At 38.3% G+C, this 144,179-nt stretch overlaps 1 protein-coding gene across 1 annotated transcript; it reads right to left on the minus strand.

Moving 5' to 3' along the window:
- Positions 1-5,185: 5,185 nt before the first annotated feature.
- On the minus strand, positions 5,186-108,631 carry LOC117394296 (F-box/LRR-repeat protein 7-like). Its single transcript, XM_033992423.3, has 4 exons — positions 108,244-108,631; positions 96,744-96,833; positions 12,831-13,442; positions 5,186-10,062 (listed from the first exon to the last, which is right to left on the minus strand). Exons 1-4 carry the CDS (start codon positions 108,278-108,280, stop codon positions 9,326-9,328), a joined length of 1,476 nt encoding a protein of 491 aa, XP_033848314.1. The 5' UTR covers positions 108,281-108,631; the 3' UTR covers positions 5,186-9,325.
- Between the last annotated feature and the right edge of the window lie 35,548 nt (positions 108,632-144,179).

Below are 144,179 nucleotides of genomic sequence, written 5' to 3' on the forward strand. Positions count from 1 at the left end.
AGCTGGAACTAAACTGAACTGGTGGGCTTAAGGCCCCTGTATTTATACTACTATTTATATTACTGGAAAGTTCTAGAAAGTTCTAGAAGTTACTCCAAGTTTACTCAGCACTGAATCTATCTGGAATGTTCTGGAAAATAGGTAAATTTCAAAATATCACTGTCCTGGTCACAAAAGCAAAGTCTGTGGGGAATAATAGCCATTTTCTATACTTTTGAGGCATAAGCAATTAGGAAATAACACTTACTACCCAGGAACAAAAATTGTGTTACATAGTGTTATTAATGGACAATTAAAGTAGCTCATATTCAAAATACTTTACATAGGCACTCTTCTTAAAAAGGTAAACTAAACATTTAAATTAAGAATGTTGTTCCCCCGATTTAAGCCAATTTATTATGGACCAATAATTCCTTGTGGTTCAGCTGGCCATGTTTCCCTGCTGCTGTGGAAAACCAATTAAAAGATGCAAAATGCAAAAAAATGCGAACTCTACTTTGTGCTGTTATCTCTACAATGGGAGCAGAGGTCGATATACAGTATTTATCTAGCTTAGGCTACAATGTTGTTGCCCAGTGTTTTGGCTCCATAAGCCCAGTTTCATTTATCTGGTGATATCCCCCCCGCCCCCCCCCCCAATAGTGTGGAGTAGTGGTTAGGGCTCTGGACTCTTGACCAGAGGGTCGTGGGTTCAATCCCCGGTGGGGACACTGCTGCTGTACCCTTGAGCAAGGTACTTTACCTAGATTGCTCCAGTAAAAATATCCAACTGTATAAATGGGTACTTGTATGTAAAAATAATGTGATATCTTGTAACAATTGTAAGTCGCCCTGGATAAGGGCATCAGCTAAGAAATAAATAATAATAATAATAATATCTCAGAACAAAGTGACTTGATAATCACTGTTTATATTTGTATTTGTATTTCTTAGGATGGTGGATATCCTGATTGTTTCGTAGAAAACCTGAAGAAGGACACCTCCTTTGAGTTATGGAAGTTTGTTTTTAAAGTCATGGTCACAGGCAGGGAGTTGCCATGCTGGATCAACACAGAAGAAACCTTGCAGGTGTGACAAGCCTGCTGATCAATGTGTTGAATGTGTGAATAAACACATACACCACATGAATATCCTTATAAATGTTTCGGATAGTAAAGGTGTAGCAAAGTGTAATAAGCATAGTGAAAGCAAGGTAAAGCACATTTAAAACAAATATGGCAAACTATGGAAAATGCATAGTACAACCATGGGAAAAGCATAGAAAAACTGCTAAATGACCATGTCAATTCACAGTGGTAACCTTTTATAAGGGTTTACATTTGCATTTCCTTTCCAATTAAACATAATGAAATTACTCTTAAATTTCTTCAAGTTGCCAAATAAGTTGTTCCAGGAAGGCTATGCCTGGATTAATCAGTGGAACTTTGAGTGTAGGTCTGGTGGAAATCCTGTTGAGAAACCTCAAGCAAGTTTAGATGTCTTTCTAAAAAAGGTGAATGTTTTGCTCATCATGGGTGCCTTATTTTGGAAGAAAACCTCCACAAACCAAACCTTTTTTTTTTTTTCTCTGTCTAAAACTCATGAACATGTTAATGAAAAGTAATGTGCTTTTCACATGTGGAGAGAGGATGTGGTGTTCTAGACACCTATTGATTTTGGCAGAGCATGGCATGAATATTCTACTGACAGCAGCATAGGATATTTATTAGTGCTGAGAGAAAATAGGTTTCTGTGTTTGAATATTTAAAAAAAAACTAAACGGATGTTGGAATAGTGTAGTAAATACAAGTAAATAGAAACTAGGTACCTCAAATTACCTCTTAAAGAAAGGGGAGGAACATTCTTCTGTACAGGACAATGTGTTTTTGTTTTTTTTTTATTTCAGACCTCATATATACATTGGCTTCCTCAGCATGATATCTTTTTGATACAGTCTTTTATAAACTGTTATATGAACAAGCACGAACATAGTGATCTGTGACACCAAATATATTTCAAGGTTGTGTTTGTTTGAATATTCTCATTTGGTTCCAGCACTAATATTTATACTAAAGTTGTTGCTGTTCTGCGTCCTGGCAGATACAAAGCACATCCTCTTCTGCGATTTTTTGTTGATCAGTGACACCTTTTCCATGGTACTTTTCTGCTTCTTTTAACCCACTGTAAACCCGTTTTTCTGTTTTGTGTTGTGTTGTTTGTCATTGGGCACTGATTTGTAATTTAGAACCTCAACATGCAAGAGAACGGGTTTGTGAAAACATGTTAAAGAGCAAAGAGATCGAGGAAAGAATATGTGAAGCCCTGAAGTTCCTGATGTTATGCAAATCCATTCAGATGTATAACAGGATGGGGGATAGAGAAGACGTGCCTGTTTTCTGCACTGTGCTTTTTGCAAGGAGCACATCTCGCCACCCCTATCACTTCATGATTAATCATCTCAGCATCCTGGGATTAGACAGCAGACTGAAGCAGGTAATGTGCATCTTAAAGATGAACGCTCTTATAAATGTGTGACATTGCCAAAGGTTGTATTTATGCACTATGGGTTACATTCATCAAAGTCTACAACAAAATGCAATTTGTATCATTTTTTAAATGGAACTCCTAATCTTACCAAACCAAATGCTTCTTTTTTTGTGGTGTTTTGTCAGTTTGTATTGCACAGTACATGACCGTGTGCTATATATGCTAAGTAAACAGGAGTCTGGGTTAAATTCTAGTTAAGATGTAGAAAGATGTAGAAAGTAAATCGTTTTGTGTTTGTTTGTTTTTTTTTAGATGGAAGTGGAGCTGCTTCTATACGCCTTATTCAGTAGAGCTGCAGACATTAAAATGAATTATATTGAAAGCTGCCAACGCAGTGTTTACAGGTGATGGAGGTTCAACTTTGGTAAATTGTTTAAATATTTTGTAACACAGTTTAAACCCCACATGTCCTCCTATGTTTAGTGCACAGTTTAAATTCAAAAATTCTGTAACTAAGAAATAAAGTTTATCAGTGCAGCCTTTAGAATACTTATAAACAACATATTTTCCTGCATTAGCTTACCTAAATACAGTATGATGTGACTTCCGTCGTTTAGAATCTCAAAAAGGAAGGCAGTGTAATATAAAAAAAAGCATGATTTGTTTTTTAAATGCAGTCAATAGGCAACAGACCAGTAGTGCTAAAGATAAAATAGTGGTACATAATGTAGATAAACACTGGGTTAATGCAGCAGCCTAGCACAAACGGACGTGGCGTAGCTGATGTAGCCTTTGTACAGTTAAATGTGAAAAGAGCACTTTGTCGTCTTCAGCGTATGTCCATAAGGTAAAATATACAAAGCACTCTGAGTCCATGCCAGCCTGGTTTACTGATACCTTACAATGTTGTAAAATACATAAGTGTAGAAATTCTCATAAGGCATCATTCCTCCTCGGTCTGTCCTGAGTAATGTATGTAATGTTACTATAAATCAATTAGATCATATGAACACTTTGTATAGCAGTATGTATAGTATAAATATGTTCTGTATATTCTCTTCCTAACATGTAAACTACAGCCTTTTATTGAAAATATACTTTTTGGTTGTTGGTTTCTTTCCTTTGTTTGTATTTACCATGTTCACCATTGTTTTATTTTTGTCACTTATTAAAAATAAATAATGATGTTTTTGACAATTTACATTTCAACATCTAAAGAATATTTTACGGAACTGGTGAAATAAAACAGCCTATTAAATGAATAGCATCAAACTAGATACTGTAAGAACATAACTTGATAACTGGAATTCTTCATACAGCATTGCTTCTCTTGTGCAACTTAAATAACTTTAAATGGTAGGCTACTGTTCTTTTTGTACTTCAAACATATGTGTGCTTGCTGCAGTATCTATAAAACTGTCATTATACCTTGGCTGCCATCAAAAAATCTTACTAAAGTAATGATAGTAATGTAGGGTGTTTTACTGGTTGCCAGCTTTAGCAGTTGAGTTTTTGGCTGAACATCCGTGATTACAAAAATAAAACACTAGGGGACGCTCTAACCACTCTGAAGAAAAGTTGAGTTGCTTTCTGGTGCCATTGTAGTTCTACACTTTTTAACAATGATTAAGTGATCTGTGCCCAAAGAGAAATAAGTGCTAAGCTAGTGTTATTTGGTTGTATACAATGCAGTTTGCGGTATCAAATTATAGAAAGCAACTAGGAAAAAAAATATCTTTACTGCATTAAATGTGGCAAAAGAGCCTGTGTGTCAAAACTGCATGGTTCAAATGAATTAATTATTCTTGGTGTTTCCTCAGGCAGTACACATGACATAGTGGTGCTGCTTATCTCCCAAGCTCAATCTAGAGTCACAGACTGCAGTGACTCCAGCCCAGTTAGATATGTTTTGACTGTACAGTATACTGGACAGAACTTCCGGGCAAATCAAGTGTATTGCCTCGGCTAGTCCAGTTAGTCGAATTCCATCCGTTTCTAAATAGATTTCTACAAAACTGCATTTTAATGTCTGTGATAGGAAATAGGCAGTGGAAATATGGGAACAATCTTGTTCTGGTTCTTGGTCCTTTTATAATAATCACAGATTTTCACAAAAGCGTTGAAGTGCATTCATTTGGTTGTCTTCGTACAAAATGGTTGTCCATTTACTCTGTTCAGCCTTGGGTTTCTGGCTATGTGAACATTGTCCACAGCACTAATGGATTTCCCTTCCATATTTAGTAATCGTTCACTAAATTGTTCAGCTTCATAGCTAATTTCAAGGGATGGAGTCTTGTGTCTCTAAAAACTACCTTTGAAGAACTCTGTCATCATGTTCCAATGTCTGATGTGTACAGCACCAGATTCTCAGAGTTGGGTTAATATTTCTCTTCTGTTCACCCATACCTTATTAACACAATGCAATTTTGCAATGTTCCACTTCACAAAAAGAGTTTCTCCAGCTTTAAAATTGCATTAAAATCTCTATAATGAATATGCAGTTAACATTAACTGCCACATGTTTAACATGGTTTTGCATGTACTGTATCTTAAACAGCAGACTAGCATTATCTGTTTACTGTAACTATCTTCTTGTGTTCATATTTAGTAAAATGCTAGCGCGAAAATGTTTACATTTTACATTCATTAAATCGTTATCAAAACTGATGTAACATAATACAATGTAAAAAAAAAAAAAAAGGTTTTATTTATTTCCGATTAGATTTTTGTGTCTGGTAAATATATTTGGAGTATTTTATTATTTATGCTTCATATTTTTTAAAACCCATACAACAGACATGGCAAGGCAGTGAAATGACAGTTACAAGTACACTTATCCTGTGGTCTGACACAAGACATCGGTAAGGTTAAGGATTGTAATCTCTGTGTTCAATTTTTTTATTTTTTTTTTCCAGAATGATTTTATTACACCTACTGGAGGCAGAGTGTTGCTGGGGGAACAGGCTAATTGGTTACAATAAAAAAAAATAATGAACTAATGTAGCAGATGTAGACAGGATTCTTTAAATGTATTAGTTTTAAAAATTCATCAGGATGTGATGAATGAAACAGAAATGAATTAAAACAACAAAAATAATACATTAGTTAAGACAATATTTCACAACAATACCAAGTTTCACATGTAGACCCATCATTTATTTTGGACACGGTTTATATAATTGATAATAATATGACGCTAATAACTTTTTTCCCCCTTCATTTAATGTGTTTTTTAAAATAGAAAATGAGAAGAAAAAACAGAAAGCACAATTGAAATGATGAACTGAACCCATGACAGAATTAATACAAATATCTCAGTTAGCAGTACAGTACAACAGGGTGAAGTAGGGTTTCAGGGAAAAAGTGTGCATGTCTGCCAGCCAAATCGTGATACAAAGCCACCCTTCTACTTATACGTGGCAGCTGTCATTTCACAAAATGTGGGAGGAAAGAGATTATTAAGAAAAGGGAATGTGTGGTTACTTTAGACTTCTAAATCGTAATGCTCTTGGAAGAAATTCCAGTTGCTTCAAATGGTGCATGTGGACCGATTCCTAATGATCTGAAAAGCCAATTTATTTATTTATTTTTTTAATTTAAAACGCTGATATATTAAGTGATTGTGAAAAGTGCAGGGTTGCCAGCACTGGAGACTGAAGGCTTCTGTTGTTCCACACAGCAGATAGAGAATACAGGCAGCAGCAGGGCTGACTCACAGGACGAAAGGAAAAAATGTGCCTCAGGCCTACTCGGGTGGCATTTACAATTAAACTGAATTCTAAGAGTATACATTTAATGTGGTGGTTTGTGGGTAAGGGGATAATCTGAGACCAGCAAGACTCTTTGGGGTAGATATACTAAAGTGTTGCGTGTGTCGTAAACGAGACGGAAGTCTAGGGTTAAATTCACTAAACATGTGCAGTGCTGTTAGCGATTTTTTAGGGAATGCTTTGCACAGCTCCACATATCACCAGTTCCACATTTTGTCCCCTTTCATACATTATGATTCTTTAGGTATCACATCAGTAGCAATATTTGCTGGAGAGTGGTACTAAACTAGTTTTTGGGTTATCTATTTTAAGAACATGAAGATTAATGCAGTCCCGGTTTATCTCCCCTAGAGGGAATCAGTGAACAACAACCAAGATATGTATTGTGGATATCAAAGATATTGTCATTATTTGGAGAAATAACAAATTAAACTAGTTTGAATTGAAATTCATGGAACTGTATTCCCCGATTTACTAATACTGGTACAATAATACTGAATAGTGGTTTCTTCAATAGAGAAAACAAAATATACAGCTTGTTTAAATAAACATGATTGTCAAAAGTTTTTTTTTAGGCCTCCATAAACTATATATACCGGTATATAAAAAGAAAAAGCAGAATATTAATACTTTTGTTGCCAACATTTGATCACTTTACAGTGATCCTCTGGGTGAAATCTAGTGATAATCATGGTATATGGTGGAGATGGCGTAGGATACTTTAGTTAATTTAAGGTACTTTAGTTAATTTAGGGTAATCAGCCTTTCAAGGATATATAATATCCAATAGTTAAGTTTCCCAGATTCCAATACTGTCCTTGGTTATGCTATATGGATATATGATTAAATAAAGCAGACAAATCAACAAATCTACTGAACACGTTTTTTTGTTTGTTTTATATACATCTGCCTTTGGACAGAGACCTCATGCAAACTGTTGTGTTACCATAGTGCCTAATCCTTTAGTAAGGCAATGTCTTGATTAATTTAGTGAGCCACCTATTGACGGGAATATGATTACTTAGACTTATATAATGTCTACCTCTTTACATGAGAATCACTGTGGTTTGAGTCCCCCCAAATCTCAGTAAGGGTTGGGTGACCATTTTAAAATGGCTCAGTATTAAATATGCTTATGAAACAAGGTACAATATACTATATAATGTGTTTCTATTAACAAAGTAAGGTTTATTATTCACAAAACTGTTCTAGACTGTTGCTGCCTTATTTAACAACATTGTAGAACAGTTTCATGAATACCAAACTGAGATAAAGCTTTGTGAATTGAACCCTATACCATGTTACATTGGGATCAACCGGTATAAGTACTGTAATCAGGCTTAATTCACAATGAGGAAGCACACAGATACTAGCACATGCATTTTACATAAAACAAATGCCCTCTGGGTTATCATTGATGCCCAATGGATTTCAATCCAAGAGCTGAAGGAATGCCATGAGCAGAGTAAGCACCTAAATTCAGCAAGTACCCCCTACTAATGGGCTGCTTTTCTTTCTAGCCAGTGGTCTGAGTAGAAACTGTTAAAGAGTAAGTAGCAGGGTTCCAAAAAAATAAAACGTAATACACACCCACGTGTTGCTACAACTGTTTAAATACCTGTTTTATAACTTTAAAGTCTGTTTCAAAGCTCTTTTCAAAATGCCCGCTCTAGTGCACTGGTGTTTGAGCTCTGTCCTCTAAATCACTCCATGAAGAGCGATAAAGAAAAAAAAAAGTTGTCAGGATGTTAACAATGAAAAGAATAATGACAGGTAAGTTAGTTAAACAGTTGTAGCAACCTGTGGGATGTGTAACGCTATATTTCTCAGAACTCCACTACTTACTCTTTAATGTAAACAACTATTGCCTTTTCCCTTGGGATCCTTCTGGGAATACCACAGGCTCAGGGGGAGTTATTTTGGTAAATGAATTAGGAAAAGAAGCAAACTTCAGGCACATTCCAGTGTCCCCTGTGGTTAATCTACCTGGTAAAGACAAAGGCGTCTATTTTACTGATCTACACAGCATCAGATCTAAATATCACAGCACTTTAAAGGCCTGGACACACATGAACGGAGGGGTAGCGGGGGGGCTCCTGCGGCACTGTGATGGACTGCTCCACTGATAGACACACACGGACAGCATACCTAAATATCGCCTCTGCAAGTATAAACTGTTAATCCACCTTGTTTCTCAGTGCTGAAGTTTTCACACTATGTGACATGTGCTGCAGACCCAGTGCACACTTCTGGTTGGTTTACAGCCAGGTGTACCACAACAGCAAACTGTTTTTACACGATAGTATTTTATCTATACACCCCCTTTATTAACATCGCAGAAAATATTTAATTATACTGAAACAATGTCCCCATTAGAGGCAGTGTTAAGATTAGCTGCTGTTTATCTAATTGAAATAGACCCTGCTGAGAAGAGAGGAGCCTCTCAATAAGTCTAGGCCTAGCAGTTTTCTGAAGTTTTTTTAAATTTTTTTTTTATAAAAAACAGGTTTTAAGTCTAAACTAGAAAGTCATTATTGCACAAATGCTATAGGACCACCTTATACAATTTGATACTCTTTAACCTGAGCGGTTTCAGTGACCACCCTTGGGAATATATATTTTTAAAGCATTAATGACAACTCATGCATTAGAGGCTTGTTTTTAGAATTATTGTACTCTAATAAATCATTTCAGGTCTCTTATGTTTTCCTCATCGTAATATGGAATTCATACCAAAAGGCCTTAACTTAATTAAGTACTCCTTGCAGGGCCACATAGTTCTATTAATGGCAATGCCTTCATGTAAACCTCATTGTGAATAATTCTGAAACTATGTTTACCTTTTTTTTGTATTACAAAGTGCAACCCTTCATGTTGGAAATATTAAAAAAAAAAAAAAAAAAAAATACCAGGCCTAATGAAAATGCTATATAAAAAGATTCTCCTTCTTGATGAACAATAGTCCCCAGCTTTTGAACCCAAACCTTTAGTTACAAATCCAAATAGGTGGACCCTGGCGACTCATTGCCACAGACAGCTGTCATTTCTATGGAGGAGCCTCTCTAAGGATGAAAGGGTTACACCTATTTTTAGAAGAAGGCCGGGTTGGTGTGCTCTATTACACACCGTTTACAATGGCGCTTGACAAACCGAAGAGCCTCCACCGAGATGTCACAATCCTGCACGTTCATCATCTGCAGGTCAAAACAGTTGGCCGCCACAATCTGCAGGCCCTGGCCTGTGATGCTCTCGCATGACTTGAGGCTCAGCCGTTTGAGGTTGAAGCAATTCAAAGCCAGGAACTCCAGGCCGGCGTCAGATACCAGAGGGCACTTGCCAATGTCCAAGGACTTTAGCTTGGCACAGTTTTTGGCGAGATACTCCAGGCCGTGGTCCGTGATGCCCTCACAGCCCCGGGCATTGAGGTAACGCAGCTTGCTGCAATACTTGGCAACGTAGCGGATGCCCACGTCGGTTATACGTCCACAGTGGGCAATGCTGAGGTATCTCAGGCGTGACTCCAGCTTGGCAATTTCTCGCAAGCCGAAGTCACTGACGAAGCGGCAGTCGCTGACACTCAGTTCCTTCACAGAGGTGCAATAGATGACCAAGTAGCGCAGCCCCTCGTCAGTGATGCGCACACAGCGACGCAGGTAGAGGTGGGTGAGTTGAGTGCAGTGTGCCGCGATGGTGTGCAGCCCCTCGTCCTCCAGAGCAAAGCAGTCTGTCATGTCCAGGTAGCGGATTGAAATCTGCTTGCCGTACAGCGTGGACAGCTTGACTGAGGCTTCCCGTGTCAGGCTAATGCAGGTCACATTGTAGCAGCCTGACAGATATATGTATAGAGAGAGAGAAAGAGAGAGAATAATGAATTTGACATCTCAAAACTGTCCAGCAACAAATCTACTAGTGTTTCATTTGTGTTTAATATATTTTTTGAATAACATATGTTGTGCTTTACTGTTAATGCCAGCTGAATAACATAATGGTAAACTAGTATGGAGAATTTGGTACACTGAGTTAATCAGTGTTTATATTTACTGTAGTTACAATAGTGCGACTGTGGGTGGTGATGTTGTACCGAACAAATCAATCAAATCCCACTAGCAATGTTTTCAAATCTGCTCTGTCGGATTCCTACTAAAAAACTGTTCTTCTTTTGAATGGTCTTATATTATGCCAAATTATTTTATCACTGTAGACTATGGGGCACAAAAAGAAGAGTCTACCAGTTTCTTTTCAAAAGCCCAAAGATTTCCTTTGCGATGACCAACATATGCTGGTGATGAAAACTGAAAAAAGTACAGAAATAAAAAAGAGGTCTGTGACTGTAGTAATCATTTAAAAAACAAAAACGTTACTGTGTTTAACCCCAGCGCTGTAAAATTCTTCATGCTCCAGATCTAAGGATTCAGTCTGCTCTGGTATATTATTTAGTCACTGTTGTTTATATACTGGTTTCAATGTGAATGTTTCATAGCCTGTAGAAATTGTTCAATTAAATTGGTCCACTAGGCACCCCTTCAGGAAATGAGCCAAGTCCATCATCCTAGGGCATTGCCAAGATTAATTATACTGAGTTTATATGTTATGTCTTCTTTCGAGCAGGAGCTAAGGGGCCCGGTGCTGAAGCCAGTCTTTTCAGTGATTTATTTTTAAATAAACATTGACTGTGAGTTGTTACAAATTCCAGAAATGGCCAGGACTGGTTCTGAAGAAAGTCGGACCAACAGTAGTTGTGTGGATTTTCTGCTGGTTGGCATGGGTGTAAACAAGTAGCTATCTCCAATAAACTTCACAGAATAAGACCAGCTTTAATCCACTCACATGTTATCTAATTGTTTGACTGTTTGAATGTATAAAAAACTGGCAATTTATTAAACTCTTATTGCCAAATGGGCAATACAGTCTAGAACAGTTATTAAACCATATTTTTTTGTGATATATAATAAATTAAAGTTTTGTGAAAAGGGTCACAAAACAATACTTTGTATAGGATCTCAAATTTAAAAAGCTGTTTGTGCATATTTAGGAATAAACACTGTCTATACTCTACACTGTGTTTTTATTACATTTTTGTTGCTATTTGTAAACAAACAAGTACCGGCCCTTATCATTTAGGAGAGCAGTTTTGTGTTTATTGACCTAATGTTCTGATTTACAAGTTCTCGCTTGCTTTTGGATTGGGGTTTCGTTCGTACCTTATTGTTGGTATCGGTAGCTGCATGCCCACCTTTTCCTAGCCATGTCTTAACATAATCTTCAGTTTTGAACAATATCAGTGACGAGTTGACTAATCTGATGAACAGGAGAGACAACGCTGTTGTGGTTAAAAGCGTGATTGTTTTGGTGTTTGGAGTTTAAAAAAAAAAAAAGTCATTTGTCTCTTTATCTCAGTGGACTTGTGTCATACAGCACCTTGTATAAGTTTCTTCTCAATTCTGCTGACATTTTACTACTCACAAAGCCATGGTCCTCCAAGCAGACTTTACATACTGAATTGAAACCGCATCATCTGATCAGTATTTAAAACTCTGGTTTATTGTCTATGAATGTACGTATCTAGCATGACTTGGCTTAAAATGTGAAACAAATGTACTGTATCTATAAACTAAAGTGGCTGTAGCTAACAAAATGCTTCTACTGTATAAATTAAAAAAAGAATGAACAGTACAACACTTTCTTAAAGAATGGCATGGAAACAGACATTTCTTTAGCATACTGTAGTGTAGTACCAGGTATCATGTTTTAAAAATGAATATAAGTACAATACATGTTTACTATAACATGTGTTTCTTTCAAAACTGAACATTTGAGACATAAGTAGGGCCCTGTGTAAATCGCGAATTCACGGGCTGCGCAGAAATCGTGAAATTAGCCCAATACTGCGATCTTTACAATATTCTTAAATAAAAATAAATGTCATAATTATATGTATTTCATACAAAAAAAATCACATTAATAAAACTGTACAGCTACTGTGTGTACTATTCACCATGCTGTGGAGTGATTATGTCATGTCACTATATGCAATCTAGGCAGGAAATTAAAATACTACACACTGTAAACAAGAAAATGGATGTCTCTAAAAAGGCTAAACATGTGTCTGCAGCAGATTACATAAAGCAGTATCCAGCAGGTGTTTTACACAACGATGGAGGTAAGCTCTTCTGTACGTCCTGCATCGTTACTGTAGATCACTACTGAGAAGCTATTGTGCTTGAATAACTTTAACATTGATGTTGATGATGTCAGTGCATTTCTCTCTCTATTTGATGTTAAAAATAAATAAATAAATAAAAAATAAAAAACCTACACATAATTTATAAAATAGTTCCGTGCACATTCCGCGAAATACGACACTTTACCTGTGACACTGCCGTGAATTTTAAAGAAACTTTCTGCGATTTTCACAGGGCCTTATACATAACAAAAGGAAGTTCTCAACAGGTAAGACTCATAACATTCTTTTGTTAACTGCCATTGAGGTGGAATTCACAAGCCCTGAACCCTTCCTGTGTTAAATCCTACCACAGACTTTAGTTATCCACACTAAAAAAAACATTGAAACATTTTAACACAAAAAATAAATACCTGAAACATCCAGATACTCCAAGTTAGGGCATCGCGAAACAATATTAAAGACTGCCTCATTGGATATGTTATGACATCCCGACACCTCCAGCCTCCTCAGTTCAGGACAGCACTGTGCAATGGTGTGGAGTCCCCTGTCAGTGAGCCGCCGGCAGCCACTAACAATAACAGTCTCCAACATAAGGCACACGTTTGGTGTGTCTTGGCACAGTCTTCGAGTTAGCACCCTCAGGGCCCGGTCCACATGGATCATGTCCCCTGTCAAGCGAATAGTCCTCCACAGCCTGGGGTCCCATGTCAGGTTGTACCAGCGGCAACACACCCGAGCGCAACGGCAGAGCTGATTGGTGGGCAGATGGGAGAAGATCTGGAGGAAAGCTTGATCTGGAAGAATATCAATTGGGGCCTGTTCCTTCTGCATCCTAGCGGCTGGCCTGACATGGGGGCGGGGCAGGCATGTGATGGGCGGAGCGTGGACCATGGCGACCGTCTCCCCTGTGACGGAGGATGAGGAAGTAGAGGAGGCTTTCCCATTTATGAAGGCCTGTGAGCTTGGCAGACATATCAGTGCAGGGCTGGGCGTGCTCAGGGTCCGCATGCTCAAGTCGGAGTCTACAAAACACAAATCAGGGCAAACAGCTAATTAAATAATTCAGTAAAAACAAAAGTTTCACGAGCATTTTTCACTTGAGCAGCTCTTCCCCATTTTGGGTGCTGTCTGTGTAAAAGGCATTGTTTTGTAAAGGCTCTCAGAATAGGCCTGGGTTCAAGAAGGTCTAAGGTTGGATTGTCTGAAGACTGAACTATTCCTTGCTCCCAAAAGGATGATCCCTCCAAAAGTATCCTGAGGAATGATTGCTGGAAAATGTCAGGAAATATCACCTTGTTAATCACAACATTTAAAAAAAAAAAGTTTTTTTCCTTGATGGAAAATCTGAGTGATAACGTTTTTTTTTTTTTTTATTGGAACACATAGCAGGTAGCAAGATGGGTGACCTTCTGAGTTAACAAACTGGGCAAAGGAGCCTCTAAGACCTTGGAAAACGTTCTGACATATATTGTACCATTCATCTTTCAAACTCACACAGTCACACAGATTGTACAGCGCCGTGGTTTGATTTTGTCTTGCCTAGAGGCTTTGGTCTTTTTATCTTGAGGCCTCAACTGGATGAAGATCTGTCATATCTGAGTAACATGAAGGATGTAGTTCTGTCTGCAGTGTATCATTTATATTCTGAATGGGAATGTTACCGCCAAGAACTAGGCTTTTAAATATCCCCACATATGGTAAGAAACATAAAGAACAGCGGTATGAAAAAAAAAAAAAAACAATTTGAAGAAGTACCTACTTAAAAAAAGAGTTATTTGTAATTCTATCTGGAATTAGTCTGCACAGTGAAAGTCCTCCCTTGAGGAAATAGGCAACTGTTGTTGGTTACGCCTCTGAAAGCTGGCTGCCTTTTTAGATGCCTTATTTGGGCCTTCTCTATTCAAACAATAATCCAGTATTTTTTTTTGTGTTTGTTTTATAAAACACTGCTGTTTTAATTTAGTCTACCATCTGATTTTCTATTTAACAGTTGCCTAGTTCCACTCTCACCTCTGTGCAATATAGAATAAACAATTTGATAAACAAATACATTGCCAGACCATTTTGTTTTAATAGTAACTATGTATAGCCATTAGAAGTTAATTAAGTAGCAGTACATTCTGACCTCTAAATGATTGGTTGTGTATCTAAAACAAGGTGCCACTGTATCCTGTGGTGACAGTTACTGATAATGTAAATGTTAAAAGATGCTGTAGCTGTGATGTAACTGAAATATCAGATCATTTGAGGAGTTGGTTCATTTTCACGGCTGCTTATAAAATAGAAAGCAGAATAGAAATGTAACTATAATTTTGAGACACATAAACATTTTACTGTGTTACTGAGCCATCTTTCTTCTTGTGGTTGCTTTTATTATAGCACGGAGACATATATAAATCATATGATATTTTTTATTTCATTCAAGATTCCTTTTTATATCGCAGAAATATAAACGCCATATACATTCTGTGTTGTTATAATTTAAAGATGTTTGGTATTGTATTGTGTTATTGTAACACCGGTATTAAAATACACATATTTAATTAATGATTAATACAAATCTTCATAGGCAGATCAAGTACGTTCAAAAATACATCTCCCACCTTTGCAGCCCAAGACTTGGGCAATGTCTTTCATAAAAAGGTAATTGATATGACATACATCATACATGGCCTACAAACATTTTCCCAGCTCAGGATACAAATATATTGGGAGAATACAACATTTAATTATCAAAATACAGCACGTAAGGAAAAATGATTCACAAACAGGCCTTATTTAATTCTAATTGCTCAATGTATGACGTTGAATTTACCATCAATTACTTTATCTCTCCATATACGATACCTGCTCCTCAGGCCTGACATTCAGCATACTCTTGGGTCTATAAACTAGACATCTGCCAAATATTTATATGCTTTACCTGAGCCCTGAAAACAAAGTAACCTCTAGACCTTGAAACAGACTGAATGGGATGGCAGGCTTCAGCAGTATCATCCTAACCGTCTGCTGTACTGGTAGGATGTTTTTATCCCCTCCACTTTCTGTGTGCCAGATGTCTGTATAACCCCAATGGTGCGTGAACCTCTCCCCAGTGTGGCATATGGGGATAGTTTTGTGATGTGTGCTGAGAAGGTAGAGCTTTAGTTTTAAGAATTCAGATTGGCCACCTAAACCACAATCTCCAGCGTCTATGCAGCTTAATTCGAAACACAGAATAGATGACTTTGCCAGCACTGTGTTAATGTTAAGATAACTGCATGTTATTGCATTTACAGAATGGGGAGCTCTTTTTGGCATGGGTTTGATTAAATGCTGGAACAAAAGGCTAACTGCCAGATTGTCTAAAGTGAGTGAGACGTTTAATCAGATTTTAGGATTGCTTTGTTTTGGAAAACCAAAATACTGACCACAGTAGTCATGTATTTAATAATTTTATTTACTAACATAGAAACGTCTGGAAAATGACATGGCCTGCTTTAAAGTTTGGTTAGTTGGGATTATGTGTTTACCAAAATAGGCTAGTATATGAGTCAGGAGTTTTTGTTGTTTTTTGCTCGGGGGGGGTTTGCACATAACTAGTGGTTTGTCTTTTTTATTGGCATAAGGTTTAAAATATTCCATATTGTATTTAATCAATTATCATGCCATTGTTGCCACCGACTCAGATTTATGATAACAGCTAACAGAGTAATACAAACCTATTCAGAATTAAAATTCCAAATCTAATTACATCATTTCTTAAAACAAAAATACTAAATAAACTGAGTAGCAGTGTTTTTTGAGCTCTCCTGTGTTGGATCTTGTTCCTTCTTTAATGTTGCTTCACTCCGACCTACAGTATAATATGTCTTCAAACACTTTACAGTAGTTAATATGCTGTTGCCATGTTGACATTAGTTTTTATGGGGCATTGTGATCCCATATCAATGATCTGTCTAAGTAGCACAAATATCCTTGCTAAGTGTTTTTTGATGGCACCTTCTGAAAGCTCTAACTTCCTATAATTAATTCAGCCATTTACTACTGATGTGATTTTGGCTGGTCTACTTGTTTATGATATTTGGCAGGACCTACTGGAAACGACTCTGACACTTTGATCCTCAACTCCTACTGGCCTCCAGGTAGCCTTTACTTGTGTGCTGGTCGAGTGGAATCATTATCCTTGGATACAAAGTCCACAGGAAAGGAACTCTCCCATTTTCAGCATGAGCACATGTTCTTCCAGTAAAATCACACACACAAGAATCTACAGCCAGACCAAATCCATTTCCTGTTTCCAGGGTTAAAAAGAAAATGATACGTCAATCAATCTTTTTCTGTGCCTCTTTATGACTTGAATTCCTTGACAGTGATGCTGTTGTCAGGTTATCTGCATACTGCATGTTACAGTCTGGTAAATGGATTTAGCTGTTCAGTGCATGTCTGCCAGAACAGGAGGCTTGTCTTGACCTTCTTGATATAAGATGCTGCTCGTGCAAACTTTATTTCAAAACTATGCTTCAGACAGCTGAGGAGATAGAAATGGCTCACATCGTAACTTGTTACCTCTTTCACAGGGCCATCACATCATCAACCAGCATCCGTTCCAACTGTCAGAAGCTTAAAAAAAACTTTTATCTCCTACTATTACCATGACAGCAAATAAAACAGCCCTGTCACACATCATTACACTTAAAGCTTGAGTCATCCTTGCCCAATTCTAAAAACAATCAAAGGTACATATAGAAGTGTTTATAATAGTGAATTTTACAGCATCTCCAGGGGTGTAACTAGTCTACATCAACACAGATAAAAAAATGTCCTAACCTCAGTATTGTATTATTAGTCTCTAATTACAGTTGTATGCCAGCAATTCATAAAAGATAAAAAAAAAAAAAACATAAAAATACATATATTGTCAAGTGTTAGTCTTGTTAAATATTTTTTTTACACTAAGATAGTGTATAAAAGGTCACCATAAGGGTAAGTATTAGATGGAAAAAATAATAACATACTGCTTTTTTGCATTCACTTTATCCGCTGGCATGCATTTAAAATAAAATAAAATGAACTGTTTTCTGTGTGAACAACACACTAGTGCCCTGCTGTGTATAAAGCTGTTTTATGCATTCTTTGCCTCAGCAATTTACAAAACATATTAATTAAAAAATGTTAGCACTGTTGATCAGTGTGGTATAACAAATACAGTTTTAAGAAGCTTTACAAAAAGAACAATTTAAATAACCATACAAAGATAATCCTGTTTATTTCTCATATTCCTTAGGCTCTATTCCAACTCACTGTGCCAAAGGTACTTTATTACTTTTATTATAACTCTCCCATTTAATTCAGGACATTGTGGCTGTTATGCCTAATTAATTTGAAACCACAAGCAGCGTTTTAACTTTTTCATCTCCCCTTGGTAGAGAAGCTGTCCCAAAGAGACAAATACTTTGGATGGTGACTATTTTAATATCTATTTCTTTTGTAGAGCAATGCCCACTCCCAGTGTTTTAGCCCTCTGCACTGTGCATGCGAAAAGATAGTATCACATGTCTGTCATTGGTGGCACCAATCACATCTCCAAAAGCATAAACGGGACTGGCACAAAATATTTGTAGATATACATGTAAATCAGTATTAGGTCCTCTGCTATTCATAATCTACATTAATGACTTAGATTCTGGTATAGTAAGCTAACTTGTTAACACTGATGCAGCAGCAAAGGTCATCCAAAATGATCTAGACAGCATTCAGATCTGGGCAGACACATGGCCAATTACATTTAATAGAGAAAAGTGTAAGGTACTGCACACAGGCAATACAAATGTGCATTATAAATACCATATGGGAGATACTGAAATTGAAGAAGGAATCTATGAAATGTCAGAAATGTCTTCATCTAGACAAATGTGGGGAAGCTATAAAAAAGGCCAACAAGATGCTCAGATATATAGTGAAAAGTGTTGAATTTAAATCAAGGGAAGTAATGTTAAAACTTTACAATGTATTAGTAAGACCTTATCTCAGGTTTGATGGGTGCCTTCTCCAGACTGCAAGTTTCAGCTCTTTCCATAGATGTTCGATAGGATTCAGATCAGGACTCATAGAAGGCCACTTCAGAATAGTCCAATGTTTTGTTCTTATCCATTCTTGGGTGCTTTTAGCTGTGTGTTTTGGGTCATTATCCTGTTGGAGGACCCATGACCTGCGACTGAGACTGACACTGGGCAGTACGTTTCTCTCCAGAATGCCTTGATAGTCTTGAGATTTCATTGTGCCCTGCACAGATTCAAGGCACCCTGTGCCAGGCGCAGCAAAGCAGCCCCAAAACATAACCGAGCCTCCTCCATGTTTCACTGTAGGTATGGTGTTCTTTTCTTTGAAAGCTTCATTTTTTCGTCTGTGAACATAGAGCTGATGTGACTTGCCAAAAAGCTCCAGTTTTGACTCATCTGTCCAAAGGACATTCTCCCAGAAGGATTGTGGCTTGTCAATATGCATTTTAGCAAATTCCAGTCTGGCTTTTTTATGTTTTTCTTTCAAAAGTAGAGTCCTCCTGGGTCTTCTTCCATGGAGCCCACTTTCGCTCAAAAAGCGACGGATGGTGCGATCAGAAACTGACGTACCTTCACCTTGGAGTTCAGCTTGTACCTCTTTGGCAGTTATCCTTGGTTCTTTTTCTACCATTTGCACTATCCTTCTGTTCAATCTGGGGTCGATTTTCCTCTTGCGGCTGCGCCCAGGGAGGTTGGCTACAGTTCCATGGACCTTAAACTTCTTTATAATATTTGCAACTGTTGTCACAGGAACATCAAGCTGCTTGGAGATGGTCTTGTAGCCTTTACCTTTACCATGCTTGTCTATTATTTTCTTTCTGATCTCCTCAGACAACTATCTCCTTTGTTTTCTCTGGTCCATGTTCAGTGTGGTGCACACAATGATACCAAACAGCACAGTGATTACTTTTCTCCATTTAAATAAGCTGAATGACTGATTACAAGATTGGAGACATGTGTGATACTAATTAAAGAAACTAATTAGTTTGAAATATCACTATAATCCAATTATTTATTATCTTTTCTAAGGGGTACCAACAAATGTGTCCAGACCATTTTAGAATATCTTTGTAGAATAAGCAATAATTCATCTCTTTTCACAGCTTCTTTGCTTTATTCTATGACATACCAAAGGCATGCAAGTATACATGATAAAATAGCTTTTAATTTCATCACTTTTCAGGAGGAATGAAGCATTATTTCAGTGAGCTGTAAGGGTACCAACAAATTTGAGCACGTCTGTATGTCATATGCAGACAGGCTAAAAGAATTGAACCTATTCAGTCTTGAACAAAGAAGACAATCTGATTCAAGCATTCTAAATTCGACCCAAGGGACTTTTTCGACCTGAAAAAGAAACAAGGACCAGGGGTCACAAGTGGAGATTAGATAAAGGTGCATTCAGAACAGAAAATAGGGGGCAGTTTTTTACACAGAGAATCATGGGATTCTGGAACCAACTCCCCAGTAATGTTGTTGAAGCTGACACCCTGGGATCCTTTAAGAAGCTGCTTGATGAAATTCTGGGATCAATAAGCTACTAACAACCAAACAAACAAGATGGGCCGAATGGCCTCCTTTCTTATGTTCTTAAATGAAAAAAAAACAAGCAAACAACTTCCAAATCATGACAGCTTTGCTTACCTGATATGTCTGATGCAAATTAACTTGGAAATGATGTGCAGGTAGGAGGCTGTCCTCATTCCTTCTTTATTTATCTGGATCTCTGTGGATTTATATCCATGTATGGTATGATTTTACCCCATTTTAACTAATTAAATCTAAACTGAGCCCACAGAAAAGCATAAATCTCTGACTACCCAGTCCAGAAATGCATGTGTTACAACCAGACAGGGATGGAACCAACAACAGCTAGGCTAATGGAACCTGTGCATACTACACAATTGCTGGGGGGGGTCTTGTAATATACCGTTTGCAACAATATGAGTTAAAGCCAGGACCTCAAACACATGCAATGTACACATCCCATGCACCAAACTGGCAGAAGACTCCCTGACTCAACAGACAGTGATCCCCCTGTCCCAGCAATGTAATGCCATATGCCTCAGGTTGGCAACCAAAGCCTCATGAAAACTACCTAGCATAGAAAACTGTCCAGTTCAGAGAAAAGAGCTCAGAAAACCAGGAGACACTTGGGTCTGCCTCATCCACAGTAATTGTGAAAATAAATCTGTCTGGTTAGGGTTCTCCGAATTAGTTTTAATTGTACTGGTTTTATTTCTACTTAGCACATCTTTGAATTGGATGTAAGCAGCCTGAGAGGAAAAGCCTCCAATCTGTACCAAGACAGGTCGCAAGCAATCTGTCATCCATAACACACTAAACACTGTTGAATCCAGAAATACTAAAATAAACGTAACACCTTCAATGACAAACATTTTGAGTAGAAATCTCTCAATATCTTCAATGGTGAGCAATATACAGTGTACAATCCGGATGTTTTTGCTAATACTAATGCCGTTGTGATACAGTACATTTCTCCAAGGGAACACTGCATCTGGTAAGTGGTTTTCTGACGCTTCCAAAGATCAGATGTTCTTGGTATAAACAAAACACCCCATTTATCTCAATACACATTAGGACTGTTTACCCAATGATGTTCTCTGTAACAATGACTGGTGCTTTGGCTTCCTCCACAGAAATGTTCACAGCTGTTATAAACATGAGGGGTGAAACAATGGGGCAGAATGTAAACTTAGCCCACACATCTAAAACACGCAGACTCAAGCAATCAACAGTCCTGCAGACTCAGGGACACTTGCTCCGCACAGTCAGAATCGGGTCTGCTTCTTAGAGACAAGGAAACAAGCTTTCCGTAAAAAAGGGGGGAAAGTACTGTACAGTTACTAACACATACAATTGAGCAAGTGTTCAGTGTTATCTGTTCTCAAATACAGAAACACAAAAGTGTGACTTATTGTCCCAGTTACTTAAAACTGAACTCAAAACACAGGCCAAAATATCTATTGAGAGATGCTGCTACACCTCTTATGTCAGTTGACTGCCATGATCACCCCTCAAAATCAAGTTCATCTTAGGAATTATGATAATGACTCTGAGTATATTATTTTCCAGAAAAGTAAAACTTAAAAAAACCCCAAAAGGTCCCCGAGGGTGAGCCATACAACCAGAGAATCCTGGTTGTGCGATGCAGCTGGTCTTTGCTGGGGATCCCGTGGAGGCGCTGCATTGGCTTCGGCGGTCCCGGGGGTTGGGGAGGTAGGATGCGGCTTAGACTGTTTCTCTTCACCGCTCTGAGCTTGGGGCAGAGATTTGCTGGAATATTACAGTATACTGTAACAAGTGAAAACAGATCTGTCAGCAGTGACGCCTTGAGTAGAAGTAGAAGTACTGTTGGTTTATTTACTGTCTGTCGTCAATATAACATAACAAGCTTTACAATTAATGGACTCTGATGTGGGCAATGTGAGAATAAGTGGAGAGACTAGTTTGCCAGTTGTTTCTAAAACAACAAGATTCACTGATATTTAATTCTCTGAAATAACACAAAAAGTATGCCGGCAAATCATTTTATATTGCCGCTAGTTTGCAATTTTGATGTAAGGACAAACTTGTTTTGTTGATTGTACAGTATGACGATAATGAAATGAACCACAAAGCCCTGTAAAAATGAAATACTAAACATAATTTGGACCCTGTCAAAAACTATTAATACTGTAGCGATCTGGACTATTTCTGTTATGTGTTATATGGTTTTGTGTCGCTGTTCCGTGTTTTGTCAATGTTCTGAGTGCCTGTGGGGTGGGAGGAGCGTGATGGAGTCGTGGTCCCAGTGTTATGTTATGTCTAAATGTTACATGTTTTTGCGGGGTTTTGGGGTATAAAGGGGCAGCTTGCACGTTGCTGTGGGCTGTGTTGTGGTGTGCTGTCCTTCTCAATAAAACCTGAAGGAGATTTTGCTGCGGTCATCTGCCTCCCTTTTGTTTACTCCGGAACGCTATAATACATATAACACACAATGTCTTATCTTTCAGCCTTAAAATCAAAACAGATTATAATATAGGAGAAGTCTGGTCAGAAGTGGCCTTCATGGAAGACTTGCGACCAAAAAGCCATACCTCCGACGTGGAAACAAGGCCAAGCGACTCAACTATGCACGAAAACACAGGAACTGGGGTGCAGAAAAATGGCAGCAGGTGCTCTGGACTGATGAGTCAAAATTTGAAATATTTGGCTGTAGCAGAACGCAGTTTGTTCGCCGAAGGGCTGGAAAGAGGTACACGAATGAGTGTCTGCAGGCAACAGTGAAGCATGGTGGAGGTTCCTTGCAAGTTTGGGGCTGCATTTCTGCAAATGGAGTTGGGGATTTGGTCAGAATTAATGGTCTCTTCAATGCTGAGAAGTACAGGCAGATACTTATCCATCATGCAATACCATCAGGGAGGCATCTGATTGGCCCCAAATTTATTCTGCAGCATGACAACGACCCCAAACATTCAGCGAAAGTCATTAAGAACTATCTTCAGCGTAAAGAAGAACAAGGAGTCCTGGAAGTGATGGTATGGCCCCCACAGAGCCCTGATCTCAACATCATCGAGTCTGTCTGGGATTACATGAAGAGAGAGAAGCAACTGAGGCTGCCTAAATCCACAGAAGAACTGTGGTTAGTTCTCCAAGATGTTTGGGCCGAGTTCCTTCAAAAACTGTGTGCAAGTGTACCTAGAAGAATTGATGCTGTTTTGAAGGCAAAGGGTGGTCACACCAAATATTGATTTGATGTAGATTTTTCTTCTGTTCACTCACTTTGCATTTTGTTAATTGATAAATATAAACTATTAACATGTCTATTTTTGAAAGCATTCTTACTTTATAGCATTTTTTCACACCTGCCTAAAACTTTTGCACAGTACTGTATATATATATATATTAGGGGTGGGCAACGATATGAAAATTAAAATTATATATCAATATCGATAATATCCAAAACACAGAAATATATGATAACACAATTGCAACATGAAACATATTTACATACTGTACACAGACCTTAACAGATATTTACATAGGAAAAGCAATAACTTACTTTAACTTGGTGGTGCTTTGTGTCACAATATCCATGGAGAAAAACAAGGTCTTGTTATATTGTTTTACTATTCCATCATCAGCCACCTAAAAACCAAAATATTTCTATACTTCACTGCGCACAGACTTTCTAGCCAATCTGGAATTAATTGAATCTTCAGCTGCTGCATGTAAATGCTGCCTCCCTCATGACACCTCTAAAGCAGTAAGTACAGTGTCATGTTGAATTTTGCATTATTTTGAGATGTGTTTTGAAGTTTTAAAAATACATCTCATTTATAACACCGAAAATTCACATTTTAAAAATACATTAATAATATTATTATTATTATTATTTATTTCTTAGCAGACGCCCTTATCCAGGGCGACTAACAATTGTTACAAGATATCACATTATACATTATTTCACATTATACAGATATCACATTATTTTTACATACAATTACCCATTTATACAGTTGGGTTTTTAACTGGAGCAATCTAGGTAAAGTACATTGCTCAAGGGTACAACAGCAGTGTCCCCCACTGGGGATTGAACCCACAACACTCTGGTCAAGAGTCCAGAGCCCTAACCACTACTCCACACTTACGCTAATAATAGCGTAAGTAATCACACAGAGAAAATGCAATGAACTGCTGACGCATGCACATATCTCAAAATAATGCAAAATGGATGGCAAATAGTGCTTAATGCAGCATGCAGATAGCGTTTGGTACCAATGGAATAAAATGGTTAAATAATACTTTAGTGTGTGGTGTCTGTCTACGAGACTGACAATGATTGGTATGGTTTGTTGAATCTTAATATAAAATAAACTTGATTACACTGTGTTTGTATTTTTAGCAGTATTAGCAATAAAAAGTATTTCTGCAAGGTTCCAAGGTTAGAAATCACTGCGCTGACATATATATATATATATATATATATATATATATATATATATATATATATATATATATATATACAGTGCCTTGCTAAAGTATTCGGCCCCCTTGAACTTTGCGACCTTTTGCCACATTTCAGGCTTCAAACATAAAGATATGAAACTGTAATTTTTTGTGAAGAATCAACAACAAGTGGGACACAATCATGAAGTGGAACGAAATTTATTGGATATTTCAAACTTTTTTAACAAATAAAAAACTGAAAAATTGGGCGTGCAAAATTATTCAGCCCCCTTAAGTTAATACTTTGTAGCGCCACCTTTTGCTGCGATTACAGCTGTAAGTCGCTTGGGGTATGTCTCCATCAGTTTTGCACATCGAGAGACTGAAATTTTTGCCCATTCCTCCTTGCAAAACAGCTCGAGCTCAGTGAGGTTGGATGGAGAGCATTTGTGAACAGCAGTTTTCAGTTCTTTCCACAGATTCTCGATTGGATTCAGGTCTGGACTGACTTGGCCATTCTAACACCTGGATATGTTTATTTGTGAACCATTCCATTGTAGATTTTGCTTCATGTTTTGGATCATTGTCTTGTTGGAAGACAAATCTCCGTCCCAGTCTCAGGTCTTTTGCAGACTCCATCAGGTTTTCTTCCAGAATGGTCCTGTATTTGGCTCCATCCATCTTCCCATCAATTTTAACCATCTTCCCTGTCCCTGCTGAAGAAAAGCAGGCCCAAACCATGATGCTGCCACCACCATGTTTGACAGTGGGGATGGTGTGTTCAGGGTGATGAGCTGTGTTGCTTTTACGCCAAACATAACGTTTTGCATTGTTGCCAAAAAGTTCGATTTTGGTTTCATCTGACCAGAGCACCTTCTTCCACATGTTTGGTGTGTCTCCCAGTTGGCTTGTGGCAAACTGTAAACGACACTTTTTATGGGTATCTTTAAGAAATGGCTTTCTTCTTGCCACTCTTCCATAAAGGCCAGATTTGTGCAGTATACGACTGATTGTTGTCCTATGGACAGAGTCTCCCACCTCAGCTGTAGATCTCTGCAGTTCATCCAGAGTGATCATGGGCCTCTTGGCTGCATCTCTGATCAGTCTTCTCCTTGTATGAGCTGAAAGTTTAGAGGGACGGCCAGGTCTTGGTAGATTTGCAGTGGTCTGATACTCCTTCCATTTCAATATCATCGCTTGCACAGTGCTCCTTGGGATGTTTAAAGCTTGGGAAATCTTTTTGTATCCAAATCCGGCTTTAAACTTCTCCACAACAATATCTCGGACCTGCCTGGTGTGTTCCTTGTTCTTCATGATGCTCTCTGCGCTTTAAACGGACCTCTGAGACTATCACAGTGCAGGTGCATTTATACGGAGACTTGATTACACACAGGTGGATTTTATTTATCATCATTAGTCATTTAGGTCAACATTGGATCATTCAGAGATCCTCACTGAACTTCTGGAGAGAGTTTGCTGCACTGAAAGTAAAGGGGCTGAATAATTTTGCACGCCCAATTTTTCAGTTTTTTATTTGTTAAAAAAGTTTGAAATATCCAATAAATTTCGTTCCACTTCATGATTGTGTCCCACTTGTTGTTGATTCTTCACAAAAAATTACAGTTTCATATCTTTATGTTTGAAGCCTGAAATGTGGCAAAAGGTCGCAAAGTTCAAGGGGGCCGAATACTTTCGCAAGGCACTGTATATAGGAGGTGGGTTGTCAAGGATTTGTGGCATACTCTACAACCCGGTTTCTCAGAGATGTTAGATTCAGTGGCCAAGAGTTGCGTCGCACAGTGAAGAACTTATCTGAAGCAGCAGAGAGGCTGTGGTTGAGACGAAAAGATTCTGGTTGGGGATCTCAAGTACAATAGAAAGAAAGAAACGCTGATGTACGGGTAAGTAAGCTGGGCTGAGGAGTGGGGGACGGAGGGGGGTGATGCTGGGACGCCAGAATCACCGTTGAGCCCTCTTGCGGTGTCGTGGGCTAGTCGACGAAACACTGAGGATGGAAGGTGCCCACTTGAAGACCCCAGAGATGTACCCTACTTAGCTCAATCCAGACGGTTGTCATGCAGATGCGCTGGGGAGGCAAAATAAGATGATCCCTGGAGCCAGCATTACACTTCAGCCATCAACACCAGGCAGAAGGATATCTACATCATCATATATATGGAAGGAAACGCAAATGGATGGACACACAGATGGATCACATTAGTTTACTGTAAAGCTACGTCATAGTTGATGCTTATCTTGGCGAGAGCCGAGTTCAAATCAGCATGAAGTTTTAACATCTACTCTCATGTAATGGAAATCATATATATATATATATATATATATATATATATATATATATATATATATATATATATATATATATATATATAAATGTACAATATTATGTAGTTATATTAAACCAGTAGTCACAATCAATAGAATGTTCAGAATGTAAAAGAGCCCTTATAAATGTTTCCCATAGTAAAATCATAGCAAAGTGTTTTACACACATGCTAAAGCATATGTAATGTTGTAAAGCCCAGAGCTAAGCTAAAGTATATTAAAAAGCATGACAAACCATGGTATAAGCATGGGAAAACTGTCAAATCACCATGCAAATTTACAGTGGTAAACATGTTAAAAGGAGCTCACGATCTGAGTTTATTAGGACTTTCAGGCATTCATCCAATTTGACAAAAATACAAATAGGTTCTTTAATCTACATAAAAGGATGAAGACACTAACCATCCTACCAAGTGTCAAAGCTAATGGTTGAATAGATCTGGGTAATTGAAAGGGACTGAATCAACAGCAGGCATACAGTAACGCTGAGGTACACTGACCTTAATCCTCTTGATCTTACAAATGAACACAGTCTTGGTTGAACAGTCACAAATTGGAAATTATAATGCTTCCTTTGATTTGTGTAGGTAAACAAAGAAGCATCTAATTCATCAAGATGTCCTTAAGTAGTAAGAATTACCAGGAAAAAGGTCTTTCACATGATCACTACACTAATGGAAAATGGATGATCATTCAAAGCTGGGGTTATTCAGATTTCTAATGCTTCACACTGTTAATCACATTTAGACCAGCAACATACTTAACTAATTACTTATTTAATCTATTGCCTAAATACAATCAAGATAAAGATTTGTAAAGTCCACATATGTACAATATGTGTGAGTTTTTTTGTTTATAGGATCTGCATTATACTATAAATGCAATTCCAACATACATTTATTAACTAATTTCTATCATCTAATTCATACAAGTTCCTCTCAGAGGAATGCTTAAATATACTAAAATATAAACTGTACTAGAACACGTTTCTAGTGTTGGTTCACCGCTTACATATGGAGGGAGATCACTGTCAAAAATATTCGTATGCGTAAAAATAATTTCTACTTGTAATTACAGGTACAAATCAAAAATATGATTACGACTCAAAAGCTACGGGTACAAATCACAAAGTTATGACTACGACTTAAAAAGTTATGAGTACAGCTCACAAAATTACGAGTTGGATAGAGCGTGAAATCACTGTCAAAAATATGTCACAGAGGTCACAGGACAGGCTGTTGATTGGGGGAACAATCGATGAGTATTTAACAGTGCATGCTTCCAGCACCTTGCATTGCTGAGTGGAGTGGCTGCATGTTGGTGAAATGTGTAGGTGGAATTTTCAAAGCGGGAATATGGCACAAAGTCGCCAAACAGATGAACAGTCTCAGCAAAGATCTTCTATATACACAAGATTGTCAGCTCCCCCTTTTTTTCCATCCCCGCCGATGAAGTGCATCATGGGAATCCAAAGAGTTCCGGTGGTGACTTTTCTCCTATCTCTATAATGTAAAGTCTGCTTCATTTCCTATTCAAAGCTTTCTCTTTTGAAAACAATTGCGTTTTTTAGCAAGATTCACCTGGATTTGTTTAGAGACACCCCTCCTTATGTGTTATTATTTCTACGATCAATGTTTTCACTTGGCCTCACAAGGGCTCTTTTCACTGAAGTGCTGTCCAAAATTGCCGGCTCTCATGAATATTCAAATTAAAAACCAAGCCTAACTCAGTAAAAGTTGGTTACAAACCTAGGTCAGTTTTTTGGACCACTCAAGACTTTGGATTATTCATCAGGGTTTGAAACGTTTCTGACTTCAGAGCACCCCTGGCAGCAATGCTGAATTTTCATAAATGCATTTCGATTGATGTCTCTCAGCAAGAACCATACTGCAGAACAGACTCTCATTCTTGGTCTAACCACGCTGGATTCACATTCTTACTGGAGAGGTGGCCAGCCAGCCTGCCACATAATACTTATTCCAGACTTGTGTCCAGTCTGATTCAACCTCAGCCAATGATCAGACCCACAACCCCCAATCAACAGTGTTTCCCAGCTAATTAAAATCCCAGCACACAGAGGGCTGTGTGTGTGTGTGCATGCATGTGCAAGTAACTAGTTAGGGTATAAATATGCTTTGTATTCCATAATGTAAATCTGAAGAATTGTTCCTCAAAAAAGAAAAGAAGGAAATACTTTTCTTTTGCGGCATTCACTTAGTAGTTGGACACACATTTTGCCAACACCCTTAAATTAGAACACAATTAACTAAATTAATAAGAATTATAATTATCATAAAGCGTGTTGCTTGTATTGCTTTATTCTGTCAGCAGTTTTTTATTCTTTTTTTTAATTTAATTTTTTATTTAGTGTGCCCAACTATTTTACCCCCGATTTTCTCCCCATTTTGGAATGTCCAATCATTTTTCCCACTGCAATTCCCCACACAGCTCAGCTTCCTCTTTTACACTTGAGAGTGGATGTCAGCAAGCTACCGACCTCTGGAAGACAAAGGCCAGCTATGCAAGTGTCCACTTTTGAGCTCACTGGGCACCTGGCCAGCAGGGTTCGCTGTAGCGCATTGAGGAGAAACAGTCCCTGATGGTTTTGCCTTCCTAACCCATTGGAGTGCCAGTGACAATGCGATGCTCCCTTTGGAATCCCCAGCGAAGACCGGCGACTCCGCACAGCCAGGATGCGAACCTGCGCTGTATGACTCACCCTGCTTCACACAGCCAGGACGTGAACCTGCGCTGTATGACTCACCCTGCTCCGCACAGCCAGGACGTGAACCTGCACTGTATGACTCACCCTGCTCCGCACAGCCAGGATGCGAACCTGCGCTGTATGACTCACCCTGCTCCGCACAGCCAGGACGCGAACCTGCATTGTATCACTCACCCTGCTTCAAACAGCCAGGACATGAACCTGCACTGTATGACTCACCCTGCTCCACACAGCCAGGACGCGAACCTGCGCTGTATGACTCACCCTGCTCTGCACAGCCAGGACGCGAACCTGCGCTGTATGACTCACCCTGCTCTGCACAGCCAGGACATGAACCTGCACTGTATGACTCACCCTGCTCCGCACAGCCAGGACGCGAACCTGCACTGTATCACTCACCCTGCTCCACACAGTCAGGACATGAACCTGCACTGTATGACTCACCCTGCTCCGCACAGCCAGGACGCGAACCTGCACTGTATGACTCACCCTGCTCCGCACAGCCAGGACGCGAACCTGCATTGTATCACTCACCCTGCTCTGCACAGCCAGGACATGAACCTGCACTGTATGACTCACCCTGCTTCACACAGCCAGGACATGAACCTGCGCTGTATGACTCACCCTGCTCCACACAGTCAGGACGTGAACCTGCATTGTATCACTCACCCTGCTTCAAACAGCCAGGACATGAACCTGCGCTGTATGACTCACCCTGCTCACCACGCAGCTGTGCTTTTACCAGGTGAGCCACTCAAGGTCAGCAGTTTTTTTGAAAAACAAAATGAGAGACTTTGGATGTAGAAATGGCTTCACCTTCAGTGTTTTAGTGCCCCATTTTCTGTAATACAGCCTGTTTGGTAATGCACTCAAAGCACAATTTATAGCAAAGCAAACACAAATAAAAACAACAGGGCAGGTCTGTCCTTTCATTTTAAATTTTATTTAACTTTAACTTTATTCACAGACCATTAAAACTGTTATGTTTATAAGCACATGCAATACAATATCCCCAAATGTAATTGACACAACAAAGCATTTGCTCCTCTCTGAAGTATTTATTGACCATTTATCTTTTTTATGAATTTTGTTCCTGAGGGTGAATGGCACTGTCAACAATGAGCCAAGGTGCCAGTAGGCGCAGTGTGTTTGTCTCCCTCACACCTCTGTGAGCACACCTCAACCCTGACCCCCAACACTGAGGTGGTTTCATGATGTGGACTTTTTCTGGTGTGGACTAATGTGATGCGGCTAGGTTCAAATCACCAAATTCATTTAACATGTGACATTACCCAGAAAAATACCAACTGGGATGTTAACACTGTGCTTACAGAGGGTCTGAGCACAGAATGGGGTCTGACAGTGAGTTAGTGGCTTTAGTATACACTTTGAGTTTCAAACCACTTTGCCGACAACACAGTTAAAATCTTTGTAAATGTTAAACTGGATTTTGTTTTTTTAATAGCCAAGATAACCAACTGGACTGCCGTTCAGTAATTGGTCCAGCAGAGAATTATATATACTTAGTTTAGTAATGCCAAATAATCTGGTTTTGTGATTACCTATTCTACTGCCAAAGCAGTCCATCTGCTCCATTATCAAAGAGTTCTGGAATACCAAACCAGCTCCATTTAAAGTGTACATTCAGAGCCTAATTTAGACAGCAAAGGTGGCAAACTAACCCATTGCTGTAAAACAGAGGAGCCCCAATCAGGTCCAAGGACCAGACATTATTTGGAAGCACTTCAAAAGGTCTTTTCTCAAGGCTACATCTTCTACGGACAGATCTAGGTTACATATCCCTTGCTGATTACAAAGCTCTGAAAAGCAGTACTCAATGTCAAAGTTTGGCTTCCTTAAAAGCTTAAACCACATACAAAACAGAAAAGAGCTGCTGTGGAAAGCTTTTGGAATGATGTAAGACTGGCCAGAAGCTACAGTACATTGCAAACACCAACCCCAAAAGATTTATCTATCAAGATGAAAAGTGTTCTGTGCCCAGTTTGTCGAAAACCACTGGTTGCTAGTGGTTAACTCATCGTTACCATCTGCAAAACACAGACCTTGTTTTCCAATTAGATTAAATGCAGTTAAACCAAGTTGTTAACAGAATTATGTGATGTGTGTGCCACTCAGGGATATTTGCCAATTGTTAATTTAGCTTACAGAATAAAAGACAAGGACTGAATGACTTGTCACTTTGATAGAGCAACTCTGTGTTCACCCCATTCTAAATTGAATACACTTGTAAAAATTATGTTTTCAAAACAAAAGCAGCAGCCACTAGGTCAGTGCCATGTTACATTATGAGTACACTTAATTCATGAGGTCCAATCAACATTCATCGACAGATTGCAACCTTTGCCTACTTTATAATACTGTTAAAATGGCAAGGTACAGTAATAGTATAATACAGTGGTTAAATAGGTGCTCTATTAAATTGTTTTCATATTAGTATTGGTCTTTCTGATAGTTTGCTACAATTTTTAAATGGAGGCTACCTTATAAGGAAAGGTGTAGGTTTTAAGCACCACATCAGTACATCTGTGGTATGGATACAATTTTTGCTATACAACAGGCTATATGCATTCCCCATGTGAAACAAAAAATGTTGAACAAACATGCTTCCAACCAACAAAAAAAAATCTATGTATCTATATTTAGAACCTGAGCTTGTCACACCGACAATGCTAGGATGTGTTTTGGTTCCTTTGCTTCGACAGAACCTGCGCATCTTACAGATTCCATTAAAACATGTTTGACTTGGTTTAAAACAGCAGAATAAGCAAGAAAACAGACAGCAGGAGATACCACATAGAAGGTACATGTAATGCGAGGGCACATTTAAGAAAAAAGCACAGCGAAGTATACTAATGCATAGGGAAAGCATGGTAATAGCATGGGGAAGAATGTACTGTTCAAAACAGTTTTTCATATAAAATAGCTGCTTGTTTAATTTGGTACCAATTTTGCCTGTATATCATAAAATATCATAAAATAAAATAAAATGCCATATGCCACATGTCTGGTTATAGGACTGCCTCTACTCTAAACATGAGTGATATACAACAATGTAACGACCTGTCATCGTTTGTTTATTATGATGTTACCACCATTTTATCCCCACTGTCCCAATTCCCCACAGAACTCAGAAATGAAGGTTAGTGGACGTCCTTCGATGCCACAACCAAGTCAATTGCCTCTTTGCACCCAGGAACGCAGGAGTGGATGTCAGCGTGCTCCTGACCTCAGGAGAACAAAGTCCAGCCCTGCGGGTGTCCTCTTGAGCTCACCAGGCTCTTCATTGCACTACAGCAGACCCCAGCAGGGTCCACTGAAGCATGATGAAGAGATGCAGTCCCTGCCAGTTTTGGCACACTGACACGTGGAAGCATTAGAGCCAATGCGATGCTTCCCCCCAAATCCCCAGTGAAGACCGGCTATGTGTATTTAGAGGTATGAAGAAATTATTATGATGCAGGTTGAAGAAATTATGAAGACACAGACATCACCAAAGACTGCGCTCCAGCTGGATTTGATTAGATGTTTACTGTAATTCTAGAAGTGAGGCTCAGCCCGCTACGCTAAACCTATATGCTTCCCAAGCCAATTTTTCACTAAATATTCTACAAGTCTTTCTCCCCCGCCTCCTTAGCAACTGTATTTCCCTTTTTGGTGGTTGGTGGTCCATCATCACGTCGCTTTGGTTGACATCTGACTGCCATCGGAGGTCACACCTCAATGGAGGGAGCGGCTCCTGCTGTACCAGAAGGCGACAGCCTGGGCCAAACAGTTGAATCATCCCACACTACAATTCATACTACAGCTAGCAATGCTGTACCGCGATCTTTGACTAAGCTGTATAGTAGTAGAGTATACTGCCTTTCTAATAGACTGCTTCAAGACTCTGCATGCAGACTCAGCATTCTTAGTATGGTGGCATGTAGGAATGTATTTCCCTCAGAAATGAGATCAACAAAACAAAAGATAAGGGTGCGCAGGATACATATTTGTAAATGGACAGGGCCCAATCTTTTTTCAGTGTGACCACATCCACTTCCAGCTGGTTTGGCCATGCCTAGTTTCTGAATTTAGATTTATATAGTTGGTGTTATACCACATAACTCTAGTTATGTGGTATAACTCTCTTCTGGATAAAAAGGGTGTGGCAGAGCAGGGCTCTGCCCTTAGAAATACTGGCAGGGAAGGAGTTAAATTCTCCTCCCTGCCCAGGTTGATTGTGTCAGGTGGGAGCAATCAGTCAATTAATTATTCAATTATGGACTTAGCCACCTGGCATAAAAGGAGGCCTCAGCCTCCCAGTTAGGGGGAGAGAGTTCTGGAAGGAGAAGTGTCTGTCTGTCTGTCTGTCTGTCTGTCTGTCTGTCTGTCTGTCTGTCTGTCTGTCTGTCTGTGGTGTGTTTTGTAAGTTTTGTAAGTTTTTGACCAGTGAAGGCAACGCACAGCCTGGAAACTTTATTTGTAAGTTTTGTTTTGTGTTTATTATTTTGTATTTAAAACCTTTTTGTTTGGCCCTTGTGCCTATTTATTTGATTATTTTTTGTTTAATAAAGATCGTTATTTTGCCCTTTTCACTGTCTCTGAGCCTCAAACCTCTGTCATCCTTGTCACAAAGGGGTTAATTCATCTTGAGCTTTTAGTCACATGCAATACCAGCAAAGGCTATTAGTTAAATAGCATACTAGTTGAGTAATATATTTATACATTCAAAACATCTGTCTTTAAACACAAACCACCCCATATTAAAAAAATAATAATAATCAAAATGTTTCATTATGTGTGATCATCACAAAACTAACAGGAGTCTAGGTAAACTATGTCGTCACTGCTTATAAGAGTTTTCCGAAGGGTCCCTGTCAAACATTTGTCTGAACTGGACATCATCCATGCCCTTGAATAGACCCCCTCCCTCCCAGCTGTACTTTCTCATGTTTCCCAATTTTAAGCTTTCAATAAAATGCCAGTTCCACAATCTTTCCTTGGCAAAGCAGAAAATCCCTTTGACTGTGGTTGAATATTATTATAAATGTATACAAATACACAGCATTGTAAAAGCACAAGCAAAGAAAATCAAACCACTGAAATACTTACTAGGCAGCTATGTATCCACTACACCATAATACACCCCAACAAGTCTAGTGCAGCCCTGACGATTGTTTTGTTTGCTTTTTTATTCATAGAGGGTTGTTAAACAGTGGAATAGAGAAAAGGGTTCTGTGGTCCGCCACAGGGTTTGTTTTGGTTTGTGTTATTTTGTTATTGTTTTTGTATAAATAACTGGAAGGAAGTAAGGGATGCGCTCCAAGGCGTGCTCCCAATGGTGTTCTGAGCGGCTGGTTACCGTGCCTCGGCACAGCATCTGCTTTGAAAAGAAAGATCCCGACAATCGCTGCTCTTCTCAGCCAGGAGTAGGGGGTTAAGTTAAACCAAGCGGTTGCAGGACACTTTACCCACACCCACACTATTTTACAGTGTCATTCATATTTTCCAGTTAAATTGTTATGACGAATCATGGATCAGCATAGCTTTTGAGTATCTAGTTGTTGCTTTGTGTGCAGTACAAATGGGAATTTTCCACCCTTCTGCAGATCTAAATAGGATATCCCGCAGAAACTTTATATTTCACAAATCTCAACATACACTATATTCGAGTATCAGTTCTGGGCCATGTAAATTAAGAACACTAACAAGCAGGCAGGACTCCCTAATACTTTATCCCCTGGGTATGACAGATCACTGTTTACACAAGTTCTGCCCTTAATCTGAGCTGGGGATTTATATCCCTGGGTTACGATGCTAACTTCACGGCTCTGGGTCACAAACCATGGCACAGCTAGGGTCAAATAACTCCTTGTCATCCAGACACCATTAATCTTCCTGGCTAAGGGTTCCACACTACCTTGTTTTAGTCACTGGTGACCCCTGACCAATGTAGAAACAAAATTCATGATAAAAAGGAGACAATTGTGAAAATGGCACACTTGGTTGCGTCAGTACATCAGCTGACAAATTCAGGCAGTAATATCAGTCACTATTTGTTTAGTGCTACTATCGTTAACAGAATTACTTTCAAATACTACCAATTTAACTACCACACAGAGGATGATCAATAGCTTGTCAATTTTATTTTAATTTTATTTTTGCTACCATTTGAATTATTTATTTTTTTGAAAATGTTAAGACAGCCCACTGAGCTGCATCATCTCATTACAGAGGCATCCTGTCGACACCAGCAGCAGGGTTACAGCAACCAGACACCTTGACAACCACACAGTGCCACGTCAATAAATGTTTTGTAGCTTCCTGAAAAGTTTGAAATGAGCTAACAGTTTTATATGATGTGAAAGGGTACTCCAAGACTGCAATACTTTAAAGGCGAAAAGCTTAATTTGATCCAGTTTTGAAAAGTGTGGAGACCTCTCACAGAGAGGATGAATCACTGCTTGGAATTTAAAGGTCAGACAAACACAGGACTGTTAACCCCTTCATGGAAAGAACTTTCTTCTGGAACCCCTTCTGGAACTTTCGATACGGTTCTGTTCAAGTGTAAATGTGGAATGCATACAAATTTGATATATCCAACACATTTAGCCAGAAACAGAAAACAATTCAGTATCATCAGCCAATCAGCTTCCAGCTCTAGCAGGCTTCTCATAGACAGTAGATGCCAGCTGGAACGTCACTGCATCAACTGTGAATCACCAATCAGCGCAAGTACAGGCTTTTTCATTTTGACTTGCTGTAATGGAAGCCTAGCAAATACCAAACAAAGACACAATTGGTCCAAACTAATTTCATGAATAAACCAAAACCAGCCAATCAATACTTTGCACTGACGAAAGCAACCAGTCCTGTACCCGCAACTGACGAATCAGTCAATCACAGCCTGTCAGCTCAACCGGAGCTCAGCATCTTTCAACAACAACAATCCGAGACATGGACAATTCAGTAATATTGCTTCATTCAGATATCGGGCACTATTCAGATAAAATAAAAACAGCTCTGACAATATATGTGATCTTTTATGAACATTTTCGGGACTATTTTCCTAAAACTTCTCAGCAGAAGGGCACCCGATGAATCATTACGAGTTCAATGTAAATTTAGGGTTTAGTGTTATTTTAAATAAAATAATGAGAAAAATCGTTGTCTAATAGTAATAGTGCCCAATCTATGAAGGCTCTACCGTGTGGTAGTTGACCTTGACTTTCGGTAGCACCCTCGCCTTTGGCTCAGTTCGCAATAACCAGCCGTGGTTAACTAACACATGGTAGAGCCTTCATAGATGGGCACTATCGCTTAACATGTACAGTACCATTATACATGCAGAACCTTTGTAGACTTATATAATCTCCAGCATGTCTGTGTGTAGATGTGTGTAAATTACAAACAGTTTGAGGTTAGTGTTTAAAATGTGTACTGTAGCAGTTTTGTTGTATCCTTTGAAGGTATGGTATAATTCAGGACTGCTTTCCAGTCTGAGGGTTAAGAGGGAATGTCAGTACATTAGCATCGTGCTTTCTGACTTTATTCCAGCAGTGCTGGCATTGAAAACACTTCTCATGCAATGACGTAATAGTTCACTTTTACCAAAGTCAACCGGGCTAATTATATGTGAATGGTACAATTATTAGTTCAAAAGCAGCCCCAGTTCTTTACCGGGAATGCCTTCTTAATGATAGCATGGAGGCCTGACCCCAACTCACCCGTCTGTAACTCAAGCTCCATATTTAAATCAAAGAAAAGACTCCTTTTGTCAAAACTGCTGGGCGTACAAAGTTTTTAATCAAGACGACGAACAAAGAAGGAAGCTTCCTGTCATTGCAAATCATGAAAATAAAAACTTGATCCAAGTTCAAAAATGCAGTATCTTATTTCATTATTTCATGTACCAGAATGTTATTGATTATAAATATCTATTATATTAACCCAGCTACTCCTTATCAAATTATATTTTAGAATCACAAACAACTATAAAACATATCCATAACTTTCAAATACTCAATAAGTGCTGGATTTATAATAATAAGAAAAACAAATAAATTCAATGAGAAATTAATAAATTCAATGACAAATGTTTTGACAAGAAATCTTTTTCAATGTCTTCAAAGGTGAGTAATCTACGGTATATTGGCAGTGTGCAGGGCGTTTACCAATATTTAGTGCTGTTATACATTACTTTTCTCTTGATGATGTTGAGAAAGACTTCTAATCAAAATGTTATTCACTGAATTTATTAAGTTTCTTTGAGTATTTCAAAAAATATAAAACATACAAAATTAAGGGAGACAACTGTAGCTGGATAGCGTCAGAAAGGAGACTTAAGAGTCGGAAAAGCGGCAGTTTAAGCACTGGTTGCGAACGTTTTTTAAGTAACACAACTAAAACTGGAACAAACAAGCAGGGCACAAGGGCCAAAATAAAGAGGTTCAACACAAAGCACCACAATAAGGACTATACAGTCAACACTTACACGGGCCAGGCTGGGCTGGGCAACGTCTTCGCCAGCGCAACTAGTTACACCACCTCTCAAACAAAGTATGTTCTCTCCTTTATATAGCATGTGGCTTGAACCTAATCACTTAATTAAGGTTCCAGCCACATTCTCACATGTATTCTGGCGGGGAGGACTTTAACCCCTTCCCTGCCAACCCTATATTCACACACTATTTACATTTAGTGCTTTCGCCAGCCATAACAACACAACAAAAAGTAAGCTGCTTGTTGTACAGCAGACACTGTACTACCGGTATAGTTTAATAGATTGCACCAATGTATTCTGGCCAGTCGTGATTGTATGGAAATAAGAAAAGTTTTTACTTACATATAGTGGTCTAGGTTGAGGTACCTAGATTTGCACCTCAGATATATTTAGGGCTTCTATTTTTCAGTGTTCATTTTTACAAATGTTCAGCCTTTTTGTAAATGTCCACAAATCTGAGAACTTGAGTTCTGGTTTCCATATTGTTAAAGTGCTGTATTACCTTGATCTGCTAATCTAATCACTGCAGAGACATCAGATAGCCTGAAGTAAACTGGACAATGGTTATGCCTACACACATATATTAGTGAGGCATGACAGATGATAGCCTTTTCTACAGGTGACAACCAGTTCAATCTGTGAAAATAATACAATTATTAGTTTGACAGTTTCATCTTAAACATTCAGTAAAATAAGTGAAAAGCTGTCAGCTTGTTAGGTATATGACCTTCTAAAATGTGTCTTATAGTATACACATAATGATTGATACTAGAGAGAACCACTTGGTATGAGTAAAAGTTATCTTAACTAATGTATTCTGCTTGTTGTTTAGATTAATATATCACTTTCTGTTGCAGTCCAAATCCTGAAGATTTGAAATGCAGAAGATAAAAGCACCTTTGCAGCATCTAAAGAGCACTCAAACACATCTTCTCTCTAATCACAGCACACTAGTGCTGCAGGGGGGCAGGTAACACTGATATTTCATACCCAAACATTTATTTTACAAGGAGGCCCTGGACAAGATGGCAGAAGAAAAAGATAAAGTAAGGAAATGATATGGAGACTTAGGACAGACTTAGGAGACACTTCTTTACACAGGGGGTTTAGAATGGGCTACCTAGTCATGTTGTTGATGCTGAATCACTGGGATCCTTTCAGACCCAATTTGGCTAGGCTTGGAGATCAATCGGCTACTAGGAACCGTATGAGCACAGATGGGCCAAATGGCCTCCTCATAAATTGTGTTCTTATGTTGTTTTTTGCCATCTGTGATTTTATATGATCTTACTCTGCTCTACTATATTAACATACTGTACATCCACTGCTGTTTTTTTTCTTCAGATACAGTATAGTTGCCCAGATCCAGACTCAGAATCAATGGAGACTACCAGCAATATACTGTAAGCTTCCAGAAATCAAGCATGCTAGTGGTGTTTAATTTGTAAACTTCATTTTCCCACAGTTATAAGGGATGTGATATATTTGTTGAAATGTTATTTGCATCATTTTAAAGTGGCTTTGAAAAAAAGAAAAATAGTGCTGTTCTGGAAGGTAGCATTAAAGAGTTACATCGATGGTCAGGAAAGTTGTTTTTGTTGTTTTCACAATTAAACATGTTTGTTTGTTTGGGCCAGACTTACACAGCTGATTTTGTAGCACGCTCTGCTTAGCATGACGGCTTCACAATAGGACCTGGCAGAGTTGAGAGCTACAGGAGAGGGCAACTTCTTTCAGCATGTTTTAAACACTGCCAAGATTTAGTGAAGTCCTGAGCCTATTCTTTGGTTTGTATATCATGCTAAATAGAGCTTTCTTTTTGGAACGAGGGCATTGATTCGACAAAAGACACACTGGGTCTCCATTTGTGCTTTGAAAGTTCTCTCATGCAGGACTATCTATTAACCAACATTTTTCTTTTTTTTTTTGGATCAGTCACAGACTGTGGTCGTTCCAAGTTTGGCTTTAATCTTTGCAGCGCTTCCAAAAGTGCACCTTGCAATAATTAAAATGTACTTTCCTGTTTCTCAGTCAAGAACAGGGCTCTACTGAACCCCTTATACAAAGAACAACAGTACAGTAGTTTCATTTCACAGGTGATCAATATATTATTTATTTACTGTAAAAAAGTTGTTTAGAGCCCTACTGTGAATACAACTGTGTACCAGCTATGTTGTAGCATGTGGTCTATATTATTAATATGGCCAGAGTTTAAAGCAATGCGGCAGTGAAAGGGTTATTTTTTTTTTTTTACCTGACAACACTGATTAAAGCATACAGCTATATACCAAACATTAAGACAATGGACCCAATTCTGATAACAGAATAATATTGATTTTAAGATTTTGCTGTTAATTTACAATGCCCTGACTGGATTAGCCCCTAGTTATTTGCAGGAGTTACTGACCCCATATCTTTCAAACTGCCTTTGCAGAAAACCAACCACATTTACAATTTTAATGCTATTTTATGACACACACATGCTCTTTGATGGTTTTCTGGAAATGTTGCTGCTAGGTATAAATATATTTCTACATACAATACAACACAATACAATTTGCTTTTATACCACTTTCTTCATGTGGAAAATCCCTGTGCGCTTTACAATAAAAACTCCAAAATAAAAAGGCCACTGGCCAATCAATCCAGCTGTATGAATAAGCTAATGCAAACACATATGTTTTTTAATTTGATTTAAAAGATTTGATGTACCAGACTTGGGACGGAGTTCCAAAAGCAGAAAGCATACTGCAGCAACTAACGGCTCTGCCGCCTCCAACATCTCAGCATCTTTATCAGATAGAATGGGTCTCAAAATACAGCTCACCTGGAGAAGAGAAGATTAACATGACTAAAACTGTACAAGCCTACCGAGTGGCAGCTACTGAGTTATGAAAACCTAAAACCTGGCCATGGTGCTGCTCATTTACAGAATGTTCCCGACCTGGAAATTCCACAAGATAAATGTGAACCACTAAGCCGCAGAGAATCCGTCCAAGACGCTGTGTTTCCTTTTTCCTGTTTCAGTCTAAGCTTTAATTACCGGTGTTCAATGTGTTGTTGAAGCTGGTATCCATTATGATGTTTATGAATAAAAAATATAATCACTTCATAGCCAGCGGAACCTTACAAGCTCAGGCAGCATTTTTCACCAGTTACAAATAATTCATTTGGGCTACACTAGCTCTGTTGTTTCTTGTTATAAAGTCAGACAATCCCAATATAAAATCTTAGTTGTATTAAAACATAAATAAAGGCTTCACTGTAACATCAGCTTTTGCTGATAGCTGCAAGAGTAAAAGGGTTCAAGTCATGTAGGTTGTGATTATTATGATACCCATGTAACCTGCACTCAAGTATACTGCGTGCATGGTTTATAACATGTATCCTGTGAATAGCGAGCCGCAACGCTCCTAAAATTTGTAAAAGTGTGTGCATTATATTACGAAAATTGCAGTACATGTAATTCAAGGCAGAAGTTGACAACAAATCCAGTAGTACCTGTAAAACAGTGTTACGGTAAAACAACTACTTTTTATAATTTTCTCAAAAGGAATTAGTATTTCTCACCTCAAAGCGGATTCCAAATTTGAATGGCAAGAAGGAAAATCACATCTTGCTTATTTTCTGCATTCTTAAGGAGCACACTCTTGAAAACTACAAATCACAGTCCTGTGCCAAAAGTCTAGACAAATGAATGAACTCCTTTTGAATACTAATTCAATCCAACTGAATTCCCTTCTTTGATGTAATGTTGGTTCGTTTCAAGCTGGTAAACACAGCATTATGATAGATTGCATGATGTTAAATAAAATATCAAAATCATGTTCATATAGTTTTTTTTTTTTAATTATGTCTGCATCCTAATATTCTACTATGTGATGCAACATTTTTGGTCATATATGTAAATTTATATTCGAATACATAGTCTACAGTGTGGTACTGACAACTACCATAATATTTCTCATTTGTCCAGGTGAATTGAATCTTGGTTACCTGTTTTGCAAACAAGCTTTTTTTTTTTCATTACTGCAGCTGACCAGATGCAACCGCACCCCTAAAAATGGATTATGGTTGATTTATGGAGGGGCTCAATGGGACATTACATTAAACCATTCAGCCTACATTTTTCTCTGATGTTGCAATGAGAAGTTCCTTTGGAATCTGGGAATTTCGAATGAATCCTTTGCAGGATTTATGTTCAGAAAGAGGGCAAAATTCCACACAGATCCCCTGACTGAAAAATGACCTTGTGGACAGGGAGTATCTTCATTATCAAACATTCTGTAACTTTGTAAATAAACCTAATAATAAGGATCCAAGTGCTTGATTACAATTCATCCATTTTGCCCTAAGTCTGACCCAGGCTGGAAGGGACCAAAAAGTAGAGATGCATTAGATTTGTATATTAACTCTAGTCTTAAATCACTGCAATGTATATTAACTCTAGTCTTAAATCACTGCAATGTATATTAACTCTAGTCTTGGTCACCCTGCTGAAAATTGCAGCATCTGCAGATGAACTAGAAGTAACCACATGTGCTTTGTAGGCAACAATCACTTGACTTAACTGCACTACAGTCTCTTGAATGAGCATGACCAGCTGAAAAAAAGCTTTTCTAAAAATGGGTATAAATTTCAAAGTGTGTGTGGTTTTATCAGGTACCTAATTCTAACAAATCAGAGGTAGGTAAATCCAACTCATGTGAAGCTGCTGAGGCATGGATGTCACCTACAGAGAAACAATATGCAAAATCCAAACTCCACCCTTTATACAGTAGAATACACTAGATTCACTTGACCTTTTCTTTAAGTATTGGGTGAGAGTTAGCTCTGTATAGCCATGCACCTGCCAACACCAGATCCCAACCAATAGACAGTGCAGGTTTTGTATCTTCTTCAGTACCAAAGTCCCAAAGTGAAGCTTGGGTACATTGGATATGTAATTATACATGAAGCTTTGGCACCTCTGGATTGTAACCTAGTGAAGCGATTTCAGAACTGTATCAAGCTTGACATAAATGATTTCTGGTGGTCTAAGATTGCTACTGTCATCAAATGCTCAAGTTATATTTAATTGACTTAAACTGGCAATATTATGAAATTAGGGGCCAATGATTGGTTAGACATGGGGTATACAATATCCTCTTTTGCTAAGCAAGGTTGGTACTAGTACATACGACTTCCTAGCTAGGTTTTATTTGATTGGATTAAACCAGAACCAGGTAAAGCCCGGGACAGACATGCGTGGCACGGCATGCGAGGCATTTTGCCGGCTGTATCGCTGCCATTGCTTTCATACGGTGTTGGACAGATCAGCGCGGGACGATATCGCTAGTCTCGCGGTGCCGCTGAGCAGTACCGCTCAAATTGAATCCAGAGCGATTTTTTCTGGCTGCCGCGCGGTACCGTTGGTGGATTGACCAATCACAACACGTGCTTGCCAGGAAAAATCATGAATGAAACTGTTGTCTACGGAGGTGTCCAAGCACCCTGAAGTCAGTATTTTATACATCGCCCCTGATAAGCATCATTCCTGCCTTTTTTATTATTTCTGTAGTTCACTACTATTTTTACTAAATAACTGGCTATAAAGGATATATTTTCAAACATTTTAGTAGTAGGCTACTTGTCAGAAACATATTGTATGTTTCTTTGCTAAACTGATAACTCATTTCATGCACCTGCATATAGATGACAGAAAAACAACATTTAAAAACAAACCAGTGTTTTTATTTAGTAGATTATATGGGGGGCATTACAGCTATGGCCAAAAGTTTTGCATCACACCCTATAGAATTAATAATGTTACGTTGACATATTGAAATTTCATATCGCTTTGTAGTTTTCCAAAAATTGAAAAATGTGACATTTAAAAAAATGTAACATTAATACTGTACTACCATTGTAGTTTCCGTTACACTATTGAGATACCATTTTGTAGTTTATTAGATTGTATGATGTTAAATAAAATACCCAAATTATGTTGATATAGGTTTTTTTTTTTTAAATTATGTCTGCATCCTAATATTCTACTACGTGATGCAAAATGTTTGGCCTTATATGTAAATGTATATTCGAATACATAGCCTACAGTGTGGTACTGACAACTACTGTACCTCATAGTGCATACTGCTCTTGTGTGTCCAGGTGCAGACTAGCGGTACCGCACTGTGAAAATGCCCAGCGGTGGTAGCTTGTCGGTGGTTTAAACGTAGGTCCCGACAAGTACTGAGCTACTTGATATAAAGTTGGATTATTGGGTGCAACAGCTGCAACAAATGTTGGAGGGAAATTAAGCCTTGCAGAACTTTTGGACTCCAGTAAATACTGTGATCTCTTGACCAGACCCAGTAAATACTGTGATCTCTTGACCAGACCCCGTAAATATTCAAATTCCTTTATGGATGTGGATGTAGGTGACATTTCTGAACAAGTGAGGTAATTGTTTAATCTGGATTGTGTTGAACTGGAAATGGAGATTAATAATCTTCAAAACAATATTCAGTTGAAAGCAAGATACCCAGTGTCTGACTTCTGAACTTTAGTGGACAAGGACAAGTACAGAAATCTCTGCACAGCAGCAATAAAGTGGTGTCCTTATTTGGTTCCACTTATCTATGTGAATCTGCCTTTTCAGACATGAATTTATGAACTTTATCAAATCAAAATTTCGAACCCGCCTGAGTGACGAGCATCTGAATGACTCCTTCAGGGTTGTGCTTTTAATTACAAGCCAGATTTTGCTGGGCTGGTAGACAGCATGTAATGTCAAGTCTCACATTTAAATCTAGGTAAGAATACAATTTTTCTTTATTTTTAGTTTGGAGTTCTTAGAGGAGTGGCTCGCAAATGTTTTTGTTAATCAGAAGTATCTCTTCATAGTAAAAAGGTTGGAGACCACTGGTCTAAGTTAATAACTCATTTTATTTAATAATTCACTTAGGGATCTCAAGCACAGACAGTGTTTTAAATGTACAGACTATGATATGGCGAGTTTGAAATAAAATGGATCAATTTGATTTTAGTCATCATTGGGCTGGGAAAGAGGTTGTTAGCACTTTGAAGAAAACATCGGCTTTGGATTTCCTGGTGTTTTTGTTGCTGATTTGGTGTCGCTGAGAAGACTGGCTGTACTGCAGCCTGCTTTGGAGGGTGTGTTTATTTGTTTTAACAAGGTCAGCTGACTGCTTGACAGGGCCTAGTTAATAGAAGGGCTGTGAAACACTGTGCTAAGAAAACAAGAGCTTTCTAGTAGTAAGAGGTCAGCTGCTCTCCAAATGTAGTCAGTGAACTGCGACATGGTCAACACCCCTTGCGGTACCAAGCAGGGCTTCATAGCAAATTCTCCAGACTGGCAGCATGGGCCAAATTAAAAGTGCACCCAAAGACTTTCAAGCACTGTTGGCACCCTTCCTCTTTCAGGTACTGATTTCAATAGATCCTGCACAATGCTGGCTAATTCATGCTCAGGGTGGGTACTATAAAGTCACATTACAACGTTCAGGATAACTGTAGTACATGCATAGTATAACAATGGGAAAATAATAGGAAAACTGCAGAATACCAACTTTTATAAGGGATGTGTATTGTTGTGATGGAGAAGTTACTTAGTCACGGTCTACAAATTGTAAGAGGTCCTATGCTGCGGTGGCAGGCAAAAGCCTCCCACTTGCAGGTTCAATTACATTTTTAACACACCACCCATCCCGTTGCATTTCACTGTGATTTCCATCTAGTATGCCTAATTCTATCAAATATGCAGCTAAGCAAAAAAAAAAAAGCCTTAGTCTAATGAGAAAGCTTTTCATTGCTAAACACATGAATTAAAAACAATGTCAAAGTCACGTTGTATAATCTGTGAACAAATAGAAGGCATTATGCTGTGTCGATCTGTTGTTACATACTTTAACAGCATTGCAAGTGCCTGTGGCCAGGTATAAAAGTGGTGACGTGTTTATCTAGTCTCCATGCCAAATGAATATTAATATAAAGCATGTCAAGATCCTGAGAAATCTGCTACCCAGAACAACAACTGAGGGCAGTTCCATAGAGTAGTTTGCTACCTTATTCTGTTAACATAGGCTACGTAAATAAACAGAAGGGTTTACAATATGTTTCTTGCTCCTTGTTGGGTTAAAAAATAGGCCAAGCCTTTGGTTAAACATTATTAACATATTTTACGGCCTTGCAAAGGTCCTTCAGAAGTTTTTGTTTAAAGTGCCTTCTCAAAAGGAAACATATTTCCATGGCAGAATTGCAGCTATTTGGTAACTTGAGTCCCCCTCTTCTCTCTCCGTTAATTAATGCTCTTTGCCTGTTCTGTACCATGAGATACTTATTAGCAGGGATTTGACTGCATGCCAGCCTGGAACGAGGAGTGACTGAGAATCGATCACTAACAACACAGCTGAGAAGAGACAGGAGAAGGAATAAGACTCATACTGAAGAAAGATGAAGGGAGTCTGGGAACTGCTGTAAGTGGCTGGAAGGGGTTGTCTGCAGCAGCTTTCATCTTGAGGTATTCATTTAGACCCTATGAGAGCCAACATTAAATCCAGTTTGTACACTAACAATATATGTTTAGAAGTGTTCGTGGCTGGGGCTCCCGAGTGGTGCATCCAGTAAAAGCACTCGCTAGAGTGCAGGATGCGCTCTATAGCCTGGACGTCGCCGGTTTGAGTCCAGGCTATTCCACAGACGACCATGGACGGGAGCTCCCAGGGGGCGGCGCTCAATTGGCCGAGCCTCGTCCGGGGGGAGGGAGGGTTAGGTCGGCCAGGGTGTCCTCGGCTCACCGCGCAGCAGCGACCTCTGTAGTCTGGCCAGCCTGCGGGCTTGCCTGTAAGCTGCCCAGAGCTGCGTTGTCCTCCGACGCTGTAGCTCTGAGGCGGCTGCACGGTGAGTTCGCAGTGTGTAAAGAAGCGGGCGGCTGACGGCACATGCTTCGGAGGACAGCGTGTGTTCATCTTCACCCCTCCCGAGTCAGCGCAGGGGTGGTAGCGGTGAGCTGAGCCTAAAAAATAATTGGGCATTTCAAATTGGGGAGAAAATAATAAAAAAAAAAAAAAAAAAAAGAAGTGTTCGTGGCTACCTCTAAAGAAGAATTAGGGGGGACATGATTGAAGTCTTTAAAACTTCAAAAGGAGTTGACATAGTTACCCTAACCAATACTTTAAATGCAGTACAGAAATCAGGACCAGAAAACACAGTTGGAAATGAAGTGGAGATTTATTTAGGGTAGAGGGAAGGAGGCACGTCTTCACAAAGACAGTGGTGAGGATATGGAATGGGTTACAGTCATGTGGTTGAGGCAGACCAACTTGGATCCTTTAAGACCCAACTTGACAAAGTTTTGAGATCAATCAGCTACTAGGAACAGGACAGGCTTAGATGGGCCGAACAGAATCTTTTCATTCATAAATGTTCTTATGTTGTTATGTTGAAAGCGTCTCTCTCTTTGTTGTATCAGGCCTGAGAGAGAATCTAGTAGGGTCTATCAGGGCAGCAGTGTGGAGTAGTGGTTAGGGCTCTGGACTCTCGACCGGAGGGTCGTGGGTTCAATCCCCGGTGGGTACACTACTGCTGTACCCTTGAGCAAGGTACTTTACCTAGATTGCTCCAGTAAAAAAAACCAACTGTATAAATGGGTAATTGTATATAAAAATAATGTGGTATCTTGTAACAATTGTAAGTCACCCTGGATAAGGGCGTCAGCTAAGAAATAAATAATAATCATACAAAGAGTGCAAGAGAAAATAGACTCTCAATATGATTAGAGGTAGCCACCGAACACTTATGAACATAATGAAATTTATAATTAAAGTTCGGGAGGAGGGTCAGACACCAATCTCCGCGTCACCAAATTGAATCATTCAATTTACACATTAGCTAATTTAAATTGTTGGTACTATAAATACCCGCTTCACTTATCTCTCAGTTGTGTTTTGATTTCATCGTAACCCACCACCTCCCCATCTCCTCCTTTCTTAACAGTTTTTATGTTTTATCAAATGGGGGTCTCAGCCTCGTCCAGTTGGCCAGGCAGCGAACCCTCAAACCAAGTTAGGTTTGATGCCAAATGAATGTGTATATACAGCATACTTTTCTGTTAAATCGCATACTCCGCATTCTCTACAATAAATATTTGTACTAAAACATTTTGTGATTGGTGTTTGTCCCGAACTACTGAATTATAAGTTATTAAAACCAAATACAAAACAGACAAAAAGCTGACATTAGCATATTTAATCTGTTTTTATAGAATATGTTGTGGGTTAAACGTTTAGAATGTTTTGTCATTGACATTCAGAGTGCTAGACCTACTGCACACTCTCTGCAAAATGATAACAGTGGTTTCTATTAATGGGAACATGATTTATAATGCCAGTAATGAGAATGAAAATGTCACATGGAAATGAACTCTTTGGAACTGCTAAAAGCATTTCCCACGCATTTACAGATGTAGAACTGGAGAAAGAAGATAATTGTCAATTAGAGATAAAACCTGCCTTGACACCATGCCAGATTTAAATGACTTACAGTACAATACACAAAAGACATAAAAGAAACATCTCTTTGGCAAGCACACCATATCTAGCAGGGCACACAATTGTACAAGAATAAAAAAAAATCATATCTCAGCCTTCTTAAATCTGCAATGTCACCAAGATTCTTTGTGCTCTGTAGATTAGAAGAAAAAAAAGCTATATGGCAGCACCACAACTAAAAAAAATAATAATAATAAAAAAATCAAGAATATTTCTTCCTTTATAATTTTTCTCCACCTATATTTGTCAAATTGCTTTTGCCCACAAAGTAATTTCTCAGCATTTGCAGAGCATGGTTCCCTGCTGAGCATGCTGAGCGTGATTGTATAATCAGATTAGGGTGGACTGACAGTGCATTCATTGTTTGAAATATGCTTCATAACTGCATGTGGGAGAAGGAGTTCTGCTACTGAATTGTATCTACAATGCTGCATTTTGTGTTGTGGGTGAGTAATGGGGGTTGCTTACATCTGATAAATACCTTCAAAACCATGTTTTTGTATAAAGCTGATTAACCGAAGACTGCAACCCATCAAACTGGACTGCAAACTCGACACTTTCCAGTTCAAATCAACCCACATTTAGCTTTCACTGACTAGGAAGGGACCAAATCAACCTTTTAATGACGTACAGAACTCTGAGATTGTTGCCGACCTCCAGATCTGCTATTTGTTAGTTAGAATAGAGCCAGACGCATTAACATGGATACTAAATGAGATTTTAATGAGCAACATTGACTTTGAAAAAAATGTGAAGGTTAAAGGTTTTTGCAGTTCAACTCTGAAATTACACAGAACAGTAAAATACAGAGTTTAGGACCATTCTGAACTCTAAAAATGTACAATAGGTCATAGAAAATGTTTGTTGAATAAATAAAACAAATACATTGTTGAGTGTATTTCTAGCATAGGTTCTAGCATTTGACATTGCAGGGGACTCTTACATGCTTAAATCACCCACAGATGCCAAAACAATATGCTATAAAACATTCTGACTTAATTAAAAGATGCATGTATACAGTTGTACTGTTATTACAGGAAAACACATTAATTTAAAAACACATGCATTTTTATTGTTGTTAACGAAGCCAACAATTCATGAATACACTATGTAACACAATTTTTGTTCCTGGGTAGTAAGTGTTATTTCCTAATTGCTTATGCCTCAAAAGTATAGAAAATGGCTATTATTCCCCACAAACTTTGCTTTTGTGACCAGGACAGTGATATTTTGAAATTTACCTATTTCCAATGAGAAAACTGGCGAATTTGTGTCTTTTCGTTCACATAAATTCAGAAAAAAACAACATATGAATCCAAATTAACATGTATTTATACTAAAGTAATACAAAAATGACTACAAAAGATTTAGAAGTGAGTAGTTTTTCGAGATTTACGATTATATTGTAAATCACTTTCACGAATCAGTCCCCAAATGTAGTCTCCCATCATGTTCTCGTTATACTGTCCTTGGTAGCGGCGTTCAAAGTCCAGTATATCCTGTGTTCTCCTTGAATTTATCAAGATGAGCATCAAGGATATGGACTTTGAGGGACATCCTACAGCCCATTGTGCCGTAGTTCTTCACCAGAGTCTCAACCAGCTCCACATAGTTTTCGGCCTTGTGATTGCCCAGGAAGCCCCGAACCACTATGACAAAGCTGTTCCAAGCTGCTTTCTCCTTACTAGTGAGCTTCTTGGGGAATTCATTGCACTCCAGGATCTTCTTTATCTGTGGTCCGACGAAGACACCGGCTTTGACCTTTGCCTCAGACAGCTTAGGGAAGAAGTCTTGTAGGTACTTGAAGGCTGCCGACTCCTTATCTAGAGCACTGACAAATTGTTTCATAAGGCCCAATTTGATGTGCAGTGGTGGCATCAACACCTTCCGGGGGTCCACCAGTGGCTCCCACTTGACGTTGTTCCTCCCCACAGAGAACTCGGTCCGCTGTGGCCAGTCCAGCCTGTGGTAGTGCGCCTTGGTGTCCCTGCTGTCCCAAAGCCAAAGATAGCAGGGAAACTTGGTAAAACCGCCTTGGAGACCCATCAGGAATGCCACCATTTTGAAGTCTCCTATGACCTTGATGCCATCTCAGAAAAATGCAGATATGTATCCACTTAGGCAGCTGGAACTAAACTGAACTGGTGGGCTTAAGGCCCCTGTATTTATACTACTATTTATATTACTGGAAAGTTCTAGAAAGTTCTAGAAGTTACTCCAAGTTTACTCAGCACTGAATCTATCTGGAATGTTCTGGAAAATAGGTAAATTTCAAAATATCACTGTCCTGGTCACAAAAGCAAAGTTTGTGGGGAATAATAGCCATTTTCTATACTTTTGAGGCATAAGCAATTAGGAAATAACACTTACTACCCAGGAACCAAAAAAAAAAAAAAAAAAAAAATTGTTACACGGTGATATCAATCTGTATTAATGTAAGCTTTGTGAATGTGTCCCTTAACTGTAACTAGCATCTCAACTGTTGTTCTGTAGAATCCTACTCCTCAAATTATGATCTTGGGTCAAGGAAAGAAAGTTACTGTCATTCGTTGCAGGTAGAAGGTTAAGTTCAATATCATAACACATATGTGAGTAGTATGTTTACTATATAGGTACAGTACTAAAGATTGTGTTATTGCCCTGTATAGACAGTTATACTGAACATTTGCTATGGTAGTAAAAATGATTCTTGCAGTTAAAATTAGATTACAGAAAAAGGCTAAACCATGCATTTAACCGAAACAAAATTGTTTCTAAATAACGCTTGGACACGTTTTCATTTCTTTTTTTTTTTTTTTTGTATTAGAAGATCACATCATGGAAAAAAATGCACAATTAAACATCTGTTTTTTTTAAGTTGGACACGTGTCATAATGCAAAATAAAGCATGCAGAGATGTTTTAATGATAGGAAACTGCCAATGATTTACAAAACATGAGGGCACCATGTTGAAGTTCTGTGGGTTTGGTGAGCTGCCTCTATTTAACTACACCCGTGTTTCCATCCAGTAAAAGCAGGTGTAACTCAAAAGCATGGAAGTGGACTGCTTGGAAAAGAATTCCCAATTGAGAATGCAACAATAGATTACTTAAGCACAACAATGCCTAAAATACATTTTAGATTGGCAATGTAAATGTAACAGGGTAGAGGCTAGGTGTGAACTGGCAACCCTGCATACCGCAAGTGAGCACCTTAACCACAATGCAAAATCCACATGGCACATAAACAAGCACAGTCCCCACCACGGCTGTAAATTTAGAATTAGAGCTATCAGCAGTATGTACAGAATAGTATAGAATAAGAATTAACATTGACATGTTTAATCACAACTTAATAAGCAATTTTTCAAATATATGCAGAAATGTAATTGTGACACACAGATGAATGGTAAATAGTGCTAATGCTAAATAACATCCATACCAAGTTTCATGACAATGAAACAGATATATGAAAGTGTGACATATGTCTGAAATTACTTATATAGGGACGTACAACAGTCTCTACTATATCCTTTGTGCAGGGGATTTCATCATCAAAAAATAAAACGTACACCTCAGGTACAGTTTCCATAGAACACACACATAACACATATGCCAAATGTTAATTTGTAGAAGTAAATGCAGACGTTTAATCTGGGTCTGCCTGAATTAGAAATGCAGAACGGTGGCCCTAGTCTATTTTAAATTCAAGTATGGTAGTCAAGAGCAGTATTTACATGTTTTTAATAAATCTACAAACCACACAAAAATCCACTGGTTAGCAACCTACAGCCACATCATTTGTTTGGAAGAAAAACCAAAACAATTGTTTTTATTGGTCTCTAGGGCCATCAGTGAAAGGTATTTCATGCAGTGTTATAACTATCTACTGTCAATTACGATTTTAGCAGGCGGTAAGGACCGAGGAAATGTGTTCATTGGATCCAAGTAAACATGGCTTCACAATCAATTAATTACACAAACTTCTCTCAGTGCACCCCTGCAGCTACCTGATAACTGCAATTAAATGTGATCACCAGTGTAATGTGTATAAATCTATTTTGGAATACAATACAGTACATACCTACTCCACACATGTCTCAAACAGAAGTCTGTAACGGTATCCAGTACAACACTGCTTTGCAATGACTAACTGCAGCCAACAGGGTCCAAAGCTACTGATGTTTACTTTTCTTCATTCCAGATAAGGCAGAGAATTTTAGGAAAAATCTTTTGTAGCAAAAGTTTTGCTTGTGTGGATGAGTAATAAAAGTTGCAAGAAATAGATGTCTACAATTATTTATTTCACAATTGTTTTGCAAAAGTCTAAACATGCTAATACACAAGTATTCATATCTTTCGTGTGACGATAGTATTGTCTACAAGGTGCTAGAAATGTCAATATGATAATGCAGAACCTAATTCTAGAAAATGCTACACTGTAGGTGAACATTCTTATAGAGTATAAAAGGGTTAGGCATTGGATTATTGCTGTCATTACAAATAAGTCAATATGGGAAAAAGTAAAGAGCTATCTGAAGACGTTAGGCAGAATATTATTTATTGTCATAAAGCTGAAGAAGGATACAAGATTTCCAAGCATTTGAGTATCCCAGTTTCAACTATGTCTCAAACAGAAGACTGTATGGAAACAGTCATGATGGGGCAGCAGCATGGAGTAGTGGTTAGGGCTCTGGACTCTTGACTGAGGGTTGTGGGTTCAATCCCAGGTGGGGGACACTGCTGCTGTACCCTTGCGCAAGATACTTTACCTAGATTGCTCCAGTAAAAACCCAACTGTATAAATGGGTAATTGTATGTAAAAATAATATCTAAAAAATAATGTAATTGTATGTAAAAATAATGTGATATCTTGTAACAATTTGGTCACGCTGATAGTCGTTACGTTTGGAGAAAGTCTGGTGAGGCGTACAAAGAAAAGAACATCATACCTGCTGTCAAGCATGGAGGTGGTAATATTTTCTTCTAATGGCAAAGGAAATTTTGTTCCAATACATGGTAAAATGGATTCCATAGCATACCAAAAGATATTGGCCAATCATCTGAAACCCTCCACTACAAAACTTAAAGTTTAAAGCGCAACTGGACCTTCCAACATGACACCGAACGAAAGCACACATCACAATCTACTTTAGAATGGTTAAAGAATAAAGTCAAGGTTCTGGAATGGCTTGGTCAAAGTCCTGCTCTAAATCCGATTGAGAATCTTTGGTATAAGTTGAAGAAAGCTGTGCACAAGAGAAGTCCTCGGAATTTGATTGAACTGCAACAATTCTGCGTTGAAGAATGGTAAAAAATGACTAAAGAATATCCTAATAGTTTAAAAGAGGTTATTATTGCTAAAGGTGCCTCAACTAGCTATTAATTTCATTTTCCTTGTCAGGGTATGAATACTTTTGAATTAGCATTTTTTGAGTTGTGCAAAAAAAATGCTGAACTAAATAATTCTATTTCTTGTAACATTTTTTCCTCCTCCACAAAAGCAAACGATTTTTTCACAAAAAGCAAAAGATTTTTCCTATAATTATTTGTTTTCAATAAATTTGTGTATTATATATACAGACGTGCTCAAATTTGTTGGTACCCCTCCACAAAAAACGAAGAATGCACAATTTTCTCTGAAATAACTTGAAACTGACAAAAGTAATTGGCATCCACCATTGTTTATTCCATATTTAATAGAAATCAGACTTTGCTTTTGATTTTTTATTCAACATAATATTGTAAATAAGAAAACAAATGAAAATGGCATGGACAAAAATGATGGGACCGCTAACCTAATATTTTGTTGCACAACCTTTAGAGGCAATCACTACAATCAAACATTTTCTGGAGCTCTAAATGAGACTTCTGCACCTGTTAACAGGTAGTTTGGCCCACTCTTTCTGAGCAAACTGCTCCAGCTGTCTCAGGTTGGATGGGTGCCTTCTCCAGACTGCAAGTTTCAGCTCTTTCCATAGATGTTTGATAGGATTCAGATCAGGACTCATAAGGCCACTTCAGAATAGTCTAATGTTTTGTTCTTATCCATTCTTGGGTGCTTTTAGCTGTGTGTTTTGGGTCATTATCCTGTTGGAGGACCCATGACCTGCGACTGAGACAGAGCTTTCTGACACTGGGCAGTACGTTTCGCTCCAGAATGCCTTGATAGTCTTGAGATTTCATTGTGCCCTGCACAGATTCAAGGCACCCTGTGCCAGGCGCAGCAAAGCAGCCCCAAAACATAACCGAGCCTCCTCCATGTTTCACTGTAGGTATGGTGTTCTTTTCTTTGAAAGCTTCATTTTTTCGTCTGTGAACATAGAGCTGATGTGACTTGCCAAAAAGCTCCAGTTTTGACTCATCTGTCCAAAGGACATTCTCCCAGAAGGATTGTGGCTTGTCAATATGCATTTTAGCAAATTCCAGTCTGGCTTTTTTATGTTTTTCTTTCAAAAGTGGAGTCCTCCTGGGTCTTCTTCCATGGAGCCCACTTTCGCTCAAAAAGCGACAGATGGTGCGATCAGAAACTGACGTACCTTCACCTTGGAGTTCAGCTTGTATCTCTTTGGCAGTTATCCTTGGTTCTTTTTCTACCATTCGCACTATCCTTCTGTTCAATCTGGGGTCGATTCTCCTCTTGCGGCCGCGCCCAGGGAGGTTGGCTACAGTTCCATGGACCTTAAACTTCTTAATAATATTTGCAACTGTTGTCACGGGAACATCAAGCTGCTTGGAGATGGTCTTGTAGCCTTTACCTTTACCATGCTTGTCTATTATTTTCTTTCTGATCTCCTCAGACAACTCTCTCCTTTGCTTTCTCTGGTCCATGTTCAGTGTGGTGCACACAATGATACCAAACAGCACAGTGACTACTTTTCTCCATTTAAATAGGCTGAATGACTGATTACAAGATTGGAGACATGTGTGATACAAATTAAAGAAACTAATTAGTTTGAAATATCACTATAATCCAATTATTTATTATCTTTTCTAAGGGGTACCAACAAATGTGTCCAGACCATTTTAGAATATCTTTGTAGAATAAGCAATAATTCATCTCTTTTCACAGCTTCTTTGCTTTATTCTATGACATACCAAAGGCATGCAAGTATACATGATAAAATAGCTTTTAATTTCATCACTTTTCAGGAGGAATGAAGCATTATTTCAATGAGCTGTAAGGGTACCAACAAATTTGAGCACGTTTGTATATATATATTGTAATAGAATCGCACTCACCGCGGTTCGTTGCCCCTTTAAAAACACTGACCCAACACACAGAAATGGATTTTATTAAGCGCAGTTGCGCTATTTTTAATGAAAACACAAAAACAAAATTAAACAAAACAAACACCTAGCTCTCTTTGAGCAATAACTAAACAGAACAGGAACCTAAACTAAAACAGGACAGCTAAGCTGTTTACCTGTAACAAAAAATAAACAGAACACACACAGAAAAGGCTTCACACTACCTTTTCTTTTAATTACGGCTGTACCCACACACCAGCACAGTCGGGCTTCTACCCTCTTCAGCAGCCGCCCAGAGCAGACTGACTGCTCTCCTTAAATACCCTGCACCTGGCTCCAATTTTCAATAGTCGCCAGGTGCAGGTAATGATTAATCAATAAAACAATTAAACAATTAAACAAAACAATTAACAAAACAATTAAACAAGACAAATGTGCATTCCGCACGTTTTTTCTGCAGAGAGGTTTTAACCCCCTCCCTGCCATCTCACAATATATATATTAATTCTAGGTGATGCAAAACGTTTGGCCACAGCTGTACATGTTAATGTTGGCATTACATTCCTTGGTTTTATTTATTTATTTTTGGCTTTGTTTATAATTAAATGAAAGTCACTTCTTAATGGGTACAGGTGAGGTTTCTGGATGAGGTCTGTCATTTTTTATTTTTTGTGTGTATTAAGAAAATTTAAATAAGCATAAAAATGAGGGTAGTGGAAAATCCGCAAAATGCCAAACAATATCATTGTTTCATGTATCACTGTTGATTCCAAATGTATTCCCATAATATAATACAATTCTTTTAAACCATAGCTTTGACCACAATATAAACCAGATGCAGGCTGGCTCACATGTGGCCTGACCAGATTAAGTTTGAGAAGAGAGCAGTTTCTGCATTATCAAAGTTATGTCAGAGTGCTTGTGCATTCTTCCCTGTTATCCTGTAGCTCAGCTGAGGCAAGCCTTACATCCCTGGAAGACAAAAAAACAGCTGTGGTCCCGACGGTAAAGGAACTTCTTTGATTTGATCGAAGAGGAAAGGCTTGGCCTTTGGATAGCACCTTTAGCTTTGATTCCCCCATTGCTGACATCACTTGCTGCCACATGTACTGTACCCTAATTTTCAGCTCCAAATTACATAGTACAAAAAGATAGCACACATTTTTGCAATTAAAAAGTGGCTAAATGGATGAAGTGAGACATAGTGATGAATGATTCAGGTTTGTAGCTCTATATTAGCCAATGTTGGTAAAAACTACAGGTGGTGACGCAGCACACCCCATTAGATTGGCTGCCCCAGAACCAATATTACAATAAGGGAGAAGGAGGCAGTGCTGGGGGAGTTGCTTTTGGGTACTGTATACGTTCTCAGGAGTGAGGGGGTGTTGGTCATTTATTTATTTATTTTAGTCAGCTGGTTAGCTGGCATTGGGGAATGTCCCCTTTTACAGCCTGTTTTGAGCTTGTCCTGGATAGCTCCTTGTTGTGTAAGCAGCCTTTGAATGAAGCATCTCTCTGCCTAAAACATCTCCTAGTGTGTTACTGCTCCCCCAACATGCTACAGTATCGAAATCTATACTTTAATTCCACAGGTAGCCTCAGTCTGCTAACACGATCATATTTAAAAACTAGACTGTCAAAAATTTCTGAATATTAATTTACATAAAACAGCGCTCCCCATTTATTAGGTGGTCCTTTATTCAGCAGAACCAGTTATTAGCGGAACACAAACAGCACAGTCTCTGAATTATAGCTCCTGACTATAGTGTTACAAAGGGGAGCACTGTATACATATTGTTGAATTTTTTTTTATATAGGTTTTAGAAACATGTAACTTTTTAACTGTTTGAATGCAGGTTTATTTCACTGGGAAACTGGCCTTGTACTAAGTATAGGGAGCCATGATGCTTGATGCTTTCCTCCAGTGGTAGTGAACACAACCAATTGTGTTATGGTAGGGTGCACTGAGGGGAAAAAAACAAAACAGTAATACAAAATGTACAATACTGCAGCTTCATGAGCATCTACACGCAAACTGAACCCATACTGAAATATATTTAACCTGGGTAAAATCTATGCTATATATTTTGTCTTCAAAGCTTTTATTTTTTTATTTTTCAGCACACAATATTATACCATATGATTATTATTATTTGTTTATTTAGCAGACGCCTTTATCCAAGGCGACTTACAGAGACTAGGGTGTGTGAACTATGCATCAGCTGCAGAGTCACTTACAATTACTTCTCACCCAAAAGATGGAGCACAAGGAGGTTAAGTGACTTGCTCAGGGTCACACAATGAGTCAGTGGCTGACGTGGGATTTGAACCGGGGACCTCCTGGTTACAAGCCCTTTTCTTTAACCACTGGACCACTGGGCCACAGTTAATGAGCTTGAGCTTGTAAACTGTGAACAACAATCAACTAAATAAAACTGCTGGACTACAGTATATGCTTCACGTCAACACGCTGATTTGCTTTGCTGCCAGTGCCCACAAGGACAGTGATAGCTCTGAGTTGGCACATATTACTAGTATTTCTAACCAAAGAAAATTTCTTCTCAGACCTGGGCAGCATTACAAACTTATATCTAGACTGCGTTATTTTGACAGGGACAACAAAATGCATGATTACTCATCTGAATTTTCAGTGTTTAATGATCTGGCTTTAAAAGGCATTCCCTTTATGTCATGCAAAATTAGGCATTTTAATACAATTTTATAGTTTCTGCCAACTTTCCAGGATTAAACAGAAGGCTGGTAATCATTATACACCGTCAGCAGCAAAATGGCAGCCGATCCATGACTCATGTCCCTTGTGCTGTGTAATTAACTCCAAAGCGCATGCTGCTTTCTACTCAATTCTTTTAATTACCCACATGTATTACCCACGAAGTGATGGTGTTGTGTTTGTAAAGATATTGACACCTGTACTATCAGCTCATACAGCCAAACCATGGAGACCAGAACAGAACATATGTAGCTTCTCCAAGCTTTGCCATTCTGGCTGTTGTTTAATAGTAGTGGTTTACTGAAATATCAAAGTTGACGAACAAGAAAACATGACCCAATGCAAAGATAAAAGGCATGAGATTGTAAACTGATTGTCAGTAATAATATCTAGGTTTTTTATTCGCTTTGTGCTAAGATACAATAAGCCAAATTCTGTGTTTCGTCTAAATTCTGATGTCTACAGGAAAAGCAACAAAAAAAAAAGTATATATATATATATATATATATATATATATATATATATATATATATATATATAAAACTTTACTCAGTTTTCTTTCAGCTGTGTTCTGAGTTGCAGTTGTGCTTCCCATCCTTCAGTTGGTCTGACATGAAGTTTCCAGATTTGTTCCTATAGATTTTCTTATTTTTGTTCTCAAGGGTTTACATTTTTATTTTTTTTGGCCTGCTTCACTTTCTGTACATCCATTGCCTTTAACTTTCTCCTAGTGAAATTGTGAATATAAGAAAAATGATTATTTTTTCAGAACTCCCAAAGTGCTTATAGTAGGCCTGCATCGTGATTTACCACGAGATAATATCTAAATTACGAGCTTTAATCTTGAACAGTCTTTCCCTTTGTTTGCTGCTCTTTTTATTCCAATTAATAGTGATATGGTACACGTGACAAAAAGCACTACACGCCATGCAGATAACTATCGGTTTTCAGTGTCTGAAGTAGCATGTGTTGAACATCAGTGAGGTCCCCTTATTTATACAAAGCTGATAATGCTTCTCTAAGGGTGAATACAATCCAGGCTATTAACCAAAAGTTAATAGACTAGCTATGTCCTTTGAACAAGTATACTTTTGCTTCAACCATTTTGATGCCCATTTAGTATAATTTTCTTTCCTATTATGTATAGCCTATATCATATAGATCTCAAAATACTTCATTTAGACCAGGCCACAAAAATGATAGCTAACTACATTTAGGCATTATGCTTACATGCATTACTTTGCATAATATTAGTTTATCATATACAAACTCAAGGTTAACATCTGCAATATGACCATATATTAAGGATACAAAAAAACAAAACATTTACATTCAAGTGGTCTTTAATTTTTGGGATGTACAATCATTTTTCGTGAAATACAATAATTTTGAGGCTCCAATATTATATTTTCATTTTTCAGATCTAGCAACACTGCTTCGAGTAGACTTTTGCAATATCGTTTTGTAGTTTCTTTGATTACATGATGTTAAATAAAAAATCTAAATTATGCTCATATCGTTTTATTTTTTATTATTATTTAATTATATCTCAATCCTAAAATTCTAGGTGATCCAAAAATTTTGACCATAGCTGTATGTTGAATACTTTTTTTCACTCAGCACTTATGTGTTTTCCATTATTTTGTTCCAGAAATCCTTATTTTCTCCAATAATTTTTCTCATTCTAGAGTCAAACAAAACCTACAATACCTCAACTTTACATGTTGAACAATTTATTTTACAATTTAGTATATTATAATATGCAGGCATTTAAAATACTATACCTTACCTCCCAACTTAAAACAGAAGATGTAATTAAATCAGACAAATATAGCTATAATATACCAAGCAATGTTTTTAAAGATAATGTTTACTCAGAGGCAGCTGCTCTAACTATTGCACATTCTTAGTCCATTTGCATTATAAAGTGTTCCACCAAGGAAAGACGGAAACCTGGACAGTGGTAAAGCAATAAAAAAAGACTGTAGGACTTCTCTAGAACTGTAAGCCAAGCCACAAGTCTGACACAGGGGAAAACTGAACAGCTTCAGAGTGGAGGTTTATTTGCTCTGTAAACTATTACTATTTAACAAAAACCTTTTGATAGCACAACTGGAATTTAATTTTACAATTAGGTTTCGCCTTTTTTTTGAAGGTGGAACTGACTACGCATGGTTCTCTCAACGTCTTTAAGAGCACATATGTTGAACTAAAATGGACCCATTGAATATTTGCCCCTCCTTGTGACAGAATGACATCTTCCAGGATCTTTCTGTTTCTGTGGTTTATGGCTGCGCAGGGGCTCCTAGGCTAGGCCTATTCAACTTAGACAAATTGTGGAAACTACTGAAATACACAGAGGTTTGCTGATCTACATAAAACAATTAAAAAATATCTACTTTTCAATATTTAGCTTCTCTACAAATGAAATAAGCCTGATTGATATTTACAAACTCAGAACCAACAAAAGATGCTCTTGCTTACATGGCCTTTGTTATCTTATAGGCTGTGTGAAGTGTCTGGGAGGCTCAAATAGGTTAACATAAAATGTCTTGCTGTGTATCTATTTAAACTGCAGCACTGAATGTTGTATGTGCAATATACTGTCTCAGCTACAACTCCTGCAAAAAGACTATACCCACCAGTAGGAAAACCAAACATTAATGTAAAACTTTCTTGGCACCAATCTCAGAAAATGTCTGCCTATCCAACTGTTTAACTGTTTCCGAGCTAATGAGTCTAAGGAAACCTGGAGTGATACAAAGTATGCCTTCTACACCTTACCCTGCTTATTTTTTGGTAGGTTTATGGATCTTTGATATATGACAAAACGCCAGCCTTGGGTACCACAGGATTACCTTTAGCAGCCGAGCTGCTGAGGGCAATTACATTTGAAAAATGTGGGAAGCTACCTGCTCCTAACATTTAATTGTTACTGTTCCTAAATGGTAAGCAGATTGAGCGAGCTGGTCCCTTTCAACATATAACAATCCCACTCACGTGTGGAGGGGCTGCTGTAACCACCAGAAACAAAGAACAATAAAGACTGCCTGAGGTGGTTACTGTCTGGAGGAAGGATACACGATCCTTCCTTTCTCATTTTTTCCTGTTTTAATGCACAGGCACAGCTGGCTGCTTTAAGGATAACCTTGGAAATTAATGGTCATCTTGGGAAAAGGAAAATACCTCAGTCAGCAATCATGAGCTAATTACTTATGCTCAGGGGTGAAGTGGGAGTTGTATCAACCAGTGGCGTCACCCTGAAACTAATTTAGAGACTGTAGAAAAAAATTAAAAAATGACCTTATCCAGAAACCTCACCTGTACCCATTAACAAGTCCAACATAACTGACTTTCATTTAATTATAAACAAAGCCAAAAAAAAACAAGGACTGTAATGCCAACATTAACATGTACAGCAGTGGTTGGCAAGCCTCCTTGGCAGGGCTGTATCAAGGACAGAGCGAGAGCAGAACTTCATTGTAATATTGCCGCAAGGGGAGCTGTCATGGGGGATTCCCCATATGATCTTCATCTATAATAGAGGCGGGGCAAACACAACGAATTGTATACTGTGCTCATAATGTTTCCTGTGTTGTCCGCTGATGTGAGTGGGTGCGTGAGTCTGTTTCACCGGCTAATCTCTCTCCCTAGCAGCCTGCCTGCATGTCAGTTCTGTGTGTGTGTATGAATGGAAGTGGATATCGATGGGCCAATAGGTGATGAGTGGGCGGAGTCAGCATCCATAAAAGGGCACGCTGCGTGCCAATTGAGGGAATTGAGTAGAGAAGGGAATATGAGAGAGAGAGAGAGAGAGAGAGAGAGAGAGAGAGAGAGAGAGAGAGAGAGAGAGAGAGAGAGAGAGATACCTGTCTCTTCATTGAACCCCTGCACATAGCTGGCTGCTACAGTATATTTTTTGCCACTAAGCAGAAAATTAAGTGTTTTGCAATATTGATTCCAAAGTGCTTGCTGATTGTGGGATAAACAATACATTTGTATATCAGGTTTTGCATACAACGACATATTGTATTACATTCAAGTCTCACTATGGTACTGAAACCCTAATACACAGGAATGTAAGTGACCCGCTCTGCGGCTGCCCGCAGGTCATTTGACCCACCATGAAATTGAATTGCCGACCACTGATGGCCAAAAGTTTTGCATCACCTAGAATTTTAGGATTATTATATATATATATATAAAATTTAGATGTGTTATTTAACATCATGTAATCAAATAAACAAAATTATATTGCAAAAGTCTGCTGGAAGCCATTAGTACAACAGTATTTGATGTTAGATTTCAAAACGACACATTTGTCAGTTTTTCGTTAAGTACCGGTATATGGAAAACTACAAAGTGGTATGTAATTCAATATGTTAATGTAACATTATTCATCAGGTCTCACTTTACTTAGCAGCAGCTTTCTACTTTTACTAGCGCGTACAGAGTAAAGCATTAGATTATATCAGTATATAATTACTTCACTGATGAGCGCTCTTTCCTTCTGCACGTTCTCACTGCCTAATGCATTGTGATTCAAAAGGGTGGAGCTGAAATCATTACAAAGGGTTTGTGCTTTCCCTACTATTAGCAGTCAACACCCTGATTATTTTACTTATGAGGCAAAACAGATCACTTTTGTATTACTGGTCTACGGAATTTTCCAGGTCTAAATCATCTCAGAAGTTTCGATTTTTCAAAGCAATAAGGCAGTCTTCAATGAGTTTGCGCATGATGGCCCCACCTTGATCGAATTACCTTGTGTGATATTTAAGGACAACCTTGTCCAAGCAACATTACCATGACCTTGTCCTAGCAACATTACCATGACCTTGTCCTAGCAACATTACCATGGCCTTGTCCTTGCAACATTACCATGGCCTTGTCCTAGCAACATTACTATGGCCTTGTCCTAGCAACATTACCATGGCCTTGTCCTAGCAACATTACCATGGCCTTGTCCTTGCAACATTACCATGGCCTTGTCCTAGCAACATTACCATGACCTTGTCCTAGCAACATTACCATGGCCTTGTCCTAGCAACATTACCATGACCTTGTCCTAGCAACATTACTATGGCCTTGTCCTAGCAACATTACTATGGCCTTGTCCTAGCAACATTACCATGACCTTGTCCTAGCAACATTACTATGGCCTAGTCCTAGCAACATTACCATGGCCTTGTCCTAGCAACATTACCATGGCCTTGTTCTAGCAACATTACCATGGCCTTGTACTAGCAACATTACCATGGCCTTGTACTAGCAACATTACCATGGCCTTGTACTTCGCATCACCACTTTCCCACCAACACATTTTGTTAACTAACTGGAGAAATGTAATAAACAGGGTGTCGATTTACACTTTCCTGGAATGTACATAGAATGTCTCAATCATTTCAGGAACGACTGCATATAAACCAGTCAGCAGGTTCACGTCGGCATAACCAATAAGAAGAGTAGACGTTTGCTATACTCAGGAAGAATAATGGACTGGTTTGAATTACTGGCCATATGCACATACCAGTATAGCTACTTTACTTATTCATAGCTGCATACAGTGTAATTGCTTTAGTGAGGAAAACATTATGACCACATGAAAAAGGACATTTCATTTATTTAAGTCTCTGAATCAGCCCTGCACAACACTTGCATTGAGGTTGTTGTAATCAGTATTGCACGTGAAATGACCTCACTCACAACATTCCTTCACATCAGCCTCATGGATATCATACCCAACTCCTGTTGCCCCCAGTAAAACCCACATATTCCATCCTTTTGAAGGTTAAACAAAAATGGAATAGCAATTTAAAAAGAGGGTTACATCTGATGCAGAGAGCAATGCAACCTTACCAGCCAAGAGAAAAGAACATCATATTGTTGGAAAGACATATACTGAATTGAAAAGAACAAAGGAACAAATTGGATTGGAAACCACAGCATATGCTACTCATAATGTCAGCACTCTGACGAGGTTCCCAGTGGTTACAGGGACCAATGCTGATTGGATAGTCATGACTCCTCAGATGTTATATGTTTACTGACCACATAGATAAAATGTGCCTTTCCCTTGTCAGAACAGCAATTAGAGCCAAAGGCATTTGATGAAAAATGGCAGGCTAAACGCATGCTTTGCATTTGCTGCACAAACTGAAGGAACAAAAATAAACAGAGTGACAAACTGAAATAAAACACATTCCTTGTAATTTTCATTTTGATAAAAATTTGCCAACCTTGCCAGCCTATGAGTCTTTAGGTTGGGTTTTTAAAGCAGTTTTCAGTGATAAACAAGCTGTTGCTGTGCCTTTATCCACAGTAATCACTCCAGCCAAGTTAGAATTATACATTGTCACAGTTGGGGTAACTCATTACTTAAATAATGTGCTTCTGTAGTAATATTACTTTTGTCAATAACAAGGTAATTATTGACAATGCTTTTGAGTTTTAATGGGTGTAATAACATTGCAATTACTTTGCGCAAAATATAAACAAGCTCTTGTGGTGGTATTTTCTTTTTTTAAAGTACATTTCATTTCAGTTGTAAGTGTAAATGTGAACTGCTCTTTATTGTACTTACAGTCAGCACCACACGCCGTCGAACCAGAAACACTGACAGCTCGGCTTAGGGCAGTCCCTAAAGACGGAACTGCTATTTTCCTTGAACACACGGAAACCCTTAACACAACAGCGTTCACTGCGTGCATGCACACAATCAGGATTGACTGGGTTCAGTACAGAGCTTAATAAAGGCATAACAGAGATCCCAACAGGTATACAAACAGCTTCTTCAGTAACCTACACTCCTTTTGATGCAATACAACAAGGACTATTTAGATTCATAAACAAAACATTTAAAATAGTTTGACAGTGTATGCTTTGAAGAACTCAAATTGTATTTATACGAAAAATACTGCAGTATAATTGATACATAGTATGTATCTACAAAATACATGTGTATCTATTACGTTAAGTGATTTATCTAACACAATATATACACTATGTCCATTATTTTGAACTAACACTCGCTATTTTCTATACAAAGCCTTTATGTAACTTAAGTTTATTTTTTTTACATTTTCACTCCTTATGACTTGTGCAAAGTCACATGTATTGTAATGATTACAATTTACTATTTGCTATATACAGTCAATTATTAAGAGTTGTTTATTTGTTATACTATAAACATTTTAAAAACCTGTTTGACACATTTAATACATAAATAACCAGAGATGCAGTTTAATAGTAAACAATAGTCACAACAACTGTTTCGCAGGACAGGACAAGAGAAAGAAATATAACAAGTATTATAATCCAGGGCTGGCAATGGAACATGAAACAAACAATGTGATTGGTGGAGCAAGTTTCCAGCTGTCTGTTTATTGCATGGATACAGACAATTGGAGCCTTGTCACATATTCGAAATCACTGCGCTGCCTCACAGAATTTAAAGTACCAGTAGCCATCTTGTTTACAGTTACAGATGTACAGTAGCTGTAAAACTGAGTGACCAATTACCAGCAAAAAAAAAAAATCCGATTTGGATGAAGAACAATTAAATGATCTGGAAGATAGCAAAACAGAAAAAAATACAAAAATAAAAAAAAATCACTTGCTTTATACTCACTCACCCTGACTTTGTCACTTCAAATAATCTTTTTAGTGGTTTGTAAACACTACAGAAAAACACAAAAAGACACGTCTGCATGTTATCCACCCCTCTCCGTCACAGACCTTGAAAAATTATTGAAATCCGAGACGTCGTTATTTTTTTATTTTGTTACTCCCGTTGCTGAAACAACAGCGTCTTGCACTCACAGAAAAAAAAAAATGAATTCAGTGCCGTCTCAACTCCACCTCCTGGTGGATCTTTCCAATGGCAATATGCAATTCAACACATCAAAATTAAATACTTTTGCATGTTTCAATTAAATTAATTTACTCACCTTAACTTAGCGTGTAGTTCAAAGTTATAAATGGGGCTACTTTTGTTGGCGTAAGGATGTTTAATAAAAAACAACATTTTGTGTCGTAAAAATTACTTCTCCTATTTTGTTTTCAAATCCACTGTTTGACCTGGATTATAAATGCAATAAGGCCCTTCAGGGTGTCCGTATATGTTGAATAAACAGACTTATCGGGGGTTGGAGGTGTCTGTATATTCGACGTATACGGACACTTTGTCGGGCCTTATTGCATACATATAACGTGCTACTTTTTTTAACTTGCGCAACACTGTAAATCTATGGTTGGATATAGAAACTATATCACAAGCTGTCCCCAATCTCATCTTTATAGTGCTTTGGAATGTGGCCTTTCTTTAAACTTCAAGATTTTTTTTTTTTTTTTTGCAAACATGTGAAATGTTTTGTTCAGATCTACAAGGGCTTTACCGTATATGTTTTACTTTCTACTTCACAACCTTATACTGCACATATGTTTTTGATTAGCAATGGTGGACATCTAAGTCATTGCACTTTTCCAACCAGAAAGCCAGAGCAGAAAAGCCAAAACTCACATTTTAGAAGTCTGTGGTTTTGGTCACCCAGTGCAGTAAAAATAATTGCTGACAAGTCCCAGAAAGTGGGAATTAGGACATAACTGCATTGCTGGTAACAAAAGCCCATACCCCAAGGTTTTTACATCAGGTTGAATTGCATGTAAGAGGTCTCTGGTGGGACTAGCTGCTATGTTAATATAGGTTAATTTGGGCTATTTTCATACATTGTACTTACATACCAAATCGCTTGTCAAGTGTAATAACACCTCAAGGGCATAATGAAGCAAAGCATGAACCTGGGATTTTAGTACCGGTACAAAGCCAGTACAACACTAGTAGGCTATACAGTTATTGTTGGTCCCATGTAAGAGGAAGCAGTGCCATCTTGGACAAAGGCAGTTACTATATGTGAGTCAATGTAATTTGTTTTTAGCTAGTATTTGCACTCAACAAGTACAGCAGAGACCATCAAGTGGTCCCAAATTACATTATTTTTCTTTTCTTATATATTTCTGTCTAGGCCTGTCACTTAATTTATGAGCATTAGTTGATTAACTGTAGATTAATCTGTGCACATTTTTAATAAATGCTAGGGTGACCACATAGCAAGAGTCTAAAATCGGGACACTCAGTTTGGGGGGGGGGGGGGTTATAATATAAGTTTTTATATAAAATAAAAAATAGAGCATGCCCATACCATGTACTGTAGATCGTATGTCCTCTAATTGTCGGCACCTGTGGTCTGGTACTTCTTGGATGACTTGGCCATGCACATAACATCCTTTCTGCCGATGATATAACTAGAACTCCTTGCAGCTCATGTTGAAATTCATTTGTACTTGCGTTTCGCACCTCACCATCTCAATACTGCTTCCATTCCTCGCGCAAGCTTCAGTTCACAGTCACAACGATAGGAGTGTTGGTGCACTACTGTATGAAGCACTTGGGTAAGCTCTGTAGCAACAACTTGGGTACCCAATGTTTCATTGGGCTTACTGCAGAAGTTTGACAAGGGTATTCTGTTTTGCAGTTTTGTACATGTTGCCCAGTCCCTGACCACCTTCCGGTGACATACCTGTTCAGACAACATCTGTAAACCTCACATTAACACTAACTAGTGCACTACCTGTTCATATTGTAATTATCTATCGACCACCTAAGTCAAACCCATTATTTTTAGCTGAATTTAGTGACTTGCTATTTTCAGTGACAGTCCATTATGATAGGATTCTTCTACTGGGTGATTTTGACTCCACTTCTGTGGAATTTATGAGGCAACTGGATTCCTTAGATTATATCCAGCATGAAAAAGGTCACACACACAAACGTGGCCATACTCTAGACCTGGTAATCTTCATGGTATAGTTGTTAAAAATGTATTAACTTCATATCTCACCATTTCTGACCATCTTGCTATTCTTTTTGAGGTCAGCATACCAGTAACTACAAAATCCATGGAACATACACTTACATCTCGGGATATTAATTCCTTAACTGCTGGTAAATTTTCTGATATACTGAGTTTATTATCAATCCCGGAGGGCTTATCTGTAGATGAGATGGTGAATACCTACAGCACCTCATTGACTTGTATCTTAGATGTTGTAGCGTCAGTCAAAACCCGGAGGGTGTTTTTAAAAAAAGCTCACCGTGGTTTAATGATGCTACTCGCAAACTGAAATATGAGGGTCGGAAATTAGAACGGAGATGACGGGTAACAAAACAGCATGTTCACTACACTACATGGAAGGACCACCTGGCTAAATATAGGAAGGCTCTGGCATTGGCCAGATCAACTTAATACTCTAACTTAATTGAAATTAATAAAAATAATCCTAGATTTCTTTTTGCTACAATTGATAAATGAATTAATCCTTCTCCAAATAGTTCCAACATTGATACTGGATTTATTCCTAGCTGTAATGACTTCTTAAATCATTTTAAATAAAATACTACACATTAGAAATCAGATTCCACATACAATCTATTAAGGAGGCTTGTTGCACATTAGTGCCTCTTAGGCTACTATGGAGGTCTTTTCTTTGATTACCCTTCGAGAGCTGACAGCTCTGATTCAGCACATGAGAACTACAGCATGCTCTCTTGACCCCATTCCTACAAAATTATTAAAAAACGCTCTTGGAGTTATTATTACCGACATTTTAAAAATTATAAATAGTTATCTTTCTTCTGGTATTGTTCCCTCAGCACTTAAGGTAGTTATAGTAAAGCCAGTGCTCAAGAAACACAACTTGGATCCTAAACTCATTAAATAACTACAGGCCCATCTCCAATCTTCCATTCTTAGACAAGGTTTTAGAGAGGGTTATTGCATTTCAAGTACAACGTTTTTTAACTCTTAATGGTGTATCTGAGAAATTTCAGTCCGGATTTTGTGCTGCACAAAATCGTACAGAGACAGCCCTTGTCAAAGTTGTAAATGACCTACTGATAAGCTCTGACTTGGTCTTTCCATCAGTTCTAATTCTTCTTGATCTAAGTGCTGCTTTTGACATCGTAGACCACTCCATCTTATTAAATCATCTCAAATACTTAGTGGGACTGTCTGGCCTTGTCTTATCCTGGTTTCAATCTTACCTATCTGATAGGTATCAATTTGTCTTTAGTGGGGAGAAAAAATCAGCATTGACCGAAGTTGACTGCAGTGTTCCACAAGGTTCAATTCTGTGTCCATTGCTATTTTCATTATATATGTTACCACTGGGTGATATCATTAGGAAACATGGTGTGATCTTCCACTGCTATGCGGATGACACCCAGCTGTATTTGTCTTTAAAACACTTCTGTCGGGGTGTTATTTGCTGCTTGCCTTGCTGACATCAAGTGATGGATGTCTCAAAACTTCCTAATGTTGAATTCAGATAAAACAGAGGTTATGTTTGTAGGCTCCCATAACCAACTAAAAAATGTAAGATTGCATGAGTTTGACCTTAGCAGTCTTTTATCAAATCCTAAAACTGAAATAAAAAATGTGGGGGTTCTCTTTGATCCTGATTTATCATGTGAGTCTCATATTAGGGAAGTTTCTAAAGTATTCTTCTATCACAAAGCCAAACTGAGACCTATTATCTCCTTATCTGATGCCGCGAGACTAACACATGCCTTTGTTTCTTCAGGAATTGATTACTGTAATGCACTCCTCTCTGGCATCCCAAAACGTGCGGTGTCCCGCCTACAGCTTGTTCAGAATACCGCTGCAAGAATTTTGACTGGCACTGGCTCCCTCTTCAATATAGAATTGATTTTAAAATCATATTATTGACCTATAAAGCCTTGAGTGGAGCAGCACCTAGCTTTTTGCAGGAGTTACTGACCACGTATCTCCCAAATCGCACTCTTAGATCACAGGAAGAGGGGCTGCTCATTGTTCCCAGGGTCAATAAAATCAATACGGGAGGTAAGGCTTTTTCTTTTAGAGCCCCTAAACTGTGTAATGCTCTACCTCCATGTGTTAGGGAAGTTGGGTCTGTGGGTATTTTTAAGATTCTAAACTTAAAACACATTTTTATAAAATGGTATTTTTACCTTAGTGGTTTTAATGCAACATAATTGCTAGCTTTTAATGATGATGATGATTATTATTATTATTATTACACTATGTAACACAATTTTTGTTATTGCCTAATTGCTTATGCCTCAAAAGTATAGAAAATGGCTATTATTCCCCACAGACTTTGCTTTTGTGACCAGGACAGTGATATTTTCAAATTTACCTATTTCCAATGAGAAAACGGGCGAATTTGTGTCTTCGTTCACATAAAGTCAGAAAAAAACAACATATGAATCCAAATTAACATGTATTTATACTAAAGTAATACAAAAATGACTACAAAAGATTTAGAAGTGAGTAGTTTTTCAAGATTTACGATTATATTGTAAATCACTTTCACGAATCAGCCCCCAAATGTAGTCTCCCATCATGTTCTCGTTATACTGTCCTTGGTAGTGGCGTTCAAAGTCCAGTATATCCTGGCGGAAGCGCTCGCCTTGCTCCTCCAAGTACGCTCCCATGTTCTCCTTGAATTTATCAAGATGAGCATCAAGGATATGGACTTTGAGGGACATCCTACAGCCCATTGTGCCGTAGTTCTTCACCAGAGTCTCAACCAGCTCCACATAGTTTTCGGCCTTGTGATTGTCCAGGAAGCCCCGAACCACTGCGACAAAGCTGTTCCAAGCCGCTTTCTCCTTACTAGTGAGGTTCTTGGGGAATTCATTGCACTCCAGGATCTTCTTTATCTGTGGTCCGACGAAGACACCGGCTTTGACCTTTGCCTCAGACAGCTTAGGGAAGAAGTCTTGAAGGTACTTGAAGGCTGCCGACTCCTTATCTAGAGCTCTGACAAATTGTTTCATAAGGCCCAATTTGATCTGCAGTGGTGGCAGCAGCACCTTCCGGGGGTCCACCAGTGGCTCCCACTTGACGTTGTTCCTCCCCACAGAGAACTCGGTCCGCTGTGGCCAGTCCCGCCTGTGGTAGTGCGCCTTGGTGTCCCTGCTGTCCCAAAGGCAAAGATAGCAGGGAAACTTGGTAAAACCGCCTTGGAGACCCATCAGGAATGCCACCATTTTGAAGTCTCCTATGACCTTGACGCCATCTCAGAAAAATGCAGATATGTATCCACTTAGGCAGCTGGAACTAAACTGAACTGGTGGGCTTAAGGCCCCTGTATTTATACTACTATTGATATTACTGGAAAGTTCTAGAAAGTTCTAGAAGTTACTCCAAGTTTACTCAGCACTGAATCTATCTGGAATGTTCTGGAAAATAGGTAAATTTCAAAATATCACTGTCCTGGTCACAAAAGCAAAGTTTGTGGGGAATAATAGCCATTTTCTAAACTTTTGAGGCATAAGCAATTAGGAAATAACACTTACTACCCAGGAACCAAAAAAAAAAAAAATAATTGTTACACGGTGTTATTATTATTATTATTATTATTATTATTATTATTATTATTATTAATAAAATAATCATTTTGTATTTTATTGTATTTTTATGTATTTATGTACAGTGCCTTGTGATACTTTGGTATGAAAGGTGCTACATAAATGAAATAAATAAATAAATAAATAAATAAATAAATAAATAAATAAACCCTCGACTACACTGGACTATATGGCACACAACTGTATCAGTACTTGCATCATTGTACCTGCACTTAACTGCTCCACACTTTACTGTATTCTAATACTGCGCTCAGTTATAACTATTTTCTGTATCTTGTACTTGATTTTACTCTTAAAGGTAAACAATTGACTTTTTTTTTTATAATTGCTCTTATTTGAAATCACTCTTATTCATTTATTGTACTTGCTATCAATGGAACTTACTCTTATAAGCACATATTTACTATAAGTGTAACTGCTCTTTGAAATCGCTCTCAAATGTAATTATTTACTGTATTTTTTTATTTTCTCTTATTTGGATTTGCTAATATGTACTACTGATTTTATTGTATTTTATAACTGCTCTTATCTGTACTGTAATTTGTAATGTGATATTTTGTAACAACTGTAAGTTGCCCTGGATAAGGGCGCCTGCTAAGAAATAAAATAAATAATAATAATAATAATAATAATAATAATAATAATAATAATAATAATAATAATAATAATGTTGTATCCCACTTCACATCCGACTTGCCGCCTAACTGATGCCACATTCTTTTTTTACACAATTTACAAAATGCCTTTGTAACACAGTCATATATGACTGTGTAATTTTTTTACTCTGGGTGTAATTTTTTTCCCACTCCATTCAGTACTTGCCCTGTCTTTTTGCTTTTTAGTGACAGGATTGTCAACACCACCAGTGACACTTCTCCAGTAAAACCGCGCTGAAGCATACATATACACACGCCTAGGCCACGGAGGCACAGACACATGCATCAAAAACACATGAGCATCCCGCAGCATATTACTGGGTAAGGGCGTCTGCTAAGAAATAAATAAATACATAACGCATATCCTTAAAAAATTGTAAAAAAATGCAATAAATATTTGAAAATAAATGTGTGTATATATAGGTATATCATATACATACAAAACTGTACAACTGAAATTATGTAAATAAGTATCAAATTGTTTTTAAATAAATGGGTTTATATTGCCAACATAACAAAGCACAACTGAAGCTATGCATTTCTATACAGACATACTATAATCGAAATGACATGAACAAATAAACATTTGAACAGAATGGGCTTCAGTCAGATGTGTGTATGTACAGTTATATAATGTACATACAAAACTGTACAACTGAAACGATGTAAATAAGTATCATATTTTTTAAATAAATGTGTTTATATTGCCTACATAGCTACAAAGCACAACCGAAGCTATGTGTTTATACACAGACATACTATAATCGAAATTACATGAATAAATAAACATTTGAACAGAATGGGCTTCATTTACAATTGTTTACAAAGTGCTGGCTCAAATCACACAAATACTGCTTTTCAAAATATGCAGTGCACTTACCGCATTGTCCGTCTTTGCTGCATCAGAATCTTGTTTGGTAAAATTTGCAGTGATTCCAAACACTCATTTCAGTCCTGCTTCTTCAGTGATCCATTTGTAATGTGTATTGGGGTAGCAATTAATTTCTTAGAAAAACTTGTGACTTATAGTAACCAGTGCAGACAAACCGTGAGCCGTGAGCTGTCAAGGCTGATTGATGGGCTATCAGGGGCTCATTGAAATAATAGAAATATCAACAGAGGAATGCACTTGAGGAATGCAGACTGATATAATCAAACTTCAATATGGCTGCTAGTACCGACTGATAAACACAAATAATACTGCAACATTTAATTGTTATAATATGTATCGGTCAATTTGACCGCACCTGGTCGGAATAGGTATGACAGTATTTTATCTCACAAATTTTTGCATCTACGTGGTTCTTTCTTTGTCAGGGGAATTAGTACATATATTTAGGAAAAGTCAGGAAAGCACAGCTCCTTATCTTAAACACATGCACAGCAATTTAAATTTAAATTCCAAAAGCGGTCAAAATGACCGCCTTGGTCGTTCTAGTGTTAACATGATTGGACAGCCGCATAGATGCAAACAACACGGCCTAAAACTAGCAGAGTATGCTGTTGCACCGCGAGACAGTACAGCAGCCACATATATGTAACTTTCAAATGAGAAAATCAAAATTTCATATTTTACACCTGGGTTTTTAACGTTTACTCAAAAAAATTGGTACAAATGGCGTCCTGACAGTACCTCGATCGGGACGCGGGACAAAACCCTTAATATCAGGACGATTCTGATTTTATTGGGAAGCCTGGTCACCCTACTAAATACTGTAGCGGCACGCATTTCTCTCTCTACCCAGAATGCAATTTTAATACACGATTCAATTGTAAAATAAAAAATACGATTGATAAGAAGCATGTTTACCAATCTTTTCCTCAGTAAAAAAATTAACATGACTTCTTAAAAGCAAGTTCAAGAAGAAAAACTAGAACAACAAAAACAAAAGCAGTTTCCTGAATACACTAAGGATGTATTCATATATAAGCTTGATGCTGAAATAAAGCACATTGCCTAGAAAACTAAACAAAAGAATGCCTGCACATCATAGCTTGGCAGCACATACCCGCTGCACATAACAGCCCACAGGATCAGGGAGCAGACCACCTAAAAAGCACACTGAATGCAGCATTATAGTAAATTGTGTTATGCTCAATATAGAGCTTGTGAATTTCTTTGCCTGCACTCCAGAAATACAAATGGGTTGTGTGCTTCACATCAACAGTTTTGGGGCTTTTGACTGTTGAGCGAGTTTCAAAATAATGTAGTGGTTTGCATGGATGCTTATGGATTGAGATGTGTTATAGGTGTGTTTCCTGCCTGCTGCTGACTCAGTTTCACTTAAAAATATAGGGGGTAGGTTATCTTTTAATAACTATGTATATAAATGTTTGCACAGGTTGCCAAAAACTGTCCCCAGGTAACATTCAACTCGGAAAGACCCTATACACATCTTAAAGTACAGTCTTCAATTTCTAGCACCACAAAGCTGACAAAATGTTGCTGAAACAATGGACACCACCAGTGCTCGCCCTAAGAAGCCCACATTGGCTCTGTGAATAGGCAGCTTTCAATGGAAAATAAAAGAAAGATTACAAGTGCTATTTTAATTCATTATTCCCATAGACCTCCTGCAATGAAAATATACTCCAATATATTACCAATCCTTTACCCCTCACAGACACAAAGACTCAATCACAAGGGCCTTCAATTCCTGAAAGCCATGCAACCTTAATTTCCTCATGCAGGTGGTGATATGATAGGTGCCAAATCAGGCAGAGACATAGACACCCTCTGCATTTCATAATGCAGTCCAGCAATATAACCAATAGAATTTATGAATCATGTATTTTGTAAACCTTGATAACCTTGAAATGTCCAGTTTTCCAGCATGTCAGCCCATCGTCAATGCAAGTAAAATAATTACCAAGACTTCCCTTCTGACTCAGGATAGAAGACAAAGGATCCAAGGCAGCCTTAAGAGTCCCTGGATGGAACAGCGTATGTATTATAACCTTCTCACATATAAAATCTAACAGTACATTGTTTCTTCTGAAAAGAACTTCAATCCTGTAAAAAAAGAGCCTGTCTGATGCAGAACGCTCACTTAACTACCATAGTTACAGGTACAAAACAGTCCCCTGGTAACTAACAAAATCCATTAAAAAAAAACCCACTTGGAAATACAAATCTTTTCCTGGTTTTTTTTCAGATTTCAGTCACTAAAATGAAGCAAGCCCAGAGAAATGTTGTTGAATTTGAGTCAAAGGTAATATATGCTTCTTATTCTTATATACGGCTTATTCACTACAAAGAGCTCTGTAGAGAGTGCCAGTGAACAACCATTTACTCTGATTAATAATGACCTGTATTGTGAGAGAGATGCCCTGGTACTTTGGTGTAGACTCAGCCAGACAGGCTTGCTATTTACTCTTAAGTAATACAGATTAACTGTAATTATCTTCTGACCTACAGCAAAGTGCAATAAAGTGAATGTACAAAACAGGACAATCACAAGTTCAAAAGGACTATCCTGATTTCTGCAGTCTGTGTTGAAAAGACTAAAGGACACCTGTTTCTAGGAACAGACTTCAGAAATGTTATTCCCAATTGTTTGTGTTAAACTGCTGTTCATCAGACATGCAGAGGTGGAAACTGCATGAAATACTGTGGATATTCAGAGGACGGGCACCACTTCATGTACTGCACTCCATGCACTGTATTCTCTACATAAAACAAGTACAATGTATGGAAAATAATGTTTAAACCTAAACAGCTGCATTCAGGGAAATAATGCCTTTAGAGTATTAAGCTCCACATACAGTATGCTTAGCAATGCTACAGGATTTGGAACAAAGATTGTATCAACACCAGAGAAACCCATTTCAAACTGTATGAAGAATTGATCTCCAGAGACCAAGCGTAAAGGCATTTTGATCTCCATAGGGATGACCTTTTGTTTCTCCATGTTTTCTCTCCTTTCCTTTACAAAATAGTGCTGTTGTTTTATTGATTAGGGATAAAAGTCAGCTAAAATGGTTACTGTATTCCTTTGAATTTAGGACGTACCATTTAAAACCATATTTTTCTTATAACAATAGCCTTGTGTAAGGGTGCTTAATACAGGTTTGAGTCTGTTGATGCGTAAGAGAATTGTGGTCACTGGTTGAGGTGGTCGCTTAATAGTTAAATAAAAGCACAAATATCACTGGGAGGAATTTAAAGTGGTCACTTAGACCAGGTGGTCGCTAAATAAAAGGTGGTCTCATGAGCAGGTTTGACTGTACTCTAAACAACTCCATTGTGATCAGATACGGGTCAGGCAGCAATTGGATAAACCATGGCAACCGGCTGACTGCAGGGAGGAGTTTTGTGGAACAAAGGGGATGCAGTTGCATGAGTACAGCCCCTTACACTGAATGACTAACTAAGCAGCCAAAGCCTGCGTTTTGTTTGATTTTGTTGTGTTCGCAGTAGCAGAGGAGGACCATGGAGACTAGAGCTGCAGCCACTGAGCCAGCGAATACCCGGAAGCACGGTACCACTGCACAGCACCGCACTGCACCGAGCGCTACCTGATCCTCACAAACACGCACACTGAGAACACAGTTTCGTGCACAGAGGAATTGTGATCATCGGAGTGTTTTATTTGGATTTGTTTATTTTTGTTTGGGATTGAAACCCGCCGTGTTTTTGCTTCCCCTATACCATTGGTGGTATAGGGGCTACCTAGTTTATTTTTGAGAGTTTTATTTTGTGTTTGTGAACATTTACTAAAACACAGACCGTTTTTGGAGTCTGGACATTGTATTATAGCACCCATTTGCACATCCTTGTCATAGGTGGATACATCTTTTTTACAGCACTGGTTTCATTACAATTTAATACTGCTTCCTTACAAAGGAAGTGTTATGCAGTGTGCCTCTCTCAGGCAAGCTGAAGAATCGTCCTCAGGGCCAAATCAATTTTCTGGCTTGATCACCTCAACTCATTAATGAAAGATCATTTTATTCAGACTCAAAAAGCAGATGGTACTAAATATTTAAAAAAATGATTAGCACAGTTTAGAAAAATATGATTATATAAATATACAACTATGGCCAGAAGTTTTGCATCACCCTATAGAATTAAGTAATTTTGCTTCATAAAGTCGAATGAAACCTGCTGAATAATGTTACGCTAACATATTGAATTACATACCGCTTTGTACTTTTCCATAAACAACGAACAAAAATTGAAAAATGTGACATTTTGAAATCGAACATGAAAAACTGTACTACTATTATGGCTTCCGGTAGACTTTTGCAATATTATTTTGTAGTTTCTTTGACTACATGATGTTAAATAAAATATCTAAATTATGTTCATATAGCTTATTTTTTGTTTTTATTATGTCTCAGTCCTAAAATTCTAGGTGATGCTAAACTTTTGGCCATAGCTGTAGGTATCTTCTGAGATGTCTATAAAATCCCATTGTAAGAAAGGAGTTTGGGGAGAATTGGACCACTCCCCGCCCAAAAAAAAAACGGATCTGTGAATCTACAGCAAAAAGCAGAAAGGGCTTAGATTTGATATTAAGATATTCAGCAGCACTATACATCATTTAATTTAGTACTGCAAATAATATATGAACTAACACCCACCCTATTGTGGTGTTAGATTTAATCCAGTCCTATATTTGATTTAATTTTCATTGGATTTATTTTTTCTGGTACAGCTGGGGAAACAGTATAAAACAGAAAAATAGCCAGCAAATAGGTTAATCGGAAGGCCACTCATATTTACCTCTACAAAGGAACCAATTACATATTTTAATTTCTCACTTAGAAAGTACATTTTTGTTTTCACAGCTGGAATCAATATTATAAACTCTGCTTTAAGCTTTTTATGACCAAAGATACCAGGCTCATGTACTACTTTTTATTCTGGAATAACATTCCGTTAGGAGGAGGTCAGAAGAATTAGAGTAATTTACAAATGTGTTCAAATTACAGCACTGAAAACCAAAGATATTCTTTGTTGTGTTGTTTGATGTAATTAGGACTGACAAACCACTAACCACGATCAATTCTGACCCTGAGCGGCTATTGAAAAGGATGTGAAAGGGCTACTTCAGGCTCTTTGTCCATCTTTTCCAAGACAATGCAACGAGTAGTGCCAGTTTTTGAGGACCAGCTTGAATATTTAGTTTTAAATCTGATCACTTTCTAGGACTACTGACCTGGGCAGGATTTACACCCACAACCACATGTGAAAGGTTTGGTACCCCTTTGGTATTTCTTCCGGCAAACCATTAATACTCTTTCCACAAAGGGTTAGTATGTGCTTTTTGTGATTCTATATTTAAATACATTATGACATTGTGTGTGTTCTCTTTTCTCTAAATGAGAGCTATGGTATTCTGGGAGATTCCTCATTTAAACAGCAAGACCTACATTGTTTTTTCCACCCACATTTTTAATGCCTACCTTACATTCCAAGGTGAAGACTGCGTAGTATTCTTGGTCCTGTGTATCTCCTTTCTACATTTTTACCCCATATTCTACCACAAAATGAATTTCCGCATAAACACCCCCCTCTAATTTTTATTTTACATTTCTGCTGGACAGGTTCAGGAACAACAGCAATTTCACCATCACTTAGTAAATCTCCATCAATTACACATACGTTAGATTTAAACTCAGCTTTTGCATTTCTTTCCTGGCTTTGACCATTGTTCAAACAAGCTTCCAGCCCACTTACATTTTTCCTGAGTACTTTGAAAACCGATTGCTGGCAATGATATCATCTGTTTTAGGTTTGGCAAAACAATCAATAACTTTACTCTCCGTTCCTGGTTCACAATCCTTTGCGTTTTTGCTTTTTTTTTTAAGCCACTTTCATATTTCTAAAACATAAACACTTTTGTCTTTGAAAGTGCGATGTCAAACTCAAAACTCAGAGGAACTCATGACAACATTCCCACAATATGAGAGACAAACATTTAACGGTTTCAATTAAGTGTAACAAAAGAGCAAAAACCAAATCCAATTACTAAATTAACAATCAATTTAATCTCATTATTACAAAAGTATCAATTAGGAAGAAATGTTTTAAGTAGCATAAACAACTCAAAGTCTTAAATCGGTAAAAAAAATAAACCACAGTTTATTCATAATATCAGACATTGAAAAAACATTATTATTATTATTATTATTATTATTATTATTATTATTATTATTATTAACAAGTAATACACAAATAATCTTTGTAAAACTCCTGAGTTCACTGCCCCTTTTATAATGTTATTCTTCAATATTTTGCTCAGTATACTCACGACTCACCTAAGTGTAAACTTGCCCAACTAAATAAATGTTTCTTTCTGTGCAAAGTGATGTCTATTGGTTTTAAAGAAATCTTTCAAGGGTAGCATACTCTATGACTGATATCTGGTCATTGTTGTTTTCACAGCTGTTAATGTTGCCCTGGTATTGGGATCAGCACCCATTGTTTCCTGATAATTGGTTCACAACATAAACAGTACTGTGGTTTAAGTATCATCTCAAGGACAGCACATTGAGCAGCACAGAGCAGCCACATTGTGTGCAGTCAAGCAACACAGAATTGGCCTTAAGATAGATCTGCTACTCTCCAAGCCAACAACATTCAATCCAACTGTTCAGAGCAGTAATCCAGGCATGATCTCATCCTAGGGTTAGCCTGTAATATGGTTGCTAATACATAATTTGTTTAACACTACAGCATTTCTTTAACCCAGAAAACAGTATCAGAAGAATTTTTCATCAGATATGTTTAACATCTCTTGGCTAATATTAATCCCTACATTCTGTTATTTTGTACAGAAACTTTACAGGATGTGTTAACTTGCAATGCAAGCACCTGTAACACATTTCCTTTGCAAAACAATGGCCTTCCTCCTCCAAACAAACCCTCTAAGAGCTTTCCACACTGCTAAGAGTGGAAGACAAATTAGAATGGCACAATACAAAACGCCAGCATAAAGGTTAACTTTTTAAAAGGCTTTCAAAACGTCTGATTTATTAAGCCTGTTTAATGTTCTTGTGGTAGTGCTTTATTTTGTGTGGCATAAATAAATATAGAGTTGATATGCAATTACACATTTACTGAAGTTCAGTTACACATTGATATGAAAATGGCAAAATACCAGCCTTATATGAAAACTTGTTGGAGCAGGAAACTACAAATTCAAGTCTAAATAACATACTGAATATATGTATTTAACATTCAAAATAGCATCGGCAGTCTAATGGTGGACAGATACACAGAAGCACCCCATATTGCATATTTATTAACTGTTTATTAACATGGAATGGAACCTCAATGAATTGGTAATTGCATATCAGTTTAGCCAGAATGTATGGCTGCACAATTAAGCCATTCAGACTTCTCTTTCAGGCTGAACAGAATGTATCTTTGAGTTTGTGCTGGGTGTTGTCTGTGCCAGACATCCCCTACAGCCTGCATTCACCCTGCATGGTTGGGTTTGTTCCTAGTTTCTGTGGCCTTCTGGTTTCAATTTGAGTTGCTTTGGGCATTCCTCTGGAGTAACAGCATATTGGTGGCTGGCAGAGAGTATAGGGGAGAGTTAAAGAATGTTGCTGGAAGAGCTGGGATAGAGTAGGCAGCTGAGTGGAAGAAAGTTGGCATCTCAAATGGAGTTACAGATTAAGCCACCTCACCTTTATTGTAGTACATAAGAACATAAGAAAAATGACTAAGGAGAGGAGGTTCCTCATGGCTGATTGATCACAAAAACTTGTAAAGCTGAGTCTTAATGGATCCAAGTGATCCAGTCTCAACAACATGACTAGGTAATTCCATACCCTCATCACTCTCTCTAAACTTGTGGCTATATGCCCAAGTATTCTGTTTGCCTTTTGGATCACTTACCCACAGTGAGGAGTTTATTACAACACCAAGGTCTTTATCTTGGTGCACGTATTCTAGTGCTATACCACCTAATTGTTATTGGCTCTTGCATTTTTGAGACCGGCATGTAATGCTTTACATTTGTTGACATTACGGTTCATTTGCACAGTTCTGTATGCAGTCAACATCTTTTTAGATTTTCTGGATGGCTGAAAGCTTTGGTTTGTCTGCAAATTTGGCAAGCTTGCTAACAGTCAAAGAAACAACAGGGGTCAAAGCACAGAGTCCTGTGGCACCCCACTGAGCACAAGGCCCCAGCTAGAGGTTTGCTCCCTTACAGGTACTGTGTTTCTTATGTTTTAAACAGTTATGTATCCACTTGCAAGTACTTCCCTGTATTCCCACAGATTACAAATTTAGGATTAGTCTTTTCGTGGAACACTTTTTCAGAGACTTTTTGGAATTCCAAGTACCGTATATTATGTCATAGGCTCTTTTTTGTATTCATCCTTGCAGTGGCTTCTTCAAAGAAGCCTGAGGTTTGTCCTTTTCTGAATCCATGTTGGCTTTTAACTGTGTTATCTACTGCTTTTAATATTTGTTTAGAGCCTTCAAAAACACATTTCAAACTGCCAAGATCATAATCTTAAGCTCATCTGTTTAATAAATATTAATGTAATTTAAGAAGACACTTGTTTGTCCTGCTCTCAGGTAACCATTTGTAAGTCTATATAAAGTTGCTATTGGCTTTATTCCAATGAAAATAACCTGGGGATAAAAACTGGGATCTATAGGATATAATTAGGGCTTCTGAGTTTCTGTTTTAACCGATAAAAAATGATAAAAACACCCCCAATACAAAAAAAAATGAAATCGGTATAGCCAATAAACACCGGGAAAAAAAAAATTGGAAATGGTTACTCAACTCACGTTGACCACCACCTTCCCATTTTAAAAAATACCTTTCCCAGTGCAGCTGGGCAATGTCCCTCCTTCCTGTCATTTATCTATCATTGATTAGTTCTGAAAACTTTAAACCCACCCCAACTACTGAGCAGCAGCACATTCCTACATTTCTATTACAGACTCTGCTTGCGAGATGTAAAACGAGATTACAATTAAGAATGGAGGCTTGTTTGTGGGATTAGCATTTCTGGACTGCACACAGTACCAGTATGGGTGTAATTAAACATTTAATTCAGTAAGACAGTAATTCTGAGTGGATCACCACCACATTTCTACAGCCACACAGCTTTGTTTCAGTTATGAATACCTCATTTGAACAACATTTGTTTTATTTTTATCATTTATACTATTACTAGGCTGTTGCCTGGGAAACCAGTTAACCATCATACATCATACAGTGCACTGCTACACCAGTCACAATCAACGGTTTATTGCTTTGTCAGCAATCTTGCAAAGCAATAGGCCCGCAAAAAACAAAAAAACATAGTATCTCTGTGGAATTTTTAATAATAACAAATATCTCCACTATACTTTGTATCTAGTAAAAGCTTATGAGGTCTGATGCACTTACCGCCCTTCCTCTACCACACAGAAACAGATGCAATACATGTTTTCAATGGATGGGTTCCAGAAAAAGCTCAAAAACCCAGAACACCCACATACTGTATTAACCTGGTTGACAAGAGCAAGCTGGCTTTTCTTCACTGCGCTTACCCTTTAGTCACACAATGCAGAGTTCAAGGTTAGGACGAGGAATGTCACAACAATGAAGGAACTGGACTCTGTGATAAAAGAAGTGAAAAGCATGTTGACCTCCTGAAATAACAATACAAATAAAACTCTCCAACTGTTTGGGAATGTTGTCATAGGTTACAGGAAAAAATATGTTGAAGTCATTGAGAGGAAGACTGCATTTCCAATGAGTACTGAGCTATTTGATTTCAGTTGAGCTGTGCAGCAGATATACTGCACACATACTGGTATTAATGCATCTTAGCAAGCTTAAATTCAATTGAGTGTCGCTCTATACTGAAGCAATAAAAATGTGTGAAACCTACAGCTATTACCCCCAGAATTGACTGACATTAACAAACTCTCTACCTACAGTACATCAATGGGGCACAACATCCTGTTAACTTGTTTGTGAGCTATTGTGTACCAAATGTTAGAAGGAGAAGGCTGACAAAAACATTTTCTTGACTGAGTAGGCATAAATAACTTCAATTGGAAGGTGCGACCTACTTCTTGGCACACCACACTGGTTATCACTGACACCCCTGAATAGTTCAACATTTATCACTTCTGAAGTTCACAGCTCTCACAATGACAATTTTACAGACGATAAATTAAGCTACACTTAACTCTTCAACAAATGTGGTTATGAGGTATTCTGAGGTGCATTTGGTTACACAACTGTAATAAGATATATATATATATATATATATATATATATATATATATATATATATATATATATATATATATATATATATATATATATGTTGCCACTCAAATACACAAGCTATTTGGGTGAGAGAAATGTATTAAATCTATTAACATGCCCTGATTGTAGAAATCGGTGGGGTTGCAGCAGTGGTCCCTTAACCCTTATTAATAATGAAGTGTCACTTAAAGTGTTACTGAACAGGCTATAGGGTTTAAAACACAATGCATTACTTTCCCTAGATTTCTGCTTTGTTATATGTATTCCTGCAATAGCTTTTTCAACATAATCACGATTGATTTGATTTTACGTAGGTTATGTATCAGGTCTGCCTGCTAAAATGTCTTCTGAATTCACATCAGCAGCTTCAATCCAACCTGTTCAATCAGAAACATTTCATTGGTTCCTGACTCCTCTCACAAAGTTCAGCATTTCGATTTTTTCATCAGTCTGTCATATTTGCCAGGATCCTACCTGCTAGCTTCAGCACAGGTTCAGAGGGGCGGGAACATGTTTATCAATATGCATGCCAAGCCCCATATAATGGCAATAAATAAATACATTATTTTAGTGGGTTAGGGTGGAATAGGAACCAATAATAAAACCTTGAGTGAGATCTCTACACGCTAAGCAACACAGTAGCGTTTAGAGGGACATCAAATTTTACTGCCTAGGTTATAAAGTGTTCTGTGATAATATCTTATGCATATTTTGATTACAAACATAAATATTCATATGGTTGGAGGTACACCCCCTGTACATCTTGCTTCTTCTCTCTAACCAGGTGGGGGTCTGTAAAGCGAATGTTGTGATTATATAAAGCTTGTCATGCTGTGACAGAAATACAATGATTCTTGGTTGTAAATTTCCCTCCCGACCTGTGAGGGCGCTAAGCAGTGAGAACAGAGTTCCCTGGACGGGCTGGCCTGACAGTTCTTTCCCAGTTTTCAAGGGATGTCAGCCAGCTAGGAAGGGGGCGGAAATCCATTTCATTAACGCATTGACCCGGAAGGGAAATGACGTGGCAGTCGCAGATCGGAGGGGTGGCTGCACTTGTTTACCAAGGGGTCATGTGTGACGGCATAAAAGGGGGCGGAGAGACGCAATCTGTTCATTCACGTTAGTTTGTAATTTGAAACCTGAAAGGACCGTGAGAGACCCTGTGACTTATACGTACCGTGAGTGTTTTGTTTGTTTGTCTGTAATTGTCTTGTGAATTACTAGACGGCTAACATCTGGGCAGCAGTGTGGAGTAGTGGTTAGGGCTCTGGACTCTTGACCGGAGGGTCGTGGGTTCAATCCCCGGTGGGGACACTGCTGCTGTACCCTTGAGCAAGGTACTTTACCTAGATTGCTCCAGTAAAAACCCAACTGTATAAATGGGTAATTGTATGTAAAAATAATGTGATATCTTGTAACCATTGTAAGTCGCCCTGGATAAGGGCGTCTGCTAAGAAATAAATAATAATAAATAATAATAATAATAACACATTTCCGGAGCTGTCGCCAAGGGCCAGCACAAAGCTGGAACAGCACTTCACTACTGTCACTAAATAAACTGTATCACCCACCACGAGCTCTATTGCACGCACCCAGGACTGGTGACCGTGTTAGTATAATTGTGGGGCGGATATTTGTGTTTATTGTTTGGGACTGTAACCCGCTGTTATTTACTCTGTGCAATGCACATTGTCGTGTATTGCCGGGATCCTATTATTTGGTCACCAGACCTGGATAAAAATAAAACCCCTTTTCCAACTGGATTATAACTTTTGTCTGTTTCATCACGTACTGCATCACTCCTGCACTTGTATCCACTTAACCACTTTGCCACACATGCATATTCATAAACCTGTTCCCATCCCTCTGAGCCTGTGCCAGAGCAAGCAGGCAGGACACATGAGCCAATCAAAATGCTCAACTTTGTGAGAGTGGTTGGAAACCAACAAAATGTTTTTGATTGAACAGGTTGGATTGAAGATGTGAATTCAGAAGACATTTTGACAGGAAGATCCAATACATAACTGATGTAAAACATAAATAAGCAGTCAAAACTAATTTATGACCAGGGATCTATTTAAAAAAAATGTGAAAACAATTGCAATCATGTTGAAAAAGCTATTACAGGAATATGTACACCAAAGCAGAAATCTAGGGAAAGGAACGCATTGTGTTTTAAACCCTATAGCCTGTTCAGTAACACTTTAAGTGGTGCTTCATTAAGGGACCACTGCTACAACCCCACTGATTTCTACATCAGAACATGTTAGATTTAATACATTTGTCTATTCCAACTTGGTTGCGTAATCGATTGCTATATATATATATATATATATATATATATATATATATATATATATATATATATATATATACACAGTATATATATATATATATATATATATATATATATATATTACCTTTTTATCGTAGCATATCTTCGATCTGCACGGCACTGCTTCTGACATGGTTGTTAACAGTGGACATACTTCCAGTTATCTGCACACACTTGCTTTCTGGGATCATATAGCTGTCAGGACCTCTGCTGACACTTCATTGGCTTTTTTCCAGTTACCCATAAACAAGCAAAGCATTTGTAAAACCATGCCAACATGTGATACATCAAAAAATCTATTAGAAGCAGACTTCAGTTTTTAACCTTTCTAGAATCCAGTTTATATGTCCTGCCTGAAATTGTTACAGTCAGGTTCCAGCAGTCCCTTCAAGACCAGTCAAAAGCTGGGGTCAGAATTTCTGTGCAATCTAAAGTCTACAAAACTGTGCAATCTAAAGTTGATCCACCATTGGGAGGTTTAAGATCTTACAGTATGACAATTCTTGACCCCAGTTGTAATAAAAATGGATTTATGAACCAATAGCTATTATATGGCAGTTTACCAACTCACAGTTGGAAAGAACTTGACCGGTTGCTACTAGTTTTAAAAAGAAGAAAAAAAAGCTCAGATTTAGTCTTTGCGTATATAAAAAAAAAAACTATTGCCCCCCTTTTGTGAATAAATGCGAAAACCTTCCCACATTCTTTGTTTTATTACTCATATGAATTTATAGCAGGAATCAAGCTTTGAACAAGGCCTTTGTATATATTATTACTGTAAATCAAAACCTTACTCCCCAGTCATGCAGCTGGCCCTTCTATAAGGTTGGTTTGACCATTTATGGGTTTGGAGTCTGTGCCAGAAGTTCAGGCTCTCTTCTCTTGGTGTTCAACTAGAACTGCCTGCTAAACACCTATGGATTTCCCCACAGCTGGCTGGATGGCACAACTTCATGACGTAGTGGTGCTGTCAACTAAATAATAACTTGTCATAATGTCATTGTCTGTGGTTACTATTATGCCACTTACTTTGTGTTTTCCCAACTACAATAATTGTGGCATTATTTGATATTTTAAAAGTAAAGGAATAGTCAGTGGGTGTGTTTTGGGATGTTTTTGAGAGTTTTTCAATATACTTGCACTGGTACTCTATTTATGCACAAATATACTTATGCCAGCCTTTGCAGTTTACTAATAGTACAGGTACTGTGCATGTGTACGTGTAGAGTACTTACATTTGCTATAAACTGTAAAACAAATAAGTCGATTTAACGGTGTTCTATAAAAAGGCAGGAATCTCATACTACTTAATAGTCCTTTCACTCGGTTGATTTTCCTTTCACTCGGCTGAGAATAAACATCAAGCACAAGACACAAATGACTGCACTCCCAGCACACTACAGTCAACTCAGTTGTGGCCTGGTAACAATTTGGTAAACTGTAAACTGCACTTTTCATCACCTTTTTGTCTCTGCTGTGAACTGTGCCTCAGCCCTGGAGCTACATGTGAAACACAGTTTTTAGACAGGGGATCAGGTTTCCAGGCAGATAGCATGGTGCCATCCTGCAGCAGACAGAAGATTTTTTGAAATTGTAATTACAAGTGGTGCATTGTGGGTCGGCGGACCTGGCACGGCTGTGTAAATGGATCCTAGCCAAAGAAAGATAAGTGAGTTATTTATTTTTATATTGTTTTGTACCTGCTAAGTCTACTGCAGTGAATATGTTGTGCAGAGCTATGTCATGAAAGTTCATTTGATTTTTGAATGTTAAAACTATGCATTTTTTTAAACTGTGAGGGCATGTGAAGTCATTCTGTCTCTATGTTGTTGCATTCTGAAATTCCATGATTAAAAATCCATTACAGGCGTTTTTGTTTAAAGTAATCTACGTGGCTAATAGTGATCTCCAGACATGATTTATTACAGTGCAACAATATAAAATTTGTATTTTGATGCATTTCAATTGATGGTTGTTAAATTACTGTATTTACTGGTAAAGGTATAAAAATGCGTGCTTTACAAAACAATGCCTTACCTCTCAGTAGCATAACAACATTATATATCCCGCAGTGTTTTGTTTTACATACTTTAGTTTGACTCCTGTGAAGAGCTTATTTATCCAACCACAACATTATATGTTTGATAAAAAGTGCTTTTCCTTCCTATTCACTTTCTGTGTTACAGATAAAAGAACCCCACCTGACCCCACACACAGTAGTTTCCTAAGGGCAGCACACAATGTACGTGAATGACTTATGTAGAGTACTATAAGTTAACTTATAACAGAATAGTGCTGTCACTCAAAAGCTGAAAAACAAAAAAAGATTAATAGCAAAACAAGGACTTACGAGAAAGTTAAGAAACATTACATTTAAAATGTATTACTTCTTTAATTTGTGTCACTCGTCATGTAACTATTACCACTGTAATTGTAACATGGGGGGAGGCAGGGCATGAATTAGTGAGCTCGCACATTGCAAGCCAGCATCTAGTTTCATTATGCCTTACTACGGGTTTGGATCTTTTTTCCACGCCATTTTGGGTTATAATGTCAACCCTTTTTTTAAATTACACACTGATTTTTTTGGCTAAAGATTACTGTAGAAGACAATTTTGTAGTTGTGAGGTAAAATGCAGTAGCTGGTGATTACTTCCAGGAGGTTAAGTAAGCCAAGAAGCATAATTATATACAGCCAGGGACTGATATGATCACATCTTTCTGGATAGCTGACTAATAACCAACCAAAGGAGCAGCTGTTAGCACTGCAAATTTTGATTGCACTCCACCATCAGTCAACATCCCACTGAAACTGTACTAAATGTGAACTGTCCCCTGTGTTACTGAGTGCAACATAGTGTTAAGGTGACCCGAAGTCCTGTTTTGGATGGGACAGTCCCATTTTTGGAACACTGGTCCCAGTGTCCCCAGAACCTTTCGTGGAACGCTCATTTAGTCCCATGTTTTCCCCAGAGCATTGTAACAGAAATGACAGAGTATTGTATTTTCATACAGGCTGCTGTATTTCTACCATATCTAACTTATTACAGTCCAACACTTGATGTGACTAAAGAAGGTTGAACGACCAGTAGCATTAAAAAGCAGCTGTACAGCGCCGTGCAAATCTGGAGAATTACTGAACAGTTCATATTTGCAACCAATCACAGAGAATTGTGGGCGGGTTTATCCACTGACTGCTGCTAAAACGAAATGGTGGTTATCCACGTCTCAATCATCACTCTCGTTGTGTGAAGAGGTTAGACCAGTGGTTCTCAAACGCTTTGGGCTGCGCCCCCCTTCCTCTTGTCTGTGGTACTTGAAAGTATGGCCAATACCCAACGAACCTTAGGTTTAGGGTTAGGTTATTGTTATTAACAATAAGGGCGTCTGCTAAGAAATAAATAATAATAATAATAATAATATTAAATAAACTTAGTTTTAGTACCTAAATTCATCACCCTTACCATGAGTCACTTTCAATATGATATTAGATCAAACATTGCCAAAGTGAAAATGAAAACCTGTGATCCTTCCCCGTAGCTTTGACGTTGGAAGTTATTCACAATATTTCCATACTGTCCCAGTTTAAGGACTTAAATCTGGTACAGAAATCCCAGGTACAAGGTTGGTGTTTATTAATTGAGTTATAATGTTTGAGCAATAGATATTTTATTTGCAGCTTATTTGAAGTATGTTGTCGTTTTGTTTTACTAAGAAGCAAATATTGCTATCCTTATAAAAGTTTATCTCAAAGTTGATCATAAATTTGCACTGTAATTTTGCATTTTATCATCTTTCTCCCATGCTTATACTAAGCATTTACTGTGCTTAACTTTTTTTTTGCCAGTTGAGAATGTGGCTTTCCCTTTTTGATTTACCGTGCCTGACAGTGCAGACCCCAGTGCAGGTGATCAGGGAGGCAGGCTGATCACCACAGGGCATCTGGTGAGGCTGACAGCTCTCCAATTCCCAAGCCTCATCGTCTCCAAAGAGAACAAGGCAGTGTTTTGTGCAATGAGGGCTCTGGTCACCGACATCAGCAGGGCGAGTCAGGAAGGCGAGTGGAGATATACCCCTGCATACCTGGTGGGAACTTTCCACTTTGCACCATGTTTGGAATTCTGGCACACAACATAAAATAAAACTAAATTGTGACCCAACAGTGATGTATTTATTTATTTATTTATTTATTTCTGGATTTATTTATTTATGTATGTTTGTTGAAATCTATTTTTTAGTCTTGTTTTTTACTATTGTATTTATTCACTATTTTTAGTTTTATTTACAATTTTGTATGTATATCTTTATGTTTTATGTATTTATTTATTTACTATTTGATTTATTTTGTCATTTATTTAGAGGTCTTCTTATTGGAAACCTCTTACAACTTTTACATTAACACCACCCCTTGGTGTCATTGCATTTTGGTTGACAGAGGTCAATAGTTACTTAAAGCCCTAGGTATACACTTCATGGTGAAGTGAATACATAAATAGTTATTGAAAAATGTTTTTAATTTTACTTTGTAATTTCTTTGTCATTTCTGTGCCTTTTTATATTCCAGCATGTTATTTAAATTATTTAAATAGTTACTGGAAAAAGGGTCTTCATATGGAGACAGATTATGACTGCATCTGCTGTGAGGACATTCCTTTATCTGTAGCACCAGAATATGGTACTTGAAACACTGAAATGGAATAGTAGGAGGATCAATTGTTATGGGGAAACATTTTTTTTAACTTTTTTCTGCCAATTTTGTACCTTTTTACATTTTACCATGTTCTGAATTCTGTAAACAGTTTGAACATAATATTCTTCAAGTTCTATAAGCTTTTAAATGATACATGGTTTTATGGTGATTAGATCAAATCTGAATGACTTATGACTCTTAAAAACAAGTGTGTGCATTTTCTTAAAAAAATCCAAAGAACAAAACTGGCTCCGAATTCCAGCATAGCAGTGAAAGGGTTAATCTGCCCCAGAAATCCCTTTGAAAATACTTCCATGTTGTGGCGGGCCTCTATATACAGCCTGCACAAGGAAGGCACATGTTTAAATTGTTGTGGAGTAATATGTGGTGAAACCTCAATGATTACCACCTCTACTTCCTTCGGGACGTTGTGGGAGGAAACCTGCAGTGCAGCATGTTTTCCAGAATCACCCACAGGATCAACACTTTTGAGACCATCTGTAATTTGTATTTTCTTAGATTCAAGAATACTTGCCAACAAAGCACCTATAACTGCATACCAAAATAATCTGTTATGTGAGTGACAGCCCATTTACACAAAAGTATGCCCAACCACTCTTTGTCATTTTAATCTGTATCTGTTAGTTCTTTTAAAAAATGCATGCAAGAATGGTGATTCAATGAACAGGCACTGATTTCCACTGACTGCTGACTCCAACGCCAGTCCATGCAAGGACCACCAACCGAGAGGGATTTTGACGAAATACAAGTGATAATACATTTTAAAGAAATGAAATTGGAAATAATATATCAAACTAAATCCAGGTTCAGCCTTACAGTCTCCAAAGAATTAAAGTGGGCCTGGAAAAAAGGTACTGCCCTCATCCTCTTCTCTAGGCAAAGGAATTCAGACTGAAAACATCAAAGACATACATAATGGATACAAGGGTGCAGTTTATGACCATTCTGAGTTTAACATTATATGATTTAAGTGTAGCATTCTAAAGAAAAAAAATCCAACCACATTAAAATAACTGCCCAAAAAATGTAAAATATTATACTGTAACTAAGGGGGGCACTTTTCTTGACATGCCTGTTGGCTTCAGTTGAAGTTAGGGTTTTAAGTCTCTTACTTGATCAGTCAGAAAGGTTGTATTTTGCACAGATTCTTTTACAGGTTCCTGAACAGTTTAATCTTGTTGTATATACCCTAGGAGAGGATTCATTTAGATTGATTTTCTTTCTTAATTTTCAGCCAATTTGAGACTACAGCTCAGCTGGACAAGATGGTGTTCTGACATCTATCGCTTCAAACTCATGCTTGAAAATTGGCTTAAATTAGCAAAGCATCCAGATGCAAGCCAGCTGGGCTATTGAGACCTGGAATACCAAATGCTGCAAATACACAAACAAAAAGGTCATCTGCACTTTATCAGCTTTTTTAAAATGAGAAGGTAGGCATTTCCCTTCAGTGGGATTTAAGATTAACATAAAAAAACCTAGGAGAAGCAGGAATGGGGGACCTGCAAGTTTACTCAAAGTTCTGCCTGCCAATACCTTAATGTAGTGTTGGATTATCTGGGACAGGACGTCATCCCATTTTCCACTACTACTTCCATAGACAGTGACACACCACTAAAGAAGATGACCGCAATACACATTCTCATAATATGAGCTACTGTATCGAGAAGCATGTTATCAAGTGTTATTTATGGAGATTTTAAAGAGGGTTTCCGGTGAGACCGTGTAATACTGTTTTCCTTTAATAGTGATATTAAAGTTAATTTACTTTAAGAATATCAAACATCTTCATACAAAAAGCCATTAACTACTCTAGACATATTTTTAAAATGTTGATTCTGACATGCAGGGAAAAGTAAACATATTAAAAACAAATTAAATATTTTTTTCCACTGTTTTCCTTTAAAAAACAAAAAACACATCCAAATAGAGTGCCTTGCCAAAATTGACTGGTGTGGAAGAGGTTTAGTCTGGTCAGGTGCAGATTTTATTATCTGTACAATATCCAATATCTACTATTATTATTTTATTTAATAACATTGTAGTATTGCATTTGCCATACCACTACATTTCCACTGTGTTGTTTTTGTAAAGAAAATGACAAAGCATTAACAAAACAAAGCTAAACCTTTCCAGGAGTTATTTTGTGTTGGCATCTGAGTAACAAACACACAAAGCTTGACGAGGAACCCAGAATGCTAGCCAAAATGCCTGGAAAAATCTGAAAGGTTAGTGAAAAATAAGCTCTCATTTGAAACCAGTGAGGTCTACAAAACCAACCCAGCCTCAGAAGGGTACACTGTAGCTTGGGTTAAAGAGTTTTGCTGGAAGCCTTCCAAAACTAACAAGACATTACACTTTAAATATTATTACGCTGTCTATCCAGATATTTTTAGGATGGATATCATTGCCCCTGTGAAAACACAATTTTCAGGATTCTAACTCCAGCTGCACAGCCTGGTACAAACTGAACACCTGGTTATTTTCGAAAAATCTATTTTACTCCAGTCATGTACTGTACTACAAAAGTGTCATGTACTGTACTACAAAAGCCTAGGCTATAAAATAAATGGTTATTGGTAGGCTCAGTGATGGTAACAGGGATTTGAAAAAGCCATACTGAAACTCTATACCCTTCTCTTCACCATCTGTTTAATCAAACCCTAGAGCCTGTAAGGCTGATTAGTCTTCAGATTCCACTTCTTTATTTCGCTTTTTTTTTTTTTATTACAGCAGAATGTATAGCCTTACCCGAAACAACAGTTATGATTGGTATGGAACTTTTCCATTTTCAGCTGAATAGGGCTTTCATTGTGATCATGCAGGGAGCTATAGTTAGATAAAAATTGAATAAATGTGGTCTAAATTATATCAATGAAACCTGACTGTCTTCCAGTACAGGGCCGAGTGGGTTCAAGTTTATTTAGGCTGAATGTATGCCAAGTGTTTTCTTGTGGTCTAAAGGATACCCTAGCCCAACCGCTGTCTGATGCTGCTGTATTATCTCTGGGGATAGACAGCCGACCCTTGTGTCTTCCAGCTCTGCAGAAGGTCTGACAGCTGGCTACTGCACCTTAGTACTGTTAGTTTAGAACTGCAATACCTTGGCCCAGTCCTACATTTTGCTGGCTGAGTGGGTATATATAAATCCCTGACTTAAACACAGCTGGGTGATTTGAGGAGACATAAATGAAGCGGTGTTCGTGCCTCAGTCAGAAGGGCTAAAAAGGGGATTCGCCCTCCACATAATTAATCTAAAGACAACCTTTGTGCCCAGATCTATATCCTCTTCCATTAAGCCCACAGTTGCCATCACAGTTGTCCAGCCAGAAACACCTAAAGTAAATTTCAAAAAAGCATTGGATGAAAACAGTAGGCTGGGTGTTTAGGATCAGGATATATTAGATTAGTTGGATCTTAGCATTTCAATCTCCCCTGCCAAGTCTGAGGCCTATAAATGGGCATAGCTGAGATCCTGAAGCCAACCAGTTCTTGTATAAAGCATTTTGCTTCCTTCTTCTTGGTGCCATTCAACCACAAAATTGGATACATGCAGAACACACCTGGTAAGGAAATATAGATATACTATGTAGGTAACTAAAATGTTGACATTATTAATACCAATGTTCACTTTAATCTTCACCTTTATTTTGAGTCGTTCTATACAGTACACAGTTCCATTTACAACATGAAACTTAGATACCCTGTCATTCTGGTGCAAACAGACTGCAAACCAAATGAAAAAGTAACTGAGTGAGTTTGCAGGCCTGCAGACCTCTGTGAATTGGGCCTTAGCTCTGAACTCCTCAACGTCACTGCTAAATGCCTACTGTCAGATGGAATAACAGAGATTTCTTTTCAGCATGTTGGCCGGTTGCCAGAGGGGTCAGTCATTCAGGAAATGGTCAGAGTGCAGGCTGCAGAAAAAAACTATGCCTGCTGAAGTGTTGTAACACAGTTGTATAACAGTGTACCCTCTAATGTCAGAAATTTGGAACAGAGTCTCTGCCTGGTCTAGATCCCACGCTTTTGTCACTAAGTATCACACTTCTCAAGTTTCTAGAGCTCTTTAGATGAGTCCATAGCCAGCTATTACATTTTTAACCATCATTACATTCAACCTCCATACATTTCTATTCAAATCTTTTTACATTTAACTAAAATGTCTTACATAAACAAAGTGGAAAGTGCATCCATCAACTATATAAGCCCTCTGCAGTGTCGACTACGAACCTCTAGAACTGAACTGGCATTAACTGCGTTAGCTAAGGCCAAGATGCGATGGAATACCCCTAATTAATTAGTAAGGAATTCGATAAAAATGTATTTTCATAATAAGCCCATGCGGTATGTTTGCAAATGTGTAAGAGTATGCCAATATTTTTGATGTGTCATTGGTATCTTACCAACATTCTTCAAACTTGGTATATGTATTTGATATGTAGAAGACCATGATATTGATATAACAAAGCCATCTGGAATGTCTGTGTATCAGATTATCACATGGCTTGTATCACATGGAAATTATATCACACTAACATTAGCTATATTGTTCCATTTTTCTTATTAACTATATATTATTGAAAAAAAAGAGTATAGGCAGCTATTAAGATAGTAGCTGATTCACCGCATTCAAGGTCAGAGCGGCCAGAAAAACCACAAGTGGCCTTGCCAGCTGCTCAGACTCTCATGGGGTGGGTACCAGTTTGTGTAATACAGCACCTTATAAGACTTTCTGTATATAGCTCGAAAACTTAGGTCTGACATGGCATAACAAAAGGTTCACATGCTGTTTTTAATCAAAAAAAGGTATGGATGGGGCCAGCAATTTAAAATCATGTACAGATGCCTCTGTAAAGATCCAGCAAACTTTCATTAATTACCATATATACTGGCATCTGGCTGCAAAGTTGTAAGCCAATCTCTTTGAGCCTTGTACCTTTAATATACAGAACATTGTGCCGTTCGGCCCATGTCAAGCAGGTTTAGATCATAATGAACCAGCAAGGATGCTACTTACAAATTGGACCCTCAATAAAACTGACAAACACATAATTGCAGCAAGCTCTCCGAGCAGCCTTTCATAAGCGGCCAGTCAAGCACTATTGTTATTTTTGAGAAAATGGCACTCCCTCCTATTATTCTAATGGCGCCAAGTCAGAGAAGACAAAATATTGCATGCAAAAACTAAAATAGCTAGCAAACAGCCCTTAAGTTAGCTATCTAAATTGCAAACTGGATTGCAAACTTAAAAAAGGGACCAGCTGGTCTGTAACCATCAGCAGACGGAAGGAATGAAGTTCCTCCCTAGCTGATCAGGGAAGCACATGCAAAGCAAACTCTCTGTACACAATGTAAAGGACTTGGCAGAATTTACCATATTCAGACAGACACGTATAATTATTACTCTGGATATCTTTATCTTATCAATAAGAATTTTAAGCTACAGAGAAACATTACAAAAATATACTAAGTTACTGGTCTTATGCAATATTGTACCTATGACAGTACGGTTTTTGTTGTTGTTTTGTGTAATAGTCATGTATCTTAATTAATTTATGTCAATAAGCAAGTGAAAGAGTTAAATTATACTGAATCAGGTAATATCTTGACCAGCTAGGAATGCAATTTTAAGTTACGCATCCTTTTCTTACACTTGAACACTGTAAGCAAGCACATTGTTAGCTCTCCACCGGGAACCAGTAAAAAACTGACAGCCGCAGGGAAAAGTTTGTTTTTAATTTAAAAGCCTTCCCAAAGTAAAGTTTTTCCAAAAATAGTCAACGCTGTGCAAGAGGGCTGGCTATGCTAATGAAGACCAGATGCCTACCTTCACTGGTAGCTGCATTCTTTCGGGCTTTGGTGGGTGTGTGATCTGTACTTGAACTCACGTCGGATGAGATGCTTGAACTGCCTTTGCCTAAACAACAGAGCAGATCAGAAAACGGCATCAGAACAATTAGCATGGAAAGAAAAATCAGTCACCAACATCAGACCTTTAATAATGTGCATGTGAAAAAACAGGTACCCACAGACTTACGCATTCTAAAATAGCTGCCATCATTGTGCATTCTTTTACTTTGAACGTGTTGGAGTACCAGCAGGCATCCAGCAAGCATAAGAATAGATGCAGAATGACGAGGGGGGGTGGGGGGGGGGCATCAGTTGCCGATTTTATCCCAGTTAGACACTTCGATGACTAAATATTTTGGTAATCTGAGGTTCAACATGTAAACAAGTTGTACAGAGCAAGCTGTCTCAAAGGTACCCAAAATGTTCTCAATTTACTCAGACAGAATGATGGGACGGTAATTTAATGCCCATTTTAATCGACAACATTCAATATGGTCACAATTGCCAAAATAATTTTCTTGAGGGTAAATTAAAGAAGAAATATAAATAGAACTACATTGTATACCAGATGACATGTCACACATATTGGTTAGAAGCCATGATGATGATTTACTGCCGTGTAGGCAATGCATATCCCTTTTGACATATGTCTTTCTAGGAATATTTTTCACCAACTGATTAACCTTCCCATCCCGGGGGGGGGGGGGCAAAGCCTTTTTACTAATGAGCAGATATTCTTTAGGAACTATTCTATACAGAACAACTAGCTTTCATACAGTTTCACCCCAACCTAAAACTTAACATACAAGCAGAAACTAAGATCTCATTAACCACATCAAGCTTGTCTTCCCAATTAATCTAAAGCTGAAATTTCAGCAAGAATGTATATACAGTATATACATACAGCTGGTAAGAGTTATACTAATTAATGCATGACAGTGATTTTAAACATAATATTTAGCTTGGACAGAAATTTCTCAAAGCAAGGACTATCAAGAGGCAAGCCCAATGTTTAGTTTTGTTAGGATGGAGCTCCTTCTCTAAGATCACAAACTCTATCCATACAGTTCCTCTCTTCATTTTTCTATGACTATCTAATGTAATATATACAGGAATCACCAGTCCTATACAGTATAATTATTTTACTTCACCTAACGTACATATCAATTTATTCACCTAATGTACATATCAATTAGAATATATTCCGATTTATAAAGCATACTGTATATGTATATGTAACCCACATGCTGTTTAATATCATCTGATCAGTAATATAGTTTGATCTTACTACAGCAAATACTACTACAGTACTACTATACATTTTAGTAACATCTGTATCAAGAACTTGATCAATAAAGTTAATTTACTGGTCGCTGGCAGCTGCAAATAAGATGGTAGCAAGAAGTGAAATATGATCACAGAAGAAGCTTGGTTGTCAAAAATAAAAGTATTTAGCCAGTACTAACTGAGCTACAGCTTTGGGAATTCTTACAATTAAATATTTTCACTATACTTTTCGTGGGAACCTTCCTAAATTAAGACTGATACTTCCAAGAACATTTGCTGATGAATGTCCTCATCAAGCTTCATTCCATAAACCTATGCCTTCATTCTATCCGTCACTGGGTTTTTACACCCTTTGTATCTGATCTTCTACAGTTGCATTATTTTAACACACAATATTTAAGTTACATGAACTTTTACAAGTGTTGAAGTTACAATAACTGTTGCAGTTTTCAACCATTATCCCTGAAGGATACTAAAATAAGAACAAGTGTATAAACTAAAAAACTGGCAGGGATATCCCTTATAAAAGTATTACCACTGTATTTTTGCACTGTAATTTTGCAGTTTTTTTATACTATGCATTTACCATAGTTAACCCTGCTTTGCCATTGTTTTTAATATGCTTTACCATTCCTCCCTGGGCTTTACAGTGATTACCTATGCTTTACCATGGTTTTACTATGGCTTATATACACTTTGTTATGCTTTTACTGTGGGAAACTTTTATAAGGGAAGCATCCCAACAAGGATACTAAAAAGTGTTTTATGACACAGATTCTTTAAAGAAAGGACCTACAGTAGTCTAATTTTATTTCTAGTAATCTGGGGTTGTAAATAGCAATCAGTATGAAATGACATGCTTACGCAGTTCCCTTGAAGACATTTTTAGCCTGATAAAATACTGCTAAAACTGTTTGTACTTTACTTGTAAAATGTATTTACTGTATCTCATTAATACTTTTCTCAATAAGAATAACTTCAAATAAACTCAAATTAATAGAATACATTTCTTGGCTGAAACCTAAAGAAAACAACAACAACAACAAAAAACATCTCTCCAGTAAACTGGGCCCTGCACAGTGTCTCTGGGATTCTACTCACTTATAAAAGAGTATTTCAAAAGCCAAGTAAATCTTCTGTCACTTCTTTCTCACAGCAGTGCGCAGTTGACCCTTATCCCTTTCTGCTTTTCATTAGATTGGTTAGAAGTGTGGCAGAATCAACACAGGATGGTGTGTGACTGGACCAATTATATAATAAAGAACCGCACACTCAATGGTACAGGTTTCCTGCTGATTGAGACTTTGATTTGTCTGGTAGATATCCAGTTACACACCACCCAGAAACCTGTCATTTAAATGAAAATTACAAGTGAAAAGATTTTGTTTCACTGGGAAGAAGAGATCTAAAGATAAAGTGAACATGGATGTTTTGAATGGTCATTTCTATTTGACGTCAGGTTCCTAAAATGAAAATGTCTTTGAATATAAGAGTTTAAAACTGACCAAGGACATGTAAATAAAAATATTAAAACCATCACGATTATGTGGAAAAGTATGTTGCAGGATTTCGACCATTGATAGTAAGTAATGTGCTTTGTTGTAACCCCTACAGCATGTTCAGTGACACACTAAATGAAAATGAATAGCAAGGGATTTGAAATGGAACCGCTTATTATGACAAATTAATTCTTAGAGTCCTTCAAAAGTAATAAATAATTGAATTGGGCTCTTAATATGAAGAGCATAGTCGTGGATGTGAATTCTAAACCTGCTGACAGTGCAAATTGGGAATCTTGCTTTCTTGGCTCCGATTTCTGAGAAACTTCCAATTCTGATTGTCTATAGCCAGACACTTTTTATACAGACTATCCAAGAAGCCATAATTAATTTGTTTTTTAATTGAGATTAAATAGTCATCATGTTCACTTTTCGTTTGCTTTTTTCCTTTCTTCATCACAGGACTCCCTAAATTCCACTGCCTAAATTCCACTTATTCTGGCAGAGGTAGGGTTGGAACAGCTATGGCTTTCCAGGAGCCTCTGCTTTCCTATGTCTGCATATGGCTCTGTATCAGCTAAACTAGTATTCCTCCACGTTCTCATGAAACATTGCTTTCATTGAATGCACTTTCACTTATTTTGTTATCATCTCAGCACATAGTTTATTCAGTCTAGTAGAGATTCTAAAAACACTGACGTCAAAACCCCACAGCACTAATGTCTCTGTATTTTAGTTTGGGGATGAAATACTACCGTAGAACCTGCTCATCTTCCACTCAGATGATCTCACAGAGTTTTGAGGAGACCTGTTTTACCACTCACCTGAGCAGCAAACACGTCACTCGTATCAAAAACATACCTCAAAAAACTGCAGGACCTAGAAAAAAAGACCACCAGTACCAGACCAAGGCTTCCAAACAGTGTCAATCCATGACCGCAGCCAGGAAAGCATGTTACTGGCTGTCAGCACAAGGCCTAAAGTATTCTATACCTTTCATCTGCAAGATACTGAGGCCAAAAAGACTATTTCCATTAAAGTAAGATCTATATATCTACAAAATGTTTCAAATGCTTACTTCTATTTGTCATCAAGTTCATGTCTTTTTATATAAGACTTTAAAACTGACCAACGACATAACAAAAAAAAGAAAGATGAGGAGTGGATCCACTCACGACTACAAATAACTCCTTCTAGAGTCCTTTAAAATTAATCAATAGTTCATTTGGAGTTTTAATTTTAAACATATTGTATTAAACTGACACCATAGTCTGCACACATGAAACATTCCTAAGCAATGTCTTGTCATGCTGTTTTTATTTCCTAATCTATAATGAGTCAGAAGAACTATGAGTCGAGCTGCAAGTTTACCATTCATTGGCAACACATTCCTGTTTAATTGCACACATGGGTCAGGGCTTTTCTCAATCCACATTTATTGATACTAAAAGTAATACCCCCTGGAAAGTACTCAGCAGTCTAGACTGGGTTCCTAGAGGTAGTGCAAACACTGTGACATCACCCGTGTTTTATTCAAAGTAGGTCCCACTGATAGTCTGTTAATTGACTGTCCTGAACACCCCCCGTTGAGGCAGCAGGAAACTCTTGCTAAGGGCTCTTTAGTAAATGTTTTTCTAATTTTTCCAGATATTTTCCAAACGCTCTGTTCTAATCTTCTGACTCACACATCCTTCCAGTAATAAGGTAAAGCTGTCTCCTAGGACCCCTTACAAAGATGTAGAAAGCCTTCCTGGTTAGGTTGTTTGTTACTTAATAAATTAATTGACCCTGCATAACCTATATGCCTTCCCAACGATGCCACTTTAGTATTAACCTCCGCTGTGAAAATCCAGACGTTTCCGGTATTTAATGACCTGTTCTTGTTTTTAACCAGAACACCACATTGTCTACTTGTTTTATAAAAAGGAACACTTATACAATTGTCAATTTTTTGTTTTTATGATTTATATTGATATACATTCACAGTGCTTTTATTTTTTAATTTTTTTTTTTAAGATTATTTTTTAACCAACTGACTTTCCATGTGAAGTAACAATGGCAATTTAAAGGAGCTCTACACTACAGTCCAAAGGTTTAACAGCCCTAGAATTGCACGATAATATGGTATATAAATTGGGTGAGAAGGTTTGCAAACCAAGTCTCCATAATAGTTGAAAATTGGAAGCAGGATTTGCAGAGCTTCTCCATCAGTGAAAGCTATCGCCATGGCAATTCAGCTGAGACACACTTTGTAATGTGGGAGTGGTTACGAAGAAAGCAAATCATAAGAGTCCCAACTTTTACACATGGTCAGACAGTGCATTTACAAGTCCAGGCTATTCCACTGCTGACCGTGGATGGGAGTTCCCAGGGGGCGGCGCACAACTGGCTGAGCGCCGCCCGGGGTGGGGGGGACTTAGACTGGCCAGGGTGTCCTCGGCTCACCGCGCACCAGCGACCCCTGCAAGTGGCCCAGAGCTGTGTGGTCCTCTGTCGCTGTAGCTCTGAGGTAGCTGCATGGCGGGCCTGCAGAGTGGAAAGAAGTGGACAGCTGACGACACACGTTTCGGAGGACGTGTGTGTTCGTCTTCGTCTCTCCTGAGTCAGCGCAGGGGTGGCAGTGGTGAGCCGGGTTGAATTAAAATAATTGGGCTTTCCAAATTGGGGAGAAAATGAGAAAAAATAATTGCCTGTTCTGATCTCTCCATCCTGTCATGTCCTCGGTTTCAAAAGAGTGTGTTTATGCATCCAGTTCCCAAGGAGGTGGCTGAGTTACACTGACACTGGGGGTGTTGCTCAAAAGGTGCCTCTGCGTGAGCCAACTCAGGGACTGATGCGTTCACAGTAGAGCTAAAAACAGGCCAAAGCCATCGCAAAGCCATCCTAGTTACGCTTTCAAATTGATTAAGTACAATGGCTAAAAGTACTAAAAGCTACTATTTATAGATGGCTAACAGAAAAAGATTAAGAAATGTAATTGAAGAGCTTCAGCACTGGTGGTAATCCTATTATTGAAAAGGATAACATCCTGTCATCAACCAGATTAACTTGCCACATCAATAAGATGATTAATAACTTGTTGAAATGGGGATGTTATTAATGGGGGTAATACACAATCTGACATGCCAGGTGATACACTGTTGTCTCCAGTTTTAAAAGTGGTAAAGTCAGGTTTTAATATTCCCTTCGGGGCAGTGGTTAATTTGTACAGAAAGAGGTGCTGGGGCACAAGCTCTTTATAGTACCTTTCATCACTCACCTCTGTGAAGTTGTAAACTTTCACCCAGAGCTCTGCTACATTTTTGTCATCCTTGGTCTTCCACTGCTGGAAGTTGATGGCTTGTTTGGTCTGTGAGCGAGTAACTGATGGACTAAATGCTGACATGGACTTCGACAGATTCATATTTGCTGAAAGTCTTAATTGTACTTGTTTAGCTGCTTCTAGAAGAAAGTCTCAGCATCTACTTTTCAGATTTGTTTCCTCTGCATGATCAAGTTTTGCATCTGCCAAAGCAGCACTAAAAATGTCGAACACACAGGGTGCAACAACGTTGTTTATCAATGCCGTACATTGTGTATGATGCAGGCTCACATGTTTCTCAAAACATGATCCAACAAGCTCTCCCAGGTGATCAATAAAACTAACTGCTGTGTGGCAAGCGCCGTAACAGGCCAGTTTAAGCTCCAATATCTGGTAGGACTATGGATGAAAAAGGCAGTTTGACTGTGCTCATGTGCTGAACAAGGACAGAGTGGTGTGCACGTTCCTCTCTTGCACCCACTCTTTACATTACGTTTTGCCTTACTTAGCTCACTTATTTGGAGGCATATTAGAACTTGCAATAGCCTTAGCTTCTGATATTTTACAACCAGCTACATGACACACACTCTACTAATTCCAAAGAAAAAAGCAAATGCAGTGATTGGCTATTCACCAGTCTATCTTACCATACATAGAGAGAAACGGAGGACCAAATGGATTTGATTGGTTGAATATTATTTTAAAGAAACACAACCAGTATTTACTTTCTAGGGGGGATTTCAATTAAGTTATAACACAAAAACAAGCGACTATTTTGAAAACAAAGTCCAAAAAACCTTGCTTATAATACACAAACTTTGCAACACTGCTTTCCAGTAAGAAAACAAAGACAAAAATTGGATTTTGAAAAAATAGAAATTTGAAGGCCACTCTGTGGAAGTGCTGACGTGTGACGTGGCATGAGCAGCAGCAGAACAGCACTCCACTTCCGCCCCCACGCACTCAGCTGCCTGGTACCACAACAGAAACGTCAAAATACAGATCCGTTTACTTTACCTTTACAAGAAAGGAGCGCTGTGTCTTTGCCATAACCCACTATTTTCTTTAATGACGTTTCAACCTGTGTCACCTGATCTGAGAGTAGGGTTGCCAACAGGCTCCAGAATCTCGGGACACTTGAAGACAGGTCAGGTTTTGTAACTCACCTCTCTAAACTGCAATGTATTCAGTAAAGTGAGTGTGAATTGTGCGAACTGTTGCTAAATTAATTGAATTGTTTTACTTAATTGTTACCAAAAGCACACACATGCCTGCGAGGATCGTTTCCATCAATCAGACCTACACAGCAGCTGATTGGCTTTCTGAGTCTCTGACTGGGCGAGACTGTGTGAAGCAAGAAATATTAAACAAATAGAAACTTTACCTGCTGCCACAAGGTTAAATGAAAGAGTGCAAAATTGTCTATATTAATGGTGTTGTGCTATTTTGATAGATATTGTTTACTGTATTAACAAAATTCAAGCAATAAGATTAATCGTTGTTATGCTCTCCGGATAGAATCGCCACCTCAATTAAACAATTAAATACATTTACTAAACTGCTGAAGCAATTCACACTCACTTTACATGTCGAATACATTGCAGTTTAGAGAGGTGAGTTAAAAAAAACCTGACCTGCCTTAAAGTGTCCCGAGATTCTGGAGCCTGTTGACAACCCAATCTGAGAGCTGAGGAAAAAATTACCGTGATGAGTGACCTGAATGATCTCCCTGCGAAATAAAACCCACATTGATTTAAATGCACCGTGTGAGTAACACATATCAAATAGGAAATAGTTTTAAAAATATTTAATAAAAAATATATATTTCTGTGCACCTTTTTTTATCTCAGTATACTCTCTAGAACACGTTTGACAGACAAAGCAACAGAAAAGTGTGATGTGAATGTGCTGTTGCATACGGGGTATGTTTGCATTCAGCAGCTGTGTGTATTTTAGTGCATGCGCCACCAGTAATTCAGGGAGTCGAGAGCTGCGACAGAGTTCTTCAAACATGTTCTTGTTAACAGTTACGGTCAATACCGGATATGTGTCTTTTATTTAAAGAAGAACTGCACACATTGGAGGGATGCATTAAAACGGATGTACGTCTGTGCGGACAGAACCCGAAGAGGGCTTTACTGTCTGGCTAGGCCTGCTTTGTGCAGTTAAACATAACAGCACGAGAAGAGCCTTACTTGACAGGAAACCCTCTTATGAGGGTTCTATTGCTATTAGAAAATGGCTGTGTGAAATAATTTTTTCTGTTTATTTCAGGATTTTATGTTTACTACTTACATGAAGCTGTTCCACATTTCAGGTACCTCCTACACAAAAGTGAACATAGTTCGTGAACTGTTTTATCATTTTATCTACCTCTTTAAAAAAATGAAAAACGTGTAAAAGAATAAACGTAATTCTAAATTTATTTTTTAATTAGTATTTGTGTGCACGTTAGTTTATATGTGTATACATTGCAAAAATATTTTTGTTATTTTATATACACGACTTGGAAAAATAACAACCTCTGATTGGTTAAACAGCATCACATGACCGTGCGTGTATATATATCCTCTAGTTTCTCATGAGATGGCAGTTTCGATGCAGAAATTCACAATAAACGAACACGTGCAATTTATTTTTAATAAGCAATAAGCACAATAAATTTAATTAAATTAAATGTGGGACTATATTACACTACGGATGTAAAAGTTTCTGGTTTTGTCTTAATTTAAATGTCTTTTAATTATTTTAATTATTTTTCTTCCCACAAATGACAGGTAGCCGTTTTATGCGCGGTAACCACTTCGGGCGTGCAGTTCCGATGATATATACCACTTCTAGGGTGGTCACCCCAGGCAAGGTATATACCGTATATATATATATATATATATATATATATATATATATATATATATACAGTACTGTGCAAAAGTTTTAGGCAGGTGTGAAAAAATGCTGTAAAGTAAGAATGCTTTCAAAAATAGACATGTTAATAGTTTATATTTATCAATTAACAAAATGCAAAGTGAGTGAACAGAAGAAAAATCTACATCAAATCAATATTTGGTGTGACCACCCTTTGCCTTCAAAACAGCATCAATTCTTCTAGGTACACTTGCACACAGTTTTTGAAGGAACTCGGCAGGTAGGCTGGCCCAAACATCTTGGAGAACTAACCACAGTTCTTCTGTGGATTTAGGCAGCCTCAGTTGCTTCTCTCTCTTCATGTAATCCCAGACAGACTCGATGATGTTGAGATCAGGGCTCTGTAGGGGCCATACCATCACTTCCAGGACTCCTTGTTCTTCTTTACGCTGAAGATAGTTCTTAATGACTTTCGCTGAATGTTTGGGGTCGTTGTCATGCTGCAGGCTAAATTTGGGGCCAATCAGATGCCTCCCAGAGCACCTGCACCTGCTCCCAGAGCACCTGCTGCCATTTTTCTGCACCCCAGTTCCTGTGTTTTCGTGCATAGTTGAGTCGCTTGGCCTTGTTTCCACGTCAGAGGTATGGCTTTTTGGCCGCAAGTCTTCCATGAAGGCCACTTCTGACCAGACTTCTCCGGACAGTAGATGGGTGTACCAGGGTCCCACTGTTTTCTACCAATTCTGAGCTGATGGCACTGCTGGACATCTTCCGATTGCGAAGGGAACTAAGCATAATGTGTCTTTCATCTGCTGCAGTAAGTTTCCTTGGCCGACCACTGCGTCTACGGTCCTCAGCGTTGCCCGTTTCTTTGTGCTTCTTCAAAAGAGCTTGGACAGCACATCTGGAAACCCCTGTCTGCCTTGAAATTTCTGCCTGGGAGAGACCTTGCTGATGCAGTATAACTACCTTGTGTCTTGTTGCTGTGCTCAGTCTTGCCATGGTGTATGACTTTTGACAGTAAACTGTCTTCAGCAACCTCACTTTGTTAGCTGAGTTTGGCTGTTCCTCACCCAGTTTTATTCCTCCTACACAGCTGTTTCTGTTTCAGTTAATGATTGTGTTTCAACCTACATATTGAATTGATGATCATTAGCACCTGTTTGGTATAATTGTTTAATCATACACCTGACTATATGCCTACAAAATCCCTGACTTTGTGCAAGTGTACCTAGAAGAATTGAAGGCAAAGGGTGGTCTCACCAAATATGGATTTGATTTAGATTTTTCTTCTGTTCACTCACTTTGCATTTAGTTAATTGATAAATATAATCTATCAACATGTCTATTTTTGAAAGCATTCTTACTTTACTGCATTTTTTCACACCTGCCTAAAACTTTTGCACAATACTGTGTATATATATATATATATATATATATATATATATAGCTGAATATTGTTTTATTTTGCTTAATAAAGCATCAGCAAAAAAAACAACAATAACTGTAGCCATCTATTGACAAAGGAATGTGAATGTAAACACCAGGATTGAAACATGTCATTTGCAAGATGCCCCTGTCATAGAAACCACAAACATAAAATGATATCTTTAAAAATCCTACATATACGTTACTATAAACCGTTGTCAATGCAGCCACAATTTGTAAAACGGTAATGGGAATTCAGATAAGGCTCTGTATTTTCAGAAATCCCGATTTAAAGGTCTTTGACGACAGGAACAACATATGGAGGCAGCTGTTACATTTTCAATAGCTTACTAGTACTGCACGAAATGTTTACTTTAATTTTTAAATGCATTTAACATAACTAGACTACATGTCTTTAAGAATACCTCCTCCCACCAAAAAAGAGGGAAAAGAACGAACAAACGGCGCGGGCACACACACACACACACACACACACACACACACACACACACACACACACACGCAAAGATTCCAATCTTAACTAAAAACAGACTCTCCAGACATAAGAGTACTCGTCACAAACCAGTAGAGCCTGCCATCGATATGAAAAAGTTAAATATCTTGAAAGCTATGAACTTCAATGTATTCGTATATTTTAACAGTCACATATACCATTATTATTATTATTATTATTATTATTATTATTATTAATAATAATAATAATAATAATAATAATAATAATAATAATAATAATAATTCCCTTCTGCATCCCTCGATTGTTTTACCATACTTAACGTACCACATGCAAACTGTCAGACTGCAGAAATTGCAAATACATAAAGAAATACATAAATAAATAGACTGATCATTTATAATGCAATGACTTACTGTCATATATATATATATATATATATATATATATATATATATATATATATATATATATATATATATATCATTCATTGAACCAAACGCAAGTGACCTGAAAAAACAATTACAGTGCTTGAGTTGAAAGTTGGGTGTGATCGTCATCAGCTGGAAAATGCAAGGCTTAGTTAAGTTAAATGTAAATGTTAGGTAGGGGGAGCGCTACTTACCGTCACTACCATACTGTTTGCCATTATTCGCTCCCATCCTGTTGAATTCATAGTCTATCTATAAAACCGCAACATCCCCAGACATAGCCAAAGATTCATGACTCTAAAATAACGGTAAAATAATTCAACAAAACCTCTCCGGGATCTGAGCTGTCGCTTACTCAATCAATCCAGTCCGGGATAGGGAGACGGGAAGAAGAGAAGCCCCCGATATACAGTACAATCCACAGGCGAGTTAAGTAGTACAACAATCCCATTGCACATAAATCAATCCCATGCATGTTCTTCAATCCACAATTCCATTCTGATGCAATGATAATACAACTTCGTGTATCTGTTTCAATAACTTATCACACTTCTTGCTTGAGCACCTAATCCACCCCTTTCCACTCACTAATACAATGGATGAAGCAGATATTTGTTACAGTGTGGAACCTCCTACCTGTCAATCAGTGGCAGCAGGAAGAAAAGGGCTGGAACTGGATTTAAAGAGATATTGCCCATAAAATCGACCTACTTAAGCTTATTAAAATCCCAGGTGATAAAGCCATTTTTCCACCATTTATATACATTGAATGTGAACAAGACACATTTTAAATAACTAAAGATAATGCAAAACGTGTACAATTAAGAATAAGTCGCATTTTATGACCATGTGTTACTGTATGTCGTTCGGGTTAAGCATTGTACTGTACTGTTCACCTGCACGAATTTTATTGGAGGTCTGCTGGGTCCCATCTTTTGATCTGCAGTTTCTGCACTTCCTCCATTGTAGCAAAATTATTAGCAAGCAAACATTCTGCTGTATTCATGTCTTTAACTGATTAACTTAGAAAAGTAAAACCTGGAAATATATTACAAAACAAAAAAAACACAGATTGTACTCAAATTTAAATGTGTATTTATTTCAATTTTAATTGTCTCCTGAATCTAAATCAATCCCAAGAACAGGAAAAATGACCAAGAACAGGAAAAAACAAGACCTTAAATGGAAGTCACAATTAAGGCCAAAGGAAGAAAAAAAAATGTAATTAACAGTGAAGTAGATATTTTATTTTTATTTTCAGGAACCAGCAGATAATTTATATAGACCTAATAAAAGACTGATATCAGATACAAACAGTAAAAAATGTAATTTAAAACACCCAGAAAAAAAGCCTACGAGATTAAAAAAAATAATATTAAATATTATATAAATAATATTAAAATGATACAAATATTATATTTACAGTAGATTTACTAAACGATTACCACAAACAGGCAGTAGTGGCCGGTAAATTAACAAAATAAATAAACTGCCAAACTCATCAAGCTCGAGTTTAAGTTAAAGCGCTGCTGATTAAAACTGTGAAAAGAACAAAGTTGAACAAATAAGACAAATAACGTTAATTTAAAGTTAGACAAAGATAATTACACTTGTGAATTTTATTTTAATATTTAAACAGCTTAAACGTTTTCTATCTTTCCACAACACCATGCAAGACAGAACATACGAAGTCGTGCTGCTCATATTTATAGCCTTTGTTGTCTTGGCACATGCGCGCTGATCGCCTGATCACTGTTCGCAAACCGGCTGCGCTCCATTTTAAGCCTATCATAGCCTGCCCTGGCTGACAGCTGGCTGCTACTGCGCATGTGCACCGCAAATTTGTGCGCTCGCTTTTCTTTGCGAGCAAAGTCCGGCTTCAGCCCATTAAACAGATGTGGTGAACGGCGCTGTTGATGTGCCAGTGTCACGTGAGAGGGGGTAAATTAAACGCACATCACCCAGAAGAAGGGAAGCGCAATTAATTGGAAATTGGTGTTTCGGCGAGCAAGCGAACACTGTTAACCGACTGACCCTGCTGTGCTGTACACAGACTTCTTAAATACAGATGGTATAAATAAAACGGTAACAAAAATAATTCACTTTACTAAACATAGTATGAAGAAAATAGTTGATGACCATGAGTAGCCTATTACACTATGTAACACAATTTTTGTTCCTGGGTAGTAAGTGTTATTTCCTAATTGCTTATGCCTCAAAAGTATAGAAAATGGTTATTATTCCCCACAAACTTTGCTTTTGTGACCAGGACAGTGATATTTTGAAATTTACCTATTTCCAATGAGAAAACGGGCGAATTTGTGTCTTTTCGTTCACATAAAGTCAGAAAAAAACAACATATGAATCCAAATGAACATGTACTTATACTAAAGTAATACAAAAATGACTACAAAAGATTTAGAAGTGAGTAGTTTTTCGAGATTTACGATTATACTGTAAATCACTTTCACGAATCAGCCCCCAAATGTAGTCTCCCATCATGTTCTCGTTATACTGTCCTTGGTAGTGGCGTTCAAAGTCCAGTATATCCTGGTGGAAGCGCTCGCCTTGCTCCTCCGAGTACGCTCCCATGTTCTCCTTGAATTTATCAAGATGAGCATCAAGGATATGGACTTTGAGGGACATCCTACAGCCCATTGTACCGTAGTTCTTCACCAGAGTCTCAACCAGCTCCACATAGTTTTCAGCCTTGTGATTGCCCAGGAAGCCCCGAACCACTGCGACAAAGCTGTTCCAAGCCGCTTTCTCCTTACTAGTGAGCTTCTTGGGGAATTCATTGCACTCCAGGATCTTCTTTATCTGTGGTCCGACGAAGACACCGGCTTTGACCTTTGCCTCAGACAACTTAGGGAAGAAGTCTTGAAGGTACTTGAAGGCTGCCGACTCCTTATCTAGAGCTCTGACAAATTGTTTCATAAGGCCCAATTTGATGTGCAGTGGTGGCATCAGCACCTTCCGGGGGTCCACCAGTGGCTCCCACTTGACGTTGTTCCTCCCCACAGAGAACTCGGTCCGCTGTGGCCAGTCCCGCCTGTGGTAGTGCGCCTTGGTGTCCCTGCTGTCCCAAAGGCAAAGATAGCAGGGAAACTTGGTAAAACCGCCTTGGAGACCCATCAGGAATGCCACCATTTTGAAGTCTCCTATGACCTTGATGCCATCTCAGAAAAATGCAGATATGTATCCACTTAGGCAGCTGGAACTAAACTGAACTGGTGGGCTTAAGGCCCCTGTATTTATACTACTATTTATATTACTGGAAAGTTCTAGAAAGTTCTAGAAGTTACTCCAAGTTTACTCAGCACTGAATCTATCTGGAATGTTCTGGAAAATAGGTAAAATTCAAAATATCACTGTCCTGGTCACAAAAGCAAAGTTTGTGGGGAATAATAGCCATTTTCATACTTTTGAGGCATAAGCAATTAGGAAATAACACTTACTACCCAGGAAAAAAAAAAAAAAAAAAAAAAATTGTTACACGGTGTTATCAGACAGTGTGCAAGCAGCTCATTGTGGTATTCAGTGCCTAGCTATTCATTGTGGGATATACCATTCTTTTAGGGTTGCAAGTTCAGCAGGAGTTCTAGGCTTACTCTGGATAACCTTCTGCAGTTCTTATCAGTGACAGATTTCTTCTGTTGGGTTCTTACTGGAAGACTGGAGCATGTGCCCCTTTTTCATGTAGGGCTGAGCACCATCCTCAGTGAACAGAGTGCATGAAGTGACAGCTGCTGGTTGGAAGAGTCAGCAAACACAGATGAAAGTCCTTCATACTGCTGTTATCTGTAATTTTGCATTTACAGCTTTGGTGGTTTTTCATGTTACTGGCATTGGTTAGAATGAATTGACAGTTTTTGACTTATAGTACCAAAGAATATTGGCCTCCTTTGATTTGATTGTTAATCGTCCTCAATGTTTTATCAAAATCATTTTGTGTTGAATAGGCTGAGAGCCTCTGACAAAGTGGATTACGTTTCATAGTTACCTTCACAGCTTTTCCTTTTGTTTTCTGAGACTCCAGTTTCCTGCAGGGTGTTTTTTTCCCTGATGTAACATTATTGTAAAACAATATTGCTATTAATAGTGTTAAGAACTCACCAACATTCGAGTTCTCATGGAAGAGAAGACAATAGGGCCATATTGGTAATGGCAGGGATTACTGTAGCACAAATGAAAACTATTTCCTATTTTAATTTACCATAAAACCAGTGACACAATAATTACTATTAAAGAATAAACCAATACTGTACTGCTATACAGAAGTACTATCATGTTGTTGTTCCTTTCATTACAAAACTGTTTATGATACATATTTTGTGGACCACTATTACCAGCATTATTATTATTATTATTATTATTATTATTATTATTATTATTATTATTATTATTAGTAGTAGTAGTAGTAGTAGTAGTAGTCGTAGTATCTGAACTCATTAGATTCAAAATGCATCCAATAAAGATATTTTCAGTTTTGAATTCAAACAATATTTGAAATGGCGGTCAGTAGGATTTTCTTGAAATTTAAAATGCATTATTGGGTAGCAACAGATTCAAAATTAATTCATCTTAATTCAGTACTTATATTGCTAAATGAATTCTTCCTGTAAAATAATGCAGAAATCATTCCTAAATAACTCACGCAAAGACTTAAAAAGGAATGGACTATGAATGCAAAAACAGAACTCAAATGTAACTTGTTAACTCTATTTTGCAATTAATATAGTCTGCTTTATTTTTTACATATATAGTAAAGGTTAAGGTAGTTCTAAACAAAGCAGCAATGCAAAATGGGCAAACAGATTAGTATAAAATTGATTGAATATCTATGAGGTTGAGTTCCTTATATAAAAACATTATATTCAAAGCCATAATTGCTTTATGTTTCATTTTACTGGTTTCTTTGGCAAATGCCATGAACAGTCTATTGGCCATCATGAAAGCTCTTTCGCCAAGCCCCAAGCTTCCTTGCCAAACCCTGCCGTGCTTTACTGGTGTCTGCAGAACTCCATGTTATCATTATTATTATTATTATTATTATTTATTTCTTAGCCGACACCCTTATCCAGGGCAACTTACAATTGTTACAAGATATCACATTATTTTTACATACAATTACATTATTTTTTACATACAATTACCCATTTTTACAGTTGGGTTTTTACTGGAGCAATCTAGGTAAAGTACCTTGCTCAAGGGTACAGCAGCAGTGTCCCCCAACTAGGCTTGAACCCACAACCCTCCGGTCAAGAGTCCAGAGCCCTAACCACTGCTCCACACTGCTGCCCCCTGTCAATACTTGATCAGAAAACAGCTGTAAACCAATGGAAAACCAAAAGCACATTATTTGTCAAGTTTGTCATGCACACAACTTTCAAATATTAGATCCACACTGATAAAGATAGGTTTTTCTAAACTGGATTGCAGCAAACTTGTTTTTTGTGCTGTTTCAAAGACAATGTTTTAACTTTATAAAACCACGCAGACAGGAAATCTGTTGTTCTATATTTAAAAAAAAACAAAAAACAAACAAACAAACAAACAGTGCTTCGGCCTTTCGTGTGAGGAACCTGGGATAGAATCCAACCCAAATTCATATCAGGCAATAACACTCAAATTATTTTAACACTAGGCCTTATGGGCAAGAACAGTAATCCCACACCCACATTAAACTAGCAATTAGAGGAGAGTTGGCCAAACCATATCCTGCTGGGTAATGCTGCCCCTTGTATGGTCTAATAGAAACCCTCAGCCATATTAATGAGTCATTATATATAAAATGTAATGATATCAATCAAATATTACAGGGTGTTAACTTTAAAAAAAATAAATTAATAAATAACAGGGTGTTAAAGGAGGGAAGAGTGTAACGGGCAGTGTTGTGGGATGTACTTCCATTATGGAGACAAGTTTAAAGAGCTTGTAACATGAATGCAGACATGGTTAAAACGCTCGCTTGCAGTGTGCGAAATCGCCGGTTCACGTGAGGGCCTACAGTATATGTTGTTGTGTCATCAACACAAACACAAATCTGCCAAGGCAATTGGTTAAGAAAACAAAGTTCCCTGTTTTGAGATGACTTAAAAACTCTCTTTTACAAATAGCCCTTCCAGCCATTTATTTGGGACTGTAAGCATCAAAGTGTAAATGATACAGTACCAAAACCCAACTGAAACATCCCAACTTTACTTAAAATGCCTTCAATTAAATAACTGGTGTGTTTATTTCTAATTTTATTTTTTTCTCTCATTTAGAAAATTAAGTAATTTATACCCCCATTAACTCAGAACTAAAGGCCTTGATCTTTAACATGACTTACAGTAGCATTTAATCCTGGATACTGTAATTATAGTTGTTCTGTCAAAAATAACTGTTGCTCAAGTGTTATACACAGTATTGCTATGTTTTTGTAGGTTAATATTAAGCAATACTCCCCAGCTCTCTTGCTGTACAGATGTATTTTTGTATCACCCAGCTGAAATGTTATATCCTAAAACTTTGTGGAATTCTTGGCTAAGAATAATAAAATAATGAATAATAATACAAACTATCTTTTCTATATTCCCATGGTATGTAAGGTGCTGTTCCATTTCCTCTACCTCAAGCTGTGTATCCAACGCCTGCCAAGCTGGGGCTCTGGTGGTCTTGCAAACCAAAGTCCCACTGATCAAGTCAATTTACAGTAGATCGACAGTGTATATTGAGCCCTATCCATAATGATGTGTACTAGCAGTGTGCTGGTGGTGAGTAGCTTGGATATTTTGTCACCGAAAGATCTGACTCAGCAGCAAGGTGGTGGTTTTGATTTTCAAAGGACTTTAAAAGTAATACTGTTGCATTGGTAACATGTGGCCTGAATTAAATTTTCATTTGACTACTAACCAGAGCACCTTATTTATTTGTTAGAAACAGTCATGCGTTATTCACATGTGAGAGACACCTGCTGGGTGTTGGAAGAATTGCAAAAAAAACCCTTGTAACAGGAGATCTGTGCTGACTGTCTGGTGCATGCGTGGTTCTGCAGGAAGAGAGCAGCAGCCCCGTAAGATCCGGCTGTCAGTCATGGCGTTGACAAGGAGAGGTGGGGAAGAGGGTTTCTTGGCTTTCCCTCTCTCTGAGTGGCTGAGAGGCGGGCCTTGGGGGATTGCTCGGCCCATAAGTACTGCGCTTGGCTGTGCATTCAGTTGGCCAAGATAGGGGTTACCCAGAGACGCTTGCTGAGGAGGCAAGCGTGAACGAAACAGGCAAGCATGGCTGAAGAAGACAGCCAGCCTTAAATAAAGAAAATTGTAATTAAAATAGATTGTTACGTACCCAAGGGGGATGTGTGTAAATATAGGGGAGCCTTGGCCACCCCAGTTTATAGTGCATAGCGTAGGACGGAGACCTGAGCTGACCAACTTAGCGGCTGTGTGGGCACTGCGTAAGCAGCACCTTTATTTTGCAGTTTTATTACTGTGTTTTATTTTCCCTTTTTCTTTCGCCTTTTGTTATGTATTATTTCGCTGCCAAGGATATTTAGGTCTTCAGTAAAACGTTCAGTACTTTCCACTTTCTCCTTTGTTTTTTTTAAATTATTTTTATTTTTCTAATGCCACTTTCATGTTCTAGATCTAAAACAAAGTCCTTGTTGCCATCTTCACTTTTAACAGAAAATGCTGTCTGTGCAAGTGGGATTTCAGACTCTGAGGAACTCATGGTGTCCCACCAGCAAAGTGATACATAAACATATTACATCTAGCAAAGACATTTACCAAATGACTAATCAATTGAATCTCATTATGGAACCATTATCAATTAGGAAGAAATGTTTTATGTGGCACTCGAAACTGTGAATTATTTTACCGATTCAACAGTTATTGTGGTTTATCCCTTACATAATATCCTTAAGGAATAGAAAGAAGACAAGTGTTAAATTGACAACAGAACTGGCAGAAGGCACAGGTGTCGTTGTCCATCAAATCAACAGTACGAAGGTCACTCTTGAAGTCAGGACTTAAAGGATGTGTTGCAGTAAGAATATCTCTGTTAAGAAAGGGGAACACTAAAAGGCTAAAATACAGACACAGAAATTGGAATATGGAACAATGGTCAAAGGTGCTTTGGAATGTTGATGGATGGACAACGACACCTGTGTGTTCTGCCAGTTCTGTTGTCAATTATCTTCAAGTATTGCTCCTCCTTGTTAGACAGCTTTTTGGGTCTTCCAGTGCTAGGGGATCCAGAGTGCAAGTCATTGGCATAGAATCCAGGAATAAGAAGCAAACGTCTGGGTCAGATAGTAGTGGGAAAGTTGTGAATGGGGGGGGGGGGGGGGGGGGGGTTGTGCTTGGGTGGGGAGGGGGAAGAAGAAGATGGTCTGGAGAATAGCTTCTGAATGTCCTCTACTTTGGAGCAGAAGGAGGAGGCAGTCATGAGGTGTAAAGGAGGAGGATTGGGGAGGGAGTGGGGGGTTGAGGAGGCAGGAAAAGGTGGAGAAAAGTCAGTGGGGGTTGCTGGAGGAGGACAGGATGATAGATTGATAGTAGGAGTGTTTGGCAGAGATGAGGGCTGTCGTGAAAGAGGAACGGAGGGGGCAGTAGTGGTTTAAGTCAGACTGTAGATCTCTTCCATCTCTGCTCAGCCGTGCGCTGCTCATTACGGGATGAATGGAGTGTAGATGATAGCCAGGGCTGGGGAGGGGAGGAGCAAGCAAGGCGGGAGACGATAGGACAGAAGGAGTCAAGAGTTGCGCGGAGAGAAGAAGAGTCATGGTGGCAGAGTCTGCTGGAAACTGGGAGAATGAGTCAATAGGGGGAAGAAGAGAGAAAGCAGAGGAACTAAAATGGGTTGGGGAAATGGAGCAGAGAGGGGTAGAAGAAGTGAAAAGGAGATGAAGAAGTGGTCTTAGAAAGAGAGGGAGTGATAGTAGGGGAAGGAGGAGAGCAGTTTCTGCAGAAGGAGGAAAGAGCAGAGGGTATCAAGAAATTCCAAGATGGAGGAAGTAGGAATCCTGTTCCCCCGCCTCATCCTGAGGAGAAGGGAGAGTGAGAGAGGACATAGAGAGAGCAGCTGGAGTCGCAGTGTTCTATGGGGTGATCCATATTTCTGTAAGGGCCAGAAAGTCAGAGAAAGATAAGAGGCTTAGGCAGAGATGAAGTCAGCCTTGTTGCAGACTGACTGGCAGTTCCAGAGGGCACCAGAGAGAGAGCAGGAGGAATGAGTAGAGGATAGGGGGGGATGGGGTAGAGAGATGAGGTTGGAAGGGTTAGAGCAGTGCTAGTGAGAGACTTTGCGAGCGTGAGAGGAGAGGAGGACTGGGATATCAGAGAAAGTCATAGTGGACAGACTGGCAGTTAGGAAGCGGCCGAGACAGGGAGCAGTATAGACAGTGCACAAAGGCAGAGAGTATAGGTAGAGAAGTGCCTGCATTTTGGGACAAGTAAAACAGCTCAGCTGTGTACTGAGGCAATATAAATAGGCAGAGTGTGAACACAGTTGCAATTAACACAGGTCTCAGATGCATCTGGGACAATCTAATACCATTTTCCCACAGAAATGCAGTTACTGTGCCATCTCTGACACAGCATGAAATTGCGCAATCTATGCTGGTGTAAATACCGTCATAACCCTTTCACACAGCCAAAGAGATCACGCGAAGTACAACTTTCAAACCTGTCAATCAACAGATTGTTTTCATGGCAACAACAGACTGTTCTCATGCAATCTGAAACACTGACAAGACCGAACACATGCACGCAGTGCTTAATTTGTGAAGAAAGAGGTGCCGGGGCGCAAGAGAACCAGATCGTTATTAATTTTATTGTTTTGGTTTAATATAATATAGCAGGCTAATGTTCCTATTGAAGTAGGCTACAATATATATTTTTTCATTAAAAAGTTGCAGTTGTTCTTTATTGAAATTAATGTTCAGCTCATTTAATCAAACCAAGTAGTGTAAGAAGTTGCTTGTATCGTTCATAACGTTTTTCAAATCAAGTAAGCTTATTTGTATATAAAAAACGACAACAGAGTTGCAGCCAGTGCACTCAAGCTGAAATCATTTAAGTCATTGAGTAATTTAAAGTAGGCTACAAATGTGGCAGCGGACTGTCTCTCTTTAGTGCGCAGGCAAGAACTTGCAGACTTAATTCAACTGTGTTGAGATTTTAAAAAGAAAGCATTTTATGAGATTTTGTAACTAGAGGTACCGGCGCTATGATTCCACGCGCAGAGGTTCCGGGGCTGTGCCTCGGCAAGCCCCGGGACACAAATTAAGCACTGCATGCACGCCCCTTACCTACCTACGCTATAGTGACATTGCATGTTGACTTTGAAACCACACGCACCGTTTCAGTGGCGGTATAGCCTTTCACACAGGTAGTTATGACGGTTCAGTGCTGTCTCTGAACCACCTTGTGAGGTGGTTCAGAGACAGCATAAAATATGACGGTTCTGTGGTGGTATAGGCAATTCACACAGACCTATAAGCCATAACTCCTGTGTGAAAGCACCTTAAGACAGTTTAGCAAACAATAAATGTGTTAGTTAAGCCTAACAAGCACCATACATAAAGGATTAAACAACAACAGTAAAATCACATGTTACTTGAGTAGCACAGAGGTTCTAACTAGGCTAGAGTTAAAATAGTCAGCTAATTACAATTAAACAACAACAAGACTTACCTTGTGATCCCAAATGCTCTCATCTGTTTATATACTATAAGCAGTGCTGTTCATATAGGCTGCACTGGAAACTATTTCTTTCTTTGGCAGAACGATAATAAGAAAAAAGTCTGTTCTGAACATCTATTATGTATAATGCTTCTGTAATTTTAGAATTTGACTAAAGGTCTTGCATTTCTTTTTAGTAATTAGGCAATCCAAGATTATTGCTAATCAGGGTCTGTGAAACCAGTCAATTGTCTTTCACTTAACAGCTTTTATTTTAATTATGGATTTAATAAGAAAATCAACCCGGTTTCTGCATAAGGAATCTGAAACTATTTGACAGGTTCATGTCAAAGATTCAATTTACAGGAGGGATAAAAAAAAAAATTGAAATGTAAAATTCAGAATAACTTTAAGATCAAGTTTATATGGGGCCCTTTCTGAAGAAATAAACAAATGTGACTGTACACTGCAATTCCACAGCCATAAGTTCTTATTTCAGCAAAAATGAGTGCACTGTCTGGGGATTCTAATAACTGTACAGAGAACCACATCTGTGCAAATGAGCACATTTCCTGAAATGTGTTGGGCTTGTGTCTTGGAACCTGCATAAGTGAATATGTTTTCATTGAGCAGTGCTTTTGGGGATCTGCTGAAGCAAAAGTAAGTTGGTTTCACATGTGAGTGCTTATACCACTTTTATAATGTTTTTACACCACTTAACATTAAAACCACAATGATTGTAAAATGCATATTTGAATGGAATTGAAATCTTGCTGTGCATTTTGTGGCCTGTTCCCCTGTACTTATTACTGAGAATGATAGTTAGTATCGTATGTGAGTGCAGTTTCTCAGGGCATGATCAGTTCAGCACATTTCCTGTAATTTGAAGTGCTTAATGACTGAGCTAAGACACATGTACTAAGCACAGGTTCCTGTTCTGTTTTCTCCTGCATAAGAACTTTTTCAGAGTAGTGTACAACAAGTAGTGGGATAGTTTTGGGACCCTGGACGTTCATGTACACTAGAACAGTTTGGGGCAGTCCAGGCTTTTTAACTCACACCCCAATGCATTCTGGCAAGTGTAGTTCTGCTGTAAAAGGTACCTGAGACAGGTCAAACGTACAGTACCACAATGCATTGCGATGCGAGTTGAAAAGCCTGAACTGTCCCAAAGTGTCAAGAGTCTACATGGAGTCATATGGTAATCCTATCTGGGAGTCTTTCTGCCCACGCAGGGAGTCCTTTTACCCATAGCTGTGCCGTTGTTGGCAACACATAATAACTTTACTGGTGTGTGGATCTCCTTCAGCAGAGTAACATTAATGTGTTAATCTGGGATTATTACACTTGATTCAAAGGAATGACACAGACTCCAATGCAGATTAAAAAATCTGGAATGGGGTGTGGAATAACATTCCTCAAACATTTTTGAAAATATTGGTTTGTTTTATGATACTATTTACGATGTTAAGGGATGTTTTTGAAAATGACCATAACATTTGCAAAAAATGTATTACTGTTAAATTAGTTCCATTATCTTTGGTGTAATACAGATTTGTAGTGAGTTACTTTTAATTCGGAGTTTGTTTTTTTTCTATTCTCTTCTCTTTTTAAATCTCACAGATTTTTTTTTTTTTTTTTTTTGTAATGTCCTTGTCGATTGGGATGTCATCGGATGTGCATCGTGTATGATTTTTGAAAGCAGGTGACATCAACTGTATTGATATTGAGAAAAGGCACAGTAAAAACTCAGGGGTAGGTGTACTAAGATGGGCCAGTTGCAGCGCAAAAATACTGCAATTTGCATTTTTGTTGCGACAATTTGCAAAGTATACATTTTGTCGTATGTATTAAGAGAAAATATGTTAATGAAAATAACCGCAATATACTAATTTAAATATTTGTTGTGTCTTCTTGGCGAGATCTGTATCATTGTGCTGAAATAACACTAATGTGTTGTGGGTAGGCTACACATTACATCATGTAAAGAGATAAATCTGTACAGTATGCCTATACAGTATACAGTACAGCAGTAAAATCAAATGCATAAGGAGTGCACTTTCTTTTTACTTTAGCCTGTAGGCTACCGGTAACACAAACTAAATCACGCTGCTGCATTGTACACATTGGTGTACAATGCGAATAAAAGATTATTTTAAATTGAAACTAAACGATTTTAGCAGTTTTTAAAAAAAAATATTATTATTATTATTATTATTAACTTGTCTTACTTATAGCATAGACAACTAACACACAATAGATCATGGTCTTATACAGATGTTCAGAATGAGCTGGAGGGGTTAGTGGCACATTTGTGCAGTCTATTGCTTTCAACACATTGGGGAAACCAGAAATGTCATAGAAATTTGTTTTCAAGGCTTGTAAGTACAGCCTGCCTTTAGTGAAAATTAGGTACTTGGGTGTTTGCCTCAAAAATGCATTGAGCACAACTGGCAACATACGAGAAAAAGAGGACTGGGAAATGTCAGCAACAATTGCGACAATTTAAAACGTGCTTTCAAAAGTTCTTAACAAATTGATGCAATTGTAAGTGTTGCAATTGCCGGCAGCTTTAGTATATCTCATTATAATATTTGAGAACCCTGATTTGCATTATTTCCACCCCATTTTTGTGAATTTATGCAGGAACACCCAGAATTACATATTCATCTAAGGTTGAACCGCAAAGAAAAACTGCTGTCGCAAAGTATTCCCTAAAAAGTCGCTAATAGCATTGCGCTTGTTTAGTGCATTTCACCCTAGAATTTCGACTTGTTTGTAACTGGTTTGTGACTATTTCGACAGGTGCAACACTTTAGTATATCTACCCCTCTCTATGGTAAAAAAAAGGTGTATTTTGCAGTCCTGTAAAATATTCAGAGGAGAAATATGGTAACACATGGTGTTTGATTCAGTGGTTTTCAACCCTGCTCTTCAAGTACCCCCATCAGTCCAGGTTTTTAAAATATATTCTGAAGTCTTTTGATGAACATAAACTCTAGAACAATCACTGTCGCTACACACTTTCAAGTCTCAGAGGCTGTTTTTAATACTGGATGCACACTGGAAAACAAAATGTATTTAAAACACATTTTTAGTCCCCAGTTGAAACAAAAACACACCAATAGAACTACAACCCAACACTGATAGGAAGAAGTTCTCAGAAAGTATATTTAAGTCAAATATATAAAAATAGATATATAAAGCATATACAATTACTAAATTATGCTTTTAATGTGTTTTTTATTTGTAATGCATGTAGACAAGTAACACGTCAGATGATTAATGGCTTACTTGAAATCAGAAATGTGAACTTTTTTAATGCATTGGAATCGGCTGCACTTGTTACCACATGTCTGTATGTATGGTTCTGCAGCTGGATGGCATATTCCAGAGGGTTTGGAGAGGGAAAACAAGGGGAAAATCCAGGTCCAGGAAATACAAGAAATGTAGCTGTTTAAACCCTACATATCTTTACACTAATGCAGGGTGGGGAAGGGTTGCATTGTGTCCAAGGCTGCCTAGCAGCGGGAACAGCAGATACAAACAATGGTCCAGCTTCTCCACTGTCTGCACATGTTTTTCTTTCCCCTGCAAACAGGTCAGGACCCATTCAAAAACACGCACTGTCACATGTTTGTTTGGTGGAGCTGCAGGAAACATGTTCATCTGGAATTTGAACAGCCTTGAACAAGCTCTTTGGCATTCTCGAGATTCTGGCACTGTTCGTAAAAAAGCTTTGTATGAGCTCACATCTCAAATTCAAACCTGAAGCTCTATAAACTGTGGAGCATGACTATATATATATATATATATATATATATATATATATACTGTGTGTGTATATATATAACCAAAACCTAATATTAGATAAAAGGGACCCTGAGTGAACAAATAACACAAAAATGTGATACATATTTCATTTATTTATTACAGAAAGTTATGCAACACCCAATGCCCCCGTGTGAAAAAGTAATCACCCCCTTAGACTCAATAACTGGTTATGCCACCTTTAGCAGCAATAACTGCAACCAAATGCTTCCTGTAGTTATTGATTAGTCTCTCACAGCGCCGTGGAGGAATTTTGGCCCACTCCTCCATGCAGAACTACTTCAACTCAGTGACATTTGTGGGTTTTCGAGCATGAACTGCTCGTTTCAGGTCCTGCCACAACATCTCAATGGCGTTTAGGTCTGGACTTTGACTAGGTCATTTCAAAACTTTAAATTTCTTGTACTTCAACCATTCTGATGTAGACTTGCTTGTGTGTTTCGTGCTTGTCTTACTGCATGACCCAGCTGCGCTTGACATTCTCCTGTAGAATTCTCTGATACAGAGCAGAATTCATGGTTCCTTCAATGATGGCAAGGCGTCCAGGTCCTGATGCAGCAAAGCATCCCCAAACCATGATACTACCACCACCATGCTTGACCGTTGGTATGAGTTTCTTACTGTGGAATGCAGTGTTTGATTTTCGCCAGACATAACGGGGCCCATGTTGGCCAAAATGTTCCACTTTTGAATCATCTGTCCATAGAACATTGTTCCAGAACTCTTGAGGATCATCCAGGTGCTTTTTGGCAAACTTGAGACGAGCATTCATGTTCTTCTTAGTGAGCAATGGTTTCTGCCTTGCTACTCTGCCATGAATCCCATTTTTGCCCAGTGTCTTTCTGATGGTGGAGTCATGAACACTGACCTTAGCCGAGGCGAGAGAGGCCTGCAGATCCCTGGATATTGTTCTAGGGTTCTTTGTGACTTCCTGGACGATTTTACGCCTTGCTCTTGGAGAGATTTTGGCAGGACAGCCACTCCTGGGAAGATTCACTACTGTCCCAAACTTTCTCCATTTGGACAATATGGCTCTTACTGTGGTTCGGTGGAGCCCCAGAGCCTTAGAAATGGCTTTGTAACCCTTTCCAGACTGATAGGCATCAACAACTTTTTTTCCAGAGGTCTTCAGGAATTTCTTTTGTTCGTGGCATGATGTGCCTCTAGAACCTGTGTGCTGACAACTTCACTCTGATGGTAAGGGTCAAAGTTAGTTAGATTTATATTGGGCAGGGCTGGCCCAAATCAGGCCTGGTTGTTAACCAAAGTACTCAAACAGCTGACCCTAATTATCCCTTTAATTGGGTTGAGTTAACTAGGGGGGGCAATAACTTTTTCACACCTGAAGATTGCATGTTTGATTACCTTGCATACCAAACAATGAAAGAAGCACCAAACTTTGGTGTCATTTTTTCTCTCAGACTCCCTCTATATACTACTACAACCCACAAAAAAATCTGACCAAATACAATGTGAAAAATGTGCAAAAATGCAGAAAATCAGACAGGGAGCAAATACATTTTCACTGTATATATATATATATATATATATATATATATATATATATATATATATATTCATCTTATGCTCATCTGTATTCAGGAAGTTTGAAATGTGCTTGAGCTTCTTGTCATAGTAACTGGCCTGTTTCAAGAGACAGGGATCAATAGAAGCAGCATTTTTGCTGTTTGCCTGAGTAATATAATGGGGGAAGAAGCAATCCTTTAAATGATCCAACATAGTTTAAAATCCTGCAGTGGAAAACTGGGGTATAAGTATTCTTTTTTTTTTTAAACTCAAGCTTAAATCCCCACTGAGCTCAAAAGTATTGAGTCTTTTGAGGTTAAAACTCAAACCTGTTCGTGAGTCGAGCCCTAGAAGTGAGGGGTCGGCGCTCCCTGCCCTAGAAGTGAGGGGTCAGCACTCCCTGCCCTAGAAGTGAGGGGTCGGCGCTCCCTGCCCTTGAAGTGAGGGGTCAGCACTCCCTGCCCTAGAAGTGAGGGGTCAGCACTCCCTGCCCTAGAAGTGAGGGGTCGGCGCTCCCTGCCCTAGAAGTGAGGGGTCGGCGCTCCCTGCCCTAGAAGTGAGGGGTCTGCGCTCCCTGCCCTAGAAGTGAGGGGTTGGCACTCCCTGCAGACCCGCAGCACTACACTCCTGTGATTGGGTATAAAGTGCTGTGTGCTCTACTGTGTAGGTCAGCAAAACACTAAATATTGCTTATGCACCAAGATAAAAAAGCTTTTTAAGTAATCTTGTCTAGTTTTATTATATGAAATAAATATTTATTGCACAATAATCCTTTTTAGACTGCTCTCAACACAGAAGTGCTATGATACATCAGTCCCATAATACATTGCAGAGGCCTCAAAAGGGCTTGTTTGGCCTGAGGCCAAATTCAGATATTTAGTGCCAATGACCTCGTCACTGGCTCGAACATATGTTCAGGAAGGATGGGGACAGAATGGGTCTTCTTGACAATTGGAAGATAACTAAAATTCTGTTTAAACTAGGAATGCCAGTGCACTTTAATATTAATCCCACCTTCACAATAACAGTGCAATGGCGATAAGGAAATACTGGACTAAAATGCTGTAAACAACATTCATGACATCAGCACAGAACTAAATAAAATCAGCACACTGCAGAACTAGGCCTACCTTCCTCAGGGTCCTAATTAAATCTACATATACTGTACCAACACATGCTTGTAGTCATTTATTTTTCTTTACAAGGATTAAAACGCCCCCAGCTGTCAATAGAGTGTAGAGAATATACATGTAAAAGCCCTAACACACAGAAAGCAGCTGTCTGAAGATGTCAAATGAAAGATACAAGTCAGGAAAGACGTTCAGCTCCACACAAATGGCCTTTTCCTGCAGGCCAGACCAGGTACGTGCTAACCACAACCACTACACTTTTAGTGGGTTTATACTGTATGCACAGTACATATTTTAAGCTCTTGTGAAAATATGCCATCATTAGCCTTTGGGCCTTAAAAAGTCCTTTGAGGCCTCTGCAATGTATTAAAGGACTGACCCAAATCTCTGTCTCTTAATCCATTAAAAGCCTTAGCCCTTACAATCTTTGTTTCAGACACACCTAGCAATTCATATTTCACAGAGAAAAGGCTGAAGTTCTTGGCATGAAATTTCTGCTGATCAGACTTCATTTTGACAGAAAGAATAATACAATCTAAATCTTGATGGTCTCCCCTTCCTGCCTAGCCCCCCTCAACACCCTGGAAACATAACAGTTCTGTATTTACACATGTCACGTCTCAATGATACCCTACCTTTAGGTTTTTCAACTTCAACTTGACCACTCTGCACTGCCGGCACTTGTCTTTTAATACCCGCAGCTAAAGACAACTCAGTCAAGCAAAGAATATTGCAGTGTCACAGTGTGAGGTCTACAACACTTGAAAGTTAAATGTTTCAAAACTAACATTTGCAGTAATTCACTTGGAAGGTTCATATAAAATATATATATATATATATATATATATATTGTGAGGAAATGGCGGCGTTGCCTTTAAGAAATGGCGGCGCCATTGGGGAAACTACACAACCCAGAAGCCCGAGTACCAATTGGTAGGGAGGGGTTACTGGGTTTATAAGGAAGCAGGGCAGAACAATTGGGGCGATGTGTGGTCGTTGGGAACACCGCTTGGTTGTCCAGCTTAAGAGAAGCCTGCAAAATCCGTTTTGTACCTGAAAGTATCGTAAGGTAAAGTGAACGCTTTCATTTAAATAGTAGTTCAGTATTCAGTTTAAAAACGAGTGCGTTTTTCCTCTTGGTAAGGTAGTCTTCTGTTTTGTCTAGTTTATTTATTTTCTAAAGTGTTTTCCAGCTGGAGTTCGTACCGGTTGCACAGTATTTAATTTAAAAAAGGCCCTGCGGTGTGCCGCAGTGTTTGGTTGTGCACTGGCACAGCAGCAGTTCTTTTTAAAAATCAGTGTTGTGTTTATGACGCGGGGACTGGATGTGTATTGGTTGTTCACGCGCTGCAGGGACAGCGAACTGTACTCGGAAATAACTGAATCACCAGACTTTGTTTGAAGACATTGTTTATTGTGGGGTGGATAAGACTTATATTGCATTTAGTTTACACTGGAAGTGCGGGCACCCTGCTTCTGTTTAGGGACATAATTTCCATCGGTGGACGTCAGGGGACTTGGCTGCAGGGGACCCCTCCCCACAGCCCGGATACAATTATACGTGATCCTTGCTCACTCCTCTTGGCGTCTGTTTTCACCTTAGCCGTGTTCCTGGATTCCTTTTTCAGAGGGGGCCCATCCTGCACTTACCTATGTTGCAGGATCACTCCACCAGAGGGAGCCTGTCCTGCTCTTACCTGTGTTGCAGGATCACTCCTCCAGAAGGAGCCTGTCCTGCGCTTACCTGTGTTGTAGGATCACTCCACCAGAGGGAGCCTGTCCTGTGCTTACCTGTGTTGCAGGATCACTCCACCAGAGGGAGCCTGTCCTGCTCTTACCTGTGTTGCAGGATCACTCCTCCAGAAGGAGCCTGTCCTGCGCTTACCTGTGTTGTAGGATCACTCCACCAGAGGGAGCCTGTCCTGTGCTTACCTGTGTTGCAGGATCACTCCTCCAGAAGGAGCCTGTCCTGCGCTTACCTGTGTTGTAGGATCACTCCACCAGAGGGAGCCTGTCCTGCGCTTACCTGTGTTGCAGGATCACTCCACCAGAGGGAGCCTGTCCTGCGCTTACCTGTGTTGCAGGATCACTCCACCAGAGGGAGCCTGTCCTGTGCTTACCTGTGTTGCAGGATCACTCCACCAGAGGGAGCCTGTCCTGCACTTACCTGTGTTGCAGGAATTACTCCACCAGAGGGAGCCTGTCCTGCGCTTACCTGTGTTACAGGATCACTCCACCAGAGGGAACGGTTCTTCAATTACCTGTGGACTGACTCAATCCAGCAGAAGGAACCTCTACACTACTTACCTGTATCCACATCTACGTCGGCCAGTGAAGCTCGCTCCTGTGGACTTGGTGCTGTCCAGTTGGAACTTGCACAGGCCAAAGCCTGTAGTACTGTGGTAGTCTTGAAGTAGTTTAGAGAGGGGAGAAGAAGTGAGTCAGTCAGTGGCCCGTACAGGGCAATAGTCTATGGAAGAAACTGTTTTGTTATGTAAATACTGTAAATAAAATACATTTACCTGAAACTCAGTGAGTCCGTGCCAGTCGGTGGAAGCGAAACGTCAGTGACTAGTGGTGTCACACTACCAGTTCTGTTACTATATATATATATATATATATATATATATATATATATATATATATATATATATATATATAAAAATAAATATATAAATATATATAATATATAAGAATACAAAAATCTCCCAATTATATGTTTATAACGACAAGCCATAATTATTTAACTGTATAAACAGTTAAACTGGAGCCAGTGACTGCTTGTACAGTATGCTTACATTTACCAAAAACATGTTTATCTTATGGTGATTTAGAAATAAATAGATGCCTGTATTGAGGATATTTTCATAAGATAGGAACTCGGCTGTTTTGATGATTTAGATACGGAAGCTGTGGCACAACCCGCAGCAGGTTTAATTTTAAAGATGTTGGAAAGTCACAGTGTGGTAAGTGTTCGGTGAGACATATGATCAGAAGCTGCCTGGTTTGAATCTTGGTTGTGCTGATTTGACGACCTGGTACTAAATTCTATGGAAACATCCACCCTTATTTTCATAGCATCTTTTGTATAGAGTAAAAAAAAGATCAATCTTTCTGCTATGGCAGTGAACAGTAATTGGGCAATCTGACTGTGACTATATGGCTAGGATTACATTAAAGCTTTGGTGCAAAATTGTGCTTTCAAGTGTTACTGAACAGTTTGTGGGTAATACAGCAAACACACCTTTTCTTTTTACTGTTGCTCCCTGTTGTATTGTACATACTGTATTCCTGCAATATCTTTTTTTATATATCTTTTATCCACATGTCCCCGGTCATAAATGTTCTAAAATCCAAGCAATCTTCAAATGGCGTAATGATAGTCTGAAGCAGGCTCACACTTTGTAGACGTTATTATAATTATTAGTGATTTGAGTAAAATGTTGGCATGGAAACCAAATATCAAAACATTTGTGAGTATGTTAGAAAAAGATACTGAGGGAATATGTAAAGCACAGGAGGCTGCAACAGTAACAATGTGTTCCGTGGTTATCGTACAGCCTGTTCAATATCATTACATTCATGTGGAGTTGCTCCGGGAAGCCTGCAGGTTCCTGAACCATTTGGTTTCCTGAAGAATCAGCAACATGTGGTTCAGTAGCTTTGTAACATCCATTGCTTAGCTTGGGTGAGTGAATCGAGGCAATTACCTTGACAATGGAAATGGAGGCTGCCCATTGACTTTCAGACTTCCTGATTGTTAAGTGGGTTGTAAAGGTGAGGTGATACGAGAACGAGATAAAAAGAGGGAAAACATTTTATGTTATGGTAAGACAATGTAAATTAAATATAGTCTGGGTGACCCTTAAAAAAAATACTGCTGTAACAATTAGTGCTGGGACAAACACAAGATTTTCATATTCGGATATTTGCTCATAATTTAAATATTTGTTTGGATATTCATTTGTTTTCAAAAAGTAATAAAGGCCATTATATTGCTCAGAACACAGGCAGAGACAGCATAGCAGCAGGGGCAGGGGGGCGTGGCCCCTGCGTGTGTGCCTTTATTTTACAGCAAGACATTACAATGTGTAACACGTTAAACTAGAAAATATCACAAGAGTAAAGAATAAGTTGTGTAGGACTTACTTTACCCCAGTGAATTAACTACAAAACAAAGGATGCCAAATAGCAGTTCAAGTTAAACGTTGTTTTGTTTATTCCTGAAATAAACAGTACATAAACACTGCATTTTATTTATTTTTACTTTTTTTTTCATTGTCATTTCTTAAACAGTGGCCATAGACAGGTTATTATAAAGTAATAACATGAGATTTACTTGTGCCTTTTTATAGCTGAACAAGCAAACAAAAACTGAAATTTTGCTTTAAACACTTAAATTAAAAAAAGTGGAATTGCCATTATAAAGTGAAGGGGAAAAAAAACTCACAATATATACAATCTATATAAAAATCACTACACAACATTTCCAGCAAGTTGGACAGTGTTTAGGAAAGGCATTTCAGAACAACGTGCTTGCCTTTTTTCTGTCCCATGAGATTCTGACTCGCTCTAAAGCAGCACAACACGTTTTTGACCCGGATGGCTTTCCGTAGAGCTCACTATGCATGCGCGCGCATAATCTGGTTTCTTTTATTCTGCTGTCTTTTAAATAGAGACTCATGAGCTTCTGTGTTAATCCTGTGTTTTTTTTTATATATATTAATCTCACATATCACATGGAGCTCTTTTTCATTTGCCATTTTTGAAACTGTTGCGCAACTTCTGGTGAGGTGGTAAATAAGTGCAAGGTCATTTCTCGCGAATACGAACATCTGATTTTTGTAGCCGAATACATGTCAAAAAATACTCGTTCAAATATTCGGATATTTGTCCCAGCACTGGTAACAGTACAGGATTTTGGACACAGTGTCTACGCAGTAGAACCAGTCCAGTAACATTCCGATAACATAGTTTAAGTTTCTGTTGTACTAGTTGATTAATCAGTCTCAAATAGCAATACAGTAGTGCTCAAGTTTTTATAGGCTGATGTCAGTATTAAAGACGAGCAGGGGAGGAGAAGATCATGAAAATCTCTGATAACTAGTGAAATTACTTTAGCACAGGTGTTACATGGTTTGTAGAACTTGTGTGTTGTCAGCACTCTGGTAGCAGCAAGGGCGTAGGTTTGGTTTGAACATTGGTGGGGACACAATTTTTTAGGGGGGGCGGAGTCATGGTCACTAGGGGGGTTCGGGGGCATGCCCCCCCGGGAAGAAATTTTTTAGGAGACAGCTGTTAAATGGTAACTTCTGGTGGCTTGAAATGAATGCTGGACATGAATCGAGGACAATCTGATTGACATGAAGTTGGCTGGTATACACTTAAAACACTATGATAAAGTGTCCCTCCTGGAAGCTGGTTTGACATCCCTGCTATAGAATTACTAATAACCTGAATTATAACCTATCCCAGCCTTACTGTAAGCTACCAATACCCCTGGCGCTACAAGCATGAGCACATGCACGCTTACGTGCTCTGCCTGCCTCTCCTGTGTCTGTGCTGCTGCTCCTACCTGGGTGCATTGCTTCATTCACCTGATAAAATAATACATTGATGCATGCCATATAGAGAGAAAATATATGGCTATGCTAACCTTATTTGCTGAGTATTACTATACAGCATTAGCCTACTATTATATCACAATGTGCCTCAAACAATAATATATCTCAAAACTGAGTAACACTTTCACTGTTATAATCACTAAGTCATTACAGACCTCACCTGCGACCCCGTTGCTCCACCTGCCTCTGTACTGCTTTTACCAGGCTGCACTGCTTCACTCGCCTGATAAAATGATAAATTGATGCATGCTGTTTAGAGAGAAAGTATGACTCTGCTAACTTCATTAGTAAATTATTTTTACATTTGCTATGAGAATCATTATCAATTGTGTTTATTACTTTAATAACATCTTCCTACTTACACTTTGACTTTTTGTAAAAAAAAAACTTCCTTATGTACATCTTTCTTTTTATGGTTGCTATTATGCTTGTCACCTAAAGCCAAATTGAAGTGATTAGCTAACGTTAGTTGAATGACGATATCAAAACATGCTCACGCACACTCTCTCTCACACACACACACACACACACACACACAATGATTTAGCTGTGAAACAAGCTAGCGAGCCACCAAGGAGGTGGGGTTAGCAGCTAGCAATGGGTCGCTAACGTAATAGGTAGGTAGGTCGGTAGGTTTATTCACTCAAACTATGTTGCTGACGACCTGACAACACCTTCAGCCCCGGCACCTGGCTTTCATTCAGTCAGTGGGTCACACTCATATCAGACTGACCGGCAAGCGTCAACATCAGATGAGCGTCTTTCCAGAGTCCAGCCTAAGCCAGCGGTTCTCAACCTTTTTTTACTCACGCCCCACTGAAATTTATTTGTATATCTGTCGTCGTCGTCCCCCGCCCCCGTTTAATTTGACTTTTTAATATATATTTTTTATTACTGCCTATATAATATAGAGCGTTTATTTAGCCGCCTGGATAGTCACACTGTCCATTCAATCAAATACATATGTTCGTGTTCGCTTTTTACACACACGATACAAAAATATCAAGCAAGGAGTAAGTTAGTTACAAAGGGAGGAAGGAGGAGGATTGAAATAATGTGGCAACGCATTAACCAACAAACACAAACTAAATATCGAATTAAACTGATTATATTTATTCTTATTTTTTAAAATAAATGTGAAAATTGTGGCACAATATACACCGTTTAAGAATGACTAGATTTTTATTTTATTTTAAACCCGGAGATTTACCTTTCACTCCCGAGTCCTTGTGCACTTTCGCACTTCAATGAAAACAACACACTCTGCTGGTCCCTGACCTCAGCCACGCACTGAGTCCGTGTTACAGTGATGCATTATGGAAGGGCCTAAGCCAATCAAATTAGCGGGTTTTTTTGTTTGTTTTTTTTGGAGGAGGGAGGAGTAAAGAGGGGGGGGGGGGGGGGGGGGATCTTGAGAGAGTTAACCCTTTGTGGAGCGGATAAAATGACTTGACAAAAGACGTTTCAGATTTATCAAAATTATTGGTAGGGACAATTCAACGGTCCCTTGACATTGGTAGGGACATGTCCCTACCGTCCCTAGCTAAATCTACGCCGGTGGGTAGTAGCATTTTTAAACTAAAAGCAATTTCCTGAGAAAACATCCAAGGAGGCCAACATTAGGGAGTTGGAGTCATCAACCCAAGTGGTGAGGCCTGGATTAATATAATACCTCAAGGTCAGTCTGGGTGAGGAACATCCTTAGTCTGTCAATGCTTCGTACAGTAGGGGTGATAAAAGGAAGATTGGTGACCAGAGGCAGGGGGGAAAAGAAAGGTGTGTATCTTTAAAGTAATAGCTGTGAGATGACCTCACCAGAACTGTGCTTCAGGATTATCATGCACATCTCAGTCTTGTTGGCCTGAGCCAGGTCTGATATATCCTCTCTGCTCCATTCATTTTTCTATTTTACAACACGCACATACTCCAAGCAACATCATGAAGGCTGTGCTTTCACAAAGCCAGACTTTCAGTTGCTCAGTTCAAATGGGTTCCTTGAGGAAGCATTTGGTAACAAAGTTTTAATAAATTGACATACCATTATTATACAGTGCATATTATAAGTGCTTTTGTAATTTAAAGTTACACCTCATTAGAGCTATCCTGATGTGGTTATTTATTATTAAAGTCTTGGCTTTGTTTGGGGAATAAGACTTTTTAAAATGCCACGGGGAACAGGTTTTCCATGTATAAACAGTAACGTAAACCATGCCTACACAGGCATCTTCCCCTTCCTACTGTATTAAATCATACCTGAAGTAGCTTAAGCATTAGTTAAATATATCACTTTGTCACTAAAACAACTGTGCATTGGTGTTTATATAATTCAGCTGAATGCACCATTTAATCTGCTTGTTCCATTTTGCAGATCCCATTTTTCTTTCGTCAGCTAATAAATAAAAAGCTTGCTCCAGGGCCATTGCTTTTTATCCCAATCACTGAAAACAAAAAGGTTGCCAAATTCAAGATTATACCGATAACGGTAATAAAAAAGACCACCTACAAATGTTGAACCAGAATGCACCAGAGTGTGTCTGATTACGGGAAAAGGAAACAAAAGAAACAAAGTAAAATGCCTTCATCAGTGATTCTTACAGTATGCCTCACATACAGTGTTCTTAACCATTTTCAACAAATGAATCCCAAAGGAACAAAGACAGACACTACTTTACAAATCTTAGTAGGACTAATGTGATTTGTAGATTTAATGTGTTAATAGCTACATAACCTGGCAATAACTAACCATAATCACCTAGTAATTTTCTTGCCTTGGCATGGCTCGGTCCACCATTGCAACAGTGTTTCCATTTTGGGGGCTTGGCCGGTGTCAGGCCTCACCTTAATACCTGTTAATGAGGTGCATTGATTCATATTATAATATGAAAGTTACTGGTTTATATAAAGAATTATAAAATGGCAAGAAGAGGGAACAATCTAACAAGTGTTCCAACCTCTGTGTCTATTTCAGTACCCTGTCATGTGTTATTGCCTTCTTACCAATTACATGTCAAATGTGGATCCATTTACTTCATACAGTATTGTAACAAAGTGGCTGAGTGGATGCAGGTGCAGGGGTGATGCAATGTGGTAAGAGATTTAATCCAGTTTGGAAAGGTTTATTTTTATTTTTGTATCCAGGTCTGGTGACCAGTAACAATAATGGGTTTGCAGACCCAAACAATAACAATAAACCACATGTATCCGTCCCACAATTATACACACACGGTCACCAGTCCTGGGTGAGTGTAGTAATGCTTGTGGTGGGTGATACAGTTTATTTTTGTGACAGTAGTGCTGGCCCTTGGCGACAGCTCAGCAATCGTGTTAGCCGTCTAGTGTAGTGTTACAAACAAGACGATTACACACACAGACAAACAAACAAAAAACACTCACGATACTGTTTCAGAATGCTTTTACAGGGTCCTCACAATCCTTCTCGGTTCTATCCACGTAAACCAATGCGAAGGAACAAATTATGATTCTCCGTCCCCTTTTAACCTGTCACACGTGAGCCCTTGGTAAACAAGTGCAACTGCCTCTCCAATGTGCGGCTGCCACGTTGTTTTCCTTCTGGGTCAATGCTCTAATGCAACGGAGTCCCGCCCCCTTTCTAGCTGGCCGACTTCCCTTGAACTCTGGGAAAGAACTGTCAGGCCAGCCCGTCCAAGGAACTCTGTTCTCGCTGCTTAGCGCCCTCACAGGTTAGGAGGGAGATTTACAACCAAGAATCATTGTATTTCTGTCAGGTATATATCTATAATTTGGCTATTAAATAGTTTGTTTGGGATCATTTTGCGTTATAGTATATTGTCTGATTGATATAGTGAAACAGATTGCAAGCCATATATATATATATTACTGTTTTTGAGCTTTCAACCCTGAAGAAGACATTGTGTTCATTGAGTTTGAATAAATGTTTCTGGATTTGTATAAGTCTTTGTCAACAAACATACAGTGTATATACTGTACATTACTGTTTTATTTGCTTGCAAAATAAAGAAGCAGATTACAAAAAGAAACACTGAATCACTTAACATGAACACATTAAAACAAACAAATAGTGTAATTTGGTAGTGATTGAGGGTTTCTTTAATCCACAGATTCTCTGGTCGAGTAAAATGTGGTTTCTAGCAATATTCAATGCTAAATACTATCACTGACCAGAAAACAAACTGCCAACAAAAGCTCTTGAAATGTTGGCTTTTTTAAATACATAGGTAAATTGAGGACACACGTACAGTGTAGTATATATGTCAGGATGGTTCAGATGGATGGTAGGCAGCTTTAGGTAGACGGCTTTGTTTATGCTACCAAATAGTTTAGTACTGTATTTATGCAGTGTCCTTCTCATAGTTGTTCTTGATATTAGACATAAAAGCAGTTGCATAAGAACAGTTGCAATTCTTATTGCAGTAAAATGCTATCAAAGGGAAAATGTATTTGAAATTGAAATCAGTCCCAGAAAAGTATAAAAAAAAATATTAACTTAATACATTATTTTTTACCGACCAGGTAGTATTTGCCAAAAATAGCTTAAAATGTCATAATGTTATAGTAATGTCTTAAATCTTGGGCCATTGATCAAAACCCATTCAAATTTCTTAAGTGCAAATCTTTTAAACATTTCAAAGGGTGACAATTTCCTTCACGATGGAAGTAACATGATCCTGCCCAGACTTCATTAACTACTAAGTAATGTTTCTTTTGAGACTTCAAGGTCTGAAATAAGCATGCACCAATAACTAAATGCAGATTTGATAGCTAGCACTTTCCCCAGGTAGACTAGTACAGTGTTTATTAAAACTGACCTTGAAGCATTTTCCTAGAAAAGATGGTTGAGCTTAGCCTGCTTCAAATTTTACATTTTCTTAAAAACATCTCCCAACTAGTTAATACACAACTTATACTTATTTAAAAAAAAATTCAATCACACAGATTACATGCACAATCATTCTGTATACTTTTTTTGCACCTGTACAAGGTATTACCAGTATCTACAAATAACTCAAATAATCACAACAAATATTATATACAAAGTAAAGTGAAACATAGCGCTGTTGAAGTGATTGTACCTTACAAAATACAGTCGTTCCACTATGCCTGTCCATTCACTGTATATGTACACAAACAGTGTACATATACAACAGAGTTTTCCTTTTAAAACATTCCATCAGGCATCGCACTAGGTTATATAAATACCTTTTTGCAAGTCATGCTTTCAGATTATCTTGCACTTCCTGGATCATTTCACCTTCAGGGCCTTATTTCCTGTCAGTAACAAACCAGCTGTTTCCCCTAATGACTGACATGCTTTGCTGCCACCAAGAAAATTTGACCCAGAAGACCTAAACCATTTTTAGTATTGGGAATTATTGTCTACAATCTACAAGGAACTGTGTGTTATCAACACTTACTGGATAAGGAGGTGTGTGTGATAAATTCTGAGAAAGTCTGCTGTGTCATCCATGTAAGATTGCTTTCAGGCAAAACCTCTCATTATTTTCCTTCAACTCTAGGTGGACCTTTAGGGCACTGACTGCATGCCAACCAGACAAGACATCCAAAAGAGAAATCTTCACATCCCTCTGATGTTGTGGTTTGAATGCCCAGGACTGGATTCGAGACCCGTTTCAAGCAGCTACATTCCAGTGCATTAGTTAATCAAAACTACCCAACTCCTATACTCTAACTGGTCTCAAATTTGCCAGTAAAACTAACCAACATTATTCAAAATAGAACACACTGTCCTTCACCACTACACATACTGCCAAGGGTAACACGTAAAGTGTTAGACTTACACATTTGGGACTAATTAAAAAAAAAAAAAAAAAGTACCACAATTAAATGCAGTCTATACATATGACATTTATTTTCTGAAAATATTTCTTTAACTAAAGAAAATAACTATTAAATCTCTATCTGAGCCAATTTAAAAGTAACATGAAGCTGTCAGGCGTAAATGAAGCAGTCTAATCTTCCATTAAGTGAGGTTGTCAGATTAAAGTTTTTTTTCAAACATTTGAACACATTTGCATGCTTTTGTTTTAAACATCCTACCTTATGCAGATTGGCATTAGGCAGTATAAATTAAATAGGTTAAATTGCTGTGTATCCCCTTTAAGGTACTTACTATATGTTACCAAAAACATAAATAAACGCTAGTAATTATAACATTGTGACAGGTTAAATGAACCAAAAGTTTTTTTTTCTTTGTAAAGCAAACACTCTTTGTAATTTATTTTTTAATAGCATGGTGTGCCCCTTATAAAACATTATACTCAGTGCTCATTAGTTACAGAATGAAACTATGCACCCAGCAGAAGTAGAATCTTATTGTATTCTGACTGACAACACTTTTCATGTTATTTATTTATTTATTTATTTATTTAGCAGACAACTGCAGATTAATATTTAAATACAGTATAGTTTACAGTAAGTGCAAATAATACTACTAAAATACAATATGAAATAGGATGCAAAAGTTAGGATTACAGCAAGTTACATCTACAATGACAAATTAGTAGTGCAATAGTGCAAGGGTAGTGCATCAGCAGAGGATACAGTAATGTGGTGCTGAGGAGGGGTAGATCACGAGATCTACAAGTGCAGTCTAAACAGGGTTTACCTCATTTGGCTGTCACATCCATGTTCTCCACTAGCCAACAGAGAAAAGAAAACAGTAGCCCATTATAGTTTATTCTAATGTATTTAACTAACATACCATATTTTCTGAACAAAATTGTTAAGGCAGGATAAAGGCAGACAAAAAATCAAGCACATCCTATCGACTTAATTTGCTAAACTTAAATGACCAACAAAATAATGATATACCGTTCAGTGGTGGCTGGTGCCTACGTTATTATTTGTTATATTTTTTGTTTATTTAGCAAACGCCTTTATCCAAGGCGGCTTACAGAGATTAGGGTGTGTGTACTATGCATCAGCTGTAGAGTCACTTACAACTACATCTCACCCGAAAGATGGAGCACAAGGAGGTTAAGTGACTTGCTCAGGGTCACACAATGAGTCAGTGGCTGTGGTGGGATTTGAACCGGGGCCCTCTTGGTTACAAGCACTTTTCTTTAACCACTGGACCACACAGCCTCCTCACCGGAAAAAGCTGAAGTCAGAAGTAGCACAACTACAAACCCGTAGTTTCATCAATCTGCCATGCAAAAAAAGAGCATAATATATTAATTTCTTGATCTCTTCTAGCACAGTAAAGGAAATGGATGAAATCAAGTCATTCTATATGGTTGTTGACATCTTAGTAAATACGATTACTTCTTCAATGTCAGCAGCAAGTCCCTCGTCATAGTGAGCAATTATTTCTGTAAGTTCCCTGTAGTTTCCCCTGTTAAGTGAATCTGGTGTTTCATTGTGACCACAGAAAGACAGTTGCTACTGAGCAAGATATGCTGTGATGTTTTATTGATTGTTATCCAGATTTTTAAAAGCCATATTTTTTACAGAAAAGTAAACAGGGCCAGACCTGCACCCCCTGTCAGCCAAAACCTTTAAAAATGCCTGCACAAGACAATTCCCAAAGGCTAATAAGAAGACAAACAGATGTGTTTAAATATATTGTGTTTTTAAATGTTCTTACCGTTATGATGGATTTCTTTTATTTTTCTGGTCACTGTTTTAAAATCTCCTTCAGAAAATTGGATGCAAAAATTTACATGCAAACACTTCAATTATAATCGGGCATACTCAGTACAGCGGTGCTTCAGCAGGGGGCGTGAGGGTGTGAGTGGTTCCTCCAATTAAAACCAGAGAAACTACATCATCTGCCATTGAGTACTGTGGTTAATATAAAGCTTACAAGATTTTCAGGCAGGAAATCTATAGTATCATTAATGAATGCAGTTCCTAGTACAGCGCATTTATTCATTGGTCAATCTACAAGCAAATTACCGGCAAATTCCCATCAACCTATTAGGTATATAAACATGCTTCACAAATGCAGTCCTGCCATGCTTTCGAATTACCACCTCCTCCCCAACCACCAGTATAGCTAGCTAGTATGTTTAACCCCATATTTAATAGTTGAGAATTATGAATCAGGACCAAAAAAGTTATTCAGTGCTAGATATCTCAATGCTTGTATAATTGATAAGCACCCACATTTCAACAGTTTCTTTTTATGAGTACAAACTTTAATGGAGGTACACTAAAAACAAATGTAAATGTCTTAATTCATAATAACAATAACATCTTTACTGTGCTTCAATACTAAAATGGTAATTCAGTTGTTTTGTAAGAAGGGGCAATGACAAAGGATGGCTCTAGTTGGAGCACAGTTTTAACATTTTTCATAATCTTGTACTTTTGCCTCTGGGTATAAAATCCTAGTTTCAGGTCCATTTTGTAACTGTTGATGGTATTTCTGCGGTATGGTCATTGTTTGTATTCTTCGTGGTAATGGTATCCCAATTATATTTTTCAAAGAAAAGTATAAAGTGCAGTACTGGGTAACTACAGTACAGCACCTGTTACAGAATATATATATATATATATATATATATATATATATATATATATATATATATATATATATTTTATCTGAAACATGCCTTTGGATCTGGAAATAATGAAACACATCTCTCAACTGTATTCGAGCAATCTGTAAATGAAATGAATGGTGGTTTGCTTGTAAAAGCAAGAGCAGTCAGGAAATATTTAGTTACAGGAAATTCAATTTGCAAAAGAAAAATGTATGAACATATTTATGGAAAAAAACAAACAAAGAACTGGTACAGTCTCAAGGAAAAGATGACGAATTTCTGTTATAAAACCTCAAATCACAAAATCCAGCAATGTGTCCCTGGTTATAGGGATGTCACACAAAGGGCTATACTTTCTGCACGTCCCAGTAATATGGTCTCTTGCCCATTTTGGCAAAATAATGATTATATAGCCTCTGTTATATCCACTAAATCCAAAAAACCTACCTGTTGTCCCACAATGATTTCAATATGACAGCCACAACAAGCTATTATACAGTAGTAGCACTATTATTCCTGAAAAAAATACTTGACCCTGTCCTATTTTAATATGAGTTTATGACAAACTTCTAAGTGCTGCGCCAGTGGGTATCATTTTATGGTAATTTAATATTTTGGATGTCACACATCATAAGAACCATACTGTGAATTAAAAGTGCATTGCATTAAAAAGAGTGTTTATGATGACTTTGTAAGATTTTAGAATGATATTACAAAAACATTCCTATTTTATTTTGCCTAATCGTGGCCCACCTGGGTTTACAACTGATGTACCTTGATCGTTCTACCTGTCATCTTTGCTTTTTTTCTATCTCTGAGGATCGTTAACATAATTAAAATAATTATCTGTTAAATGTTTCCCTTAAGATTCCTTCATAGCACAAACGAGAATTGTTTATGAGTTGTTTAATAATTATGCCAGTAAGTACTAACATGTAAGACACGAAAGGATTAATCAAGCAAACACTCCTAGAATCCCAGCAACATTCAACAAGTTTGTTTTGTCTGTGTAATGATGCAAATGGACATGGGTGGAAACGTTAAGAATAATTTACATTACAGGCTTAATTAAATTATATATTTCAGATTGTAAGTAAATGAAATAAGTGACAGTCCAAATGCTTATATACTAATTGACTTAGATTCTTCTAGTTTTTATATATTTGTAAACAAGCAGGAGGCTCAATGTAACAATTACAACAGTGGACAGCTTTTTGCCAGTTGGAATCCCTGCGTATATTGACAATTGCAAGGGAAAGTTCATGATTAAAAAGATAGATAGACCATTGTAAAATGACACAACCCTTTTCTAAATGACTTGACATAACGTCAGAACCACAAAAGCATCTCCATAATCTTAACGCGGCCCAGCCTCCCCACAAAGCTCTGACTCTGCTGATGGATCAAACTCCCCTGAGTGGCAGAGGAGTGGGTTTGGCAGCTATATTCCTAGTGCTTGGCTGTGACCTTTGGTTAGACCTGGCTTGCATAATCAAGTTCTAGAACTCAGATAAGGAAAAGAAAATAAAACATTGTGGAGGAGAAAAAAATAACCCATAGTGGTACTGCAGAGAGGAGCAGCAACTGGCTGTGGTTGAGACGGAAAGATTCTGGCTGGGGACAGGTAAGTAAGCTGGGCTGAGTTGAGTGGGGGACGGAGGGGGGTGATGCTGGGACGCCAGAATCACCGTCGAGCCCTCTTGAGGTGTCGTGGGCTAGTCGACGAAACACTGAGGATGGAAGGTGCCCACTTGAAAACCCCAGAGATGTACCCTACTTAGCTCAATCCAGACGGTTGTCATGCTGATGCGCTGGGGAGGCCGCACTGTGGTTGATCCCCGGAGCCAGCATTGCAGCCGTTGTGTGTGCTGATGCGCCAGGGAGGCAAAATAAGCTGATCCCTGGAGCCAGCATTACACTTCAGCCATTAACACCAGACAGAAGGATATCTACATCATCATATGGAAGGAAACGTAAATGGATGGAGACGCATATGGATCACATTAGTTTACTGTAAAGCTACGTCTTAGTTGGTGCTTATCTTGGCGAGAGCCGAGTTCAAATCAGCATGAAGTTTTAACATCTACTCTCGTGTAATGGAAATCATGGACGTCAGCTCACAAATTACTGCTGCAGACAGTAGCCCTCAGAAGCAGGCACTTTTTATTATTATTTATTTCTTAGCAGACGCCCTTATCCAGGGCGACTTACAATTGTTACACATTATTTTTACATACAATTACCCATTTATACAGTTGGGTTTTTACTGGAGCAATCTAGGTAAAGTGCCTTGCTCAAGGGTACAGCAGCAGTGTCCCCAACCAGGGATTGCACCCACGACCCTCCGGTCAAGAGTCCAAAGCCCTAACCACTACTCCACACTGCTGCCCACCACTTAGTGGTGTGAAGCTCAGAAAGCTGTGACCATGTCGAAAGGTATCAGAAACCACGGTGCACAAAATGGTGACTTTGTTCGCAGTCTCTGAGGTAGAACTGTCAGCACGGAAATAACAAATGAGCCGCAGATGTGGATCTCCCTCCTTTCTGCTCACATAGGAGAATCAGCAGCTGTAGATACCTTAGAGTGTTTACATTACATACTGTAAAGGGTCATTTACATCACTCAGCATGTTCACGGAAGTTTATAGAGAACATTATATGCCCCCCCCCCCATTGTAAATGCTGCTGTGGCTTAAGCCTTTCTCCCCACATTTAACTCTTTCCAATTCAGAAAGAAACAATCCACAATCAAGATCCTCAATTGAATCAAGTAACAGATTATGGGTGTTTAAAGGGCTACTGTGTAAGCTGTCTAGAAATCATTACTATCGTTTGGTCTTTCCATGTGCAAGCTTTTCAGTCCTGGAGCCCTCCCATAAAGACTTCCAATTGCACTAGATCTTATGACTTGTAACAAGGACCACCCAAGACATTTTATTTGTAGAATAATATGACTTTAAACCCACTTCTCCAGTGGCAAAACATGACTCCATGAGATTTATTTTAAATTACCAAACATTTTTCCTGATTAAACTAGGTGTGGCAGGCTGCACCCCCAGACTTTGTTTGGGTTGATTGGTAATTGTTGATTGAAATGAAAAAAAAAAAAAAAAATACTGAAATGGGGAATATGTCCAGACCCTAAAGACCTAGGAAACATGTTAGTGTTGACCAATTACCAAAACAATTAGTTCAATTAAAATAAATGGCTCAATTAAAGTAATTGAAAACATGGGTGGAATGAAAACCAAATGACCATGCGGCTCTCCAGGACCAGGATTGGCCACCCCTGCTATACAAGTATAAGTTTTTATAATAATCGTTAGAACCCTTTGCCTACAGGTTGTTTTAGATTTTGAAGAGACCACCCAGACCTTCCCAATGAGTGTACAGGAGCCACACAACAGCTAAGTAAAATAATTTATTACAGGAAATTTAGACAATCAAATACAACTTATTTTAAATCAGACCATTTGCAAACTCCCCCCTTTCAACCACCTCATACAACATCTATTCTAAAAAACACCAAAAAACTGTGCACGAAGTAAAACCTTCCATAAAATATTTTAACAGGCTACTTGTGACTTCAGGGGCTATTAGTATTACAATTATTCCACTCCACACAATATATACCGAGCATCAAAAGAAACGTATCACTATAACACACTTATTTAAAAAAAAAAAAAAAAAAAAAAAAAAGGTATATAAATGATGGACATTGACGAAATGTTTTTGGTTTCTTTTTAATCACTCGATCATTCATCCTTGACCACGACACGCTTGAGTGACTATGACTGAAGCACATGCACTTAATCAACTAATTAGTGAGACAATTGATTGGACACTGGATATGGAGTGATTTCAGCTGTTGAATTGCAAGCTTGAATAAAAGCAAGAAAGAATCACAGAAAAAAAGCAATATGCCACTGTTGAGAGCAGCGCCTTCGTGCAATCGACATGTTGGAGGCTGGACTAGGGCAGTGTACTGTGGCTTGTCTTGGGTGCTCACAGCCAGCAATTTCAAACCTGGCGAGACGGTATAACCAGACACACTCTGTCAATGACAGGCCACGAACTGGGAGACCAAGAGTCACAACACCTAACCAAGATCGACAGATCATTTTGCAGCATCTTCGTGATGTCAGTTGTTAATCAGCACAATAAAAAGTCACTGCACATGCTCTAAAACAGAGTTTGTCATTTCTCGATCACATCTAATGAATTTATATAAGTGACAAGTTTCTTTTGATGCTCAGTATATTATCACAATACAGTCCTGAACAATATAAGTAGCAGTTTGGTTAAACAATAGTTGCAGTATATTCACCTGGGCCTCAAAGGCATTAGAAAGCTCAGTTTGTAGGTCCTGTACTTAATCCAAGTCACCAAACACTGTCCCGGTAGAACCGGCAACAAGGAAAGGTAAAGTTGAAGGTGACTGATCCAAGAACCTCCTAATCCGTTGTTTTGCCCCGTTGTAAGGCTTGTATTTCGCTCCCTCCAGGCTCGGTCCCCCTTCCCCAGCACCATGATACAGGATCCTGCAACAGAAGAACAAACAGCACTAGATAAATGTCATAAACCACCATTAATCCTGGCAATCTAAATATTTCTGCCAAGTGTCTTTACTTCTGAAACATTTGTCAAATGCCACATGGTCCTCAACATAATAATATCAACAGTCCTCTTAATCCAAAAAGCACCGTCTTCAACAGTAGAATTCAAGGATAAATACTTAGCTTTGCTATCAGTTTCTGACCAGTCCTTCCTTCCATTGGGCAGCCATGTCTTTATTATTATTAATATTTATTTCTTAGCAGACACCTTTATCCAGGGCAACTTAC

This window comes from Acipenser ruthenus, chromosome 3, assembly GCF_902713425.1.
Source record: "Acipenser ruthenus chromosome 3, fAciRut3.2 maternal haplotype, whole genome shotgun sequence".
In the NCBI taxonomy this organism is placed as follows: Eukaryota; Metazoa; Chordata; class Actinopteri; order Acipenseriformes; family Acipenseridae; genus Acipenser; species Acipenser ruthenus.

Excerpts from the sequence above, each read along its gene's own strand:
- LOC117394296 (XM_033992423.3), bottom strand. The coding sequence starts at position 108,280 with ATGGGAGCGAATAATGGCAAACAGTATGGTAGTGACG. Across the intron at positions 96,834-108,243 it reads CAAACAGTATGGTAGTGACG|GCAAAGGCAGTTCAAGCATC; the intron begins GTAAGTAGCGCT and ends TCTGTTGTTTAG. Across the intron at positions 10,063-12,830 it reads GGAGTATCTGGATGTTTCAG|GCTGCTACAATGTGACCTGC; the intron begins GTATTTATTTTT and ends TATATCTGTCAG.